The sequence below is a fragment of the Rhinatrema bivittatum genome, chromosome 1 (genome assembly GCF_901001135.1).
Source record: "Rhinatrema bivittatum chromosome 1, aRhiBiv1.1, whole genome shotgun sequence".
Taxonomy (NCBI): Eukaryota; Metazoa; Chordata; class Amphibia; order Gymnophiona; family Rhinatrematidae; genus Rhinatrema; species Rhinatrema bivittatum.
In genome coordinates, this window is record NC_042615.1 from 260,282,005 (window position 1) to 260,426,183 (window position 144,179).

Here is a 144,179-nt window from a genome sequence, read left to right on the forward strand (position 1 = left end):
ATATTGTTGCAATGAAATTAACTAATAGCTGGATTATATTCTGTATACCAATTCCTTATCCTTTATACTCAGGATAGGTCAGCTTTCATGGGTAATTCTTCAGCCCTTTTATCCTTTATGTACAGGATGGATAGTTTGTAACATTAGAGCAATGCTCTAAAGAACTTTCATTTCCTCTCTTATCTTAGTGTGAGTGATATTTAAGTAATTACTCACTTTCAATTATTTCTTTCATTCCTCCTATAAAGCCAAAAAAAAACAAAAAACCAAACCCAGCAGAATGGCTATTTATTTATGTTTAACTAATCCTATTTCCTTATGTTTTTTTTAAAGGTTATCTTAAAGTTAATAACTACTATATCTCACTCATACACTCACATTCCTTTGTGTTCCCTTGTTAATCTGAGTGATTTTACATAAGCTAGGCCTCAAAATTTGAGCTCTAGCTGCTCAGCTCCTGCGTCTCTCAGTGTCTCTTCAGCAAACTGTGAGTCAATTGTAAACTGTCAGTTTGCAGGCTTTTCCACCTGTGATGTCATCTTTACAGTGATGTCACAAGTAAAAGTTCTCAGCTCATTCTGATATATATATATATATCTAAACTGTTAGTTTACAAGCTTTTCCACCTGTGATGTCATCTTTACAGTGATGTCACAAGTAAAAGTTCTCAGCTCATTCCGATATATATATATATATATATATTTAGGCATTTTATATACCGTCGTTCCAAAAGAAGATCACAATGGTTTACAATATCTGCATTCATATTCATGGTCAACAATCACATACTGAGTGTCAACCTTCACCTTCTTGTTCAACACCAAAACACATACATATTCTAATTCATAATCATACATAAATATTATAGGATATTGCACTAGCTACTGTATAACCTAGTTCATATTCATACATTTTCTTGGTCGAACTAACAGTAAATACAAGATCCAATTCTACTAACAATACACTTCACATCATTCATTAATCATTGCCTGCTCCACTAACATTATCTCTGGTACTGATGTTGCAGTTATCAGCATACTGGTATTTTACTTTAAAACATATGCATTTCTAAAGAGCCATATTTTCAGTTCACGCTTGAAACTTTCTTTCTGTTATCTGACATATTGACTCTAGAAATGTGTTCCAGAGCTTGGGGCCTGCTATATAACCTTCTTAAATCTTAGTAAAAATATATTGGTATTTGGATATATTTTCTATAACTGCACTTAATAAGATTTCAATAACAAGTGGATACTTGTAATTATGTTAAAATGCAATAAGTAAAAAATTAAAAATATATATATATATATATTGGCTCACATAAACAGATTAGAAGAGAATTTTTATAATCATCAAAGTTTTCTAAAACATGAACAATTTAGAGATGAGCTTCGTGCTTTGGCTAGAATTTACTATAGATGCTCTAGCCTGTTTACCTTGAGCATCAGGTAAAGGTTACATTGTCATGGAGTTGTCATGGTATCTCCAAGGTGACAGCTTCAGAACATTAGCTAGGACCAGTTTCTTTTATCAATGGACGGAGGGTTTTTTTTTTTTATCTATAGCCCCATTGACTTTAATGTAAAGGAAAAACCCATTAAAATAAATATAAATAAACTGCCACTGAAGAAACTAAAATTAAAACAACTAAGGGGTAAATATTCAGCTGCTAAGGAGCTAGTTTATATACCACTGAATATACCCAGATAAGTCACAGTTAGCCAGATATGTAGTATCCAGCTAACTTTAGACCTGCCCTATAGCACATCTAGAGATAGCTGGTTAACTTAATAGGCAAAATCAGCTCCTCCCTGGAACATCTACCTCCCGCCCCAGGAATGTCCCTGACTTACCTGGCTACATTCCTATCTGGCTAGAATTTAGCCAGGTAAGCATTTTAAAAATGTGGCTAAACTATTTAGAGGATAACTATCCCATGCGTCTAAATGCTGGGTTTGGTGCTGGGTTTGACTTGGTGCTTTCCGGGGTCCAAACTAATGTGGCAGCCTCTCCCTAGGCTTGCTACCAAAGTCACGCCATTTTAAAAGCTTAAAATTGCCCAAATCTTTTGTTTTTAATATAAAAATAGCCTTCAGGCATTGTGCTACGCAGTCGCTAATGTCATTGATGAAATCAACAGGTCCTGCATTTCACTAATGCACCAGGAGCTTTCCTAGGGCTCCCGGGGCCTTGTGTACCTCCCCCGGTGCTTCAGTATGCAGAGGCAGCTTCCCCAAGACTGCTGCTGTCATTTGGGGCCATCTGCAGGATGGCACACTTTTATTATTTAATTAATTTCATTTTTAATTGTGGGATCCCAGCAGTGGCAGACAGCTTCCACTTGTGTGCTGATCTGGCCCCTCCCATGCACATTGTGCTTTTTTTTTTTTTATTCTTCTGTGCTGGTGGGCGTCCACAGTCCTTTGTGCACACGCGGCAATACCGGCAGCACTTGGCCAACTACGGGATGCGGCATTTACCAGCCACCTGCACCGGCTCCCTGATGCTCACTCTGCCTGTCTCCATACACATGGTGCCTGCTCCTTCAATTGCAGCAGACACTACACTCATTTTCAATGTGGATCTCAGCAACTAGAGCCTCCCTGCCCTCTCTCCCCCTCAGGCCCACTTAAAAAAACAAAAAAACCATGCAGCTACATGTCCAGGCCTCCCACTGCCCTCCTTGTCACCTCAGGCCTCAAAATTATATTTTAAAAAGGGTTACATTTCCTTGGGCTCAATGCCCCACCATTATATCTGGGACCACAGCAGCCCAGCAGGACCTCCTGCAGGCAGGTAATCAAATTTATTTATATTAATTTACCAGATTCATAGTATGAAGGAAACAGGCCAGGCATGACTGGGTGCGCTCACCCGGGAAGTTGACAGGCCGGTGGCAGCAGGAGAAGCTGTGGGCCGCCAGTGGAGCCTAACCCTTCGGCAGCCGAAGAAGGAGAGAGAGCTGGCAAAGGAAGAAGAGGCCTAATTTCCAGGTATGGGCATGTGTGTGTGCACACAGCTTCCGCTCCCTTTCCCTCCCCCCAAGCAGGAAGATCAGTGGGTCATTTAGTCCAAAGATAGCAGGAGGACTGTGGCACTGTGGTGGAGCTCATCACCCAAAGACAACACAGGAGCTCCGTATGACTGGGTAATGCATGAGGGGGTGTGTCCTATGCAAATAAGGGAAAGAGAGAGAGAGGGCACCTGGCCATAATGTCATCTCCCTAGATAGGTATTTGTATCCCTATGGGAGGCCCACCTAGTAACTCGAGGTGAGGTTTAGGTATTAGTGTAGGGGGTTAGGGGCCACTTTGACATTCAAAGTGAGACGTACGAACAGAACAGTGGTCTCTTGTGAAGATTTGATGACCTTCGGAGTGAGGAAACTCAGCCAAAGATGGGATTTGTGCAATGTTCTCTCCACCTAGCTTGATGGACTCTCTACCTGGGTAACATCAAGCTAGGTGGAGAGAACGTTGCCCAAATCCCATCTTGGAGTGAGTTTCCTCACTCCGAAGGTCATCAAATCTTCACAAGAGACCACTGTTCTGTTCGTACGTCTCACTTTGAATGTCAAAGTGGCCCCTAACCCCCTACACTAATACCTAAACCTCACCTCGAGTTACTAGGTGGGCCTCCCATAGGGATACAAATACCTATCTAGGGAGATGACATTACAGCCAGGTGTGTTCACTCTCTCTCTCTCTCTCAGTGGTTCTATGCAAGTATTATAACAGGTCTGGCACCTATCAGAAAGTCTGATGATGTTATCACTAACTTAGCTCTTCACATAGGTAATCAGCACAAAGTGCAATAAACTGAATATTGGCATAAACCACACCCCTTTTGCTACTGCATGCAATACTTACCACATTTTGATAAATCTAGGTCTGAGTTTATAAGCCCTCTGGGGATAGGGAAATACTTATTGTACCTGAATGTAATCTGCTTTGAAGTGTTGCAAAAAGTGGAATATAAAAATCTAAATAAAATAAGAATGGTAATGTTTCTGTTTTTCCATTGTTGCTCTGCATAGAGAGGCTGGATTGTTGTGGGTTCCAGTTCTTCTCAGCACGTTTCTGTTTATACTTTCTGATCTCTTTATTCTGTGTTTGGTGAGGGTCTGTCTGTGTTCTGCATATGTGACCGAGGTGAGGTACTTTCTCTGCAGGGATCTATAGCAGCCTGCTTTCCTAACAAGAGTTTTTATTGGTGTTCTAGGGCCTGGTGTAATATGTGCAGTGTTGCCTTTTCATAAATACATAGAAACATAGAAATGACGGCAGAAAACGACCAAATGGCCCATCCTGCATGCCCAGTAAGCTCCCACACTTATTTTCCCATACTTATCTGAAAAACAAAACCATCTCAAAGCATGTCCCCTTGGAAGGCTAGAACTCAGCCTTGTGCTTCCTATGATACAAGGATGTCTGAGACCTTCTGAAATGAGGGAAGGGCTTCTACACAGGTTTTTTTTGCAGGGAGCCCAAGAAAAGCCTCAGCAGCTTCCTGTCAGGGAATTGAACCCTGGTCTTCTGCATGACAAGCTGGGATACACACCACTATAGTAACAAGGAAGAGGTGCTACTAATGAAGAAGAAGTTGTTAGGGATGTTTTGGTATGGGAGGTTTACTATATTGTAATAGTAATTCTCTTTGTTCATGACTTTCTGAGGGCCAAGCTCACATCCAATATGCATTACCAAAAGTCTAATTCCATAGGAGCTCCAAGAGTCTTTTTTGCAAAGTTTTCTGGTTGGCACCACAGGAGTGCATGTAAATATAATATGCATGCTGTAAGTGATGTTTTAGCCTCAGAAGACTGTACTTTTAAATGTTCTTTTTAATGTTAAATTTGTCATAAATTCATAATTTAATTATGTGTGTCTGTAAAGGGTGTGGGAGGAGGGGGGGTGGGGTGTGTGCAAGACTGTAAGGTTTGCCTAGGGTACCTAATACACTTCCTTATCCATGGGTTCTGAGGCAGGGTGCTTGCCAGTTTTTAAAAATATAGATTGCAGGTCGGATCTGGGCTTCAGGGTTGCGAAGTTTTCATGAAAGAACAAGCACTTTTTTCCAAAAAAAACAGGGCCAAAGAAATCCTAAAACACACTAGATTGACAAAGGAGTCAAATTATATGCGTATTTCTCCATTTTAGCATGTTGCAGGAGGTCTGCATGATGTGCACGAATTTCACATTTACAAAATTTGCACGTAGCCTTACTCTCATGGCCGATAACAGACCAAATCCATGCTTTTGGTTTACATTTCTCTCCCAAGCTTTGCAGTACCTTTTACGGTACTTAGCCCTAGGGATGTGAATCGTTTTAGGACGATTAAAATTATCGTCCGATAATTTTAATATCGTCTTAAACCGTTATGGAACACAATACAATAGAGATTCTAACGATTTATCGTTATAAATCGTTAGAATCGTGAGCCGGCACACTAAAACCCCCTAAAACCCACCCCCGACCCTTTAAATTAAATCCCCCACCCTCCCGAACCCCCCCCAAATGAGTTAAATAACCTGCGGGTCCAGCAGCGGTCCGGAACGGCAGCGGTCCGGAACGGGCTCCTGCTCCTCAATCTTGTTGTCTTCAGCCGGCGCCATTTTCCAAAATGGCGGCGAAAAATGGCGGCGGCCATAGACGAACACGATTGGACGGCAGGAGGTCCTTCCGGACCCCCGCTGGACTTTTGGCAAGTCTCGTGGGGGTCAGGAGGCCCCCCACAAGCTGGCCAAAAGTTCCTGGAGGTCCAGCGGGGGTCAGGGAGCGATTTCCCGCCGCGAATCGTTTTCGTACGGAAAATGGCGCCGGCAGGAGATTGACTGCAGGAGGTCGTTCAGCGAGGCGCCGGAACCCTCGCTGAACGACCTCCTGCAGTCGATCTCCTGCCGGCGCCATTTTCCGTACGAAAACGATTCGCGGCGGGAAATCGCTCCCTGACCCCCGCTGGACCTCCAGGAACTTTTGGCCAGCTTGTGGGGGGCCTCCTGACCCCCACGAGACTTGCCAAAAGTCCAGCGGGGGTCCGGAAGGACCTCCTGCCGTCCAATCGTGTTCGTCTATGGCCGCCGCCATTTTTCGCCGCCATTTTGGAAAATAGCGCCGGCTGAAGACAACAAGATTGAGGAGCAGGAGCCCGTTCCGGACCGCTGCCGTTCCGGACCGCCGCTGGACCCGCAGGTTATTTAAGTCATTTGGGGGGGGTTCGGGAGGGTGGGGGATTTAATTTAAAGGGTCGGGGTGGGTTTTAGGGGGTTTTAATGTGCCAGTTTTGCGATTTTTCGATTTTTCGATTTTTCACGATTTTTCACGATATTTTACCCCCCCAAACGGCAACAATACGATTCCCTCCCCCTCCCAGCCGAAATCGATCGTTAAGACGATCGAGGACACGATTCACATCCCTACTTAGCCCAGTTCCTTACTGTAGCCATAGTAGATCAAAACCATTTAGTAGAGTAGCAAGCAATGACCAGAAACAGCAAGCATGGACAGGCTTTCTTATAAAGGTAATCTTCTGTAGGGAGAAGAAATAAGAAAAAAATTTTTAATGAAATAAAAAATGGTGTAGAACAAATAAAAAAACACCAGCCCCTTACACTCATTGCCCCTCCCCACCCTATCTGAGCTCTTCCCTGGCCCCCACACACTCATTGCCCCCTCCCTATCCCCTCTGAGCAAATCTCTGGCCCCCACAACTCATTTCCCCTTCCCCACCCCCTACAAACACATCTTCAGTCCCCTCACGCTCATTCTCCCTTCCCAGCATACTCATTCCTCCCCTCCTGATACCTGGTTTTAGCCAGCTGAGTGCTACACTCCCTTTCTGCTGCTGCACAGAAGTTTCCTTGGTCACCCGCCACGCTGTTGCTTGCTGCAATGCCGTGCCGGGTCTGCTCACATCCTCCTGTGAACGTTTGCAGCTCTAGTTGGCTTACTGCTGCAATAAGTTTGGGTGCGCCTGCTATGGACAGGCCTCATCGGCAGCAGCAGCCAGCTCTGCAACAGCAGAGCACAAGTCCCGCCCACCAAGCCCAAAAAAATCACTATTGGCAGGAAAAATCGCCCAATTAGAAGCAACCCGCGAATCGGAAAAAAAATCCCAAAAGTGAATGACCAGAAAAAAAAAGCCCAATCTTGTGGGAAATAAGTGAGGTTGGTAACATTGCTGGCCTTTATTTGATAGGCCCGGGATAGGCACTGAATGAATGGGGGGGGGGGGGGAAGCACAGTAATTTTTCACACACGTCAGCAAAAAAACTAGCACCAGCCCTGAAAGGAAGAGCTGGATCTGTGTTTGTGACTGTATCTGAGTTTCTTAAGGTGGTCAAGCAAATAGATAAAGCAACTGTAAAAACCTGAAAGATGATTGCCTACATGGGGAGAGGAATGGTCAGCAGAAAAAGGGAGATGATATTGCCCCTGAATAGGTAACTGGTGAGAAATGATTTGGAATACTGTGTACAATTCTGGAGACTGCATCTTCCAAAGGATAAAACCAGGATGGAGTCAGTCCAGAGGGTGATGGCTACTAAAATGGTCAGTGATCTTTTTCTAAAACATATGGGGTAGATTTTCAAAGGGGTACGTGCGTAGGATACGCGCGTACCCCCCAAAAACCTACCCCAAACCCCCCCTGCGCGCGCCGAGCCTATTTTGCATAGGCTCGGCGGCGCGCACAAGCCCCGGGACGCGCGTAAGTCCCGGGGCTTGCATGGAGAGGCGTGCCGGGGCATGTGCCGGGGGGCGTAGCAGTTGTGACGCGGCGTTTCGGGGGCGTGGCGCGGGTGCCGCGACGTTTCGGGGGCGGGGCCGCGAGCGTGGTTTCGGCCCGGGGGCGTTTAGGGGGCGTGGCCGCACCCTGCGGAACAGCCCCTGGGTCAGGTGATGGCGCGCCAGCAGCCCGCTGGCGCGCGCAGATTTACATCTGCCTCCGGCAGGTGTAAATTCTCCGATAAAGGTGGGGGGGGGTTAGATAGGGCCAGGGGGGTGGGTTAGGTAGGGGAAGGTGAGGGGAGGGCGAAAGAAAGTTCCCTCCAAGGCCGCTCCGATTTCGGAACGGCCTCGGAGGGAATGGAGGCAGGCTGCGCGGCTCGGTGCGCGCAGGCTGCCCAAAATCGGCAGCCTTGCGCGCGCCGATCCCGGATTTTAATGGATACGCGCGGCTACGCTCGTATCTATTGAAATCCCGCGTACTCTTGTTCGCGCTCGCACAAAATTCTTAAATCTACCCCTATGTGAATAGACTTAGAAATCTAAACATGTGCACCCTGGAGGAAAGGAGAAATATGGGAGATATGATAGAGACATTCAAATATCTCAAAGGTTTCCAAGCACAAGAGGTGAGCCTCTTTCAATGGAAAAGATACTCTAGAAGAAAAGTTCATGGGATAAATGAAAGGATGCAATCTTAAGACATTTTTTTTTTACAGAGAGTGTGGTAGATGCATGGAAAAGCCTCCCAGTGGAGATGGTGGAGACAAAAACAGTATCTGAATTCAAAAAAGCATGGGAATTATAATGCTAAATTAATTGCAGAGATGGGCAGACTAGATTGGCCATATTTATTTGTTTAGGTGTTTTATATACTGTTGTTCCAAGATAAGATCACACGGTTTACAAAGTCATTGTTCTGTTTCTGGGTCAACATTCCCATTTTAGATCAGCATTCTTATTCTGGGTTTAACACAAACAGTGAAGGTCATATTCATGCATTATCTAGTTTCATGCATTATCTAGTTTCTTATAATTATAAATACTAATTCTAGGTCAACACAACATCAGAAAATATACGTTAATTAAGGTGCTATTTCATTTCATTATCCTATGTGCCATGCTCATAAAGTAGTGTTTTACACTTTATATCGTTCCTTTCTTTTTACTCAATTTACTAATATCGTTTAAAGATCTGATAGTGACGGTGTCAGTTTATTGGCCTTTATGTTAGATTATAAGCTTTTCCTAAGAGCCATGTTTTCAGTTCCCATTTGAAACTCTTTCTTTCTGTTGTCAGATGTAAAAGACAGAGTTCCATAAATCGGGGCCCGCTATGGAAAACATGAGGTCTCTTATTTGCGTTAAGCATGTGCTCCATGTTGTTAAGCATTTTGAGAAATCCTTTGTCTTGCAATCTTAGTGCTCTCTGCGGTGTGTATGGTTTAAGAGTCACTTCTAATGGGCATGGGTTAATGTTGTTGATGATATTAAAAATCAGAGTCTTTTTCTGCCAAAATATTTCTATGTTTAGCCTCATCTGAAGTACTGTGTTCATTTTTGGAGACTGTATCCCAAAAAGGATAGTGACAGAAAGGAAGCAGTCTAGAGAATAGGGATGTGCAGCCAAAAAGTTTTCGTTGCATTCGTGATACGTATTCGTGGATGGTCGATTCCGTTTCATGCGGAAGTATGGACAATTCCATACTTTGTCGATCTGTCAATACGTTTCCTGGTTCCCATTAAAGTCAACGGGGAAAGGATTTCCTAAATAAAAATTTTAACCCCCCACCCTCCTGACCCCCCAAGACTTACCAAAACTCCCTGGTGGTCCAGCGGGGAGTCCCTGCACTTGTTTGCCGGTTCATTATGGCGCCGATAGCCTGTGTCACAGGGGCTACCGGTGCCATTGGTCAGCCCCTGTCACATGGTCACCGGCGCCATCTTGTGCTCCTACCATGTGACAGGGGCTGACCAATGGCACCGGTAGCCCCTGTGACATAGTATGGGCAAAGGCTATCGGCGCCATTTTGAGTCCTGGCATCGGAAGGCCGGCATGCAGAAGGTCGCTCCGGGACCCCCGTTGGACCCACAGGGACTTTTGGCCAGCTTGGGGGGGCCTCCTGACCCCCACAAGACTTGCCAAAAGTCCAGCGGGGGTCCAGGAACGACCTTCTGCATGCCGGCCATTCGATGCCAATACTCAAAATGGCGCCGATCGCCTTTGCCCTCACTATGTCACACATCGTGAGGGCAAAGGTGATCGGCGCCATTTTGAGATTCAAAATCGCTGTCCGATGCCAATACTCAAAATGGCGCCGATCGCCTTTGCCCTCACTATGTCACATCTTGAGTATTGGCATCGGACGGCCTGCATGCAGGAGGTCGCCCCCGGATCCCCGCTGGACTTTTGGCAAGTCTTGTGGGGGTCAGGAGGCCCCCCCAAGCTGGCCAAAATTCCCTGTGGGTCCAACGGGGGTCCCGGAGCGACCTCCTGCACGCCGGCCCACGTTTCGCCTCCCCACGTATTTAACAGATAGCAAAAAATAAGTTGCGGATTACAAATACGTGGAAAACGGATGCACATCCCTAGAGAAAGGCAACCAAAATGTTATGTGGTCTGCACTGAAAGCATTATGAGATGAAAGTGAAGGACCCTGGAGGAGAGAAAGGACAGGGAAGATACGATACAAAATTTTAAATGCCTGAAGGGTATTAATAATGCATGGGAATGAATTAAGCCTTTTCCAATACAAAGAAAGCTGTAGAATTAAGGGCCCTTTTTGGTAGGTAATACATCTTAGAAACTGTAGGGATTTGCGCTAAATCAAAGGATAAAATCTCAACTACAAAATTTTTAAACAATTCAGATGCAGAAATCAATCTAGAAATAGGAAAGTTTAACAATCAAAGATTACAAGACCGCAACTCATTTTTGAGTAATTCTATGCTTTTATGCAGTATTTTCAAAACAAATTATTTTCAAAACAAAGATCAGAAGTTTTGTGGACAGAAGATACAGGTCTTTCCTGATGTTTCTCAGGCTACACAAGCACGACGAAACCAATTCTTGTCTTATAAACAATCGGTTCTAGATATTGGGGCTAGTTTCTTTTTGAAATTACCCTGCAAGTGCCAGATAATGTTTCAGAATAATAAGTTTGTGTTTATTGACCCTTTACAATTAGAGCGTTTTCTAAGGGATAAGACATTGGTAAAAATATGAAAGCTGTTAAAGAAATGGTTGTATTAGAAAAAGTATCAGCATATCTGGCCGCTTATACACCCCTCCTAGATGTGGGCTTGATATCCAAAGTTGTGGGATAATGATTATTTTGGAGAGTATTGTTTTCTTTGGAATTCTTGATTATATCATTTTGTTATAAATGTTATAATTTAATAAAACAAAACAAAAAAAAGAATTACGGGCCTTAATATTAAACTCTAAGGGGGTAGATTTAGAAACAACAGCAGGAAATACTTCTTCTCTGAAAGGGTGATGCTTGCACGGAATGCTCTCCTGGAAGAAGTATTGAAGACCAGAACAGTAATGGAATTCAAAAGGGCGTGAGATAAACGTAAAGGATCCCTAGCAGTTAAAGGACAGAAATGAAGAATAGGGGTACTGCATGGAGTAGCAGTAATTACCCTTAACAGAAGACATGAGTGTAACCTGCATGGAGATAAAAATAAGCAAATAAATAAATAAACTTGTTGGGCAGAATGGATGGACCATATGGGTCTTTTTCTGCCTTCATTTACTATGCTACAATAAATAAACTTCCCACAGATTCTTGTTGGTCATGTATATTTGTTTTGATTAGATTGTAAGCTCTGTGGAGCTGGGGCTGTCCTTTATATGGATCTGTGCAGCATCAAGATATGCAACCAGAAAACGTTTGGGGTTTTTTTTGGTTTAATTTGTTTTTATCATTTGGGCTTTTCTTTTTTTTTTGGTTCATTTTCATTTTCATTTTAGTTCACACTAAATCCAGTTAGTGTGCACTAAATCCCATTCGTGTGCAATAAAAAAATGAGTATGCCTGAAAACAAAAATGAATAAAATAAATGTATATCCCTAGATGTATGCCTAGGAACATTTGTTTTCAATTTTTATCTTTCCTGGAAATTTCAATGTTAGAATTAAAAAAAAAGATTTTGAGGTAGATTTTAAAAGGGTTGCTCATGCAAAAATGGCTACATCCGCACATATGTGGGCTGCGCATGAGCAACGCGAATTTCAACAAACCGCAAAGTACCTGCGTGTGCATCAAGAATAAGGAGGCGGAAAAGGGGCAGAGAATGGGCATTCCAAGGTGGGGCCAAGACTTACCCGCATAACTCAGAATTTTGCAAAAGCTGATCATGGCTCGCGTCGGCATGTTATCCGCGTAACTTTACGGCTGGTCCTGATAAGGAGCAAGAATGAAGATCTCAAGTTTTAAGACGTTCAGCACAGTGTGAGGCTTCAGGCTCAAGTGGGGAGGCTTACGGGATGAAAAAGCAGAGGGGTCTTGAAGACCTCTATATCAACCCTGACGAACTGGTGGACTAATTGGAAAAACTGTTTTTTCTTTCGTTTTAATATCCGCCTGCATACACGTGTTAAAGCCACTAAAGCCCTAGTGGAAATACGCACGGGACATTTATTTGCATGGCAGGAGGATTTTAAATGATACACGCGTATGTGCGCGTGATATAAAATTGCAGCATATCTCAGCTCGTGTGCTGATACACACGTTTATGGGCGCACGCGCGTTCCTTTTAAAATTAGGCAGTTTTCCACTAATTTTTCTCCTATTTGTTAAAACAAAGTCATTTTTCTACTGATTATTGTTTGTTATTACATTGAACCTCTCAGGAAAATCAAAATAAACACTGAAAATGACAGTCCCTATGTATGTCTAGTAGTGCTTTAGCAATTCTAAGTAGTAGTAATAGTAGTAATATATGTAGAAGCTTACATCACAAATGATAGGACCTGCACAGGAAGGTGACCCTGATTATTAAGGATATGCATTTATTTAAATCAACTTTATAAAATACAATGAATAAGACATTATTGGTTTGTTCCAAAAAGAACAAACCAAAAATAGCCTCCTACAAAAAGCCCCTAAAACTTTTGAGTATTTTTGTATTCATGTATTTAAAAAAAAAAAAAAAAAAAAAAGGGCCTCTGACAGGACCAGACCTTGGCCTGGCCCTGTCACCGAGGCCTATGCTAGGTCTAGGTCTCAGTGACAGGATGTGACCTCAGGCCAGATCTTGAATCTGGACCCAATCTTAGGCCAGGCCCCAGTAACAGGCCTAGATCTAGGTGACAGGGCCAGACATCAGGTTGGGCCCCGATGATTTATTTATTTATTTTTATTTATTTACAGCTTTTCTATACCGGCATTCATGATACAATCATATCATGCCGGTTTACAAATAACAGGGGGGTGCAATAACTTTGTTCTTTTTAACCAGTGCAGAGGAAGCATGATGGGCCTCGGTCTTGATGTCAGGACTCAAACTCAGGCGGGTCCTGGCACCAGACCTATGTGCTGACTCCGGAACCAAGCCTCAGTTAGTCTTCAACACCAAGGCCTCATCCCACCAGAAGCCCATTTTTTTGGGGAGAATGTTTTTGCAATTCAGTGGGTTTTTTTGTTTTAGGGTTTCTTTAATTTTTTTTTTGTTTTGTTTATCAAATAAACCAATCCCCCCCCAAAAAAAATAATCAAAATTTGACAAAAAAATGAGATAAACCAAACTGAAAATATTGGGGCTGCCCATCCCTACTGATTATCTACAGCAGAATGCAAGATGGTGGGTGAGAGTGTAATGGTGGTGGTTTTGGTGTCAGATGCTGCAATGAGTGCTATAAATGTATGTATAGACATCCCCATTGAGATTATCACTATATGGCCTTAGATGTAGAGCTAGGTGAGAATGTAGGAGTGGAGCAAACCATTTGTTATAGCAGCCCTGTGAGATGGCTCCACGGTAGGCTCCCACTTGCTAAATGACATCAGGGGGATAGATTAGTGAGGCATATTTGTTTGGAAGTTGAAGGAAAAAAGATAGAAACATAGAAACATAGAAATGAAATGAGGAGAGAAGAGGACGTTCTTTCTCTGCTGTGGTCTTGGAGTTTTCTCCCCAAAAGATCCCACTTTCCTATCTGGAAAGGAGAACTAAGAGTAAGAGGGGTTTCATTTCATTTGGAGACCTTCAAAGTTAAAAAAACAAAAGGAGCTCCAGGAAAAGAGAAGAAATGTTGAGACTTGGAGAATTTGGTGAACATCAGGGCCTCAGGTCTTTTTTGGAAGGAAGAAAATGTCCATTACATTTTGGAAACTCCTGCCCACCTGGGATATTTACCATTCCAGGCCCTGGAGGGTGAGATCATTTCAGGACACCAATACTGAGGGACACTTTCACAGATAGTAAGTAGGAGAATAGGTTGCGACATGGATGTAACCAGAACCGAGTGAATGAATATGGCACCAGATAATTACCTTGGAAGATCTTGGAACACCCATACAGAGTGTCTAGACTATTTGGAGGGGTTTGTGTGGAGAGGTGGCTGGGTGAACAGGGGTTTAGTTGGGATATGAATTGGTGGGGGTAGGGTGTGGGGGTCTTGGGTATTTTTTATGGGAATCTTGGGAGAGTGGAGGCATGTGTAGGGTATGTGTGGGATATAGGTATGTGGGGTGTGCATATGAAGAGTTGTATGGTGTATGCACAGTTGGGGGACAACTGTATTTTTGGGCCTCAATCTCTCCAGCCCCACCACCTAGCAGCTGCTACCCTTTTGGCATCAAACTCTCTCCCCAAATAACTGCCATATCTTGGCCTTAATTTTCTCTACCCCAATCAAATTACTCCCTCTTTGGCCTCAATCTCCTCCATCTCAAACAACTGCCCCCCACCTTTGACCTCAATCTCACTCCCAAGCAACTCATCTCCCCCTCCCCTCACCACCCCAATTGCTCCCCTCTTCAACCTTTGTCCAGACCGCCAACCCCCTTCACATCACCACCCTTTTTTTCTCCATCAGCTGCCAGCTCCCATCCAGTGCGGAGTCTGGGGATTCCCGCTGGACCCACAGCTATGGTCCTGACTTCTTTTTTGATATGGGGCTGGTCCTCTTCCAGTGGCGTGCCACAGGTGCATGCATACATGTGATTCCACCTGTAACCTTAACTTTTTAAAATATAGAGAAAATATTTGGCTAGTTTATATAATGGGCATTTTATTTTACTCTTATTATTGAATATTGTAATGTTTTATAGTAGTATGCTTCTGTGGTATTATATTGTAAAGATATATTTTAATTGGTTATTTTTATGTTTGTTTTGTATGTGGTATATTTTATGTAATTTACTGTAATATGTAATTTTTTAAATAAAATTTACTGTATTACTTACTTTTATTTGCCTTATGCACTCTGATGGAAAGGCATGATATAAACTTAAATAAAACTGAATATCTCTGCCACCCAATGGCTTTTTGAAAATTATTTCCAATGTTGATATAATTATTATTGTTTAGCTGGTTAAATCGAAGCACAAGGAGATAAAGTGACTTGCTTAAAAAAATCACAGAATCAGTAACAGAAGAGATTCAGACTCATGTCACTGCAGTTTTCCAGGCTTATTGCTCTGTGTTCTATCCAGTAGCTCACATCTCATCTTAGGATCAAATACCCTAGAGAACCTGACTTTTGCTTAAGAGCATTGCTTTCAATTTATAGACATGTCTGAGTGCCATAATGTTTCTGTCAAACTGTTTATGGTTTTGTGAACCTGATTTCCCTGTGGATGCAAACTCACACCTTCCCAGTCTATAGGGACTAACCAGCACTTCACTGCAAAAGTGAATATCAATCATGCCTAGTTGCTTCACCCTGTATCTTATTCTATTCTTATTTTATGCATTTGCAGGTATTGAACTGTAAATGGATAATTAAACACTGCATTACTCACAATCATTGCCTGTCTCCAGCAATGAACTCGGTAACACTTGATGTTACAGACTAACAGTGCAACCTGGTTATTCTTACTTGTCAGGGGAAAAATAACCTTGCAGATTCTGACATCCTAATAGAATCTGGCACGTAAAGATTTACATTCATATTACCTATCAAACTGGTTTTATTTCACTACATTGACACATCTGAGATTACTGAATTTGCAGATTGTAGGAAACTAAAGTACATCATATCACTTCCACCCTGTTTTCTCTACCTGTTACCAAGACTGCACTTGTGTATATTGCACATAATGATTCTCAGAGGGTAATTTTCCATAATGTGTGTAAATCAGCACATAGACATATATGTGCACATAAATTTTATATTCTGTGTGGTGGGAGCTGCACAGTTCATAAAACACCATACATCTTTGCCCCAAAGGTGCATATGCCCGTTTGCACTTTTTTGTTTAATGCAGGGAGATGAATACTTTTATAAAAGTGCAAGCACATATTTTACATTCAAAATATTTATTTAAATTTATTTATTTATTTAAATTCTTTTTTACTATACCGATCCTCAAGACGCGGTCTTATCGTACCGGTTTACAATAGAACAGGGGAAACCAATTAACAACTATATAGAAGGTAAGAAGTTTCATCACAGTTTGTGCACAAAGGCAGGTATTTTACATAATATTTGTGTACTCGTCTTGTGAAAATACTTATGCTTGTACTTTTTTTCTAATTTAAACTTTATTTATTCTCATTGCACTTACATTAAAATGAAAATCAGGAACAGCTTCATTATACAAAGAAAAACTTTTAGGAACAAATTCTAAACATAACACCAGCTTAATAAGCCACATATAGGATAAAGGGGGTGAAAAGGAAATCAGAGAACAATAGAGGATAAATCAATGATAGGAGGGAAAAAATAGCATTTCAGCATGTTTACCCAACTAACACAATGATCCTACAGCCTTATCGTTAATGAAGGTCTCCAAATGGAGAGGATCAGTAAACAGAAATCTGTTTTCTTGACAAGATACAAGACACTTACATGAACATTTAAGAAAAAGAGAAGCTCCGATAACTATAACTTAATGTTTTAACTGAAGGAACTGCTTCCTACGAGACTGTGCATTCCGCAATACATCTGGGAATACTTGTACTTTCTGGCCACAGAATGCCATTTCCTTTCTTTTACAAAACTTGAAACACCATATCTATGTTCTGTTCTGAACAATGGGAAACTAAGAGGATAGTTCTCATGGGAATAAGATCAATAGAAGATTCAAGGAAATCAGACACTAGCGATGGACTCTCCAATAAAAGAGAGTCCATCGCACCTTTTTGAGGAGAGGTCATCCTTCTAAATTTTGGAAGGTAATAAATGTTTGAGAGAAGAGGGCCAGGGGTGGCTCAAGGCAATCTGCTGCCTGAGGCGAGGGGTGAAATGGCATTCCTCTCCCGCTCCCTCAAGGCACGGCACAGGTCAAATCATCAAGAAGGGCAAGTCTGGCCCTTTGGGTGATTTCAAATGCTGCAAGAAGGAGGAAAGCAGGGGACAGAGTTCCCAGAGCAGTGGCAGATGGAGTGTCAATGATCGTGTTTCTAGGAAGCTGGCAACCCTGCCACACTCCCAGGAATCCTAAGACCTGCCTCCCACCTTATCCTCAGTATTTTCCTCCTGGAGAAGCAGGAGATGGGTGAACAGTGGGGAGGGGGGGGGGGGTGTCTTCCTGTGGCACGCTCTCTCTAGGTAGATGCAAGGGAATTAGATACCCTAAGCAAACTTTACAGCCTTGTGCTTGTGTCCCCCTGCTCTCATGACTCACACAATTAAAAATTCTGCATTTATAATAATCAGTTTTACATGAAAAAGGACATTAAGAGTCTTCTCAGGTAAAAATATCCAATTCTGGGAATGCCTATGGTATTAAGCCTACAGTAATGCATGTTGGGTGTGGGGCTCTGCCTTCAGAAAGCCCGGGATAAAATTAATTACAATTAAATATTTGTAAACCTTCTATACTAAAATAGCACTAACCACCAACCCTCAAACAGTAAAAATCTAAACTATGAAAAGGCAACACTGCAAATATTATGCCAGGCCCTAAACACCAATGCACCTCCTATTATGAAAACAGAACAAGTCAGCCTGCTATAGATCCCTATACAATCTGCAAGCTAGCAGGATACTTCACCTCAGTCACACATGCAGAACACAGATAGACTCTTACCAAATACAAAATAAAAAGGCCAGAAAATATAAATAGAAATGAACTGGAAACCTGGATAAACCAGATTATATGCAGAGCAACAATGGAAAAATAGAAATGATATTCAATAAAATCAAAGAATATAAAACATCAATCATAATTGTAAAAACATAATAATAAAAGAATATTTCAAAACAGTGGAGGAATAGAATAACAACCAATAATTAAAATCTCATAAAAATTATAAAATTTCTCAAATATCAATATTTAAAAATAGCAGACATCAAATAACACCCAATAATAAAAACAAATATGTATAAAAAATAATCCCCACTTTCCATACCTGTGAAAGTCACCCTGAGATTTCCATGCATTATTGCAGGAGAGAGGGGGCAGGGAGGGTGAACTTTCTCCTTTTATATATTTACCCACACACACACATACACACACACATTCATGCTTTTTCTCACACACACATACACATACAAACATGCTCTTAAACACTTATGCAGATATTTTTACACATACTCTCTCTCACATGCACACAGATACTCTCACACATGCTTTTACACCTACACTCATACAGATGCTCTCACATATGCTCTTTCACACACACAAATTGTTATGGATCTTGCTAGGGAGCTAGCAATCTGTAGTAGATCTACTCCTCCAGAAGGGAGGAGTTAGCAATATGTTGTGGAGCACCCCGCCAGGGGGGAGGAGTTAGCAATCTGTTATGGATCTGATGCTAGGAGTTAGCTATCTGTTCAATGCTGTTCCCCCAGGGGGATGAGCTAACAATATGGAATATGCTGTAGGCAGAGTTAATGATCTGTTGTGGGTTGGCTCCCACAGAGTGGCAGTCTGTATGATACCGCTCTGGTAGTGTAAGGAATAAACACCTTATGGAAATTGGTGAATCCCTGGGCCGATGGCAGATGACAGCGCCCCCAGGAGGATATCCTGAGAGGGACCACTGGCTAGGCTGGAGTATGGAGACACAGATAGTTCTTTATAAGACAGGAAGTAGAACCACCAGAGGTGGCAGTAGTGAGCTGATGTGCCCGGCAGGGCTGAAGTCCTTCAGATACTGGAACTGTGATCTCTGGGTTGTTGAGCTGTAGAGAGAGACTATAGGTAGTGAGTAGACAGGGTATGCTGGATACATAATCAGTAGTAGATGGTACACTCACAATTGTAGATGTCTGTAATGGCTTCTTATGCAACAGTCTTCAATATATTCAGGAACAGGAGCCGTAAGAGAGTATTGATTCCTATGTGCAGTCTGGAATAAGAACTCACAATATCTGTGTATGAGATGGCTTCTGGAATAGAAGAGACTCTTTGGAGGTTTTTAGGAAAATAGGCCCTCATGGAGCAAGTACCGGTTCCTATCTGTAATCTGTAATAGTAATTCACAAGATATAGGTATGCAATAACTTCTGAGATAGAAGAGAGTCTGTGAAGGGTTTTAGGAACATGCTCCCTCATGGAGCGAGTACCGGTTCCTATCTGCAGTCTGCAATAGTAATGTACCAGATATAGGTATGTGATAGCTTCTGAGATAGAAGAGAGTTTTTGAAGAGTTTTAGGAACATGGGCCTTCATGGAGCGAGTACCGGTTCTTATCTGCAATCTGCAATAATAACTCACGATCTCCGTACCTGCATTAACGTCTTAGACAGAAGGGAGTCTTCAGGGATTAGGAACATAGGGCCTCGTGGAGCGAGTACCGGTTCCTATCTCTAATAGAACTCAGTGTTCACGTCTGCGATCGCTTCCAGGCAGTAAGGACTCTTCTGAGCATTCAGGAACATAGTCCCTCGAGGAGCGAGTACCAGATCCCGTCTTAGCAATCTGAAATCAAGAAGAGAGAGCGGGGCCCCCGAGGAGCAGGTACCCCTAGGTAAGTTTGTGGAGGCAGAGCAGTGGAGAAAGAATTCCCCTTGCTAACTCAATTTGTAGTTGCAACGAAAGACCTTTTAAGTTGGAAGTGGATGACGTCACTATGGGGAGATGCCCCCGAGGTTTGCGCCCTTGCCGGTACAAACTCTGGAGAACGTGCGTGCCCTTACGTCATCAGGAACATGGCGGATCCGCAGCATCAGGCCAGCCCAGGGATTCCAGGGAGAAATGGTGAGGAGAAGCCGCGGCAGCATCTGTCCGTCAGACCCGAAGGGAGTCGCCAAAAAGGTAGAGAGGGTGGAGCGAGGGAGAGAACAGGCATGAACGCAACACAAATGCTCACATTCATGTTCCTTCTCACATACTCTCACACATGCTCTCTCAAACACACACACAAGCTCACATATATGCCCCTTCTCACACAGATGCTCACACATGATCTTTCACATGCACATAGATGCTCTCACATACCCTCTCCCATACACAGGTGCTCACATGTTCTTTCACACACACAACAGATGCTCTCTCACCCACATGCACATGCTTTCTCTCATACATACCCATGCATATGCTCTCTCACAAACACACACATGAACACACACACTCCCTCTACCTCACTCACTTGTGCTCTCTCTTCCTTTTTTTTTTGGCTGCCAATGGGATCTCCTCTTCAATTTATGCCCTCAACGGGTTAGGATCTACTGATAGCTCAAGGCCTGCTCCCAGCCTCCTTCTGCTGCCAGCAGGTTGGGCTCCACCGGCAGTACTCAAGCCTCCTTTTTCTATTGCTTCGATGTTTAGCTAATCTGGTGTCAAGGTGATGCGGCCACCCAGCCTTTTGGATAGAACATTTTGCTACTCCATATTTTTGCCACCTGAGGTGGCTGCCTCACCCTGCCTCATTATAGAACCACCCCTGAAGAGGGCATTTATCTTTGGGTATAGACAAAATCTCTAATGTATATTTCTTGAATAATTCATAAGCAGACGATAAACTGTAATAGGAAAATTTAAAGAACACAAATTCTTCCCTTTAATCTGATTTTTAATATTTTCCAACTATCCATTCAATATTATATTATCTTTAATGTGAGCCACCCCTACCGCCAGTAAAGAGGCCATCTGAGAGTTCACTGTCGATAAAGAATGCTCAATAGAATTCAGATGCAAATCCTGTTCCCACAGTTTGGACCTGGTTTCTTCTGTGATTTTATTCAGTTGTGAAGTGCAAATGGACATCATCTTTTCCAACCTAATAACAACTTGCCAAATGTCCAATAAGGTAATATATGAAGGTTCTTCAAAATCCTTTGCGATATTGGAAATGGATAATACTGATGGCAAAGGGGCCCTTGTCATTTCTGGAATTCTCCAAATTTCTCTAAGGAACCCAGAGGCAATTCTTCCTGAGCAGTTATATTCCTTAACAATGGCTCAGTCATAGATTCAGGAACAGAAGATAAGGAAGATAATTTTTTTAGAGAACATAAAGAGTTATGCAGCAATGTTCCCTTCAAGGAGAGATTGGTGTGTGTACATTTTTTTCATCTGAGCAACAATTATTTTAAACCATCAATTTTTAAGCTCCAGTGTTAGCATTACATTTCTGTATATAGTGCAAAGAAAAATGTATGTGAGCCACCATGTAAAACCTGTGAGCGATGTTCCAAAATGTATGAGCAATTGCTCAAACTCTCAGTTTAGAGGGAACTATGTTATACAGTACTGGAAAGTTAATATCAACTCCAACATGTTGATGACTTCAGATACAACAGAATCTATAAATGGCTGTGTGTTAGAGGGACAGCTCTCTGGCCACGCTGGAAGTCCTTTCGGACTACATGCAGTGATGTGGACTCCTCTGTGATGAGGCAGCAAGAAGCAAAAGCAATGAGCCTGACCACAGGTGGAAATACCAAAGCAGGTAGGATACCAAAACAAATGGGATCCATGGAGGCTTCACCTATACCAACCATTGTTCCCTCATGTTGAGCCCTCAGTGGACACAGCCGGCAGGACTCAAGCAGATTCCAAGGCACAATCAGGTACAGGCAGAAGCCAGGAGGCAGTCTGGGGTTGAAGCAGGTAGCAGGCAAGAAGAATCCAGAACAGTCCAAGGTCAAGATGGGCAGCAAGCAAACAAAATCCAGAACAGTCCAAGGTCAAGACAGGTAGAAAGCAGGCAGAATTCAGAACAGTCCAAGGTCCAGACAGGCAGCAATTAAGCAGGAGCAGTATCCAGAACCAGCACATAGCAAGCAAGACAGGAACCAGAAACAGGCCAAGAAACCTGTTGCCAAGGCAAGGAGTTCTGGTCTAGGCAGGCTAAGTAGTTTTGAACATGTGACATCAGTATTGGGGCTACTACCCGACTCGTGCCAGAGTGCGCAGAATCATGCACACAGATGCTCATACACGCCCTATGCATCTCTTTGCCAGGTCCTAGTAAACCACACGTCAGAGCATGCAATCACAGCTCCCTGCTATGCAATGAGTATCCGAAGCCGAGGAGTCTGGGAAGGCGGCTGTGGAGGAAGTAAACCAGCACCTGGACTTAAGGAAGCACCCAAAGAATGAGAAACCTCCTTGTTCTTGTCCTTAGCAGAGCTCTCTAACAGACACCATATATGATGGTCCATAGGACCTTGGTCTACAGCAGAGGATGAAACAAGGATCATACCCTTTATTTTCCATCCCATTGATGGACACAGCAGCTTCAGAAGAAAACTCCAACAAAAGGATGCACACTGGCAGCTGTGTGCCACAGTCTTGGTGATTTATTGGTCCAGAGTTTCACCAGATAATGATATTGGGATGACCATATGCCACCAATGATGGGGAGGGAAAGCAAATATGCTGCTGCCAAGATCTTCCGACTCTCACCTTCTCTGAAGGACACTCCCCTGCATGTACTTTTAATCACCAGCTTTCAGGCCCCTCTACCATTTCACCCCACCCCCTACACTTATCCCAGGCCTCCCACCCAAAAACGGCAGGAAAAAGACAAGTATGATTTCATTTCATCAACTTAATTAGCAGGTGCATAAAAGCTTACTTATTAAGTTTGGTAATGTATGTGCATACACTGCTTACCCCTAAAATGCTAAGTTTAGCTTTTGCACAAACTGCTGAACCCAACCCCTAAACTGTCTCTTTTTTATTTGAATACATTTATGTGTGCCACTGCTAATATGTGCATACTTTGGACTTTTACAAAATGCTACGTGCATGCATACATGCTACTTACATTCGCAACTTACATTCGCTACTTACTTTCGCAAGTGTTGCTATTTGCCAAGATTGACTATTGCAGTGCCCTTCTCCTTGGCCTACCCAAATCGACCACTAAACCGCTTCAGATGATACAAAATGCTGCAGCGAGATTACTGACCAACACCAGCCGCGGTAATCACATCTCACCCATCCTCAGAAACCTACATTGGCTACCAGTAAATTTTAGAATCCTTTACAAATCAATCACCCTAATACATAAATCCATCCATCATCAACTCCAACTCAACCTTGAAATACCCTTCAAACTTCACTCCTCCAACAGACCAATTAGAGATAATCATAAAGGTACTCTGAATTACCCCCCAACTAAAGCCACACGCCTTTCCTCGACCAAAGACCGAGCTTTTTCAATAGCAGGTCCGTCTATTTGGAACAACATCCCTTCAAGCCTCCGATTAGAACCCTGTCTCATTACGTTCAGGAAAAAACTTAAGACGTGGCTATTCCACCAAGCCTTCGATGATCCTCCAGACAATCTTTAGTCTTCTTTTCCCTCACTTGGACATAGAAGATTGAGGTCCTCCAACCATTCAAAAGAAGGACTCTGGCACTCACTGGTTAATAGGGATGTGAATCGTTTTAGGACGATTAAAATTATCGTCCGATAATTTTAATATCGTCTTAAACCGTTATGGAACACAATACAATAGAGATTCTAACGATTTATCGTTATAAATCGTTAGAATCGTGAGCCGGCACACTAAAACCCCCTAAAACCCACCCCCGACCCTTTAAATTAAATCCCCCACCCTCCCGAACCCCCCCCAAATGAGTTAAATAACCTGCGGGTCCAGCGGCGGTCCGGAACGGCAGCGGTCCGGAACGGGCTCCTGCTCCTGAATCTTGTTGTCTTCAGCCGGCGCCATTTCCAAAATGGCGCCGAAAAATGGCGGCGGCCATAGACGAACACGATTGGACGGCAGGAGGTCCTTCCGGACCCCCGCTGGACTTTTGGCAAGTCTCGTGGGGGTCAGGAGGCCCCCCACAAGCTGGCCAAAAGTTCCTGGAGGTCCAGCGGGGGTCAGAGAGTGATTTCCCGCCGCGAATCGTTTTCGAACGGAAAATGGCGCCGGCAGGAGATCGACTGCAGGAGGTCGTTCAGCGAGGCGCCGGAACCCTCGCTGAACGACCTCCTGCAGTCGATCTCCTGCCGGCGCCATTTTCCGTACGAAAAACGATTTGCGGCGGGAAATCGCTCCCTGACCCCCGCTGGACCTCCAGGAACTTTTGGCCAGCTTGTGGGGGGCCTCCTGACCCCCACGAGACTTGCCAAAAGTCCAGCGGGGGTCCGGAAGGACCTCCTGCCGTCCAATCGTGTTCGTCTATGGCCGCCGCCATTTTTCGGCGCCATTTTGGAAAATGGCGCCGGCTGAAGACAACAAGATTCAGGAGCAGGAGCCCGTTCCGGACCGCTGCCGTTCCGGACCGCCGCTGGACCCGCAGGTTATTTAACTCATTTGGGGGGGGTTCGGGAGGGTGGGGGATTTAATTTAAAGGGTCGGGGGTGGGTTTTAGGGGGTTTTAATGTGCCGGTTTTGCGATTTTTAGATTTTTAGATTTTTCACGATTTTTCACGATATTTTACCCCCCCAAACGACAACAATACGATTCCCTCCCCCTCCCAGCCGAAATCGATCGTTAAGACGATCGAGGACACGATTCACATCCCTACTGGTTAAAGCATCTTATACCTTCTGCCTTTACCTTTCTTCCAGCTTTTAAGCTTCCCAAGTTTTTTAGTCCTTGTTAAATGTAACTTTGCCTTATTCACTTCTCTTGTTAATTACTTTTATTTTATTTATTGCTTCAGTTATACCCTTGTTTTATGTAAACCGATCCGATATGGTTATTACTATGAAGGTCGGTATAAAAAAGTGTTAAATAAAATAAATAAATAAACTTCCAATTTTATGTGCTGAAACCTTTCAAAAATTATCTCCTCTGTGTCCTAGCAACATTCATAAAAGCACTGGGTATCAATCACTGAAAAATGTAGCTAATGAATGGACAGCTGTAATGTCGGCCAGCCACATTTCCGACCTGCAACTGGCCACCCTCACCTTCCCGCAAAGCCTTCTATGCGATTGGCACCGCGATATACTGGCCCATTTCTGATTACCTGTCAAATAGGACTGGTGACATACCAGCTACGGTTGCCCGCCTCCATGGGTATTCATAATGTCTTCCACGTATCCCTCCTCAAACCTCTAGTCCTTCATGAGGCCCTCTCAGAAGATACCCAAACCTCCAGACATCCCAGTCAAGGACCAAATCTACCAAGTGAAAGAAGTACTTGATGTACATCGGCGGAATGGAAAATGGGAATATCTACTTTCTTGGGAAGGTTTAGGTCCGGAAGAGAACATGTGGGAACCTGCCTCGAACATTCTTGATAAAAATATTTTGAAGACTTTTCATACCTCCCATCCCAAAAATCCGAGATCCTGTGGGAGGGGGCTTAAGGGGATGGGTACTGTTACATACGGCCAGCCGCATTCCTGTCCCGGGGCTGGCCACCCTCACCTTCCCCGGAGATGCAGCCAGCTGCCGTGAGCCTAGCCACACCATGTCAAGCCGCTGTGCAGGCAAAGTGGCTTTAGGCATGTATGCGCATGGCTTTGCCCACCTTAAAGGGCCCGAAGTGGGAATACAGTCCTGACATCTCCTAGTGACATCAGGAGGCAGGCCCTATATCAGTCCCGCGCTGTCCTCTCTCGATGCCTCAGCAACAGGTCCTCTTCGATCCTGCTGTCTGACCTGCTTGTCTTGTGACTTGGGTGTTGCCTTGTCTTGCCTGACCTCGGAGTACTTTTGGATTTGTTGCCTGCCACCTGCCCCAACTTTGGACTGGACCTCAGATTACTTCACTGGACTTACTGCCTGCCCTGAACTCGGATTGCTTACTGGACTTGCTGCTCGCTGCCTGCCCTGATCTTGGATTGCTTACAGAACTCGCTGTTCTGCCTGCTTCGACGTGGACTGCCTCCTGCCCACCTCTGCAGAACCTGGCCTTGTAGTTTACGAAGGGCCTCCTCGGTGACCAGCATGGCCAGCCGATAGTGAGGATCTGCAAGGGCCTTCCTTGTGGCTAGTAACAACCCCACCTCGGCACAAGGGTCCACACTTGCAATAACAGCGATCAATCTACATACAAATCAGCTTGCCAGTTCTCAAAATTATAGTCTTTGAATATACAGTAAGTATTATGTGGATGGATAAATACCATAAACAGTTAACAGTTCTGATGCTGCCACAGACACATGCATTTGTAGCTTGATTGACTTACATTTATGTGTTCATGTCAATTAATATATTATTATTTGCTGTCAACAAACCAATGCCACTACAGTAGCTTTATTGCGGAAAGCATTCCCTACATAGTATTTTCATGCCATAATTGCTGGATTTATAACTGTCCTATAGAAACCTATATTTGAGCAGCTGCAAATAAACTTCCAGGAAGTATTAAATAAACTTTCAGGAACCATTACATGTCTTTATTTGTTCTCAGAATTTTATGCACTGTTAAATTGGAACTGGAATGCAGTGATTGATGTGAACGTCCACCTCTGGCCAAGCAGGTATAATTGATGTCCCAGAATTAGTTGCTTTCACAGTAATCAATCGCATCACAGAGGCACTAGCTGTTACAATCAACTGCTTGAAACAGCTATATTAGTAGCTGATTTCACATATTTCAAACTAAATACAATTTAGATATGGCATAGATTTCCCTTAAATGTAAGATTTATTCTCACTGTTCATTTGTGAAAGGAGAGCTTTCTATTAGAAATGTATGAAAACTTTGATTTAACAACTATCATATTTCAGTAAATTTGTGCCTGTGACTAATTTGCAGATATTGAGCTTACTTGGTTAGAAACATCTGTGCTTTGATTTCAATAGAATCTGTAATTCAGCTGTTCAAAACAAAATTTTCATATGTGAGAATCTGCTAGAACAGAAATTGGCAATGTTTGGTTTTTTTTGTTTGTTTTTTTTAGTAAAATCCCTGTTTCAGGGTGAGAATACCCTGATGAGATCATACCCTCTCAACCCCTGCTGGAATCGTTCTATAGCAGAAGTGATAACATAAGCAGAAAGTGAGCCTATGACTAAACCCTGCCCCTGGATACTGTAAACACTTGCTTCCCAGACTGCCACTGGACAACATTTATTTATTTATTTATTTTTCACTTTTATATACCGATGTTCCTGTATAGGATACATATTGCACCGGTTTACATAAGAACTGAACTGTCACCTTGGGGCGAGTACAAGGAACAAGTAATACAGATAAATTATAATATAGTATAATAAAAAACATAGGGCTATATATGAAATCGAAAACATAGGGCTATACATGAAATCACTTCGAATACACCTATGGTGAACGCAATAATTGTGGGAAGCTGGAGTAGGCTAATGGATAACGGGAGGAATTAATACATACTAGCAGGCAAATTACAACGGAAGGAAAGAGGTAATATATTAAAAACGCCTAGCTTACAGGTTCGAATTAAAGGAGACTAAGCGACTTCTAACTGTGTGCAGGGCGGCAGCTAGCTAACGGAATTAAATTTGATTTCTGGCTCACGGGTGGTTAAAGAGCTAGAGGATGTATGGTTTGCAGGGATGGTTCAATTATGTTGGGAGGGCTCAGAGTCGATCGGCTAGACTGTGGTTGAATGTGATGTGATAGGACAAGAGGGTGTGACAAGAGTTTTAGAGTAGTCCTTAGGAGGGACCAGGGGGACCTCTATGAACGTTTTTCTCTCTGAAAAGGCCTGACTGAAAAGCCATGTTTTGAGTTTCTTTTTGAAAACCATAGGGCAGGATTCTTGTCGTAGGTCTGGAGGGAGCGAGTTCCAAAGGGGAGGACCAGCTGTGGACAGGGCCCGCTTCCTTAGTGAGGTTTTAGGGGGTGGGATGTACAAAGTGTCTTTGTATGCATTTCTGATAGGTCTGTTCAAAATGTGTGGCCATAGTTGGAAGCTTAGCTTGAGGGGGGAGATATTATGCAAGGCCTTGAGGATCAACATGAGAACTTTGAAGAGAATCCTGTATTTGATTGGTAACCAGTGGAGGTTCTGAAGGATAGGGGTGATGTGTTCTCTTTTGTTGGTGTTGGTAAGGATCCTGGCCGCCACATTCTGGACCATCTGCAGAGGCTTGATGGTGTTAGCGGGGAGGCCCAGTAGGAGGAATTTGCAGTAATCGATTTTGGATAGGATGATAGATTGGAGCACCAAGCGGAAGTCTCTGAGGTGTAGGAGTGGTTTAAGTTTTCTTAGTGTCTGCAGTTTGAAAAAGCATTCTTTGGTGGTGTTATTTATGAATTTTTTTAGGTTAAGCTGGTTGTCCAACAGAACGCCTAGGTCTGCCACATGTGGTGAGTGATTAACTGATGTTTTGGCAAGTTGGGAAGAACTTGGGGAGTTGAGAAGGACATTGTTGTTGTCATGAGCTATGAGAAGGTAGGGATGTGCAGGCAAAAGGTTTTCGTTGCGTACGTGATACGTATTCGTGGGGGGTCAAATCCGTTTCATGCGGAAGTATAGAGAATTCAATAAGTTGTCGATCTGTAAATACGTTACTACTAAATTAACTACAACCCCCCACCCTCCTGACCCCCCCCCCCCCCCCCAAGACTTACCAAAACTCCCTGGTGGTCCAGCGGTGGGGTCCGGGAACTCACTCACACCCTCGGTGCTAGTTTCATCATGGCGCCGATAGCCTTTGTCACAGGGGCTACCGGTGCCATTGATCAGCCCCTGTCACATGGTAGGAGCACAAGATGGCGCCGATGGCCATGTGACAGGGGCTGACCAATGGCACCGGTAGCCCCTGTGACAAAGGCTATCGGCACCATGATGAAACTAGCACCAAGGGTGTGAGTGAGTTCCCGGACCCCACCGCTGGACCACCAGGGAGTTTTGGTAAGTCTTGGGGGGGTCAGGAGGGTGGGGGGGGGGTTAAATTTTTATTTAGGCCGAATAAAACAGAAATCTGTTTAATACGTGGGGAGTCGCGATGCGTTTCGCCTCCCCACGTATTTAACAGATAGCAAAAAATAAGTTGCGGATTACAAATACGTGGAAAACGGATGCACACCTCTATGAGAAGGATCTCCGTCTTGTTGGTGTTGAGGGCGAGGTTGAGGCTTGTAAGAAGTAGGTTGATTGATTGGAGGCAGCTATTCCAATGGGACCAAGTTTTGTGAAGAGACTCTGTGATCGGGATGAGAATCTGGATGTCGTCCGCATAGAGGTAGTGAGTTAACTTTAGGTTAGAGAGTAACTGGCAGAGTGCGAGAAGGTAGATGTTGAATAGTGTAGGTGAAAGGGATGATCCCTGTGGGACTCCCAAGTTGGATCTAAATGGGTGTGATTCTTTATTGTTGATCCTCACCTTGAAAAACCTGTTTTCCAGGAAGGATTGGAACCAATTGAGTGCTGTTCCCTTGATGCCAAAGTCTGCAAGCCGCTGTAGTAAGATAGAGTGGTTCACAGTCTCAAACGCCGCGGAAAGGTCCAGAAGAGCGAGTAAGTAGGATTGTCCTTTTTCCAAATTTAGGAGGATGGTGTCCAAGAGAGAGGTAAGTAGTAGGGATGTGAATCGTTTTTTGACGATTTAAAATATCGTCCGATATATTTTAAATCGTCAAAAATCGTTAGAAGCGCGATACAATAGGAATTCCCCCGATTTATCGTCAAAACTCGTAAATCGGGGGAAGGGGGAGGGCGGAAAAACCGGCACACTAAAACAACCCTAAAACCCACCCCGACCCTTTAAAATAAATCCCCCACCCTCCCGAACCCCCCCAAAATGCCTTAAATTACCTGGAGTCCAGAGCGGGGGTCCCGGTGTGATCTTTTACTCTCGGGCCTGCGGTGCGTTGTAGAAATGGCGCCGGCGCTACCTTTGCCCTGTCATATGACAGGTCAAAGGTAGCGCCGGCGCCATTTTGTTTTTTGTCCCCCGACGTCAGGAGCGTAGGAGATCGCTCGCGGACCCCTGCTGGACCCCCAGGGACTTTTGGCCAGCTTGGGGGGGCCTCCTGACCCCCACAAGACTTGCCAAAAGTCCAGCAGGGGTCCGGGAGTGACCTCCTGCAGTCGAATTGTGTTACCGTACGGCCGGCGCCATTTCGCGCAAAATGGCGCCGGCCATACGGCAACACGATTCGACTGCAGGAGGTCCTTTTGGCAAGTCTTGTGCGAGTACCTGGTTCCAGTGAAGCAGTACTGTGGAATAGATGGTAGTAGTACTCACAGATGGAAACTGTTAGTGAAGTCTTCCAAGTAGAAAGGTTTGAAGATGAAGACAGCGACTCAGGGAATATGGGCCCTCGAGGAGCGAGTACGGTTTCCTGATAGCACCTGAAAGAAGCAGACGTGGCCCTCGAGGAGCGAGTACCCCGTTAGCAACCCCGAAGGGTGTAAGAGTTCCAGATAGCACTGGAGTGGCAGAGCAGCTTCAGTACAGAGAGCGAATCCCATCTGTAGAGTTCCGTTGCTAACTCGATGAGCTAGCAAATACTGTAGGCTTAAATATCCAGGCAGCATGAAGTCATATCAATGGGACGCCCCTGAGGTTCACGCCAACGTGGAAATAAAGATGAGGGCGGCGTGCGCGCACGCGCCCTAAGGTACCTTGGAGGAGCATGGTGGGAGGCAGCACCAAAACCGGTCCGGGGATGCCAGAGAGGACGGCAAACAGACGCTGCGGCATCCAGTAGTCCGAGGTGAGCGGGAGGAGCCGCAAGTAATGAGAGATAGGCAGGGCGAAGCTGTCGAAGACCGACATTGCAACAGGGGGTGGCTTGCGGGAATGATGACTACTACCTGGTGATTAATACCCTTATTCAATAAACATTCACACGGTTAATACAACTCCAACATTGCTCTATGCTTCAATGGCAAGAGGAAATGTGGAAAAGAGGATTTGCTGATGCTTTTTGCGGCATTTACTACCCCAAACCAATTAAGCCTGATACTTCACTTTCAATACATATCCAGCTTAGATCTCTGCTTCAACAGCAGGGGGGATGAAGATAAGAGGATTTACATTCAGACAACAACCAACAAGGACTGAATTGTGCAGTCTGTGTAAATAAATAAGTGTGGGGGTAGCTTGCTTGTTGTGGCGGTTACTACCCCGAACCAATTAAGCCTGTTACTTCACTTTGAATGCATATCCAGCACAGATCACTGCTTCAATGGCAGGGGGAATGAAGAAAAGAGGATTTATATTCAGACAACTACCAACAAGGACTGAATTGCACAGTCTGGGTAAACAAATAAGCATTGGAGTAACTTGCTTATTGCAGCAGTTACTACCCATAACAAATTTGAATGCATATCTAGTGCAGCTCATTGCTTCAACAGCAGGGAGGAATGAAGAAATAGGATTTACATCCAGACAATATCAAACAAGGCATTGATCTGAGCAGTATGAGTATACAAACATCAGGGTAACGTGCTCGATATGACGGTTACTATCCTCAAACATTAAGCCTTATACTTCACTTTGATGCAGCTCCAACACTGCTCTCTGTATCAATGGCAGAGGAGGAAGGAAATTAGAATCAAAAAAGTTACCAATAAGGGCCCTGAACTCAGCGGTCGGAGTAACAGATAAGTATGAGAAAATAAGTGTGAAAGCTTGTTGGGCAGACTGGATGGGCCTATTGGTCTTCTTCTATTTATTTTTATTTATTTATTTATTTAAAGGTTTTTTATATACCGGGGCACGTTAGCAACATCACCTCGGTTTACAGTGTAACATAACATAGCAACAAGCTTTACAATATTTTAATGACTAACAGAGATTGATCTAAAAGGGTAGGGTAAGCAGAGTTAATATATGGGAGAAATTCGTATATTTAATACAAAGCAAAAAATTAAAGAGGTCTAAGTAAAAACTATTTACATGAGCAAAAGGAATATAGGCGGTAAAGGCTTGGGAGAAGGATATCAGGGAGGGAGGAGGTGTGAAGGGGTGGGATGCGGGGAACAGGGAAGTAGGAGGAAGCAGGGACGAGACAGGTGGGTAGCTGAGGTAGGTGTGTCTTCTTCTGCCATCATTTCTATGTTTCTTTGTTATATTTTGTGATTTTATTCTTTATAACAGTTTCCATGATTTTCTCCGACACTGAAGTCAGGCTCACTGGTCTATAGTTTCCCAGATCACCCCTGGGTCCCTTTTTAAATATTGGGGTTACATTGGCCCCCTTCCAATCTTCAGGTACAATGGATGATTTTAATTATATGTTACAAATTCATTGAAATAGATCTGAAATTTCAAATTTTAGTATTTTCAGAATGCTGGGGTGTAACACCATCTGCTCTTCAGTTTGTCAATCAGGCCTACCACAGCTTCCAGGGTCACTGCGATTTGGTTCAGTTCAGCTGAATCATCACCCAAGAAAACCTTCTCTGGAACAGGTATCGCCCCAACATCCTCTTTAGTAAACACTGAAGCAAAAACTTTGCTTAATCTTTCTGCAATGGTTTTATCTTCTCTATATGCCCCTTTAACTCCATGATCATCTAATGGTCTAACTGACTCCCTTGCATGCTTTCTGCTTCGGATAATTTTAAAAAGTTTTTATTGTGAGTTTTGCCTCTACGGCCAACTTCTTTTCAAATTCTCTTTTAGCGTATCTTATCAATGTCTTACTTTTAACTTGCCAATGCTTATGCTTTATCCTGTTTTCTTCTGAGGGATCCTTCTTCCAATTTTTGAATGAAGATCTTTTGGCTAAAATAGCCCTTTTCACCTCACCTTTTAACCATACCGGCAATTGTTTTGCCTTCCTTCAACCTTTCTTAGGGGTAGATTTTCCACATTTGCGCGCCGCGTCCAAGCATGAGCCTTCCTGGCATGAACACATAGACGTGTCATGCACACATGTGTGCTGGATTTTATAATCCGCGCGAGTATTTGCAGGGGGCGCACACAAGGGGGGGGGGGATTTTGTAATTTCCACATGGCAAAGCATCCCAGCCTTCCCGATTCCTCCCAGTCTGCTCCAATTAACTCGGCTGCAGCGCGCGTGTCTCTGGGACAGCCATTAATAGCGCTGTCCTGGTCCATCCCCCCGCCCAGCCTAGAACATGCCGTGGCCTGCCCCTTCCAAGAAGCCTGGTACTTTAATCATATCATCCTTTATGCGCGTGACTGGGAGTCTTGGAAAATTTCTCCAGCCACGCACATAAAGGCTGCTTTTTACGCACACGGGCAGTTGAAAATTTACCAGTTAATGCGTGGAATACATCTGGACTGTACTTCTAAGATGGAAGTTTTTAACATTGTCCACACCTGTTCCACACGTTTTACTTATGTAGCAGCACTTTTCAGTTTTTTTCTATTTTTCTCATTTTATCAAAGTTTCCCTTAGGTCTCCTCCCTTGTTTAAGTCCTGCTGGCCACCAGAACCCAAGGGCTCAACCTGAAGGGGAAGGTGGCTGGTATAGGCTGAAGATCCCCTAGTCTTGTCTGCCACTGGAATCCTGGCCTGTTCCCATGGGGGTTCCCCAGCAACCCTAACACTCATCTGCAGATCCTTAAGGAGTTTGTGAATCACAATAGTCTCATAGTCTGCTAGGAACTGAAGAGCCTGAAGCTGAACAGACCCATAGCTGACATCACCAATCTATTTCTCGAGCAAGGAGTACTCCTGGATTCCCTTAAATGTGCTGTAGTCAAACCTATCCTAAAAAAAACACAACTCAACCCGACCATCCCATCCAACTATCTACCCATCTCGAACCTACCGTTCTTGGCCAAGATCATTGAGAAGATGGTCAACCACCAACTTTCAGAATTCCTGTAAACCTGTAACATACTGGCCCCTGCTCAACATGGCTTCAAAAAATTTCACAGCTCCGAATCACTACTACTCACCCTCACAGACACTATACTACGAGGGTTCAACAAAGGCACATCCTTCCTCCTAATCCTACTAGACATCTCCGCCGCATTTGACACAGTCAGCCATAAGATTCTAATTCACAGACTAAAAGAAATAGGCATCACCGGCACCATTCTCCAATGGTTTCAATCATTCCTCACCAACAGAACTTTTAAAGTAGCTCAAGGAAATACAACATCAGAAAGAATCTCCCTCTCACAGGGAGTCCCACAAGGCTCATCCCTATCCCCTTCCCTCTTCAACGTCTATATGCTGCCACTATGCAAATACTTAGACAAAACAGGGCTCACCTACTTTCTTTACGCCGATGATGTACAGATCCTGCTCCCCATCAAAGACAACATCAGCAATACCCTAAACCGATGGGAAGCATACCGGACAAACATAATCTCCATCCTCTCAGAAATGGCACTAACGCTCAACCAGAGCAAGTCGGAAATTCTTCACCTCTCCAGAAAAACCTCAATACCCATCTCTGACCCCACAACTCTATCCAATTATAACATGCTCCCGACGGTTAGAGACCTCGGAGTTACCCTGGACCAGGAACTGAACTTCAAACAGCATATCAAGACACTGATAAAAGAAGGATTCTACAAACTCCAAATCCTGAAGAAACTCCAACCTCTACTTCATCCCCCAGACTACCGGACGGTACTGCGATCCCTCCTTTTTGCCAAAATAGACTATTGTAACACCCTCCTAACTGGCCTTCCCACATCCACCCTCAAGTCCCTCCAGCTCCTACAAAATGCTGCCGCACAGTCACTAACGAATAAGAAAAAAACAGATCACATCACGCCTGCACTCAAACAACTCCACTGGCTGCCCATCCCGTTCAGATCTCAATACAAAACACTCATGCTCATACACAAAGCAATCCATAATGACACAGCCAGCTGGTTACAAGGACCTCTGACCCCCTGCAAACCCACTATAAATCTCCGCTCAACCAACACAGGCCTACTCCCCATTCCCCCCACCAAGGAAGTACATAGAGTCTCCACTAGAGAACGCGCTGCATCCGTAGCAGGCCCTCACCTCTGGAACAACCTTCCAACCGCTCTCAGAACTGACCCATCTACACCCACCTTCTGAAAGAACCTCAAGACCTGGCTCTTCCGGAAAGCTTTCACACTAGAAAAATAATCCCACCATAGCCCCTCCCTCCCTCCAAATAACAACCCCCCTCCCACGCCTCCTAGCCCCCCCAGTTTCCCAACCCTGCCACTGTACATAGTTAATTTAACTCTTAATATATGCTGTAAGAAGTTATGCTTAAAGCATGTTATATTGTAATACTATCTTGTAAAACAGTTATATGTACGTAGCCAGTTACTCAATTAAGCTGTTATATTGTATCATGTCATTATAAGGCTCGCCTTAGACATCTTGTTATATGTAAACTGATGTGATATGTCAAATCGAATGTCGTTATAGAAAAATAAGTTAATTAATTAATTAATTAATTGATTAATGTGGCTAAGCTGCTTTACTAGAGACTGGAAATCTCTCTGTACCACTTGGATGCTGTTACTAGCAAGGTCATTGGTTCCCAGATGGATGATAATATCTGCTTTAGAGTCTTTGCTTTCTTCTTGGATCGTTTTGACTATTTGAATAGCATTTCTGCCGGCTGATGATCCTGGAAGGCATTTAACTGTAGTGTTTCCCTTTAGAAGAGTTCCCAAATTAGTGCCTCAGATACAGTTACCCAGCACAATGAGCTTTTTTCTTTAGTTATTGATTGTATTTTGGAATTTCTGTATGCATTGGGTTTCTTCTTTCTTTTCAGATACCACGACAATCTCTTTCACCAGAGCTTTATACTTATGTGATACAGATAAGGTGTTTTGTACTTGTGTCACTTGAGAGAGTGTGTGTTTCCGCATCACCGGTCTTACTCTACCAGTGCCCACCTTAATCCTGTTGATTTTTTGGTTCCTTGTCGCTCTGTAGACATGGTTTGATGAGACACAGCCAACATGGATTTACTTAAGTGAAGTCTTGCCTCACAAATCTCTTACATTTTTTTGAAGAGGTAAATAAACATGTGGACAAAGGAGAATTATTATGACTGGTATATTTGGATTTTCAGAAGGCATTTCACAAAGTCCCTCATGAGAGGCTTCTAAGAAAAACTAAAAAGTAATGGGATAGGAGGCAATGCTTTTTTGTGGATTGCTAACTGGTTAAAAGACAGGAAACAGAGAGTATGAATAAATGGTCTGTTTTCACAATGGAAAAAGGTAAACAGTGGAGGGCCTCAGGGATCTGTATTTGGACCGGTGCTTTTTAATACATTTATAAATAATCTGTAAAGGGGAACAACAAGTGAGGTGATTACATTTGCAGATGACATAAAATTATGCAGAGTAGTTAAATCTCAAGTGGATTGTGATGAATTGCAAGAGGACTTTGTGAGACTGGAAGATTGGGCTTCCAAATGAAATTTAAGGTGGATAAGTGCAAAGTGATGCATATAGGGAAAAATTACCCTTGTTGTAGTTTCAAAATGTTGGGTTCTATCTTAGGAGTTACCACCCAGGAAAGAAATCTTGGTATTATGTATATAATGTATATAGTGTATATATATGTATATAGTGGATAATACATTGAAATTGTCAGTTCAGTGTGCTGTGGTGATCAAAAAAGCAAACAGAATGTTAGGAATTATTAGGAAGGGAATGGCAAATAAAATGGAGGATGTCATAATGCATCTGTATCGCTCCATGGTGAGACCTCACCTTGAATACTGTGCGTAGTTCTGGTCACTACATCTAAAAAAAGATGTAGCTACACTGGAGAAAGTGCAGAGAAGGGCAACCAAAATGATAAGGGTGCCCTATGAGGAAAGGCTAAAGAAGTTAGTGCTGTTCAGTTTGGAGAAGAGACGACTGAGGGGGGATATGATAGAGGTCTACAAAATCATGAAGGGATTTGAACAAGTTAATGCAAATTTGTTATTTACTCTCTCAGATAATAGAAGGACCAGGGGGCACGCCATGAAGTTAGAAAGTAGCCCATTTAAAACAATTGAAGAACATTCTTTTTCACTCAGTGCATAGTTAAGCTCTGGAATTCATTGCTAGAGGATGTGGTTACAACAGTTAGTATAACTGGGTTTAAAATGATTTGGATAAATTCCTAGAGGAAAAAGCCATAAACTGCTATTAATCAATAAGCAATAGTAGATTGTGATTTATTTAATGTTTGGGTAATTGCCAGGTACTTCTTACTTGGATTGGCCACTGTTGGAAACAGGATACTGGGCTTGATGGACCCTTGGTCTGACCCAGTATGGCATATCTTATGTTCTTTTGTTCTTATGCTAAAGCTGGACTGGAATCCGGAGGGGAGAGGCACAAGCCCAGGTGAAGCTGAACAGGCCTGGAGATGCAAACTGCAGGGTTTGAGACAAAAGTCAGGCAGGACTGAAGAGGAAGGTTGCAGGGCTGTAGACTGATGTCAGCCAGGACTGGAGACAGAAGCCAGAGTAGACTTGAGATGCAGGCTGCAGGGCTGGTGGGTCTGGAGCTCAGGCAGGAACCAAGGTCAGGGTTGAAACATTGGAACACTGGAACAAGACAGAGGGTACTAATACTGGCAAGCTTGGGACAGAATGCTAGTGAGCCAGAGGGCAAGTTTTAGACAAAGGCTTAGGGAAGCCACAGGGTCAGCTTGAGACTGAGGCTTGGGAGCCAGAGAGCAAGCTTGAGACAGGAGCCTTGGGAGCAAGATTGGAAACAAGAAGGCTTAGAGTAGCCACCAAGAAAGCTAGGACACAGGAAGGTTTAGGGAAGCCACAAGGCAAGCTTGGAAACAGGAAGGCTTAGGGAAGCCACAAGATAAACTGCAAAGCAAGAAGGCTTAGGAAAGCCACAAGGCAGAAGGCTGAGGAGAGCTACAAGGTATATAGAGACAAGAAGGCTTAGAGAGCCACAAGACAAAAGGCTATGAAGAGCCACAAGACGGGGGCCAAGCAAGGAGCAGACTCAATGACAAGGCTCTGAGTGTAGATGGAGGCAGGGCTAAATAGGTAGGGATTTACTGAGTCATGAGGTCACAGAGACTAAAGCTGAAAAGAGGGTAGGCACAGCTCCCGGAGAACCTCTGGTGGTTGGGAGGCTGCATGACAAGCAGAATCACAACAATGAGAATGTAGTAGATGCCAACATTGTGGCTTCTTGTGGCCTGGAAACTGAACCTAAAGTGCAGGCTTCAGGCTTTCTCAGGTTTCAGGTGGTCCAACTACCACACCACTCAGTGGTAGTGGAGTCAAGAGCTGAAAATTCTTAAGCGCACTCATAATCACTCCAACACACCTCCTGTGAAGGATCCAAAAGTGTTGAATGTGTTTGGGAAAAAGGTCTTCCATGCTAAGTGCTCAAATTGCAGCTCACCAGCTCTACATAATGCAGTATTTGTATGAATGTATGTAAAAGCTAAAACCTTTGACAGAATTGTCAGCCCCAGAACAGATAGATTTTCTCTGAACAGTAGGGGAAGTGGAGGAATGTTTGAAGCACTTCATCCATTCCATTTAGGAAGCTTTTGATACTGAAGCCAGGATATTGAACACTTCCATAGGATCCCGAAGACTTTTGTGGTTACAAGCCCATCAGGCTTGGTGCCATCGGGTATGCAAACCATGCAATTGCACAGGGCATTACACCCGATGGGGTAGCATTGGGAGCAGGGAGAGGCCCGAGCTGCCGCCGGTGGACTTGATCACACCAGTAGTGGAAGAAGCAGGAGGCCTGTGGTGCCACTGGTGGACCTGATCCCACTGACGGCAGAAGAAATAAGAGGCTCATGGTGCTGTTGGTGAACCTGATTCCACCATCAGCAGAAAAAGCAGGAGGCCACAACAGAAGTTGAAGCCCGTCCAGCAGCTCTTCTTCATGTACTGGCCCATGGTATTCAACATTCATGGTGCTAGCATTTCCTGTATTCTCATCTCGCAATGCACGAGATGAGAATAGATGAGAGAGGAGAAAGTTTGTGCATCCCACTCCCACTAATCCATGACAATCTCAGGGTGACTGGAAATCAAAAATTTCCAAGTATGGGGAGCATGAATTATTACAATCTTTCTTAGTTTTATTTTTCAGTTGTTATTTGATGTCTGCTCTATTGAAATATTTTATTAGTTTTTGGGACACTTAAAAAATGGTATATGAGTTTTTAATTATTTGATTTTTTATTCATCAGATTTTATTGAATTAATATTATTGGTATGTTTTTGTTATATTATATATTCATTTTATTTCTTGACTTGATGTTTGAGTAATGGTGATGGTTCTGTTTTTTCATTATTGCACTGCATAGCATGTCTGGCATCTTGTGGTTTCAGTTCAGTTTTTGTCTCCGCATTTGTATTTCTATTTTATGGTTACTCTATTCTGTATTTGGTGAGGGTCTGTTTATATTATGCATGTGTGACTGAGGTGAGATGCACCCTCAGGCCTGGATGGGAGCACGGAGGCGCAGTCCAATCTAAGGTAGGAAGTGAACCCTTGGGTGACGAGGGAGCTCCGACGAGGGACGAGACCAGGGACATCAAGGAGACGAAGTTCGGGAGCACAAAGCACATGGAAGGAAGATCCATCAAGGCACAGGAGATGACGGAAGACCTGCAATGAAAAGAAGATCACAGACATTGTGCAAACCCGATACGAAGGCATTGAGGAATGGCAGCAAGGCCCTTTTATAGAGCTGAAGCAGGAGCACACTGATGACTTCATCGATGAGGGCCGCGGGGCTTTTCCTGCCACTGGCCCTTTAAATCTCGAAGTGAGGTGCGGCCCGCGCCTACACTGAATAGGAAGAGACAGACACACTGGCAGCACCCCTGCCACATGGAGAGGAGAAGCAGCTCCCTGCCACAAAGCCAGAGGAAGAGGCAGGCAGTGGCAAGGGCGGCTTCCCTGCCATTCGAGGACCCCGGCAGTGGCTCTAGCCGTGAAGCCGGAACACATCAGGGCTCAGCCTGCCCGCACAGAGCAGGAGCCAGCCGCAGCCTCCGGGCTGCGGAGGACGACATCGGCGGCGGTCTGCCGCAAAGTCAGAAGGAATATAGGGAGACTGCCTAATAGCATATGGGTTCCAAATGTCTTTTTTGCAGAGATTTCTGGCTGACATCACAGCAGTGAATGTATAATGTAAGTGCAATTTTTACCTCAGAATATTGTATGTGTGAAATGGGGCAGGAGAGCATTGTGCAAGGCTATAAGGTTTGCCTAGGGTTCCAAATACCCTTTCATCAGCCAGGAGTTCGGGGTGGGGGCGGGGGAATGGTGTCAGTTTTTAAAGTTTGTATCACTGAAAGGAGCTGGGCAATTTTTTGGTGGGCCCAGGACAGAGAATGAATGAATATGGGGGGGGGGGGGGGGGGGGGGTGTGCAACATAGTAATTGTTCGCATAGGGCAGCAAATATGTTAGCACTAGCCCTGAAGCCATTGGCTGCCAAGAGGGAATGCATGTTCATCTTGTGGATGTATCCTATAAAAGGGACATTCAGTGACAAAGTTCGACAGAGACTTTGATTAAGTTGTAATCAACTGTTGTGAGGGTCCAACACAGTATTCCAAATGAGGTCTCACCAGAGACCTATTCTGTGCTTTTTCATCTAGGTCCTGCCATCCTCAGTTGCTGTCCTCAGCTACTACAGGATGGGCTCTTCAGCAGCATTCTGGGCCTCAGTTGCAGTCTTTTGCCTATGCTGGATGGGCTGACTGGAGACCTTCCGGTCCTCAGTTCAGCCACCCCAAGTCAGGCTGTATGGCAGCTCAGTTACAGCCTTCGGCCTCCATGGGATGGGTTTCACAAATCTTCCTGGCCTCAGGTGCATCTTTTACAGATTTGTTTATTTTCTTGGGGATTGAGCAGCCATATGGGTGGTCTATGTAGGCAGGCAGCACAATAGGCCAGTGGCAGTAGGAGAGGAGATACTAGAGATGTGCAATCGTTTTTCACGATTTAGTCAATGCCAACGACATTGTCTAAATCGTCATTGTTGGGGAAGTTGGGAAAAAGAATCAAAATTCCACGAATTTTCGGGTTAAAGTCGGTTTTTTATTACTGCGCACTAACGGATGTTAGTGCGCAAGGACTATCCGTTAGCGCGCAGTCGCTGGACGTAGTGCGCAGTACATGGCGCCTCACCATACTGCGCACTAACGGATTATTAGTGCGCACTCGGTACATGGCAGTGCGCGGTGATATATGTTAGTGCGCACTAACGTAAATTGATACTAAATTGACACTTTTTTTTAAATTGAAGGTTGAATATGTATTCCTATTGGGTGTCTTCTTGTTTTTTATTCATTACCAAGGTTACCAACAGCCAAGGTGCTGTTTTTTACAGATTGTTTTATATGGGGGATGGGGAATGGGAATGGGGGATAGAGCTATTAGCTTGAAGTTCTAATCCTACTGTAGTAGTGTGTCTGTGGATATTGTGATTAGGTCATCAATCATGTGACTAGAATTTGTTTGATATATTATGCATAATATTCATTTGCATCATTTTTGAATTGGCCACTTAAATTAATAGGTTTATTTTCCCTCCTACTTTTAGTCAATAGGTAGCTATAATAGCTATATAATAAGGGGTGCTCTGCTTATGTGTTGCTTTTGTTTTGTGGGTTTGAGGAGAAAACATCAGTCAATCAGTCATTATAGCTAGCTGCAGCTGTTGATTGATAGCTAATATTATACAGCCTTTATTGTTATTAATAAGGGGTAGCTGCTAGCTGGCTTAGCTGCTAGCTGATACTAGTATCAGCCTATGATACTAGCCAGCCAGCCAGCCAGCCAGTAGCCATTGCCACTAGCCACAGTAGCATATAGCTACTGCTAGCAGCCAAGTACCACTAGCCAAAATAGCCAATAGCCACAACCAGTGAGCTGAGCTGAGCTCTACTCTTTTTTTCTGTTTCTTGAGTGAGCTCTTCGTTCGCAGCATTCCTAGCCTAGGCATAGGCAGGCACCAGCACTCCAGTCCAGCAGCAGTGCTTGCTTATAAAGGACAAGGTAGGTGCTTTGACTGCTTTCTGAACATTGTAGCAGTAGAGTTTTAATAGATTTATAAATATATAAAATTATATAATATTATATTTATCAATATTATATAGATGTATGTGTAATCTACTAGATTTATCACTAATAGTGTTATAGCTAGCTAGCCATAGCCAGTGACACTAGGCTAATAGCTAGCTTGGCTATTAGCCTAGTGTCACTGGCTATGGCTAGCTATTAAAGCCAGTGAGTCACTACTATCAAATCAATTCTACTACTAAACCTATAATTGGCCAATAGTCTGTCCAATATCCTATATTATGTTTCTTGTGCTTGGCTTAAGGCTTCTGCTCCTGTGTGTGAGATTTGTGGGTAAGACTTGAAGTGGGAGGGAGAAGTTATTTTAGTCCAAAGAACAGAATAGGCCTGAAAAGGATATGAAAAAATAAGAATAGGACTTCTCTAACCTCAATGCTTGGCTTGCATGTAGTATTAACAGAAAAGCCTAGCCAGTCCTGCCAGGAGGCTAATGTAATGAGTGAACTGAAGTATTGCAGCCTAGTTTCAGTCTCAGTCTGCTGCAGTTTGATGCTCTGGCCAATGCATGGTATAAATTGCAATATAATATATTAGTAAGTATACTATATCAAATTATCAATTGTCAGTGTCACTCACTGACTAATAAAAAATAATCACTATATCCTTCTTTGTCCTGTGGTCTGGGGGTAGCCTTAGCAAGCAATAGCTAGCTAGCTAGCTAATGCTATTAGCTCAATAAAGTTTTAAATATGAATACCAAACTAATTTATTAACTTGTTTAATGTACTATATTTATTATATATTTCTTTGACCACAGGATCATAATGCCCCTACCAGTACCCTCTGGAAAAAAACGTGTTGCTAGTGATAGTGCTACTGGAAAGAGCTGTCTGCCAGTCCCTAGGAAAAAACTGCGATTTTTTGAGAAGAAAGAGGATGTAGAAGTGCAAGGAAACTTGTTGCAAGGGAAGGAACGAGCAAAATTGAGGGAAGGTGAAAAGATTAGATGAAAGAATGGTGATACAGAAAATATTTGATGATGATGAAGAATCAGATATTGAGGAGGAGGAGGAGGAGGAGGAGGAGGAGGAGGAGGATGATCAGGAGTTTTTGGCTAGTAAACATTCAGAGGAGAAGGAGGAGGAGGAGAACAGAAGCAATGACAATGTTAGTCAGATTGCAAAACAAACAACTACTGCCAGTGCCAGCAGTATTGCTGGTACCCTGTCCCCTACACCATTTGAACATCCACGTGTGACTACTACTACTACTACTACTATTTCTACTACTAGTATGAAAATGACAAGTATCCAGCCTAGAGTAAGGAACAGTACAAGGACATCAAAGATTTGGAATCATTATCATGTTGTGGCTGACCAGAGATTTGGACAATGTATCCATTGTAAAAAGATGGTGAGCCGTGGAAGAATTATTGGACATCTTACTAACAGCAACATGAAATATCACCTTGAAAGAGAACATAGAGCACTGTTGCTTGCAGAAGAAGCTGGTCCCACCGTGCTTGCCCAGGCTTCAAGTAAAGCAACAGGGAAGCAGCCACAGAAGGAAAGTAGTAGTACTAAAGAAGATACAGATTGTGTGCATCTGCAGAAGCAGCAGTCTCCTCTTCCTCATCCCCAGCAGCAGCGGCAAGCTACCATGGAGCAGATGGGGTGGTGTTCTTCTGCAATGTCACAGAGCAGGAAGCAGGCAATGTCTAAAGTGGGTACACGACATATTGCTCTAATGATTGCTTTGGATGATCAGCCACTGCAGATTGTAGAAAATGAGGGATTTAAGCGGATGCTCCATTATTTCGCCCCTTACTACAAACTTCCTTCAAGAAGTACATTTAGCCGTCAGGTGCTTCCTTCCCTATACAGAAAATGTCGTGCTGAAATGCAGATTATGATGGCAAGGGCAAAGGGGAGGAGCATCCATCTCACCACTGATGTTTGGACTAGTATGAATGCAATGCATGCATATTTGTCTCTAACAGCACATTGGTGGCAGCTGGATGAGGCATTAATACCTGTAAGCACTAGCAGCATTGGCAGTGGCAGTGGCAGCAGCTCCAAAAAGGTTTCGCCAGGATACCATTGGGCTTTACTGCATGCTCAAGTGCTAGACAAGAGACATACTTCAGAAAATATCTTACACGCAATTCAGGGGATGATGGAAAAATGGAATGGGCTCCTTAGAAGCAGTGATATGGAATGCTTAAATGGATTTTTCATTACTGACAATGGTTCCAATATTATTAAGGCTCTGGCTGATGGCAGATTCAGCGGCATCCGATGCTTTGCACATACCCTGCATCTGATAGTGAGGGATGCTTTGGGGCTTAGTGGCAAGGAAGGTGGTACTACTACTAGTTGTAGTAGTCAACTCCTGAAGCGGTTGATTGAAAAGTGTCGCAAAATAGCTGGGCATTTCAATCGTAGTGTAAAAAGTGGGAAGCAACTCAGAAAGAGGCAAATAGCAGTTGGCGCACCTTTGCACAACCTTCTTCAGGATGTGCCTACCAGATGGAATTCCACCTATCTTATGTTGGAGAGGTTGTCTGAACAGCAGACACCTCTTCATGATTTGGCAATGGCAACTGAAATTGGATTGGAAAATCCTCTTGGATGTCAGGACTGGACAAACATTGCACACATGGTGCATGTCCTCAAGCCTTTCAAAGTATATACTGATGCATTGAGTTCAGCTAATGCCACTTTGGGTGGTGTCATCCCTGTAATAAACTATCTGGAGGAGGTATTACAGGAATTTCTGCATCATCCAGATTTCTCTAAGGAAGTGTTAATGCTTGTTAAATGCTTAAAAGAGCAAGTTGAAAAAAGATTGAAACCTCTCATGCAAAGGGATTGCTATATGTTAGCCACGATGTGTGACCCACGTGTGAAAGGCAGTATTGCTCTCAAGAACAATGCTCTTACACATTGGAAAAAAAAGTTGATTAAAATGGTTGAAAACATAATGTCTAACAGGGTCTGTTCCACTGGTAACGATGAAAAAGAATTAGTATTATCCTCTCAGTCTCCAACTCCATCCTGCTCAAGTACTAGTATGATCAGCTGCTCCCCTACCCCTTCCATAACACATCAAAATATGAGTCATTCCACATTTAATGAACTGCCTGCCATGTCACAAGCAATCGCATCAGCTGTTGGCAGAAGAGTTACTACTACTGAGTCCTACCTGCAGGAGAATGTTTCAGAACTGCATGTTAAGAGTTTTCTGTCTGAGCCAATTCAGAGCATGGACTCAGATCCCTTGAGATATTGGGCACAGAAAGCTTCAATGTGGCCTGATCTTGCAATACTAGCACAGCACTTTCTTTCCTGCCCGCCAACAAGTGTGCAAAGTGAAAGAGTATTTTCAATGACAGGGAACATAGTGAGTCCACACCGTGCACGTTTGTCTCCAGACTTAGTCGAGCAATTGGTTTTTATCAAAACGAACTTTCCACAGCTTGGGTATCCGAACTTTCCCTGTGACTGGGAGGAGTGAGCCTCTTGTCGAGGGCCGAGATCCAAGGTCAAGGGGTGGAAGAGAGGCTTGGCTCTATGCAGCTGTGCTCCCCGCATCGCTTGCTGGGGTGCCCGGCCACAAGAGGCAGCAGCGGCCACAACACTGCCGCTGCTGCCTCTTGTGGCCCACAGGAGAAGCCAGTCTGGGAGTCACAAGACATGAACACTCTGTCCTGCTGCGTCTCCAACACAGGCTTCTCACTCCCAGGCTCCTTTCCCCCAGTGTCCACCTCTGAGGCAGGCAAGTCCTCGCTGGGTTCTTCTGCCTCAGCGTCCATCTCCGACAGCATGATTGTGTGAATGAAGTATGAAAGAATTTCAGGCCAATACAATATAAAATTGCACTTACAGTGCACAGAGAGGTTGATACTCTAACTAAGTAGCTAGTGGTTGTACTAGTAGTAGCTAGCTACTAGCTAGCTACTACTACTAGCTACTACTTGGATATCCAGTTTATATCCAACTAGTAGCTACTACTACTAGCTACTAGTTGGATATAAACTGTTACTGTTATATCCACTACTGTAACAATATATTGATTAACCAAATATATACAAACACCCTTGAGTGTAATAAAAAGAGAAAACTGAGCACCCAGAAGTTGTACATTTCTGAAGGATTTTTTGTTCATGAGTCTGCTTTCTCCTAGTCCTTACTCCTACTTTAGTATCACAAGCATTAAAGTTTTTGCTTCAAATGGCTGTCTTGGTCATGGAGCAATTTTTGGCATTGACGTGTGAGTCATTGCAGTAGCTTGAGTGCTGCACACACTGCACACAGTGCACAATATTGTATTGGCCAGGTTGAAAGATGTGTGAATGGTCAGTAGCCACGGTTGAAGCCTTGACGTTGGCGCTACTGCTCACAAGTATACAACTTGTGCTAATTCAGCCAGACTGAATGTTGTATGGAAGTGTATGACTAACTTAGTTACTACTAAAACAATGAAATATGTTGGATTATAATAGACATACATCCGTACATGTCTGCTCTTTGTAATTTAGTAGTACCATACTATATTATTTTTGAATAATTATTATTAGTTAAATGACTAATAAAATAATATATAAAAAAGAACAAACAAACATTTTGCACAATGTTAAAACATTTATTTTTTTTAACATATTTAACTATTAGCAATGCATTAACATTCAATAGACAAACATTTTTGTCAAAAATAAAAATTAAAATAAAAAAAAACCAGCCCAGCAGCCCAGGTCAAGGCGAAATATGATGCCTTGACTTCATGATGTTGCAGCAGGGTCAGGCTCATGTGGAGAGGAGGGTGCCGCCACTGGAGAAACCTGCTCTGAAGCAGAGGGAACTGGCACCTCCTCCTCATGAGGCATCTCATGAGGAGGAGAAGCCATTTCCCTCTGCTCCTGAGGGGCCTCCTCCAGGGCTAACAACCTCCTCTCCACATTACAGACACTGGCCTGTACCTCTCCGACCCTCTGCTGCAACATCATGAAGTCGGCATCATATTTCGCCTTGAACTGCCGTACTTCCTGCAGGATCTCCTCCAACTTTGAATATTGTGCACAACAGCACTTACAGGTTGGAGGAGATCCTGGAGGAAGTACGGCAGTGCTGGTGCTGGTGCTGGCACTGGCGCTGGCGCTGGTGGTGGTGCTGGTGGAAGTGGTGGGCCGCTGGCTGGTGGCAGCTTTATCTTGGCCTGTAAAGAAATTAAAAAAAAATAATAATTCAACATGAGACACAGAACTATACATTATACATACATTACACATAGTCAGATATGACAAATAAAAAAGCAAATACTGGATGCGTGCGAGCAAGTTTATAAAATAATCTACCCCTTGTTTAGTTTATTGACCTTGAGGATTATAGAAAAATGAGGAGTCCATTGCAGGGGAGAAGGAGTGAGGGGGAGAGTGGAGGGATATCAAATCTATCAACATAGATTAGAGAGAATACATAATTTGAAGGATTGGAAGGAGAAATAATAGTCAATCTCAGGTTACACAGAATATGATGGTAGGAGATACACTACAAACCTCTTCTTTTTTTTCACCTTCAATTCTTTAGTTTACTATCATAGCCACTCAGTGTCATTTAATATATACAAATAAATAAATACACACATCCCCCCATTCCCAATCCCCAGCCACTATAACTGACTGATATAAAAAAAAAAAGATTTTGTTTTTCAGCCTCAGATAATATATACTACTGTACTGGCTGTGCCAAGATATATTATTTCCTACCTAGACCACTTGTTGTTGCTGCCTCCGTCCTCCTCTGGTGACAGCTCTGCCTCCCACTAGGCCCAGGAAGCCCCGCCTCGTCCCTACCTGGGTGTTGTTCTGTACAAGACAAATCAAAATTCAGAGAACAACAGTTAGAATTTTAAAAACAAGAATGAGATCAGACACAATGATTCATTCACTGTTATAGTAAAGAAACATTTTTAACACAAATTCCATTACAATTAATTGAATAGTTGTGTAATGTGTGTTGTTCTTGTGTAGTATTCTGAAAACAACTTACCAGGCACGGAACGGGGCAAGGTTTGGCGGACCTCCTCGAGCCACCTACCCTCGTGTAATCGCAGATGGCGACCTGAAAATTAGAGGAATATACAGGAAAAAGAATAACATTGATTAATTTTTACAACATGCCCATGTTTTGCCTTGACCTACTAGATTATTTTTTATGCAACATACAAAAGTTAGTTATACATAAATACTATTTTATTTATATTTCAATGTGGCTTTCAAAAAAATCCCAAATACCACCATTTCAAAAAGATAAATATAAATATCAATAATATACCACAGATAATTTTATTTCCTTTGTAGTCTAGTTATTAAGTATTAATACTAGTATGGTATAGGGTAAGGGTGGTACACTAGTAGCTAGCTAGCTAGTAGCTAGCTACTAGTATTTCTGTTTTTTTAAAATATATTTACTTAACATTATAACTTTTATTACTTATAGTAGTTAATTATTACATTATAATTATATAACTCACTGTATGCTACTAGTAGCTGCTACTGTAGCTAGTATTACTATCATACTCTATTTAATTTTCAATGACAAAATAATATACATAATTTATAATTGAATAATATGATCAACATTATTATTTCTCACCTTTCTTTTTGAGGTCTTCCACCTCACGAGGGTAGGAGGCCCGCCGGCAAAACTCCTCCTGGAGAGAGGCCCAGGCAGCAGTCTCCCTTTGCAGGTTAGGCCTGCTGCCTGAGGGGGTGTACAGGTTCCTCTCATCCAGGAGCATGAGCCGGGCCAGGAGGTCCACGTCGCCCTGGGTAAAGCGGGGCTTCCTGGACCTTGCTGCCACCTTGGAGGAGGACGGTGGGGAGGAGTCAGACTCCCTCCCCCTGTCCTCACCGGACTCCCTTTCACGTTCCATCCTACCATGAGAAAATAAAAAAGAAGATGAAAAAAAGTATGTGCTATAGGACAGCTGTTTGTTCAGAAGCTCACACACTAATGCAGGGAGGGGCTAGGCAGCTCCCCCCTGTCTGTGAAGCCAGCCCTCAGCCCTCACCCTCACAGTGACAGTACACTATTCAGTTCAGTGGCAGGGACATGGGGGGAGGGGAGGAGTGAGGGTCAGGCAGCTGAGCTCCCCCCCCCCCTGTCTGTGAAGCCAGCCAGCCTCTCACTACGTAATGCAGGCAGGGAGGGAGCTGTCTCGGCCCTCACCCTCACAGTGACAGTACACTATTCAGTTCAGTGGCAGGGACATGGGGGGAGGGGAGGAGTGAGGGTCAGGCAGCTGAGCTCCCCCCCCCCCTGTCTGTGAAGCCAGCCAGCCTCTCACTACGTAATGCAGGCAGGGAGGGAGCTGTCTCGGCCCTCACCCTCACAGTGACAGTACACTATTCAGTTCAGTGGCAGGGACATGGGGGGAGGGGAGGAGTGAGGGTCAGGCAGCTGAGCTCCCCCCCCCCCCCCTGTCTGTGAAGCCAGCCAGCCTCTCACTATGTAATGCAGGCAGGGAGGGAGCTGTCTCGGCCCTCACCCTCACAGTGACAGTACACTATTCAGTTCAGTGGCAGGGACATGGGGGGAGGGGAGGAGTGAGGGTCAGGCAGCTGAGCTCCCCCCCCCCCTGTCTGTGAAGCCAGCCAGCCTCTCACTACGTAATGCAGGCAGGGAGGGAGCTGTCTCGGCCCTCACCCTCACAGTGACAGACAGTACGCTATTCAGTTCAGTGGCAGGGACATGGGGGGGGGGGGAGGAGTGAGGGTCAGGCAGCTGAGCTCCCCCCCCCCTGTCTGTGAAGCCAGCCAGCCTCTCACTACGTAATGCAGGCAGGGAGGGAGCTGTCTCGGCCCTCACCCTCACAGTGACAGACACTAGTACGCTATTCAGTTCAGTGGCAGGGACATGGGGGGAGGGGAGGAGTGAGGGTCAGGCAGCTGAGCTCCCCCCCCCCCTGTCTGTGAAGCCAGCCAGCCTCTCACTACGTAATGCAGGCAGGGAGGGAGCTGTCTCGGCCCTCACCCTCACAGTGACAGTACACTATTCAGTTCAGTGGCAGGGACATGGGGGGAGGGGAGGAGTGAGGGTCAGGCAGCTGAGCTCCCCCCCCCCTGTCTGTGAAGCCAGCCAGCCTCTCACTACGTAATGCAGGCAGGGAGGGAGCTGTCTCGGCCCTCACCCTCACAGTGACAGTACACTATTCAGTTCAGTGGCAGGGACATGGGGGGAGGGGAGGAGTGAGGGTCAGGCAGCTGAGCTCCCCCCCCCCTGTCTGTGAAGCCAGCCAGCCTCTCACTACGTAATGCAGGCAGGGAGGGAGCTGTCTCGGCCCTCACCCTCACAGTGACAGACAGTACGCTATTCAGTTCAGTGGCAGGGACATGGGGGGAGGGGAGGAGTGAGGGTCAGGCAGCTGAGCTCCCCCCCCCCTGTCTGTGAAGCCAGCCAGCCTCTCACTACGTAATGCAGGCAGGGAGGGAGCTGTCTCGGCCCTCACCCTCACAGTGACAGACAGTACGCTATTCAGTTCAGTGGCAGGGACATGGGGGGAGGGGAGGAGTGAGGGTCAGGCAGCTGAGCTCCCCCCCCCCTGTCTGTGAAGCCAGCCAGCCTCTCACTACGTAATGCAGGCAGGGAGGGAGCTGTCTCGGCCCTCACCCTCACAGTGACAGTACACTATTCAGTTCAGTGGCAGGGACATGGGGGGAGGGGAGGAGTGAGGGTCAGGCAGCTGAGCTCCCCCCCCCCTGTCTGTGAAGCCAGCCAGCCTCTCACTACGTAATGCAGGCAGGGAGGGAGCTGTCTCGGCCCTCACCCTCACAGTGACAGTACACTATTCAGTTCAGTGGCAGGGACATGGGGGGAGGGGAGGAGTGAGGGTCAGGCAGCTGAGCTCCCCCCCCCTGTCTGTGAAGCCAGCCAGCCTCTCACTACGTAATTCAGGCAGGGAGGGAGCTGTCTGTGTGACACTGACAATCTCTGTTAAACTTTTTTTCACTAAATTAGCATAAAATTAAATGAAGTACTTTTGTGTGTTAAACTTTTAATTTCCCCTAATGTAAGTAACTTCATTTAATATTATTTTTATATTATTTTATGCTATTTCACCGAAAAAAAAGTGCATTAACTATTTAACTTAACCTACTAACTAATAGTAAAGTAATACTGTATAAAAACTAAAACAGAATCTTATATATTTATTATATTATACACTTACAGTGGTAAAGTTGAAGTTGATGATATTGTAACTCTGTGACGTGTGTGCACAGCTCAAACATTGTGCTCATCAGCTTCAGCTCACTGGCACTGCTGCTCTCCTCTGTCAGCACGTACTAAGAAAATAATTATTAGTGCGTGCAGCAAAATGGCCTCTGGGGACCTCACAGAGCATGCTCAAGGGAGCGCGCACTAATCCGCGTTTGTGCGCACTAACCAGCGGTAGTGCGCACTAACCAGCGGTAGTGCGCACTAACTACGGATGAGTTAAAATACTGATTCTACATTCCCATTGGCTGTTTTCCAGGTGGTGCGAACCAGTGGGAGCCCAGAACCGTACATTTAGCTAACGAACTCCTTAAAAATTGATACGTTTTACTTAAAAGTTGCAATTTTTGGTAGTGCGCACTAGCATTAGTTAGTGCGCACTAATGGGAACTTTGGGCGCACTAACCCCGTTAGTGCGCACTAACTCTGTTCGTAAAAAAAACCAAATCACACGCGAAAAACTAAACTTTTAAACGAATCGGTCGACCGAAGCCCGATCCGATTCCTAAACACGAAGCACATCTCTAGGAGATACCTTGTCTGCACTCTGCTTGGCTGTGCATGCAGTGTTCAGGATCTTTGTATGCACACACACACTCACAGTTTAGAGTGGAAGAGAGATACCAGATTTTCTACCATTGTTTGCAACAAAATATGAATTCTATCTTCTAGGAACACAGACTTTAAAAGATAGATGCTGACATGTATGTCTCAGCAGAGAAAAACAAGATAAAGTACTTTGAACAATGCTACCCAGCTTCTCAAATCAGCGTGTTGATTTAAAGACTATAAGCTTCTTTTTAAATAAAAAGTAAGCATCCCCAGGACAGGCAGGTCAGAAACTCAAAACAACTTAATCTCCCAGAGCAAAAAAAACAGCCTATCCAAGGACAGCATGAGAAAGTAGCAGTGACCCCTGACAAGAAAAAGGGGGGCAGCAATCAAAGGAAGAGAATTGCTGCCATAGCAAGGCAACACTGTTCAAGACATGACTGACCCTGTCCATAACTAGAGTTTCCACACAGCAGGAGCAGTGACCCCCCCCCCCCCCATGAAAAAGGGGGAGGTCAGCAATCTGAAATTCAGAAACAATACCATCCACCTACTGCATGACTATGCATGAACATTTTGCATATTCATCAACTGAAGTTATAAGAGAGGGCAAATAAGAAAAGACAATCAACATCTGATGACATGGAGGCATCAACCCTGCCCCTCCCTGTGTTGAACAAGTAAATGATCGGGGGTATCTGGTGAGACTGGAGAGAGGAAAGCCCTATCTGATATATGGTCGCCTTGTCACAAAGCCAGAGACGGCCCCAGAGCTGAGAGACACCTCCTCAGCCCAGCCAGTACCAGGACCAAGGAAGCAAGCACTTTCCCTCAAGATAGACCCTGAGTTCTCCAAGCAGAGACTGTTCTAGAGGTTAAACAGAAGGTAATCTCCCAAAGTTAGGTGGGGCTAGCAAGCTAGTTACCTTTATTAGTATTCTAAGCAGGCTGAGATTTCTGGCAGGTTTTAATCCACTAATGAGGCAGAACATTATTTAGTATAAACCAAAGTTAAATAACAAGGATATTAGAGACTGTTTATTTTCTTCTAAATGCTAACCTTGCAAAGTCTGATCAATAAAAATCTGATTTTGTGGATAAAACATGAAGTCTTTCCTGAGCTATTTGGATTATGTAGACATTGGAGGTAATTGTCTGTAGTACTGCCAGCCCCAATAGGTATGGGAAAGGAGAGAAGCGAGATGCAAAGTATCAGACAGGTTACAGAAACCCTAATATCACATACAAGAGGGAACAGTGATTTTGGCACATTATTTTCTTCCTTTCATCAAAGCACACTCCTAGGAATGCCTCCTCTAATGTGGATAAAAGTGCATAATGGTACTCTGAGGGAGGGTTGATTTTCAAAATGTTGACAGTTCAGGGCCTCCTCAGGGGTGCCTGAGACCTCCCCACAGCTGTCCCAAAACAAATTATGGCTACCTCCCCCAAAAGGTAAGTGAGCCAGGGCCTCCGACCCTTCCCCCCTACAATAAAGCGGCTGCGGCCCAGGGCACCTCCAACTCCCATCCTGAAAAGGAATTGGGGGTCAGGGGGCCATGTAAGTGGCTTTGAAAATTGGCCTTCCCACTATATTCAAGACACAGAAGGCTACAGTATCCAGAAAAGTGTAATAATATTAGATAAGCGCCAGATGGTAACCGCATTAAGCCCTGTCATTCATTCATTCTCACAAACAGCACTTACTTTTCATTTACATACAACATGGAACTGTACCCGAAGCACATAATAAAAACTAGGACGCACACACACACACACACACACACACACACACACACTGCCACAGGCAGAAAGAACAGAGGCAGGAATGCGATGTGTAAAATGTATGCCCGTGTCAGACACAAATAAATCACCAGAACAGTGCACTTGCAACACCACCATCCCAGACAGACATAATGATCATTTGAAAGAATGCATTCAGCCATACATAGGCATCTATGCTGGACATCAAGCAATATAGAAAGTAAAACTTGCGTGAGAGGCTTTTCTCATCTGCCACATCTGATGTTCGGTCTCGTGTATCTCTGCAGGACTGCCATCAACCACTGGGGCACCGCAGTGCTACCACCTAGTCTTCCCCATACCCATTAAGAAGGGCGCCCGACACTGAACCCTGCGTCAGCAACAAGGTGTTAACTAGCGGGTGTTCAGCCCCCAACAATTTTGTTTCTTTTTTTTTTTTTTTTTTTTTTTCCAGGTATCATTTTGTTTAATGTTTATTTTTGTTTCCGTTCCTTTGCTGAAACAAAATAAGCGTTAGAAAGAAAATCCCCAAAACAGCAAACAGTCCCCTGTGAAACGGGGCATCCGTGGACCCCCTTCGACCCCCCCCCCCCAAAAAAAAAAGTGCTGGTTGTAGAATCCACTCTGATCTCCATTAAATCTGTCCGAGGGGGGTCCTGTGCGGTAAAAGTGGCGGGAAGAATTAATTCCCACCCCACCCCCTCTCCTGTCCCCGGGTCATCCCTTTAAAACGGCACCAATCGGCCCTGATACCAGCACACTCTGTGAGGTCAAAGTGGAACCGGGGTCAGAGCTGGATAGCCCCAGTTTGTTGGATGACCCATGTGTTTGTCACTATGGGAGTTCCTGGCCCCCAATTCTTTTTTAGGATGGGAGTTGGAGGTTCCCTGGACCCCAGCAGTTTTATTGTAGTGGGGGGGGGGGGGGAGGGTCGGAGGCCCTGGCTCACTTACCTCTAAGGGGAGGTGGCGGTAATTTGTTTTGGGACACCTGCGGGGAGGTCTCAGGCACCCCTGGGGGAGGCCCTGAACCGGCAAATTTTTTTTTAATAATAAAACGTTTTTGAAAGTAAAGGAAAACCAACAAAATTTAGTTGGTTTTTTTTTTCTCTTTCAATCGCTTTTGAAAACAAAATGAAACAAAAACAGGTTAAATGTCTCATTTCCTCTTTTGTTTCAAAAGGAATGTTGTACATCACTGGTGCTAACCAGGTGTGGGTAGATTTGAAAAATGTAACAAAAAAACCACATAATTTACTTTGCAGCATACAGCAGATCATTACAGACTGCTGTAATACAATTCTTATTAATGCCTACTTTCAATCTTGCAGCACACACTGAATCATCAATAATGTGTGCAAACCCTCAATCTCACCCATACAATGAGGTGGTTCCAGAAAGAGATTTTTATCAGAGCTGGCAGGAGGACAAACTAGGGGGTAGTCTTTTGTACTACAGTATTGGCCCAGAAAAAAAACAATTTAAGAAAATAGGCAGCCAGCTGCAAATGCATTGGCACTGGCTACACGTTGTTGTTATTCGTCAGGCGATGAGCATGATGAGCACATGATGCCTGCATTTTTTGAAGTGTCCAGCACCACTGCTCTGGTGGCACATTAACACCATTCAAAGGGACCACTTCTGGTTGGGCTCATTTGCCACAGCTGAAAGACTTTCTCTGTCTTCTTGTGACAATAATCATAATTTTGTTCAAGAGGGGAATATGTGTGAATTTCTATGTACATTGGTGGTTACTTTCATGTCTGATGAAATACAGTATCCCTGTGCAGAGTGAACAAGGCTTCCTATTAACTTTCCAGGTGCGGGTGATGGATTTTGATGAGCAACCTAATGGGATGCTGGCAGGAGTGACATATGTGAAGGCAGAACTGAAAGTAATGACTGCTGGGGATGCCCTGCATGGCATCCTGCAGGGTAGATGTGACAAAGCTGGAGTCCATGTGCGGGGCAGATGAGATTTTGTTTCCCATTGGCTTGCTGCCCTGTGTTGATGTGTTCATTGATATTGTGAGCTATCAGCCATGACAGTTTGCTAAGTTTGTTATCAGTTGTGTGTGTTCTGAATTATGTCTCGATGGACAGCTTAATGTCCCAATTTATTTGTTAGTTTGACATTTTTGTGCTGGGTGTTTGATTGCTGATACTTGATTTTAAACTGTATGCTGCTTTGAGTTGCTTTCACGTAAAGGTTGGGGACATGGTTAACAAAGGATTTAAATAAAATAAAATAAAATAAAGCAGTGCAGTGTTTGTTTTGTATAAAGGAATGGCATGTTTTGCCTACCTAGGTGCTAATTTTCTACTCAGAATTCAGGACAGCTATCACTCACTGAAGAAAACAATGGATAATAGAGGAGAAAAGGTGGATATTTTTTTTTTTAATGTTTTCATTCCATGTCAGAAGATTCTGATGCGTTGTGATTGCAGTTGTTTCTGTGGGCAAATAATGTTCTATACCCTGGTATACCTGTAAATGGTTTTATGTGCGTAAATAGCAGTTATAGAATAGCCTGGGGCTCACTGCACAAGTGCACATAGATGTTTGCATTAACTAGATTCCACACATACATTTACATGCACTGGACAGGAGTGCTGATTCACCTAGATATTGCCTCGGCATTTGATATGTTATCTCATTTGATCTTGATATCACGATTACGTGACATAGGGCAAAGTGGGCACATTTTCCTTCATTACAGAAAGAAGTCAAAGGATACAGATAGGAAGTTCCTTTTCAACATGGAGACTACTCTCCATAGGAGTGCCTCAGGGATCATATCTTTCGCCAGTGCTCTGTAATATATATTTATTGCCATTAGGATTTTTAATTCAATCAATGGGGGTTCAATTTTACATCTATGCAGATAATACTCAGTTGTATGTCCCCAGTGAGGAAATTGATGCTCTTCCAACATACCAAATCCATTTAATACTTGATGTAGTGAAAAATTAAATGTTTCAAAAACAAAAATATTCTGAGTATTGAAACCTTCCCTGATAAATGATGCTTCATATATTAGATATTAGTTATAATGGTGTAATGTTACTTTTGCTTTTCCAAGTTCAGAATTAAGGCACCTTTTTAAACTCACAATTAACTATTGTTGTGTGCCCCATCCGCGTCCGGCCCGCGCACGGGCCTGCTCACCTCTCTGGCTCTCCTGCAGGTCCTGGGTCGGCCTCCCCAGTGGCAGCTGCAAGCTTTTCCAGGCCCTGGCATCCTGTGGTGGCAGTCGCCGGGCCTTCCACTGCGCATCAGGCTTCACATCGGAGTTCAGCATCTCCCATAGCGTTGGCCACGCCCCTACACGTGCACACACGGACCACACAGCCTCTTGTAGGGCCAGGGGCAGGTCCTAGCTCCGTGGCGTGCCTTGATTGAAGGAACTACTTAAGGAAGTCTCTGCCTACACTTCCTTGCCTTGGCAATCGAATCGGCATTGTGCTAGATTGTCACTGAGCTTCTAAGCCTTGTTCCAGTCTCGTTCCAGACTTGTTCCAGTCTCATTCCAGTCTCGTTCCAGGATCCTTCTGTTCCAGCCTTGTTCCTGCATCCTACTATCCCTGCCTTGTTCCTGCATCCTACTGTTCCAGCGCCCTTCTGTTCCAGCATCCTTCTGTTCCAGTGTTCATCTGTTCGACTCCCCAGGTAGTACCCTCGCACTGTCTCTCCAGTACTGACCTCAGCCTGTTCCTTGACCTCTCTGCCTGCTGCCTGCCATCTGACCTCTGCCTGCCTTGTGACTTCATCTGACCTCCAGAACCTGACCTCTGCATTGTTGACCACTCCTCGGATTGACCCTCGGCTTCTGATCTCTGCCTGATTGACTACGTCTCCTGATTCTGGCTCTATCCCTTGCCTTGTCATCACCTATGTTGTTTTGGTCTTCCTTGTTCCATCACACCTATGATCTCAAGTCCGACCTCGCTCTCTTCCTGTCCGTGGACACACCTGTCTCCTAGGGATGTGAATCGTTTTAGGACGATTAAAATTATCGTCCGATAATTTTAATATCGTCTTAAACCGTTATGGAACACAATACAATAGAGATTCTAACGATTTATCGTTATAAATCGTTAGAATCGTGAGCCGGCACACTAAAACCCGCAAAAACCCATCCCCGACCCTTTAAATTAAATCCCCCACCCTCCCGAACCCCCCCCCAAATAACTTAAACATTTCCTTGCCAAATCCTACCTCCTTCAATCCCCCACCCTCCCGAACCCCCCCCCCCCCAAATGACTTAAATTACCTGGGGGTCCGGAACGGCAGCGGTCCGGAACGGGCTCCTGCTACTGAATCTTGTTGTCTTCGGCCGGCGCCATTTTCCAAAATGGCGCCGAAAAATGGCGGTGGCCATAGACCAACAGGATTCAACGGCAGGAGGTCCTTCTGGACCCCCGCTGGACTTTTGGCAAGTCTTGTGGGGGTCAGGAGGGCCCCCCCAAGCTGGCCAAAAGTTCCTGGAGGTCCAGCGGGGGTCAGGGAGCGATTTCCCGCCGCAAATCGTTTTCCATACGGAAAATGGCGCCGGCAGGAGATCGACTGCAGGAGGTCGTTCAGCGAGGCGCCGGAACCCTTGCTGAACGACCTCCTGCAGTCGATCTCCTGCCGGCGCCATTTTCCGTACGGAAAACGATTCGCGGCGGGAAATCGCTCCCTGACCCCCGCTGGACCTCCAGGAACTTTTGGCCAGCTTGGGGGGGCCCTCCTGACCCCCACAAGACTTGCCAAAAGTCCAGCGGGGGTCCAGAAGGACCTCCTGCCGTCGAATCCTGTTGGTCTATGGCCGCCGCCATTTTTCGGCGCCATTTTGGAAAATGGCGCCGGCCGAAGACAACAAGATTCAGTAGCAGGAGCCCGTTCCGGACCGCTGCCGTTCCGGACCGCCGCTGGACCACCAGGTAATTTAAGTCATTTGGGGGGGGGTTCGGGAGGGTGGGGGATTTAATTTAAAGGGTCTGGGGTGGGTTTTAGCGGGTTTTAATGATTTTAACGATATATCACGATATTTTACCCCCCCAAACGGCAACAATACGATTCCCTCCCCCTCCCAGCCGAAATCGATCGTTAAGATGATCGAGGACACGATTCACATCTCTACTGTCTACTACCTCTCCAGGAGACCCTGCGAGGCCCACCTAAGTCCAAGCGGCCCGGGTCTCTACGGGCTCCACCTGGGGGGAACACGGGCTTCCAGTAGTGAAGCTCATCCTAGCCTCTGTCTCCTTCAGTGCTCTGCCCCCTGGGGGGCAGGTGCTTCCTGGTCCCTACCAGGGAGCCATTCTCCATGGCTCCAGGACAAGGGTCCACCCCCAAGCGCAACAACTATGAGGTCCATATTAGCCACTGTGTAGCCTGTGCTAGTTAGCCAGTTATGAATAACTGGCTAACTAACAGGGTATATTCAGTGGCATGGTTGCACCGCTGAACATACCTAGCTATTTTAAAATTAGCTGGTTATGTCTGATTGGATAACTTAGGACAGCCCTACAGCCTGACCAGAGTTAGCCGCAGAAGGTGACCAACTAACTCCGATATTTGGAGATAGCCAGTTCACTTATGCAGCTACCTCCACTCCTCCCAAGAATGCCACTACCCACCCCCAGAAAGCCCATGTCACATCTGGCTAAATTCTAGCCTAGTAACTAGTTATCTCGCTAGAATTTAGCTAGATAATGGCTGAATATAGCCAGGTAAGCCATTTAGATGCATAACTGTTATGTTATCCATCTAAATGGCTTTTGAATATGGACTTCTATGAAAACTCATATTCAGCATCTAGTAAAAGTTTCTTTCTACAAATTGAAAATAAGACCCCCTTCGATATTATCTCCAACCAGAGATGCTCAGAACAGTTATTCAGGCTCTGGTTCTTAGTAACCTTGCTATTGTAGTAGTTAATTGCTAGGTCTTACAGCCACATTATTTCAGGCTCTTCAGCTCATACAGCATGAGGCTGCCCAGCTGAACTGTAAGTTAATGCATTCGAACATATAATGTCAGTATGGTGCTCACTTCATTGGTTACTGGTCAAATGGTGATCTCATTTTCATTTAATGACCATCAATCATAAATTACCCTACCCAGAAATTATTGTATTCTATCAGACAGCCTGCACTGGTATGAGCCTACTTGTAAGCTAAGATCGCCAGGGACAAATTTCCAAGTATAACCATCCCACAGCACCTATAGACTGGAGGCTACACATGCAAGATCATTGTACTATGATGGGTCAAATTTGTGGACAGAACTACCATCACAATTAAGGGCAAAAACAGGCAATAAAATTATGACTTTTTTAGAGGCATACCCATAATTACTGTGGGTCATATGTTTTAGATTTTATCTGAATTTTAATTAAAAGATTATTTTATGCAATTTCTTATTGCAGTGAGTTTGATATGTTATTTCTGTATGTTTTATGTGCCTGTATATGTAGCCTGGAATCTGCATTGAACATGAAGCTTGTAAATTGTGGAATAAAAGTTTATAAATAAGTAAATAAAGTGTCCTAGGGGTTCAAGTTCGGGTAGAGTTGAGACTTACACACATACTTTATTTTAAAATGTATGCATATAAGTTAACCTACACAGGTTACATCCTCAATAGATCAGGCATAACTTTGTGCCTATACTAGGCACTTATGTTGGAATTTTCTAAGCAAACGTATGCTAAATTTTCTTTGAAAGTCGGGGGTAAAGTCTGTGTTTAAAATTTACACACAGACTTTATCCTTTCTGACACAGTTTTCAAATTATTCTATATATGTTTTTTTACTGCTTTTTCCCCAATATATCCTATGGAGCTGGGCTCTATAAGTATTTCAGAGTATATGTAAGATGACAGAATTGAGACTAAAATATGAACAAAATATTTTTTAGTTCTTATCCTTAGATTGTGGTGATCACTTATAGGCCATACTCTACCTAATTCCAGATGTTTTTCATATCACCAGAGTGACTTTACATGTCCAAAAAAAAAAAAAGTAATGAGATTCATACATGTTGTAATGAGGCAAATAATGTATTCCATGCCAGAAAGATAAATTTGCATAAAATTATTCTTTATATGCTCACTTTCACCCTATTTGCTGCTATTTGGCTTCCTGTGGAATCTCTTTCTAGCTCATATAGCATATCAGAACATAAGAACATAAGAAATTGCCATGCTGGGTCAGACCAAGGGTCCATCAAGCCCAGCATCCTGTTTCCAACAGAGGCCAAACCAGCACACAAGAACCTGGCAATTACCCAAACACAAAGAAGATCCCATGCTACTGATGCATGCAAGATAAATCAGCATATATCAGGGAAGTGGAACGCCAATTAAACGATCAAGAATATTATCAGAAGCTGAATGCTGACCCTACTGCTGACATTAAAAGAGTAATTGATGCCAGAATTGAAGAAGCCTTAAAGGCTAATTGGATTACAGAAAAAGAAGCAAGGTTTCTCACGGTTAAACACCCCGTCTGCCCTGTCTTCTATACAGTACCGAAGATCCATAAGTCACTACAGCAACCTCCAGGCCGACCAATAGTGTCATCAAAGGGATCACTTCTGGAACCGTTATCACAGTTTGTAGACCGGTCACTGCGTAAATTCATACCCCAAATAACATCATACATTTGAGACTCAGCGCATCTCATGACAATGTTACAGGACATACACCCAGATCCCACATCAACAATACTGGTCACTGTGGATGTCACAGCGTTGTATACTTCAATCCCACAGAGTGAAGCAATAGAGGTCATCAAGAATACCCTCATCACATCTCAAACACCACAGAGAATTCCGAATGCTTTCGTAGGAGAATTGGCCAGTATAGCATTACAGGAGAATTATTTCATGTTCTTAGGGACTTTCTATAAGCAAATAAAAGGGACAGCAATGGGGGCCACCATGGCCCCTGACCTGGCCAATCTGTACATGGCAACATTTGAACAACAATGGGTATACACGAGCCCATATTATACACACATAGAGAATTGGAAGAGATTTATTGACGACATCTTTTTTATCTGGCGAGGAGATGAAGAACAACTAACTGAGTTTATGACATGGTTAAACAACTGTAACCCGCACCTAAGATTTACCAGCCATCATCATCGTCACACCATTGCTTATTTGGATATCCAGATCACATTAACAAATACAGGATTTGATTTTACCATCTTTAGAAAGCCCACAGACCGCAATACATTGCTGCATTATTCTTCATTTCATCCCCATCACCTTAGAGATAACCTGCCAGTTGGACAATTTTTACGTCTAAGGAGATTATGCTCCACCACAACAGAGTACAAAATACAGTCAAAAGACATGACAGACAGGTTTCTACAAAGAGGCTACCCGCAAGCAGTAGTAAAAAAAGCGTACAAACGGGCCAGATGGGCTAACAGAGACCTACTTCTGGAACCCAAAATCCAACATAAAAATGAAAGGATGGTGTGTGTATTACCGTATACACCACAAACACAATTGTTGAAAAAGAGCATTCTAAGACACTGGGCCATCTTACAGATTCATCCTGAATTTCAAGAAAAACCTATGTTTGCTCTGACCAAAGCCAGAAATCTGAAAGATCTCGTAGTCCATTCAAATTTGATGGCCGCCAGAGAAGAGAGTGGTGGACGGCAGGGCCACCATAAAAAATGCGGAAAATGTAGTGCATGTAGTTTTGTCTATGAAGGCACATCACTCATTATACCAGGAAGGAAACCCTTTCGATTCCAACATGTATATGATTGTGAGTCAACAAAAGTCATCTATGCGCTATGGTGTACATGTGCAAAAATCTATATCGGGAAGACTATGAGAAAGCTGAAGAACAGAATCCAAGAACACGTGAGTCGCCTCAGACACCAAGTGGAAGGAGCGCCTCTCACTGATCATTGGCTGGCATTAGGTCATCCACCAGAAGATTTTCAGGTAGCAGTGATTTTCCAATTACAAACACACCCAAGAGGGGGAGACCTAAATCTAAAACTCACACAAATGGAACAGAAGTTCATTTACACTTGGAACACCACCATCCCTAATGGACTTAATCGTGAAATAGATTGGACAGTATTTAGTTAAGTGCACTGATACAACCAAGTGGAAAGATGAAGTAAGGAGTGCAGTTTTTTGAACATCATGATACGACCAGGAAGAAGCCTCCCATACAGATAATTCTATTTTTCTAAAAAATAAATCATAAAGCAACACAGAGTCAACGGATATGGTTAACCACAAAAAAGGATTGTATATGCAGCCCTAGTCTACACACAAGCCCGAAGCATGTGGGCATCAATTCACAGCCGACAGCCGATGACAGCCGGGATTTCATGAGTAATTTTCATGAATTGACAATAATCAGAGAGGTCAACTCATCGTAAAGCTAAACACAGGACTGACACATCGAAACCCGAGTATATTCAGCAGAATATCCAGTGCCAAAGCCATAGATGACTCACAGAGGCTGCAGCAGCATCAATTGAGGCGGGTCCAAAGAAAAAAGAAAAAAAAGAAAAAAAACAATAAACACACCCCTAAGGTGACAAAAAGGGCAGGTGTGGGAGGGGCCAGGTGCCCATCAAGCCCTCAGAGGCGGGCCCATGACACCAATCAATCTGATTAAGATCACCATAGTTAGCCTCGGTTTCAGGAAATCAATGGGTGTGGACCCATGGTTAGTATAAAAAGTGGCATAGGCGAGCGCGCCCCAGACACAGAAGGTAGGCGCCGTCCACGAGTAGGAACATTATCAACATGACAGTAAGTATTTTTTGAATGTGTAATCGGTATATGAAAAAGTTTGCTACAGTAGTCCGAAGATGAGAATTAACTGTGTTATTTTTATAGCTGGAGAACTAACAGATATCGAGTACCTGTTTAGGACACAGCACAACCCCCCCCCGTAGCCCCTGAAGCAGGCACAAGAGTGCCGAAACATGGCCCATGTCGGGCAGGCAGACGCGATCCCCGCGAGAAGCAATTGAGACGGATGTCCTGATAAGTATTGACAAACAAGTAGCGGGTCGCCTCATAAAACGGGGAGATAAGGGGATCTTTTTAGATAAAAAAGAAAAAGACAAAATAGAAAATCTTCATTGAATTTTGGATAATAAAGATTAATAGACGGGGCTAAAAAGAAGGACACCCATAAAATTGGCTGTCCTTGAACAATAGCCACCGTACATAAGTAATACCAGGACACAAGCATCCCTTGTATTAGTATATGTTATAGACTGATGCAATTAATAGCAGTGGCTATTCCGTAAGTAAACTTGATTAATAGCAGTTAATGGACTTCTCCTCCAAGAACTTATCCAAACCTTTTTGAACCCAGCTACACTAACTACACTAACCACATCCTCTGGCAGCAAGTTCCAGAGCTTTATTGTGCGTTGAGTGAAAAATAATTTTCTCTGATTAGTCTTAAATATGCTACTTGCTAACTTCATGGAATGCCCCCTAGTCTTTCTATTATTCAAAAGTGTAAATAACCAATTCACATCTACTCGTTCAAGACCTCTCATGATCTTAAAGACCTCTATCATATCCCCCCTCAGCCATCTCTTCTCCAAGCTGAACAGCCCTAACCAGCCTTTCCTCATAGGGGAGCTGTTCCAACACCTTTATCATTTTGGTCGCCCTTCTCTTTACTTTGTCTATTGCAACTATATCTTTTTTGAGATGCGGCAACCAGAATTGTACACAGTATTCAAGGTATGGTCTCACCATGGAGCGATACAGAGGCATTATGACATTTTCATTTTATTAACCATTCCCTTCCTAATAATTCCTAACATTCTGTTTGCTTTTTTGACTGCTGCAGCACACTGAGCCAACAATTTTAAAGTATTATCTACTATGATGCCTAGATCTTTTTCCTGGGTGGTAGCTCCTAATATGGAACCTAACATTGTGTAACTACAGCAAGGGTTATTTTCCCCTATGCAATACCTTGCATTTGTCCAAATTAAATTTCATCTGCCATTTGGATGCTCAATCTTCCAGTCCTTGTAAGGTCCTCCTGTAATATATCACAATCCACTTGTGTTTTAACTACTCTGAATAATTTTGTATCATCTGCAAATTTGCTAACCTCACTCGTCGTATTCCTTTCCAGACCATTTATATATATATTGAAAAGCACCGGTCCAAGTACAGATCCCTGAGGCACTCCACTGTTAACCCTTTTCCACCGAGAAAATTGACCATTTAATCCTACTCTCTGTTTCCTGTCTTTTAACCAGTTTGTAATCCACGAAAGGACATCGCCTCCTATCCCATGACGTTTTAGTTTTCTTAGAAGCCTCTCATGAGGGACTTTGTCAAACGCCTTCTGAAAATCCAAATACACTACATCTACCGGTTCACCTTTATCCACATGTTTATTAACCCCTTCAAAAAAATGAAGCAGATTTGTTAGACAAGACTTCCCTTGGGTAAATCCATGTTGACTGTGTTCCATTAAATCATGTCTTTCTATATGCTCTATGATTTAATCTTGAGAATAGTTTCCACTATGTTTCCCGGCACTGAAGTCAGGCTCACTGGCCTATAGTTAACCGGATCGCCCCTGGAGCCTTTTTTAAATATTGGGGTTACATTGGCCACCCTCCAGTCTTCAGGTACAATGGATGATTTTAATGATAGGTTACAAATTTTAACTAATAGATCAGAAATTTCATTTTTTAGTTCCTTCAGTACCCTAGGATACCATCCAGTCCAGGTGATTTGCTACTCTTTAGTTTGTCAATCTGGCTTACTACATCTCCCAGGTTCACAATGATTTCGTTCAGTTCATTTGACTCATCACCCCTGAAAACTATTTCCAGAACTGGTATCTCCCCAACATCCTCATTAGTAAACACGGAAGCAAAGTATTCATTTAGTCTTTCTGCAATCACCTTATTTTCCCTAAGAGCCCCTTTAACCCCTCGATCATCTAATGGTCCAATGAACTCCCTCACAGGTTTCTTGACACTTCCAAATATTTATGTGCTACAGTCTCTTTTCCCAGGGCTGGATTTAGTCATAAGCAAATAGGCACACACCTAGGGAGCAAAGTTCTGATTGTGTCCAAAAATTAGTATTCGCCATGCTGCCCTCTGATTTCCAGGGCTGAAATCCTATATCCATGATCCATTGTCTATAGGTGCCATAATCTTAAATCTAGCCCTGTGCTAGAATTCCAAGATGGTCACACGCTAATGGAGATTGCTCTGTGAATTTCCTCTTGCTCCTGGCTTTTTACCTTTTCCTTTATGATTTTCCATGGGCAAGAGGAAAGGCAAGGTTTGAGTGTATCTAGATTTGTTGATTATCTCAACACCAAAGACAGCAATGGACAAGCATCTCCTCTGGAGCTGGGAACTCAGTTTTGCTCTGTAGAGCAGATGCTGGACTGTTTGCTGGGCGATGGTTCATTGGCTGCAGTCCCTGACTTGGAGCTTTCACTCACTCCAGAACAGCACTGTTGGCCCCCTCAACCTGTGGACTCTGTGGCTAGTATTGATGGGAACAGAGGTGTTCCATCGCAAGCCAATCAAATCACAGCACTGGCTAGGATAGCGTTGGGAGATGCCCAAGTTGAGGAGCACAGTCTTGGGGAAACATCTCGCTGTGCGGAGGCAGCATGTCACCTACTGATTTTTCTTCTCTTTTGCCTACTATGGAGGAAGCTTCTAAAACAGAGGTATTTCTTTTACTTTCAACTAAACCCCTTAACATTACTCTTGATTTAATTTGGGAAGCCATTATGAAGCTTTCTCTTCAAATGGCATAATTTACATCGTATCATCAGGAGTTATCTAATATAAGTTCATGATTCACAATCTCCTATAGCTGAGATTTTGCCAAGAGTGGAACAACTGAAAACTAAAGAGACAGCCCTACAAAACTTGATGGGAGTTATATCTTCTGGTCATTTGTATCTGCAAAATAAAATGGAAAATCTGGAAAATGTTATCCATCGTCAAGGCATGAGGATAATACATTTTCCTAAGAAAAAATTGGTATCCCCTGTGGAGATGCTGCACAGATACTTTATGGAAACTTGAAAGTTTCAGAAAATTTGCTCCATCCAATTTTGAAGGCTTATTATTTGCCTTTAAACTCGTAAAACTATACAAAGAAAGAGGATCCTATATTTTCATTAGAATTAACACATTTATCTTCATTTCTTGAGAAATTTTCAGAAAAAGGAATTGAGTCTTCTACTCCAATAGTAACATTTGCAAATTGAGTCAGATCATGATTTTATCTTGAAATTGTATTTTCGCATTAGAGATCTCATTTTTAGGATTGAAAGTTCGTATCTTTCCTGATGTAGCTAAAGCAACTCAATCTAAGAGAACATGTTTTGTTTTTTTTGTTTATAATCTGTTTTTATTGTCTCAACAGGAAAACAGGATAACAAGCAGAACATGAACATGTTTTTGTTGATGCACCCAGCTATCACTAGGATAACAAGCAGAACATGAACGTGTTTTTTGTTGATGCACCCAGCTGTCACTAGTTTGGGGGCTTTGTTTTGGCTTTATTTTCCCTGTAAGGGGCCGATGCAATACAATTCAATCTAAGAGAATGTGTTTTTTGTTGATGCACCCGGCTGTCACTAGTTTGGGGGATATGTTTTGGTTTTATTTTCCCTGTAAGGGGCCGATGCAATACAGTGCGCTCAGCCGAGCGCACTGTATAACCCACACTCCGACGCCGGTTAAATAGGTGCTAATCCACCCCCTAATGCAATAGGGGGATTAGCGCCTATTATTTTTTTCCATTTATATTTTTATTAGTATCAAACACAACACTAAACAACCTTACAAAAATAATACAATACCAAAAGTTGCATTTAACATTCCAAGTTGGAACCCTCCCTCCCCCTCCCCATCTATATCCGAGCACATAAATGCAACACAAGGAGAAACTAAGTAAAATAGAACTCCTCTCAGATTCCAATAGGTACTGCATTCTCCCAACCTTTTTCCTTATATTATAGTGTCCCATCTTTCGAGTCTCGCCACTGTAAATAAACCTCACATGTATAATAGAATGATTGTAGCTTTTGTCATTTGGCAGCTGTAATCTTATACATGGTACTCACAGAGTCCAACCTTCGGGTCACATCCATCAATTGTGGGCTTTTAGGCATCCTCCAGGCGTGTGCTATCTCCAATCTAGCGGCAATGCAGACCTGTAGACATAACGGATGAGCTGATGTTCCACTTGTTCTCTCTGTACTATGCAATAAGGCATGGTCCATTGAAATGTCTACTTGAGCGTCCAGAATCCTGGAAACCAAGTTTTGTAAACCAAACGATAAAGGCTTAATACAATCCCCCGACCACCACATATGTAGAAAGGAACCTGTTACCCCGCATCCTCTCCAGCAACAGTCTGATTCAAGAATTGCCATCTTATGTAACCGCTCCAGTGTGTAATACCATCTATATAAGAGCTTGTACCCATTTTCAACTATAGTAGATGATACTGAAGTTTTACTAATTTGAATATATATATTAGTCCATGCTTCGGGCTCTAACACTATCGAAAGGTCCCTTTCCCATTGTTTTCTAAAGAAGGGTGGTGTGGATAAGGGTGCATTAAGCAATTTATACAATTTAGAGATTAACTTGCTGTGAGTAGTGGGTGTGGTGCAATACCCTTCAAACAGAGATTTCCCCAGCTTTAATATTTGAGATACATGAAGGCCTCGATAGAAATGAGAGATTTGCTTATATGCCAGTGCTTCATTATCTGGTAAATCATAATCTCTACGCAATGTGGGAAAAGAAATAAAGGTATCCCTCTCCCAAATATGCTCCAAGCGTGTCAAGCCTTTACGCTTCCATATTTCAAATGACCTGAGGGAAAGACCTGAGGTAAAATGCTTATTATGGAATAAGTTTGTTAAATGTGAATATGCCTTATTCCCCATTATTCTCCCTTTCCATTTATCCCAAAAATACATAGTCGACCTGGTTGTTGACAGCATTGTGGTGCAGTCTCTCCATGTTTTCCTTGGCTGCCAAGGAATTGCACAAAGCGGCATACCAGCTAAATAGTGTTGTTCCATTTGGGCCCAGGGTTTCAATTCGCTGGTATCATGCCAAATTACCAAAGGTCTCAATTGCGCTGCCGCAGGTTAGGTACCCCTAGCCCTCCCTCAGCCTTAGGCATGAAAAGGACGGCCCTGCTAACTCTAGGTGGTCTACGCTTCATATTATTTAACCCACGTCGGACACGGAGTGAATGCAATAGCGCTCATCACATGCGAATGTATGTGAATGAGGCTATTACTCATTCACTCCACATGCAAAAAAATAAATGTGCATCTCAGATGCTCAGCCTGGAGCAGACATTAATAGCTGAGTGCATTGAAAAAACTGCTTGTCTGTATTTCTTTTCTTAAGTAAAAAATAAAAAAACAACAACTCTGCAGACTGCCGAGTTATGAAGACTGACGCCAGTAAACTCGGCCTCAGTTTTGAATGAAAACGGGCGCCGAGTTTGCCGGTGTCGGTCTTCATATCCGGCAGCCGCGATCCCCTAATTTGTGTATTACATGTCGCCCCCCCCTTGCGGGCGCCATGCGCACATTAGAAAAGCGGGCGCTGACTTTTCAGGGTCCGCTATCCGCGCTTTATATTGCATCGCCCCTAAGTGTGTAGTTAAATTTAAGGGAGTTAAATGTGTATTCTTTGAACCCTCCCAGCTGAGTTTATTTCTTAATGATAGACTCCTGCAGGAACCTGCTCCCTCTGTCACAAGTTAGAAACTCTCCTATGATAATATGTTATAATTTTTTAAGGGTTCCTAGCCTATCATTTGGTGTATTATTAGTTTATATTATTACTATTTTTTCTTTGTATTTTCTTGTTTGTTCTGCCTTTTATTGTGGACTAACAGAGTATGCGAGGTCTTGTTATGATTATCGATAATGTTGTTTCCTTTTATATGAGGATCTCTATGATCTATTTCTGTACAAGTTTATTTTTGCTTGGATGTTTTTGAAAATTTTGCAAATAAAAAATTTAAAAAATCTGGCCTTGTCATTTCCAATTGGAAGCATTGCCCCGTTGAAATGGAAGTTACCATAGCATCCAGATGCTGTGATGGTGTCTACCATAGCTTCCTGATTACAACATTATTGATCTGATTCTCAAATTTAACAATGCAGGTTTTTTCATAAGATTTAACACTCTTCAAATGGAGGTTATTACGTAAAGGTAAATTTTAAAACGGAGTGTGTTCCAAAATTGAGAGATGTGTACGCATGTAGGACAAGTGTTTTTCCACCTGCTTTAAAAAGCTGTCTACGTGCGCGCACATCTCTCGATACGACAATATCTCTCTTCGAACAAAAAAAGGGGCATGGTATAGGAGGGGTGTGGGCGTTTTGGGGTGGGGCTAAGAGATGTCTGCGCACGTACCTACACACCTGGGCGCGTGCCCAGATCCAGTGCCGCATAAGTTTACTTCTGCTATGGAGGAGATGTAAGTTAAAAAAAAAATACACGCATCCCTGAGGGGGTTTAAAGAGTCTGGGGTAAATGGAGGGAGTGCAGGCAAAATAACCAGGGGGTTTTGATGACTTAGCTCTAGACTGGGCAAACTGGTGGACGAAATGGTGAAACTGGTCATGGCGTGGACATGTGCCTGTTATATAATTCCTCTACATGCGCAGCTCAAACCCTTCTCTATGCAGTTGTGCGCACCCACTTGCAAAATTGGGCACACACATATGCGTGCCCAGGCTATTTAGAACATACGTGCATATATGCATGCATGTTATAAAATCGCCGTGTCTCTGGGTGCACGCTGATGCTCATGTGTGCCCATGCACCTATGTGCCCATTTGAAAGTTACTGTCTTATTGTATAACTGTGACAGAGACGTCACAGAACAAATCCCGAACTTGTTTTCCCTTCTGGTGTGGTCGTACTGAGTGTGGATAGATAAAATATTAAGAGACTTTGAAAGGTGGATATAAGGGTGATTGGCTTTCACACATACTGGGTGGGGACTGGACTCTCAGAGCTGGATAAACTTGAGTCATGCTGACAGATCCGTGGCTTAACCCAGGAGTGGTTTGGACATTATTATACATGAACTGTAATGGGCGTGAGGCAGGCATGAGTATCCAGTGATGTTATCGTCTGCCCCTCATGGGACTTTGAAGTGAGAAAATTAATGGAGAAAGAATTGCCAAACAGCAAGGGATAGTGCTCTGAATGAGGATACTGGGAGCATCCCAAGCAAATCTTGATAAATGCTGAAGAGTTTTGCAGGATGCAGGAATCAGGATTTGCAGCAGGGAACTACTGGCCAATTGCAAGCTGTGTTCTGAGGCACAAGATACCACAATAACTCAAGATACTAGAGGATAACTCCACTCTGACTGATCATGTATGAAACATGTACAGTATGGAGTCTCCTTCTCTTAGCGGTTCATATTAGCATTATTACCTGAACCAAGCTAACTTTGATTTGAAATGCCAGTACTAGTTTCTTTATTCTTCAACTCTATAAGTATTCTGTGAACATTTTTCTTCTAGAAAAATAAGAATACAAATCCCAGCATGCAGCACAACGAGGCTTCGGAAAACCAGAACCAGAACAGGATCAATGCAGTAAATTCAATAATCTTCCAGAAGAATGGCACCACATGATCTCTTCAGTTGATTACTGTTCTTTTCCTTCTCTCTCTCTCTCTCTTCTTTATAGCTGCCTGTTTTTTTTTTTATTTATCTACCCTTTGATATCAGTTATGTTCCTTTCCCACTTTCAGAAGTATGGATTTTCATGGAGTGGGGTACAATGCACAAGGCGTACCAGTCATTTTTAGCCTGCATTTAAAAGGGAACAAACAATTTTCAAACATTTGAAAAGTACTTACTGTATCATTCAAAATAGGATAAGCAACCAGTGCATATTAGCCCAATTTACAGATCAGAAATAATTATCTGGTCTGTCTTTGAATTTGAAGTGATGATGTGAAGGAAAAAGCTAAACATGTCTAGAGTTACAACATTATTAATATCAACAGTAATCAGCTCCTGCTGAATATTTGATTGCATATGTACATCAAGCACACTGATTTTTACCCACAAATTCCAGGAATGTATTCTAAAGATGTAAACTGATTATCTGCTGCTTTATAGAAGAATGGTTGGAAAATGTATTTGCAAAAGTTCAGCAGAAGTAGGTAGGAAAATTTCTACTAAGGTCTAACCTAAAGTATCCCTGCACCTTTCAGTATGTCTAAATGGTGTACAGGGACATACATACATTGCACTGTAGAATGCATAGCATAGTATTAGCATTCATAAACACTATACCAAAATATGTACGCGATGGGACAGATGTACTATATAATTTTTTACACATAGGCTTCACAGTCACGATAGCCGTATTTTTTTACAGCATCGTATGAAGGTACACTCAGATTATTGACATCCATATAACAGGTCTCTTTTTGAATTTATAATTTTTTCATGTTATATTGTTTGGGTTTATAAATTTACTATATAATTTTTTGCCATTTATTTTGTATGGGAAACCTACTTGGGGGTAGATTTTCAAACAAGGCGCGTTGGCGTACTTTTGTTGGCGCTAGAGGCGCAAACAAAAGTACGCGGGATTTTAGTAGATACGCGCGGAGCCGCGCGTATCTGCTAAAATCCTGGATCGGCGCGCGCAAGGCTATCAATTACGTATAGCTGGCGCGCGCCGAGCCGCGCAGCCTACCCCTGTTCCCTCCAAGGCCGCTCCATCGGAGCGGCCTCGGAGGGAATCCTCTAACGCCCTCCCCTCACCTTCCCCTCCCTTCCTCTACCTAACCCACCCCCCCGGCCCTGTCTAAACCCCCCCCTTACCTTTGTCGGGGGATTTACACCTCCCGGAGGGAGACGTAAATCCCCGCGCGCCAGCGGGCCGCTAGCGCTCCGGGACGTGACCTGGGGGCAGGTACGGAGGGCGCGGCCATGCCCCCGGACTGCCCCAGGCCGTAACCACACCCCCAGACCCGCCCCCAAAACGCTGCCGACACGCCCCCTAAACGCCGCGATGACCGGGCCCGCCCCCGACACGCCCCCCTCGGAGAACCCCGGGACTTACGCGAGTCCCGGGGCTCTGCGCGCGCCGGTGAGCCTATGTAAAATAGGCTCACCGGCGCGCAGGGCCCTGCTCGCCTAAATCCGCCCCGGATTTGGGCGGATTTAGGCGAGCAGGGCTCTTAAAATCCGCCCCTTAGCGTATAGCCCCCCCAAATACTTAAATGTACGTGCTCGGCACTTTGAAAAGGGTAAAACAGTTTTCAAAGGAATTTGCCCAGGTTATTAAGCAGTTACAACTGTAAATTCCCTGGAGTAAAACTTGCCCTCCCATCAGCATGCATATTTTTACTATGGCACAAAGGGCGTGGTTGAGGGATGGAGGGGTAGGAAAGAAAGGCACAGAGATGCATCTACGACACTGTGTGTATTTTCATCTGCTAAAAGCAGTCACAATGTTCAAAACTCCATGGGGAGTTTCTCCTTTGGAAATTAACTTCCAGGTCCATGGATACTTTAATTGTCTACAGGATTTTAAAATTGACCCCTATATGTAAAAATAAGTAAGAGTGTACTATATTCTGAAACTATGCATATACTGTGTATTAAGGCATTTATATATGTAAATATATATGGGTTTTATTATGCATGTAAATAGTTCTTAGAAAATCAGTTAAGGGGTTGTGCATATTTAAGTACATGCAAAACTCCTTTTCATGCTTACCTTTGCCTGCATTAACAAGAGGGATTCTGGGGATGGAGTCTGGGATGGTGAAAACATTTATCTACATACTTTCCATTTTCCATGCAAAAATCTAAATGCAGAAAGTTGTGGCTGCTCAGGAACAGGTATAACTTTCTATGCTTATGTGTACAAGTATATCAGGACAACCCACACATGTTAAAAATGAACTTATATGCATAAATCTGCTTTGAAGATCTGGGCTAATTAGTTTACGGGCACACAATACTCAGGACTTTAGCCCTACATGGGCTATAATAAAATTACTCTCTTATAATCCAGGTACATTTGCTCTGCATAATGGGCCGGATTTTTAAACCTAAGCGCGCGGGGTACATTTGTGCGAGCTACCTGGTGCGAGCACATGTACACCTGATTTTATAACATGCGTGCGCAGCCGCACGCATGTTATAAAATCCGGGTCGACGCACGTAAGGGGGTGCACACTAGTGCGCCTTGCACGCGCCGAGTCCTAGGGGAGACCCGATGGCTTTCCCCGTTCCCTTTGAGGCCGCTCCGAAATCGGAGCAACCTCGGAGGGAACTTTCCTTCCACCCCCAACCTTCCCCTCCCTTCCCCTACCTAACCCGCCCCCCAACCCTACCTAAACCCCCCCTAACTTTTATTTTACAAGTTATTGCGCGCGCCAGCACTTGGCTGGCGTGCGATCCCCTGGCCTAGTAGCCCTATGGAGGCCTCTGGCCACACCCCCGCCCCATCCTCACATCACCCCAGACCGCCCCGCCCCGCTTTTTTTTCAAGCCCCGGGTACATATGCACATCCCGGGGCTTTGCGCGCGTCACCGGGCCTATGCAAAATAGGCTCGGCGCACGTAGGGCTTTTAAAATCTGCCCCCAAATGAGATGAATTACCCAAAAATGTTGGCATATTTTTATTTTGCCACTAGAATTTAAAAAGGGCCTCCCTGAGGCCTTCCAACCCCTCCCCTCCCCCCACATCCACACTTTTAAATCATTTACAGGTCCAGGGCCTATCTTGATCTGCCCAGGCCCCTCCAACCTTCTCTGCTCTTTTAAATCTATCCCAGGGCCAAGCCCCACCTGGCTGTGCTGACAGCCAGAGTCTCCTCATGCTCCTTCCACCCCCCTGTAAACATGGGCCAGGGCCATGGACCTCCCTCCCTGGCCTACACTTACCTCCTTATGGCTGGTCCAGATAAAAAGAATGAAAAGGGGAGGCGTGAAGCCCACTTGCTCCTGCCCTGGTGCCAGATATTTAAAAATTATAAATAACCCACAACACTGATACAACTATATTGGGACTGAATTTATTTATAGTGTACAACCAGACCTCATATATCACGTCTGAGAGATTTTTTTGGAAACCTCACACTAAGGAATTACCACATTTTATATGTATTGTAATTTTATATTTTGTGATTCTTCAATTTTTTAATCATCGGTCTTGGTTTTATCGGTCTTGGTTATATATATTTTTTGAAATTTTATATTGTGAATATCACATATCTTTTGACTTGAGTGACCAAAACGCTGAAGTGGTGAACATATGCCCGACATGGCTCGTGTTTCTTTATTGCTTCATCAAGGGCATTTCACTTTTTTCTAAAATGAAATACAGTAGTTAAATACCACAATACGTATAGTTGCAATTTGTATCTATTACTTATTATACATACGCTCGGTACTTCTATGCTGTCACCCAATAGAGTCAGCGTTTCCCATTTTGGAGGATCAATCGTTGGGAAACGCTGACTCTATTGGGTGACAGCATAGAAGTACCGAGCGTATGTATAATAAGTAATAGATACAAACTGCAACTATAAGTATTGTGGTATTTAACTACTGTATTTCATTGTAGAAAAAAGTGAAATGCCCCTGATGAAGCAATAAAGAAACACGAGCCAGTGTCGGGCGTATGTTCACCACTCCAGCGATGTGGTCACTCAAGTCAAGTCAAAAGATAAGTGATATTCACAATATAAAATTGGGCGTATGTTCACCACTTCAGCGTTTTGGTCACTCAAGTCAAAAGATATGTGATTTTCACAATATAAAATTTCAAAAAAAATATATATAACCAAGACCGATAAAACCAAGACCGATGATTAAAAAATTGAAGAACCACAAAATATAAAATTACAATACATATAAAATGTGGTAATTCCTTAGTGAGAGGATTAAAAAAAAACCTCTCAGACGTGATATATGAGGTCTGGTTGTACACTATAAATAAATTCAGTCCCAATATAGTTGTATCAGTGTTGTGGGTTATATGTAATAAGATACACTGTCCGAGCAGTTTTTGAGGCATAAATATTTAAAAAATGGCACTGGCTGCCTGCAGGGCTAGCGGAACCACTAGGTCTGGGCCTAGGGCACCAACCATTAGGGGGCGGAAAGCCATGCGGGGGCCGCGAGTGGCGGCATCAAAGAGGAGTGAAGATTCAGCAATCTCCACTCCTCTTTGCTGCCACAGCGCCCTCGCTCGCAGCCCCCGCATGGCTTCCGCCCCCTAATGGGGGTGACTGCGCAACCGGGGGGTTGGCAGCTCAACTAGGAGGGTGGCACTTTTATTTGCCACTGTGGCATTGCCTCTCATAGCCCCCACATGGCTCGCGCCCCCGAATGGGGTTGGCGGCCCAACTGGGGGGGGGGGGGATGGTGTGACCAGGTGGGGCAGTGCGACGAGGGGGGAGGACGGGCGCAAGGCAGATGGTGCCTAGGGCACCTAATCCCCTTGCACCGGCCCTGGCTGCCTGTGATGTCACTTGGTGCTTGTCTCAGGTACAGCTGGCACCATTATGTCATATGGAAAACAAAAAGAACTTTTAAAAAAGCATTAAACGAACCAAATAATAAAAAAGCCCTATAATGAGAACATGAACTGAACTGAAAATTTTGGAGCTACACATCACTTCTAACTACCTCTCTTATTGATTATGTCTTGTGCACACAGGGGTAGATTTTCAAAAGCTTAGTTAGAGTATACTTGTGTAATTTCAGGAGTTATACAGGTCCGTCCAGCTATTTGACATATTTTCTTCACTTAGGGGCAGATACGATAACGTGTGGGTTAAAACTGTGCTCTGAAATTCAGCATTCAGTTACTTAATGCTCAGGTAAACAGTTTTTAAACTCCTGATGCAGGAAGCTAATGGTGCTTGGTAAGGATCTATTGTATATGCTTAAAATAGCATGCTATGCAATAAAACGTACATTTTAAAAGCCCTGCAAGTGCCAAAACCGGTAGATACACGCATTTGTCAAGCCATCATGCGCAGCATAGATTTTAAGAAGTGCCTGAGTAAGCGCATATCTCCCGATATGTGCACGAATCAAAAAGTTAAAAAAGGGATGGGGCATGGATGTTGTCTGGGCAGAACATGGACGGGACATGGACATACCAGGAAGGTCACTTGAAAGGTCACTTCTGCTATGGAAGGCATGTGAGTTTTAAAATTAAAAAATCAGAGCCAGTCAGCAGGGTTTAAAGGGTCAGGGCTAAAGGTTCAAAAGCAGGCTATCTAGCTAGGGGGGGTAGGAAGTCCTATCCTTTACCAGAGAGAACTGGTAACGAACTGGGAAAATGGGTATTTGCATCGGCATTCGTGCCTAACAAAATCCCCCCACTTACAAGATAGAGATGGCATTTGCACGCACATGTACACTTTCATATAAAATTGCGCGCACATGTACACACATACTACCTATTTTATACCATACATGCATATACACACGTATGGTATAAAATGGCCATGTCCACTGGTGCGAGCCAGCATATGCATGTACATGTGCACCTTTGTGGTTAAGAGCATAAGAACATAAGAAAATGCCATACTGGGTCAGACCAAGGGTCCATCAAGCCCAGCATCCTGTTTCCAACAGTGGCCAATCCAGGCCATAAGAACCTGGCAAGTACCCAAAAACTAAGTCTATTCCATGTAACCATTGCTAATGGCAGTGGCTATTCTCTAAGGGGTAGATTTTCAGACGAGCGCGAATAGCCTACTTTTGTTTGCGCTCCAGGCGCAAACAAAAGTACGCTGGATTTTAGTAGATACGCGCGTAGTCGCGCGTATCGGCTAAAATCCTGGATCGGCGCGCGCAAGGCTATCGATTTCGTATAGCCTGCGCGCGCCGAGCCGCGCAGCCTACCCCCGTTCCCTCCTAGGCCGCTCCGAAATCGGAGCGGCCTAGAAGGGAACTTTCCTTTGCCCTCCCCTCACCTTCCCCTCCCTTCCCCTACCTAACCCACCTGCCCGGCCCTGTCTAAACCCCCATCCTACCTTTGTCGGGGGATTTACGCCTCCCAGAGGGAGGCGTAAATCCCCGCGCGCGAGCGGGACTCCTGCGCGCCGGGCCGTGACCTGGGGGCGGGTACGGAGGGCGCGGCCACGCCCCCGGACCGCCCCGGGCCGTAGCCACGCCCCCGTACCCGCCCCCAAACGCTGCCGACACGCCCCCGCAACGCTGCGCGCTCCGGCCCCGCCCCCCGGCACGCCTCCCGACACGCCCACTCCGAAAACCCCGGGACTTACGCGAGTCCCGGGGTTCTGCGCGCGCCGGTGCGCCTATGTAAAATAGGCTCACCGGCGCGCAGGGCCCTGCTCGCGTAAATCCGCCCGGTTTTGGGCGGATTTACGCGAGCAGGGCTCTGAAAATCCGCCCCTAAGTGAACTTAATAGCAGGTAATGGACTTCTCCTCCAAGAACTTATCCAATCCTTTTTTAAACACAGCTATACTAACTGCACTAACCACATCCTCTGGCAACAAATTCCAGAGTTTAATTGTGCATTGAGTAAAAAAGAACTTTCTCCGATTAGTTTTAAATGTGCTCCATGCTAATTTCATGTAGTGCTCCCTAGTCTTTCTACTATCCGAAAGAGTAAATAACCGATTCACATCTACCCGTTCTAGACCTCTCATGATTTTAAACACCTCTATCATATCCCCCCTCAGTTGTCTCTTCTCCAAGCTGAAAAGTCCTAACCTCTTTAGTCTTTCCTCATAGGGGAGTTGTTCCATTCCCCTTATCATTTTGGTAGCCCTTCTCTGTACCTTCTCCATCGCAATTATATCTTTTTTGAGATGCGGCGACCAGAATTGTACACAGTATTCAAGGTGCGGTCTCACCATGGAGCGATACAGAGGCATTATGACATTTTCCGTTTTATTCACCATTCCCTTTCTAATAATTCCTAACATTCTGTTTGCTTTTTTGACTGCCGCAGCACACTGAACCGAAGATTTCAATGTGTTAACCACTATGACACCTAGATCTCTTTCTTGGGTTGTAGCACCTAATATGGAACCCAACATTGTGTAATTATAGCATGGGTTATTTTTCCCTATATGCATCACCTTGCACTTATCCACATTAAATTTCATCTGCCATTTGGATGCCCAATTTTCCAGTCTCACAAGGTCTTCCTGCAATTTATCACAATCTGCTTGTGATTTAACTACTCTGAACAATTTTGTGTCATCTGCAAATTTGATTATCTCACTCGTCGTATTCCTTTCCAGATCATTTATAAATATATTGAAAAGTAAGGGTCCCAATACAGATCCCTCAGGCACTCCTCTGTCTACTCCCTTCCACTGAGAAAATTGTCCATTTAATCCTACTCTCTGTTTCCTGTCTTTTAGCCAGTTTGCAATCCATGAAAGGACATAGCCACCTATCCCATGACTTTTTACTTTTCCTAGAAGGCTCTCATGAGGAACTTTGTCAAATGCCTTCTGAAAATCCAAGTATACTGTATCTACCAGTTCACCTTTATCCACATGTTTATTAACTCCTTCAAAAAAGTGAAGCAGATTTGTGAGGCAAGACTTGCCCTGGGTAAAGCCATTCTGACTTTGTTCCATTAAACCATGTCTTTCTATATGTTCTGTGATTTTGATGTTTAGAACACTTTCCACTATTTTTCCTGGCACTGAAGTCAGGCTAACCGGTCTATAGTTTCCCGGATCGCCCCTGGAGCCCTTTTTAAATATTGGGGTTACATTTGCTATCCTCCAGTCTTCAGGTACAATGGATGATTTTAATGATAAGTTACAAATTTTTACTAATAGGTCTAAAGTTTCATTTTTTAGTTCCTTCAGAACTCTGGGGTGTATACCATCTGGTCCGGGTGATTTACTACTCTTCAGTTTGTCAATCAGGCCTACCACATCTTCTAGGTTCACCGTGATTTCATTCAGTCCATCTGAATCATTACCCATGAAAACCTTCTCCATTACGGGTACCTCCCCAACATCTTCTTCAGTAAACACCGAAGCAAAGAAATCATTTAATCTTTCCGCGATGGCCTTATCTTCTCTAAGTGCCCCTTTAACCCCTTGATCATCTAACGGTCCAACTGACTCCCTCACAGGCTTTCTGCTTCGGATATATTTTAAAAAGTTTTTACTGTGAGTTTTTGCCTCTGCGGCCAACTTCTTTTCAAATTCTCTCTTAGTTTGTCTTATCAATGTCTTACAATGCAATTAAAACCTATTGTGAAAAATATAGGAATATTGGAAGCTAAGATCAATAGAGTTCTAAGTAAAGATGTATTGAGAGAACAGAAAATTGAGAAAAATGTGCAGGATATAAAAAAAGTATCTTTTCAAAATGAGTTGATTATTAAAGAGAATCAGATTTTGACGAGAAAGATGGAAAATTTAGAAAACCAATTACGAAGTAAAAATCTTAGATTGATAAACTTTCCAAAATCTCCTACTTTATCAGCAAAAGAAATGTGGAATAAATTTGCTTTAGAATTTTTGAAGATTCCACAACAAGCACTTCCTCCTTTAACACAGATTTACTATCTTCCAGCTTGGAAAATAGATACTGAGAAGAAAGATGAATATCTGTAATGCCATTGAATATAACTGATATTTTGGAATCTACCAATGAAGAGATAGCTCAACCAGCTACTATGATAGTTTCTTTTCTTTTAAATTCTGATAAAGAATGGGTACAGAAATTATTTTTCAGGAATATCAAAGAAATATTTTGCTGCTTAGATGTTAGGGTGTTCCCAGATGTGACAAGAGAAACACAAAGGAGAAGGAAAGAATTCTTAATTCTAAAACCAAAATTACTCCAAATGGGAGCAATTTTTAAACTAAAGTTTCCATGCAAATGTTGTATTACTTTTAAAAATGTTAAATATCAATTCTTTCAACCGTCACAATTGGTTAAATTTGTAACTAGTAAACAGATCGAGTTAGTTCCAGAGACTAAAAATAACTCTGGAGTATGTAAAATCTCTGTATGGTCATTGGAAGCAACCCTAGTGAGATTGCTGTTATTTCTTGAAATTTATATTTTATAGATGCCTTAAATGTATTCTGTAATGTAATTCCCTATATTGAGGACTGTGAAACAATTGGTTGATGTATAGATTTCTGTTTCTAATATGATTAATATGGAAGTGTTCATGAATGTTATGCAACCATATATGTATTCCAAAATATTTTTTTGTATTTTGAGAAAATGATTAGAAATAAAGAATTAAAAAAAAAAAAGTTTTTACTGTGAGTTTTTGCCTCTACAGCCAAATTATTTTCAAATTCTCTCTTAGCCTGTCTTATCAATGTCTTACATTTAACTTGATATATATAATAGAAAAGGAAATATCAGTCTACATGCCGTTTCCCAGTTAAGCTGGTTGTCAATTTTTTGATTTTCAATTTTTCTGTTTTTTATTTTTTATTTTTTATTTTTTATTTTTTATCTTTAGCCGCATCAGCAAGCCTGTCGGCGTGCTTTCTTATGGTATTTCAAACGAAAGCCGCCCGGACTTCTAATCATTTGCGGCAGTCTTTGATAGTCTTGTTGTTGTATTCTTATATCAAGAGTAAAATGTGCTAATGCAACAGAGCTCGATCCTCGTCAGGCGTATTTTGACAAAGTCAGATGTTACTTCAATGTTAGCTCAACAACCGGCCGAAGTTTCGCAGCTTATGCTGCTTCATCAGGAGCTTGGAATATAACGTTCTTTGTCAAAAAGCAAATGTCTCTATTGAAAAATGATATTACATACATAGTGATTTAAATGTTTAAAAATAAGATAAATCAACCACTTATCTGGTATCGGCAACAGCTCAGACCTTCAAACAGGACGACTTCGTCTCATGACATCTTAGAATGAACAGAGACCATTTTGGCCTCAGACGCAGATATTTAAGACAACACTAACCAATCAGGACTACATACGTCAGCACCATGAGTGACATCACTATCAAGTTTGTTCTAAACGGGAACTGAGGTAATGTGACGTCAGTATCAAGGTAGCGTTCACAAAAAAACATTGAGTTCAGTTTCAGATATAAGAATACAACAACAAGACTATCAAAGACTGCCGCAAATGATTAGAAGTCCGGGCGGCTTTCGTTTGAAATACCATAAGAAAGCACGCCGACAGGCTTGCTGATGCGGCTAAAGATAAAAAATAAAAAATAAAAAATAAAAAACAGAAAAATTGAAAATCAAAAAATTGACAACCAGCTTAACTGGGAAACGGCATGTAGACTGATATTTCCTTTTCTATTATTGATTTGGTTGTGGTGGAAATTATTTTTGTTCTTTTTTGAGTCGTGTTACATTTAACTTGCCAATGTTTATGCTTTATCCTATTTTCTTCTGTTGGATCCTTCTTCCAATTTTTGAATGAAGATCTTTTGGCTAAAATAGCTTCTTTCACCTCCCCTTTTAACCATGCAGGTAATCGTTTTGCCTTCTTTCCACATTTCTTAATGTGTGGAATACATCTGGACTGTGCTTCTAGAATGGTATTTTTTAACAATGACCACGCCTCTTGGACATTTTTTACTTTTGTAGCTTCTCCTTTCAGTTTTTTTCTAACAATTTTTCTCATTTTATCAAAGTTTCCCTTTTGAAAGTTTAGCACGAGAGCCTTGGATTTGCACACTGTTCCTCTTCCAGTCATTAAATCAAATTTGATCTTATTATGATCACTATTGCCAAGCGGCCCCACCACCGTTACCTCTCTCACCAAGTCCTGTGCTCCACTGAGAATTAGATCTAAAATTGCTCCCTCTCTCATCGGTTCCTGAACCAATTGCTCCATAAAGCTATCATTTATTCCATCCAGGAATGTTATCTCTCTAGCTTGACCCGATGATACATTTACCCAGTCAATATTGGGGTAATTGAAGTCTCAGACCAACAAACCACAATGAGCAGGTACTGCACCTGAAGCAATATCATAGAATACAGATAGTGCAGATGAATGTTCAGTCCTGACACAAAACTTCAAAAGTCATGTAAAATGTATGATGTTTTATTCCTTCAATATGGCAACTCCACAGACTTATACAGGCAGCAGCTTAATGGCGTCCCCCGACACGGACCCGTGTTTCGCCGCGGGCTGCATCGGGGGGGATCACCACTTCAACTAAGGAACCCTTAGTTGATCACTGGCTTAAAAAATCTCATTCACTCTCAGACCTTTCATTTTGCGTTATTGAGGTTGTTCCGCGTCCTGCTCGTGGGGGTAATTACTCTGAGGTATTAGGCAGGATTGAACAACGGTGGATCTTTACTCTAGATACAGTATTTCCGAAAGGTTTAAACCGTGAGATCGAATGGTTTTTATTATTTTTTTGAAGAATACTGACTAGCAGGGTAGGCTGATCTTGGTACTGCTCTGGTGCCTGATAGGAACGGCAGCCAATGACTGGAGTCCTTTGACTCACGTGGTTGCCTTCCCGTAATTTTGGCGCCAACTGTCATCTTTAAATACCTGTCATTGTAAAAGGGCATTGCGCTCCCGTCTATCTTTAAATGCTGTGAACAGGTATGTGAAGTTTTGTATAATGCATTATGGTCGGTTGTAAGTCCTCCTTTGTCTATCCTGACGCTTGTTTATTTTCCGTGTTACAGCTTATTGTGTGAATGCCTGAAGTGGTGATCCCCCCCGATGCAGCCCGCGGCGAAACACGGGTCCGTGTCGGGGGACGCCATTAAGCTGCTGCCTGTATAAGTCTGTGGAGTTGCCATATTGAAGGAATAAAACATCATACATTTTACATGACTTTTGAAGTTTTGTGTCAGGACTGAACATTCATCTGCACTATCTGTATTCTATGGTAATTGAAGTCTCCCATTATTACTGCACTACCAATTTGGTTAGCTTCCCTAATTTCTCTTAGCATTTCACTGTCCGTCTCACCATCTTGACCAGGTGGACGGTAGTATACCCTTATCACTATAATCTTCCCCGACACACAAGGGATTTCTACCCATAAAGATTCAATTTTGTATTTAGTCTCATGCAGGATGTTTATCCTGTTGGACTCTATGCCATACCGGACATAAAGTGCCACACCTCCTCCCTAGTGCTCCTCTCTGTCATTGCGATATAATTTGTACCCCGGTGTAGCACTGTCCCATTGGTTGTCCTCTTTCCACCATGTCTCTGAGATGCCAATTAAGTCTATGTCATCATTCACTGCTAAACCTCAAAAACAGCACCCAAATCTTCTGGGGTGTTTAACAAAATGACAATCCAATATATAAATAAACCCCCAGTGTATTATAATTTTTTACCGAATATCGAAAAAAAATTCTTTGCTGACAATCAAGTCTTAAATTTACAAGCTATTTAAAGGTAAACCGCAAAGTGTCGTGGGACCCTTGCGCTTTACCCGATAGTTAAACTGCAAAAAATTTTTGAAAAGGTAGAGGAAGGGTTTCATATATAGGTTTCTCAGCCCAACACAAGGTCTGTTGAATTTTCAAGTATAATCATCAACCAAACCTCCTCCACCTATGGGTTTTTTTGAAATTCTGTGCAAACCCTAGTGAAAACTGCAGAAACAATTTTTTGTGTCCCTTAAAACCAATTTTTCTTAAATATTATTTGTAAAATACTCAAGCCTCTTTTAATGAGATTTCAAAGTCCCGACTTATCTGACAATGTTAATCCACCCATCATCAGATAAGTCGGGACTTTGAAATCTCATTAAAAGAGGCTTGAGTATTTTACAAATAATATTTAAGAAAAATTGGTTTTAAGGGACACAAAAAATTGTTTCTGCAGTTTTCACTAGGGTTTGCACAGAATTTCAAAAAAACCCATAGGTGGAGGAGGTTTGGTTGATGATTATACTTGAAAATTCAACAGACCTTGTGTTGGGCTGAGAAACCTATATATGAAACCCTTCCTCTACCTTTTCAAAAATTTTTTGCAGTTTAACTATCGGGTAAAGCGCAAGGGTCCCACGACACTTTGCGGTTTACCTTTAAATAGCTTGTAAATTTAAGACTTGATTGTCAGCAAAGAATTTTTTTTCGATATTCGGTAAAAAATTATAATACACTGGGGGTTTATTTATATATTGGATTATCATTCACTGCTATACATTCTAATTCTCCCATCTTACTTCTTAGACTTCTGGCATTAGCATACAAACATTTCAAAGTTTGTTTTTTGTTTGTATTTTCATTCTGCTTTTTAATTGATAGGGATAAGTTAGAATTTTTTAGCTCAGGTGAGTTTTTAGTTACAGGCACTTGGAATACTTTTCAAATTATTGGAACCTCACTGTCGGGATGCCCTAATTCTAATGCATCATTAGTATCCTTTAAAGATACCTCTCTCCGAACCTGGCCTTATATATGTTAAAGCGGTCTGGAAAAACATTAGCATGGACACTAAAATTAATATTCATGCACATATAACTAAAGGGATATTATATGCAAATGAAGCTTTAGCATGTGCAAGGTAAATAGCATGGTATGCCCTCCCTCCACAATATTTACTGAGTGTTTGCTCTTGCCATGCTATTTAATACTTGCCTCAAACCAGGTGATCACTTTATAACATGCATGCTATTGAGAAGTTGCAGCTAACTGCAAATATAGATCTTGAAAAATAAAGGTCATGTACAGGAAATGACACTGAAAAACTGTATCCAATGTCCCTTCAGCATCGATACATTTGACCACAGTTCTCTTTGGAAAACTAAAGTATTTCTTCAGCAGTTCTAATGAATATCACATATTCACACCACAAATGTGTCTTCTCAGATAAAACAATTGTACATCACAGAGCTCTTCAAGCATTGCTCCACACTTTACAATGTAGAAGGCACAGAGGTTTCATAATGGTGTGTAAACAGTTGCCAAAGTATTTAGATGATTGTCAGAATCATTGCTGTCTTTGCTGTGGTTAACTTGGCCAATAAGCACTGCAGGTATTCAAATGTTTGAACATAAGCAGCAGTCATAAAAGCATGGGGGTCTCCTCAGTCACAAAATTAGCCAATGAAAAGAAAATTTAAACAGAGCAGCATAAGGACAGGAAAGACATGGTAAAGGGGGGAAAGAATGACAGAGAGAAGGTGACAAAGAATCACTTAGGCTGATAATGCAGTATAAAATAATTTTAAGTAAATAAATAAACACAGTAACATATACTTGAGCACTTCAAAAATAAATTTGCCTTTATTTACATAAAGTAAATGTATTTCTAAGCATAGGTTACCAAAGGAAAAATGTCGTTTCTGCCATTTACACTGTTAGTTTGGTTAAAGATCTCAGAGGCTTCAGGTTGAACAGTAGTTTGGGACTTCTAAGCTCAGCAAATGTTTTGGTTTGAGTGCAGAGTTAATTTCTGTGAGCCTTAAGGCACTAGCAGATGCTGTAGTCCAACCTTTGCACTGCCCATATTATAGGGAGGTCGTGGATGGGAAAATGGTCAGTTGCTGCTGCCATTCAGAATCAGGGTGATCAGATCCCTTCCTAGGTTGCTCCTTCCACACTATCTTCCCTTCTCAACCACATCCGCTCATACCACCCTTAGAAGACCTTTACTGACACAAAAAAAACAACAGATGGCTATAAATACACACTCATGTCAGTTTTCTGCTCTCCTTTCTTCTCTCTCTCCTGAATCTAATAGCTCTGCAACTTCTTCCTGCTGCACTGACAAACAACCCCAATCTGCCAGGCTTACTTATATATCCTTTAGATACATGCAGGTAGAGCCAAGAAGAAAAAAGAATTTAACATGCTTGTTTTAGCATGTTGATGCTATTTAGTTTCCCCTCAGTAAGTAACTTGGTCAGGCTATTTAGCCAATGTATTTTCAAGCATTCATATGAATGGATTTTTTCTATTACTGGTTCAGTATTAAGAAATTCTCTTCCAAATGATTTTGCAATGAACCCTGCTTATGCACATTTAAAAAGAAGCTAAAATTGTTTTTGTTCTAACAGATAAAACTCATAGGAAAGTTTTTCTCTTTCAGGCTTGATGATAGCCTCCTTATGTTTAGTGTAGAAATAAAAAGCTGGTGAAGTTAACATGTAGCACATTTACAACAAATCGGAGAAAATTATTTTTTCACTCAACACACAATAACTTGTGGATAGAATACCAGCTCGACCTGCCCTCCACCCCTTGAATAAATACACAACACAGTAACTGGGATTATATAGGCCGCAGTTTATTACTACAACTAAACCTGAGCCCTTATAAATTTGAATGAACTCAAAATCCAACTTCCCCCCCCTCTCCCATTTTCCTCCCCCTTCTCTACCACCTTATCCCCAATGGTGAAGTAACAACACCCACCCCCCACCCCGCTCACTCCGCCTCGTACCAGCGAGAGTAAGCTAATACCGAGAACCAGGTCCCATAGTTCTTCGGTCCCCCGTGTAGTGCCCCCCCCCCCCGGCTACATGAGGCTTGCCCCCCCCCCTCTGTAAACCCCCCCTACAAATTCCTCTTGGGCTCGGGTCTTTCTGCCACAAACAAGTTAGACAACTCAACTTCTTCCCCCCAAACTGCGGCTCTACCATTTGGCTACTTCCCTTTCCAACCCTTCCTGTATGGAGTTATTAAACACGTCCATACCAATATCGGATAAATGCACCCCGTCACCCGTGAATAACCCTGCTTCCTCAATCCACAACCATGTGTGCCTAATCCAAAATCCCCCCTCCCACCCCATCCATTTACCCAATTGCCTATTCATTTATTTGACTCCCGTTTGCCAAATTACTTCCTCTCTATTGCATAAATGAATAATTATGTCAGACCAACTGATACGCATGTGCGGCCATCGTATCCAAAGCTATGAAAGGTCTTTTTTCATACATGTAAGTAATTCCCTGCATGTTTTATATCCAATGTCGTTCCCACCCAAGTGAATGATGAGAATATTTGGCGTTCCCCACATGTCGATCCTCTCATACAGGAAAGGTAGGAGTTCGTCCCAGATCATACCCCTTTTACTGAACCAAGCTTACCGCCATCCCTTCTTTTCTAACTCAAATTCTTCCCATAGGGACGTTTCAGTGCTCTTCTTTGCACCCTGTGGATGTATGATTGGCCCACGATCCAGGCACATCCTGTAAAGTTCCTCGACCCCCTTCTTTCTGCAAAATAAATACAGATCATTAATTTCACCCCCAATCCCTCATCCCTTTCCCGTGAGAGCCTTTATGATCGAATATATGACCAAAATGCATTTGACTGCCATCTCCCCAAACCCTTAATTCTACTAACCGAGAAACCTGCCTCAGCTGCAGAGGTTGCCGCCCTGTTGCGAAAGGAATGTGAACTGTATGCCCGCACATCCCGTCCCATCTTACCGATAACTGTGCTCAACACACTACCAAATTAGTAACGCGTCAAAGGACTCCCATTCTCGTGAATCAAAAAGGCTCCCTCACGTTTCGGCCGAACTTCCATATACTTCTCAGCTAGCCTGACTGGACACACCTTTCTGTTCACGTCACACTCTAACTTAATAACAGCTCCTTTTCCCCCCTGGTCCGTTTTTGACTTTGCAATGAATAGTCTTACCTCGGACTCCAACAGCTGTACAAACTGACATTTGAGACCGACTTCCCGTATGCTACGCCGAGATAATGGAACCAACTCACTGATCCTCAGTGCTCCGAAAAACGCCCAAGAAAACAAAACTCGGACCAGCAATACCTCGTATCGTGACCAACAACTTGCGGCAAATTTACAAACAAACAATCTAAATCCTCATATCTAATTGGCCGTCTAACGTCTTCCATCTTACCCGTACCCATACCCTGCTCCCAACCCCTTAACACTTTCTTTACTCTAAAACTGCTTACTGGATTGCCCCACCCATATACCTTTTGAAAGAAAGCAAAACCCGCTAAATGGGACCGTACGGATGCTACCGAATACCCACCCCTCCTGGCCCATATTATAAATTCTACTATGGAGTGTTCCAACACCGGACCCTCTGTCCACCCTTTGTCTACCCTTGGAAGGCCTACCTCCTTGAAGGTAGGCCTTCCAAGTCGCCGGGGCAACTGAGCATCGGAGCAGCTCCCATTCCTCTTCATCACCCTGCCCGATGCTAATTTCCTGCCGTCCATCGCCCATCTGAATACCCGTAAAAGTCTGCAAGGGCATGGACATTACATTCCTTAAGACCTTGCCCTCCGTCCTAAGTACTTGTCCGAATAATTTATCTAGAACGTTCGGTTAAGTTCTATTCTTAGGTTTATAATTTTTTTTTTTTATCTCTCGAAAATCCCCTTCCCCCTTCCGGAAACCTGGCCCCTTTTCCCTATATAGTGTTAGGTATTGAAAGTTTGTTTGTTTGTTTTTTTAATATGCATTTTCCTTGTGTCGCAGTTTTTCCCACTGGTGCCCTGTCAAACATTTTACTACTGAATGTGCTCCGTTACATGCTGAGCACGCATATCTAAACTTACAATCTGGAAATAAACAGGTGGACCTGTTAAATCTCCAACACATGTCTGTATTGGGCGCCATTGTCTTCTGGTCGGTAGTTTTGACTGTATTCCCCATCACTTTACCTAGATGCGAATAACTGGCGCCTACGCTTCCTCCCTTGTTACCTGCTATGTTAACTCCTTGCCCCGCTCTCTCAGACCCTGCACCCTTGTTGGTCATCTGGGTCAACCATAAATTAATATCCTGCATTCCCCATGACATAAATCTATTCCCTGCCATTTTTTCCCTGAAGCGCTCATTGTAATTAAGCCATGCCCATCCTTCATAATCTTTAAATGTTCCCAGGATGCTGTCCCCATAAGACAGCAGGGCTCCATATTGCTCTGGCTGATAATGCCCTATGATGCTGGGTAAAGAAACCCCTTACCCAATTAATGAAGTTTTTGGGAAACCTTGTGCTGGCACTATGATCAACTTTCCTCTTCTTGCCCTTACGTGGCTTCTTGTCTCCCCTCCTGCCTTCTAAAAGGCGGAAAATGTTTACATATCTCCTTCTCTTTATCCTCATATGTAATTTCTTGGGAACCCCTTCCCATAATTCTGTTAGTGATGCTAACGCAGGGTGTCCCATATCCTGACTCGGCCCTGATCCCCCTGACCTTCGTAATTTCACCGAATTGCTACTATCCGACGTGGAGGAGGCCGAGAAATCTGAACTGGAGCTAAAATTCCCCGTGTGCTCTTTCCTCCTCTTATTCACTTTTTTGCCAGGTCTTTTAATAGTAGCCTCGCCCTCATTACCTGCTGGCGATCCTTGTTTCATGTGGGCCAAAACCGCCTGTGCTCCTCTGCTTTCCAACCCGGCAAGCTGACTATTGGGAAAGTCCCTCTCATCCCTAGACCGTTCCCTCCATTGCTCCATTGAGGACACTTCTGGCTCCTGCCTGAGCGCTAGACCTGCAAATGAAGACACACTGCCGGCAGCATTCGTTCCAAATATATTTTCCCCCTGTTTGTCTCCCCGTCCCCCTTGACTCCTAGCCCAAGTTGGTGTATCTCATCTCCCCCTTACCTCCCCACTATCTCCTTCCCCTGTGGTAAACACTGTCTGCCCATAATCCCAACCTCCTGCCTCTATCTCTCTGGATTCCCAAGCCCTTCCTCGCTTCTGCCTCCCTAAGGTTGCTGGCGCGAATCCCCTTCCCAATCTTACCCCCCGATTAACTATGATGGGCTGCTTGGTCACCGACATGGCATGCCCGTACTCACTGCATGCTTGATCTTTTGCCTCTCCGCTCTGCGCTGACCAACCCTCTGCTTCGAAAGTGACTTGATGGATACCCCTGCTGCAACCATGCGCTCCTATTTCCGCTCTGCTCCCGACATCTTTCTTCCGACCTCTTCCCTGTCTGCTCAGGCTTGACGCCTGTCGGCCCGCTCCTTCCCACCTGATTCGACTCGGCGCCATCTTTCTCACGCATGCCTGCTCTCTCCTGCTCTCTCCTGCGTGCAGCGGCCCTGCTCTCTGGGTGCACATCCGGCGATCTTCTGTCTTTCTCCCCCACTTCCAGCTCCCGGTTGAGGTCGGCGGGGGAATACTACTGTTGCTCGGACAGTAGTGACAGCGAAGGCAAGGAAACCTGATCACTGAGGGGCGACACCTGGAAATCGCTTCCAGAAGCACTGAGGGATATATCTAGGCCCTGGTACTTAGTTCCCTGCCTGCTCTTTTGTACTACTGCGGCCTCCTCTTCCGGGGCCGCTTCGGGTCCACTTTCCCCTGAGCTGGCCACCTGGCTAGGAAGTGGTGGCGCTGGAGCCAGTCTATGTGCAACCTTCTCCGTAGGCTGACTAAGTGTGCGTGGTATTCTGCTCTGGGCATTGCGCCCCCTCTTGTATGCTGCCACTGCGACCTGCTCGGGCCTAGTACCTTTTTCTTTGCAGGGAGGCATTAGACCCGCCGGGACACCCAAATACAGTGCGAGACGATTGCCTCCTCCTCGTCCCTCCTTCTCTAGATGTACCGGAGTTGCTTTTATTATTATTATTATTTTATGAATTTGCTGTTCTGCGCCTCAGTCTCACCAAACCTGCCACCTTGAAAAAATAAGTCTTGCTGCCTGCCTTCCCCTCAGGTTGCTGACCGTTGGCAGCAGTGCACCTCTCCTCATTCCAGTCCTTTTACCCTATTGGCTACTCTGAACTCTGCTTGTTCTTTTCCTATTGGCTTTCTTTTCCGCCTTTCCTAGAAACCCCCTCCCCCTGGCTGTCCCTTGCCCTCACTGATTCTCCCCAAGTTATACACGCCGCGCAAGACAGGCTTGCCCGGCTTCTCTTTTAAGCTCTGGAATTCTTTGCCATTGGATGTGGTTAAGGCTGTTAGTGTAGCTGAGTTTAAAAAAAGTTTGGATATGTTTTGAAGGAGAAGACCCTAAACTGCTATTAATCAAGTTGACTTAAGGAATAGCCACTGCTTATTACCAGCTTTGGAAGCATGGGACCAATTTAATGTTTGAGTACTTGCCAGGTACTTGTAATCTGGATTGGATGCTGGGCTTGATGGTCCCTTGGTCTGACCCAGTATGGAGAGAAAAAAAAAAAGTAAAATCAATCAGATGGTGGTGTACTTTACTTTTACCCATATTAAAAGAGGCATTACCATAAAAGAGATGAAGATAGGGAGGCAATGGGAAAGTGGGGAAAATGTGCATATTTTACATTTTCAAATTTATTTATGTAGTTTGCTGCACATAACTCAAGCACATATATAGCTGGCCTGAGTATATGCTCGCACTTTTGTGCCCATATAAGTTTTGGCAAATTTTCAAACAGAAGTTGTTTTTTAAATTCACTGACACCTACGTAGGTACAAATGTACATGCATATCTTGCCACTAGGCAGCTTACAGAAAATGTACTCCACTATTTCCTTAGAGTAGGAGGAATACTCTACTTGATTCTGTTACAAAAATATTTAGTAATTACTTATACTGTATTACAGTCAAGAATGTAACTCAACTCTACAAGTATATCTATACTGATTCTAAAATGGAGATTAACGTTTAGTGCAGGCTTAAATTCTGTGATTTATAGTCTGACTGAGGGATATCTCTGCTTACAATGCTATAATTAGGTCTATTCTGTTCTGTTCTGGTTGCTAAGAAAAATAAATGGTAGCAGTTCAACACAGTATATTGGTACTGCTAGAGAGGCAAGATGAAAAAGATGTTTCTACTAGAAGCATCTATACTAGTAAAATTACTCCCTAAGGATTTCTTTCTTTCCTAATGTAATGCATACTGCATATTTCTTAAATACCTGACCTTGTACTAACTGTACAAAAACAAAATCAAGTAATTAAATGTTCACATAAAGGAGTACTTTAGAAGCACTATGTTAATAAGCCTTAATAATGGCTAAACAAACAGGAACTGTGCTGTAAACAATTTTACATTGTTAAGTCTGCAGGGAGAGCTATACCCAGTATGTCCACAGGTGATGGATAAAGGAACAACTTCCAATGAAGGTTAAATGTGAAGCAAACAGTGTCAGCTTTGATACTGCTGCTGGCACTTTTATAAAAGAGAGAGAGCAGTTTTTAAACTAAATCATGGGGGAAATCTGACAGTCACTCAGGAGGACATGGTTCGTAGGGAGGTAGCGTCAAAGGATACTGGCATAATGGGAAATTAGAATATCCCAATAGAAAAGTTATGACAGAGGCAGAAATTGCCTGGATGTATTTAAATAAAGAACAAACAGATATAAATGATTCCAAACTACCCATTTTAACTACTTGACAGGTAGTGAATAAAATGTAAAAAGCATACTTTGAATTGTCTCTATGCTAATTCCAGAAGTCTAAAAAAAACTAAGACTGGATAGTTGAAATGTATGGTGCTGAAGAAAGATGTAAACATAATAAGCATCTCTGAGACATGGTGGAAGAAGAATAACCAACGGGACACTGTGATACAGGATACAAATTGAATCAAGTTGATGGAATTCCCTTATAAACGGCATCTTTTTTCCAAGTCTATCGTCGGATATCGGGAAGAAACATTATTTGGCACCCAATTGTGTGTAACTTTATTTTCAACGTGTTTATTTTCACTTAATGAGTACATTGACCAACCAGAGAGTTTTTTCCTTTCAAAATGGCGGCGCATGAAACTTCATTGCTCATTTTTGGACTTCAAAATGGCCTCTCTTGATACGTCAGTTCTCTTATTTGGACATTTTATCCCCATCATTTCTGGCTGTCAATCCGCTGGGTCGATGGGATTCCCTTTAAAAACAGCGTCCTTTTCAAAGCCCATTGTCAGAGACTGGGAAAAGCTGTTAATAGGTAGCTTGTGGCACCATAACATGAGTAACTTTATTTCCAACACGTTCATTTTTATTTTGTAAAGTTCTCACAACTTTTGAATACGGGCTCATAGGGGCAGATTTTCAGAGCCCTGCTGGCCTAAATCCGCCCAAAACCGGGCGGATTTAGGCGAGCAGGGCCCTGCGCGCCGGTGAGCCTATTTTACATAGGCCTACCGGTGCGCGCAGAGCCCCGGGACTCGCGTAAGTCCCGGGGTTCTCCGAGGGGGGCGTGACGGGGCGTGTCGGGGGCGTGTCGGGGCGGGCCCGGTCGTCGCGGCGTTTAGGGGGCGTGTCGGCAGCGTTTTGGGGGCGGGTACGGGGGCGTGGCTACGGCCCGGGGCGGTCTGGGGGTGTGGCCGCGCCCTCCGTACCCGCCCCCAGGTCGCGTCCCGGCGTGCAACAGGCCCGCTGGCGCGCGGGGATTTACTTCTCCCTCCAGGAGGCGTAAATCCCCGGAGAAAGGTAAGGGGGGGGTGTAGACAGGGCCGGGCGGGTGGGTTAGGTAGAGGAAGGGAGGGGAAGGTGAGGGGAGGGCGTTAGAGGATTCCCTCCAAGGCCGCTCTGATTTCGGAGCGGCCTTGGAGGGAACGGGGGTAGGCTGCGCGGCTCGGCACGCGCCGGCTATACAGAATTCATAGCCTTGCGCGCGCCGATCCAGGATTTTAGTGGATACGTACGGCTCCGCGCGTATCTACTAAAATCCAGCGTACTTTTGCTGGCACCTGATGCGCCAGCAAAAGTACGCCTATTCGCGTTTTTTGAAAATCTACCCCAGTGAGTTTATTCTGGATAGAGAGAGAATTTTTATAGTTTATTTTGGAGCAGGTCCTGAGTTTACATGGAGAGCAAGAAACAAGTGTAACTCTTACTGGGGGAGACTTAAATCCCAAGGTCACACAAACTTATTTATTCTTTGGGGATGCTCTAGCCAGCACATTTCCCATAATTTGCCCCCAAGGGTGGAATCCTTTTTCTGTGGGGGGAAGCTCTCGCTTATGGCCCAGGCAGCGGTGTGTGTGTCTTTCTCTCTCTGTGGTGTTAGCTGCTGCACCCCAGGGTGTGAGATGCTGGGACAAACCAGGCAGCACAAGGCACTGGGTGTTAAATTAAATGTTTACTGATTCTTTAACAATTATCAATTTTTAATAAAGATGAAATTACAGCTTAGTGATATACAAAAGTGTTTTTTCTCTTCTGGGTAGGTGCCCTTTAACTCAGGTATCTGGACAGAACTTCCCATGGTGATTTTAAAGTGCACAAAAGCTTTCCCAGTGGCCAAAAGGGAATCCTATTGGAAGAGTCCCCTCAAAAATGGAAAAGTCATACCTGCGTCCAGTTTATTTGCGATTACCTAGCCTGTCCTGGTCCCATGGGGTAGAGTTGCAAGTGGGAACTCCCAGAATCTTAGTCCTTTCATCAATGTTAATATTAGTAATTTTCCAGCAGGAAAAGTTAGAAGGTGGGAACCAAGCAATCTCAGCACTGAAACCCTGTGGAGAGGGTGAGTCAAAAAACATTCCACAACATAATCTGAATACTTGCTTTCTGAAAATCTCTCGGTGGCTGCTTCTTTACTATCACTGATGCTTGCCCCATCTAGGTTTTAAATTGAGGCTCACAGATCTTTAGCCCTTAAGAACATAAGAACATAAGAAATTGCCATGCTAGGTCAGACCAAGGGTCCATCAAGCTCAGCATCCTGTTTCCAACAGAGGCCAAACCAGGCCACAAGAACCTGGCAAGTACCCACACACTAAGAAGTTCCCATGCTACTGATGCAATTAATAGCCTTGACTATTCCCTAAGTAAACTTGATTAATAGCCGTTAATGGACTTCTCCTCCAAGAACTTATCCAAACCTTTTTTGAACCCAGCTACACTAACTGCACAAACCATATCCTCTGGCAACAAATTCCAGAGCTTAATTGTGCGTTGAGTGAAAAATAATTTTCTCCAGGAAACCAAGGCCTCACTCCTCGCCCCACGCAGGAGCTCAGTGTCCTCCGCTGCTTGACTCTGTCCCTAGGCGCGTTCGCGCAGATTGCCCAGCCCTTTAAAGGGCCAAGGGCGGGAAACTCCTCTGCGGCGCGTCCCGATGATGTTACCTAATCTCAGTATTTAAGCGAGCTCCTGCTACTCACTCCCTCGCCTTGGTAATTGGGTCATCACCTCTGTGTGAGCTAGTTTGCCGTCCTCATTCCTGAGCTTGTTCCAGTGTTCCTATGTTCCTTGTTCCTGTGCTGTTCCAGTGTTCCTGCCTTGCTTCTGTGTTCCCGTGGTCCTTCCTGTGTTCCAGTGTCTATTTCTGAGTTCCTGCGTTCCTGAGTCCTGTTCCTCATCTTGCTACCCAGGTAGTACCTTCTTGGACTGATACCCAGTACTGACCTCGGCTTGTCTTGACTGTGCTCAGACTGACCCTTGGAACTGACCATGGATCAAAAACAGGCGATCAGACTTCCGAATAGCTTTAGTCATCTCCTAATACTGCAGTAAATGATGCTTGATGTCCAAGGAATGCAAAAGATGGTACTCATCTTCATCTCCTTCCCTGTCCAAGGCAGGCCGGGAAATGGACTGATTCAAATGAAACTCTGAAACCACTTTTGACAAAAAGAGGGGCACAGTTGAAAGTTGAACCACACCCAGAGTGATACAGAGAAAAGGCTCACAGCAGGAAAGTGCCTGCAGCTCAGAGGCTCAACATGCTGAATAGGTTGCTACCAGAAAACTGTCTTCAAGGCAAGCAGCCACAAGGAAAGAGTATGCAATGGTCAAAAGATTGGACCTGCCATGAACTCGAGGACCAAATTAAGGTGCATTAGAGGCACCAGAAGCTGCAACTGTGAGCAAAGATGCTTAACTCCCTGCAAGAAACAAGACACATCCGGATAGGAAGACAAAAGTCCTCTATTAACTATCCCCCTATGTTATGAATCAAGTGGTGGACCCTTGGTTCGACGATGATCGAGTAGACCACCGTCGTTAGGCGAGGCTGATTCTCGGGATTTGCTGATGAAAAGAGTAAGATCTGGACGCAGGCGCCTCCTGCAGGTCGTGTAATCCAGATGCTGGCGCCTCCAGCAGGTCGAGGGGCAAACCCCGCGAATCTCGTGAAGGAGTCCAATCCAGAAGTCGTGAGCCAGAGAGATCCGCAGCCAGTCCAAGGGTCAAAAGCCAGAGAAGTATGCTGGCGCCTCCAGCAGGTCGTGTAATCCAGATGCTGGCGCCTCCAGCAGGTCGAGGAGCAAACCCCGCGAATCTCGTGAAGGAGTCCAATCCAGAAGTCGTGAGCCAGAGAGATCCGCAGCCAGTCCAAGGGTCAAAAGCCAGAGAAGTCCGCAGCCAGTCCAGGGATCAGAAGCCAGAGGAGTCCGCAGCCAGTCCAGGGGTCAGAAGCCAGAGGAGTCCGCAGCCAGTCCAGAGGTCAGAAGCCAGAGGAGTCCGCAGCCAGTCCAGGGATCAGAAGCCAGAGGAGTCCGCAGCCAGTCCAGAGGTCAGAAGCAAGAGAGAATGTCAGCCGGATCATAAAACAACGCAGGAGGGCGAACAGGAACCAGGAACAAAACAAACGCAGGAGCCAAGAAGACAAGGCAAGGTCTGAGTGTACAGACCTTGCTTAAATAGTCTCTAGCCAATGGGATGCAGCAGGAAGGAGCCAGCTCACATCCTGTGAGAGTTTCTTCAATAACAAGCCAGAGCCGCCCGCGCGGCCCTAGCAGCTGGCAGGGGGCGGAGCTTAGCCGCGCGGAGAGAGACGCCGCGGCCATCTTGGGGCAGCAGCGGCTGCTGCCGCTGAAAAACACGCGAAGTCCGCCTAGTGCCGACGGTCCGTTCGGCCCCTGGGACCAGCGGTAAGTCCCGGTCGCGGCTTGCCGCGGCCGATGTTCACAACAGTACCCCCTCCTTTAGGCCTCCCCCTAGAAGGCTTGGGTTTATCCGGGTGAGCGGTATGAAAAGTCTTGAGGAGATCCTTATCCAAGATATTAGTAGCAGGTTCCCAGGAGTTCTCTTCAGGCCCAAAACCTTCCCACGCCAAAAGATATTCCCAACGACGACCCCGTCTTCGAACATCGAGAACCTCACGGACTTGATAGGTAGAGTCGTCCTCCAGCTGAACGGGCGAAGAGACAGGAACCTTACGGGAAGGCCAGTTGAGGAGCAGAGGTTTCAGCAAAGAGACATGGAAAACGTTGTGAATGCGAAGAGAGGTGGGTAGATGCAGTCGATAAGTGACAGGACCGATCTGCTTGGCCACTGAAAAAGGACCGATATACCGGGGAGCCAATCTCATCGAAGGGACACGTAAACGAATGTTCCTGGTGCTCAGCCACACCCTATCGCCCGGATGAAATTGAGGTGCCGGCCTCCTATGTCGATCAGCAAACTTCTTAGCCAGATGAGCCGCTTTGCGGAGCATGCGGCGGGTGTGCACCCACAATTGCCGGAACTGAGTGGCAGTAAGCTGGGCCGCCGGCGAGGGGACCGCCAGAGGGAGAGGCACCGGCGGAGTAGGTTGGTAGCCAAATACAACTTGAAACGGGGAGGAGCCGGTTGAGGTACTCCGGTGGTAGTTATGGGAAAACTCCGCCCAGGGTAGCAAAGCCGCCCAGTCATCCTGCCGGGAATTGACATACGCACGCAGAAACTGCTTGAGAGTACGATTAGTCCGCTCAACTTGGCCATTGGCTTGCGGATGGAAGGCGGTCGTGAAGTCCAAAGAAACCTGAAATTTGGCACAAAGGCTCCGCCAATACCGGGCAGTGAACTGGGAACCTCTATCGGAGGAAATGTGGGAAGGCAGTCCATGAAGGCGGAAGATATGGGACATAAACAGTTGAGCCAGCCGAGGAGCAGAGGGAAGAGTGGGCAGGGGCGTAAAATGAGCCATCTTAGAGAAGCGATCAATTACTACCCAAATCACAGTGTGTCCTTCAGAAGCAGGTAAATCAACCACAAAATCGGTGGAGATATGTGTCCAAGGCTTGGATGGTGCCGGCAAAGGTTGTAGCCGTCCCCACGGCCTGCCCACTGGAGTCTTATGTTGGGCACAAACGGGACACGAGTCCACGTATGCCCGAATGTCTTTGTTCATCCCCGGCCACCAATAGAAGCGCTGAAGGAGATCCTGTGTCCTCTTGCGTCCAGGATGTCCAGCGAATTGGGAATCATGTCCCCATTTCAAAACCCTGTTACGGAGTCGGCTGGGAACCACCGTCTTCCCTATCGGAACCGGAACAGTAGGTGCCAGAATGATACGGGCAGGGTCGATGACGGTCTGCAATACCTCTTCACCATCTTCGCAGACAAAGGACCGGGATAGTGCATCCGCTTTAATATTCTTACTGGCAGGCCGATACCGGAGCTCAAAGTCAAAACGGGAAAAAAATAAAGCCCAGCGGGCCTGCCGTGGGTTAAGTCGCTGGGCTTGTTGTAGGTAAATCAGATTCTTATGATCAGTGAAGATGGTGATTTTATGCTGGGCCCCCTCCAGCCACTGTCGCCATTCTTCTAATGCAAGTTTAATGGCTAATAATTCTTTGTCGCCAATAGCGTAGTTACGCTCCGCGGGAGAGAACTTCTTTGAAAAGTAGGAGCAGGGATGAGACGTACCCTTGACAGTGGTCTGACTTAATACTGCTCCTACACCTTCGGTGGATGCATCAACTTCAACAGTAAATGCGCGACTTGGGTCCGGGTGGCGAAGACAGGGCTGTCGTAAAAAGGAATCCTTAAGGGCCTGAAATGCTTCTTCGGCCGCCATGGGCCAAGTAGTGATATTAGCTCCTTTACGAGTGAGAGCAGTGAGGGGCGCAGATAACTTGGAAAAGTCCTTAATAAAATGTCGGTAGTAGTTCGCAAAACCAAGAAATCTCTGCAAGGCTTTTAGCCCCTTCGGTTGAGTCCAGTCTTGTATACTTTTTAGTTTAGTTGGATCCATTTGGAACCCGTGTTTAGAAATAACGTATCCCAGGAACGGCAAAGACTCTGTTTCGAAAAGACATTTCTCCAGTTTAGCATACAACTGATGGTCCCGGAGTCTTTGTAGGACTTGTAGCACGTGTTGACGATGAGTAAGTAAGTCCTTAGAAAAAATCAAAATATCATCAAGATACACCACAACGCAAGTATATAACAGGTCCCTAAAGATTTCATTAATAAAATTCTGAAAAACTGCAGGTGCGTTAGTTAAACCAAACGGCATTACCAAGTACTCATAATGTCCGTCTCTGGTGTTGAACGCAGTCTTCCACTCATCCCCTTCTTGAATTCGTATTAAATTGTATGCACCACGCAGATCAAGTTTAGAAAAGATTTGAGCTCCTTGCAGACGATCAAACAATTCAGCAATAAGAGGCAAAGGATAACGATCCTTGATGGTAATAGCATTAAGTCCTCGGTAGTCGATGCAAGGGCGTAGAGTCCCATCTTTTTTTTCCACAAAAAAAAATCCAGCCCCCGCGGGCGATGTGGATCGTCGAATAAATCCTTTTTGTAGATTGTCCTGAATATATTCGGTCATAGCTCGAGTCTCGGTAGCAGACAAAGGGTAGACTCGTCCTCGCGGAGGTATAGAACCAGGAATCAACTTGATAGCGCAGTCAAACGCCCGATGAGGCGGCAACGCATCAGCCGCTTTCTTCGAGAAAACATCTGCAAATTGGTGGTATGAAGAGGGTAGTTCTCCCAAAAGCGAGGTGCAGACATAATTGGAAGCGGAACCAGAGTCCTTGAAACAGGTCCCAGAACATTCGGGACCCCACTGTGTCAGTCGTAAGGAAGTCCAATCAAACTGGGGGTTATGACGCTGCAGCCAAGGTATGCCCAGTACTACAGGGTGAATGGCTTTGTTGATGACATAGAAGGTAATTTGTTCAGAATGATCTGGTGCAATAAAACAATTCAGGGGCTCCGTCTGATGCGTGATTCTGCCGGGTAAAGGTTCCCCGTGGATGGAGGAAATGATTAGAGGTTGCAGACAAAGTCGAACTGAAACGTGGAGCTTATCCACCAGTGATTGTAAAATGAAATTCCCTCCGGCTCCAGAGTCTATTAGCGCCAACGTGGAGAATTCATGTTCGTTCATATGGAGAGTGATAGGTAAAGTGAGTGGGGGTTGTGGAGAAAACTGACCCAGGGAAACACCCCCCAAAGTCCCTAGGCTTTGAAGTTTCCCGGACGAATAGGGCAGTTAGCTAAACGATGTCCGGAGCCTCCACAGTACAAGCAAAGCCCCGATCTGCGCCGTCTCAAGCGTTCTTCTGTAGACAGCGGGCCTCTTCCGAGCTGCATAGGTTCGTCCCTGGAACCCTCATTGGAATGGGCTCCTTGAGGCGGAGGAGTGGGGTTTGGAGAGATCTGGGAAAAAGTAGACCGTCTCCTCCAGTTGCCGCCCTCTCGTGCTCTTTCTTGTAATCTACGGTCGATCCTGGTGGCCAGTTCGATGGTACCATTTAAGGAGGTCGGAAGTTCTCGGGCAGCCAGTTCATCTTTGATCTTGGCAGTAAGTCCTTCAAGATATATGGTCCGAAGGACTCTCTCTTCCCAGTGGAGTTCATTGGCCAGAGTACGAAAATCAATGTTGTAATCCGTGAGGGAACGTCCTCCTTGACGGAGGTGTAGTAAATCCGTGGCGGCAGCGGCTTGTTTTCCGGGTTCTTCGAAAGTAGTGCGGAATAGTTCAATAAATTGGAAGTAGTTCTGCAATACCGGGTCAGAACGTTGCCATAAAGGAGAGGCCCATGTGAGGGCTTTGCCTTCCAACAGGGACAGAATGTAGGTAATCTTAGTGGCGTCATCTGGAAAGAAGGGTGATTGTAGTCTGAAATGCATGGTACATTGGTCCAAAAATCCCAGGCAGAGACGGGGATCTCCGGCGTAGCGTGGTGGTGCTGGAAGTGGAAGGACTGGTCGAAGGCTGCTGGACGTTGAAAGTGGAGCAGGAGCGACCGGTGGAGCTACGGTTGATGCACTTGGCTGGCTGGCTACCACCGCATCTAGTCGAGCGTTGAGCCGTTCCATGGAGGCGGCCATGGCTTCGAGCATACCCTGTTGCTCCATGATCTTCTGAGCCAGGCCGGGAATGGCCCGCAGAGCAGAGGCCTCCGCCGGGTCCATGGCCTTGTCTTACTGTTATGAATCAAGTGGTGGACCCTTGGTTCGACGATGATCGAGTAGACCACCGTCGTTAGGCGAGGCTGATTCTCGGGATTTGCTGATGAAAAGAGTAAGATCTGGACGCAGGCGCCTCCTGCAGGTCGTGTAATCCAGATGCTGGCGCCTCCAGCAGGTCGAGGGGCAAACCCCGCGAATCTCGTGAAGGAGTCCAATCCAGAAGTCGTGAGCCAGAGAGATCCGCAGCCAGTCCAAGGGTCAAAAGCCAGAGAAGTATGCTGGCGCCTCCAGCAGGTCGTGTAATCCAGATGCTGGCGCCTCCAGCAGGTCGAGGAGCAAACCCCGCGAATCTCGTGAAGGAGTCCAATCCAGAAGTCGTGAGCCAGAGAGATCCGCAGCCAGTCCAAGGGTCAAAAGCCAGAGAAGTCCGCAGCCAGTCCAGGGATCAGAAGCCAGAGGAGTCCGCAGCCAGTCCAGGGGTCAGAAGCCAGAGGAGTCCGCAGCCAGTCCAGAGGTCAGAAGCCAGAGGAGTCCGCAGCCAGTCCAGGGATCAGAAGCCAGAGGAGTCCGCAGCCAGTCCAGAGGTCAGAAGCAAGAGAGAACGTCAGCCGGATCAGAAAACAACGCAGGAGGGCGAACAGGAACCAGGAACAAAACAAACGCAGGAGCCAAGAAGACAAGGCAAGGTCTGAGTGTACAGACCTTGCTTAAATAGTCTCTAGCCAATGGGATGCAGCAGGAAGGAGCCAGCTCACATCCTGTGAGAGTTTCTTCAATAACAAGCCAGAGCCGCCCGCGCGGCCCTAGCAGCTGGCAGGGGGCGGAGCTTAGCCGCGCGGAGAGAGACGCCGCGGCCATCTTGGGGCAGCAGCGGCTGCTGCCGCTGAAAAACACGCGAAGTCCGCCTAGTGCCGACGGTCCGTTCGGCCCCTGGGACCAGCGGTAAGTCCCGGTCGCGGCTTGCCGCGGCCGATGTTCACAACACCCTATAACAAGCCAGGGCTGCAACTTGAACATTCAAGTTATTAGAGAACAAACACTTAAGCAACCATCCTGTAAAAATTCCAAAATCAAAAGAATATCCACCTTGAGCAGTTGAGTACCTCGCTCAGAGCACCAAGACTCAAAGACCCTCCAAACTTTAACATAGGATAGAGAAGTAGAAAATGTCCCGACCCGAAGTAGAGTGGAAATTACAGCAGGTGAATAACCCTGCTTCAACAACCAAGCCCTTTCAATAGCCAGATTGTAAAACAGATTCAACCTGGATCCTGGTGTACAATGGGCCCCTGATGTAACAGATCTGTCCAAAATGGTAACTTGAGGGGACTGTCCACCAGAAGTCTTTGGAGATCTGTGTACCATGGTCTTCAAGTCCAATCTGGAGCCACTAAATGACGGTGTTGGTTTGACTTGCAATCTTCTGGACCAGCCTGCCTGTCAAATGCTAGGGTGGAAATGCATACAGCAGGGCGCTGCATGGCCACTTCTGAATGAGAGCTTCTATGCCCATTTCATTTGGGTCCCATCTGTGACTGATGAAATGTAGAACTTTTGCGTTGTTGAAGGCCACCAATAGGTCTAGATATGGTAGGTCCCAGCAGTCCACCAGGAACTGAAAGGCCTCTCCTGCCAGCTTCCATTCTCCTGGGTCTAAGTTTCTCCATCTGAGGAAATCAGCACTGGTATTGTCCTTTCTGGCAATGTGAGAGGTGGATATGCTTAGGAGATGCTGCTTCACCCACACCATGAGTGCATCTATCTCCTCTGACACCTGTTAACTCTTGGTTCCACCATGATGATTGATGTAAGCCACCATCATCGCATTGTCGGACACTATCTGGACAGCCTGAACCTCCTGCTGCTCGGTGAACTGCAGGCATGCTAATCAAACCACATGTGCCTCCAATCTGTTGAAGTTCCACTGCTGTTCTGGTGCATTCCAGTGCCTTTGTACCACCAACACCTGACAGTGAGCCCCCCAGCCCCAGAAGCTTGCATCTGTCATGAGTACCAACCAATCTGGCATCTTCAGGGAAATGACCTTGTGTGATGATCCACCTGTAACCACCAGTCCAACTGAGAGCTCACTTTTAATGGGAGGAGTAGCCTCACTGCATAATTCTGAGAGTGTGGACTCCATCGGGAAAGCAATACACATTGAAGAGGGAGCATATGTGCCCTTGCCAGGGAACAACTACTAATGTGGCAGCCATCAACCCCAGGACATGCAGATAAGACCTACCCGGTCAGATGAACAGAGTTCCGCAGGGATCAAAGTTGCACCATCAACATGTGATATGAGACTCCAGGAGAAATACTCTGTCCTGTATCAAATCGAACTTCGAGATACTCCAGGGTCTGAGATGGCTGCAAATTGCTCTTGGCCAGATTTACCACCCAGCCTAGTTCCTGTAGCAAGGAAACCACACTGCATGAAGTGCGATGACTCTCTTCCACATTCTTGGCCCAAATCAACCAGTCATCCCATTAGGAGTGAACTAGAATGCCCACCTTGCAGAGGGCTGCTGCTACCACCACATAACCTTGGAAAATGTCCTGTGCACTGTGGCTAACCAGAAAGACAAGGCCTGAAATTGGTAATGATGATCCAGAATAGCGAACCGGAGGAAGTGGTTCTTGTCGAATGGGAATATGCAGATACACCTTCATCAGATCCAGAAATATGAGGTACTCCTCTGCTTGTACTGCCATTATTTCAGTTTCCATCCTGAAATGCGTGACTAGTAAATGTCGGTTGAAGCCCTTGAGATCCAGAATAGGTCAAAATGACCGTTCCTTCTTGGGCACAACAAAATAAATGGAATAATGACCTATATTTGCTGTGATTAATGAATGGGAATCACCGCTTTCAGATGCAACAGCCTTTATAATGTCACTTCCATTTCTAGCCTCTGAGAGGTGCTGCATGTAGAGACCATAAAGACATCCTGAGGAATGCCAAGAAATCCTAGAGCCTGAACCACTTCGAGAACCCATTGATCCAAATTAATCTGGACCCACCCAAGAATAAAATGGGATAGGCAGGTACCTATCTCCTGCACCAACAGGTGAGCTCACAAACCTTCATTCGGATGACCGAGGGGCTCCATCTTTGTAACACCTTTGTAACACATTTACAGTATCACATGTATCCAAGGCACAGATGTTACAGCACTTTGTAAATTCAATTTCACTTCCTCAAAGGCTTGCTTTAGGAGAGCCTCGGTCCTTCTATCCAAGGCATCCACCTTAGCAAAACACAACTACTCTCTGGCCTGCGAATCCAAGGGGTATAAATCTGCCAAGACACACCCTCTTTTAAAGGACTCTTCTGGTGCACTCCATTCCAGATCAATCACTCGTGGATTGTATCCAGGAGGGGAAAGAAACAGGAAGTCTTGCATATGGTGACCAAAATGGGATCCTTCTTCTGCATCCCCAAAGAGTCAGTCTCAGCCACTCTGAGGGTCTTCAAGGTCTGAGAGATCAAGCTTAACTCTATGAAAGAAATTGGAAAGAGTTCAATATGGCTCCAAATCTGGGGGAAAGTCCCCTTCCTCACCAGGAGATCCACCACCATCATCATCTGTGTCATCTTGATCCACCTGCATTTCAGCTTTGTCAGACCATACTGCATCACAGCGCTTGGCCGTGGAGACAGGCAGAGGAGCACTCAAAGTGCACGGACCTAGCTTCTTAGGTACCACCTTCTTAGGTACAGCAGGGTGCCACGTCGCCACTACTGAATGAGAGCATCTATGCCCCTCAATTTGGGTCCCAACTGTGAACTTTTGCATTGTTGAAGGCCGCCAACAGGTCTAGAAACAGCAGGTCCCAGTAGTCCACCAGGAGCTGAAAGGCCTCGCCCGCCAGCTCCCATTCTCCTGGGTCCAAGTTTCTCCTTCTAAGGAAATTGGCACTGATTCAGAAAACCGGCTCTGTAGAAATATCTGCAATCCCTGGAAGAATTCCATCCAGGAAAGGAGGATGAGTCCATTCCAGGCCCAATAGACCTGTACCTGATGTCCTGAGAACTAGTGTCCCCTGATGACTCAGCCCATGGATCGATCCAGGAAGGGGCACCACCGTAGTGTGTTGCCCTTGGTCCCACTCCCCTCAGTCCGAGGAGATGGACCATCACTGGCAAAATCAGAAGGAGATAAATCTCCCTGAGCATCCAGGCAGCACTGACAGAAACTTAAAGAAATCTCCGGCTGAATGGCCCTGATGTTGCATGCAGATCAAATAGCTGAATGCTTAGACTTCTTCACCACAGGAACCATGGTTGTAAATGTGCAGACCAGAAAAAGCTCATGCCTAGAATACCCACGTATATCAGTCACGCTCAAAACAGATGCACAAAAATTTGTGTCCAAGCACACGCACCTAGGCCGCTCATCCAATTAGATGCCCAATCTGGGTGCCCAGTACCAACACTAAAGAAAACACTTAATCTAGATGCACAAGATGTGCATCCAGAAGGGTGAACATCCAAATGGGATGCACAGGTGAGAACAGAAGCACAAATGGACATGAAGGGGAGCGTCGATGGCCCGCAGTAAAAAGTGCGTGAAATTGCCTCATGGCTTACCACACACCAAAAAAGGGAGGAGCCGAAGGGCGGAGTCTAGCCAAATGGCTGCTTAACCCACCATGCTTGCACTACCTCTTCACTTCACAGAACACCCCAGAGATGTGACTGGGACTGAATGCCAAGGAAACATACCCTTTCTCCTACTTTCTTTCTTCTTTATGCTGATTTCATTTTTTTTTTTTTTTGTAAAGTAAAAAACTTTTACATGACCTCAGCCCTCCTGGCTACAGGGGGAGAGAGCTAGAGCATTCACCACCGAGCCTCTCTTGGCCTGCAACCGTTAATTAGAATTTAGGTCCATGCCAGTCAAGGCTACTGGACTGAGGCACTCTGCTGAGGGAGGGACCGGACGGCATCACCTCAGGAAACAAACCGTGCTATATAGACATCTTGTCTTTCTGATATCTCCTATCAAACCTCTGTCTTCTTTCTTCTTTTTTTTTTACTCACAGGCAATTCCCTGAAGAGAAATACATGTCCATCATCTGCTGTAGATGGAGAATACTGGCAGGCTGATGTTGGGGTGGGAGTATATGGCCGTGACATCAGCTTTTGCTCCGTTTCCATCTACTGGCAGAGGTGCATAACAACCTACTCATTGGGATTGTCCTGCCCGAATACTGAGGAAGTAACACATTTACAGTATCACATGTATCCAAGGCACAGATGTTACAGCACTTTAAGAGCATCTATGAACAGATGACAACTTGATATACAGTATTTTTATGCAAATACTTTTTTTTTTTACAATAATGAACTTTAAAGTGACCAAATACACATGTATAAATATATATACATTCCATGCATTTCCTTTTTCTGGTTTTATTGGCTTTTTTGAGGTTGAGATATTAGCCTGAGCAATCAATTTGGTATACAGAAGGGATTAATCATGTGTGCTCTCATGCAAGGTGATTATGAGAAGGAAGCTGAGGAACCATTTGTTGATGTGCTAAAGGCCTCTCCTGCAGCTTTCTGATCATTAGAGCACCACATGGCCTGATTGCTTTCACATCCTGGATTTTGGAAAAGGTTTCTCTGTGTAGTAGGTAAGGGGGTTTGGGAGGCTGGAGTGATGAAATAAATGCCTCCCTCAAGACAGCTGCAGATAAGTTATAAGGATGTACCTTGTAAACACGAGTAAAGGACAACACTGTTTTTGTACCTCGTAGCTTTGTCTTACATACTTGGATGAAGTACCAGATGTTCCCTCTCTAACATTAAGATGCCCTTAATTGCTAGGTCTGGGTCTGTAACTAGCTCTACTTATATACACATGTACATTTTTGCCTTCTGCCCTCCCCCACTTTGTCGTCCCCACCCCCCTCCTGTGGAAAGCCTCATTTGGGTGGAATGTTGATGATTTCTCTGAGGTTGGAGCAGAATGTAAATGGAGATGCTTCATCTTTCATGTTAATAGTGATTGCTACAGCATCAAGCGGGCAGCACATACAGCATTACCCCAGTGCTATTGTTATTAACTACTGGGAAACTGGCAATAACACTAATTTTAAAGCAAGGAAATACTAACAACTATGTAAGTTTACAAAATCTAAATTCCAAATTGAAAGCAATACCTCCTAGATAACTACCCAAAAAGAGCTGATATATTTCTCTCTAGATATATTCAAGTATATGTACTAGCAAAAAATGCCCGATGTTGCTCTGGTAGTCTAATCTATAACAATGTGTGTGTGTGTGTGTGCCTATTTGTAGGTATGTTTGTATGAGTGTGTGAGCCTCTATGCATATGTCTGCACATGTGGGAACCTGTGTGCAGTTTTGCAAGCTTCTGCTTATTTGTGTGACCTATGTGCGTTTCTGCGTGATTGAGCATAATTCTGTATTAGTGCAATCTTGCATGTGTGCTTGTGCAAACTTTGTGAGCTTAAACAGCTTGTGTGAACTTGTATGTACTTGTGCAAGCTTGCATGCGCACTTATAAAGCATGTGCGCATTGCCCAACTTTACATATGCACTTGTGCAAGCTTGTGTGCATTCTTGTGTGAGCTTGTATGAGCCTGTATGAGCCCATGTGTGTGTGCCTATATCTGCCCATCTCTGTGTGTGTAGGCATGAAAGACAAGATGTCGCATAAAGTTTGACCAACACAGTGACTGACCACCAAACTGACTGACACAAGCCTTTAATATATATAAACAGCATGGGGTCGATTTTAAGCCCTGTGCATGCACATCCATGGGCGCGCGGTTCCCAGCGCATGCACATGGACGCGCCAGTTTTATAATATGTGCATGCTGGCGCGCACATGTAATAAAATCTGATGGTTGTGCGCACATGCATGCCGGTTTTTAAAATCCGCCCACATATGTGCAGGCGGCCCTCGACTTGCAAACACAGGGAGTGGAATTTTAGCAAAATATGTGCGTCGACAAAATCGGGCCTCTCTCATTTCCCTCCCAGTCCACTACAATTAAAAAGCAGGCTGGAAGGGAACTTTCCTATCCCTAACCCTACCCTTCTTACCTCTTCCCTTCTCCTCACTGAACCCTAACCTAACCCTACCTATCCATAATTTTTTTATTTTAATATTTACTGATCCCCAGAAGCAGAAGTAATCTCCATGCGCGGGCCAGCTGCTGGTGCATGCTTCCCCGGGACAGCTGCTAATGGCACTGTCCGGGCCCACCCTGCTCTGCCCCTCCCCACCCAGACCATGCCCCCAGCTCACTCCTTTTGCAGGGCCCGGCACTTCGGCGCTTAATGGGGGTTATGCGAGTGGCCAGGCCTGTTCTAAAATGCGTGCAGCGTGCACAAGATGCAGCCATGCACATAACCCTCGTCTTTTTACTCCCGTGGCCCTTTTAAATTGGGCCATATATGTATATAAAAAACATCTAACTATATATGTACATATCTAAGTAACATATATATCTATTTATATCTATGTAGATATAGATAGATATACATAAAATCCCCAATGATAATAATAATCAGTGCTTTCATAGTGTAGATATATATCAGAGAAATACATTTATTCTCTCTCTTTCACACACATAATGTTAGGAATTATTTGGAAAGGAATTGAGAACAAAACTAAGAATATCATAATGCTTTTTGCATAGATCCATGATACAACCATGAGTATTACACATACAGTTTTAGTAGTCTATTTAAAGAAAACAAAACAAAAACATAAGAAAATATATGGAGTCTGCACTGCTCCCTTTCCCTCTGTCACTACTTTAACTGTCACCACCACCAAAGCCCCCAAGAATGCCCTCCGGGGTCCCGTGTACCCCTTACCCCATCTGCTGGTACAAGGGACAAAATTGATCCCCAGTAACTCCTCACTGGGTCTTCATTTCAAAGTGCTACTGGCAGGCCCTGCGGCTGACACCATTTTCCTCATTCAAAGTACCTCTATAGAGGTATAGATTCCCCTCCATTCAGCAAAACAGTGCTGGCCTCTGGGCCTGCCAGTGCCATTTTGAAACAGAGGCTCAGCAGGGCAGGAGGGACTGGGGATCGCTCCTGCCCCTTAGATCCACAGATGGTGTATAAGTGGCAAGAGGATTCAGATGAGCCCAGGGTAGGGTCACTGTGGGCGGAGGGAGACAGGGTTGGTGGCAGTGGTAGCAGCCATTTGCCTAGGCCAAGGTGCCAGAGTTGAGCTTGGGTGTAGACTGGGTCCCCTGTTTTGGGTCTTGGGAGCTCCTTGCTTCGAATCCAGGCTTAAGCCCAACCTGTGACTTTTTTTTTTAAATAGGTTTTCAAAACAAAATGAGATTCTGACAAAATTTCAACAGAATTTAACTTTGGAAATGATGCAAAACAAAATAGGAAATTTTGTCTCATTTCCTATTTCGTTTCTCCTAAATGCCCATTCCCTAATAGAGAGGATGTAAGCTGAACTAATGAGATAAGTCTCCATCTTCCTTCCTGCAGGGCCAGTTTTTGGGCTCTGATCTGTGCAGCCACATAAAGCACCAATGTGCTCAAGGGGGTGCTTCTGTCCCCTCACTCCTTCACTCTTCCTTATGATGTCTGCAAGCAGGAAACTGAGGAACACTGTGCAGAAGGAAGGAGGCTTCTGTCTCTGGTGAAAAATAAGACTAATAGTGGCTGTAACAGCAGGATCGGTTGCAAATGAAAATAGCAGATATGAAACACAGAAGAAACGTGTTGATGCATTTTAAGACCACTATCAATCTTGACCCCCAAAGCTCAAGACTTGATCTTTAGATTCCGATGAATGTGGGCCCTCCCTTCTCCACACAACAATAACAATGGTTTTGAGAACTCCATATCATCCTTATGAACCCACCTGACCTCGATTTCTGTCAGATTCAATTTTAATTTATGAAGCATCCATGATGAGATCTCTTAAGAGATGATCATTAAGCCTCTCTAAACCCTTCTCTCAAGTTTTACACAATGGAGATTACAACTTTATACCATCAGTGAAAAAGAAGTAACTAATGCCATATTTCTGGATCACTAGCGGTAATGATTGTAAATACACATTTAAAAAAAAAAAAAAAAGTAATGATAAAAGTAAAGAACCTTGCAGGACTCCATAGGGCTCTGAATGTAACATTGAAGCATCACCATCATTAAGGACAAACAGCATCCTGTCCCTCATAAAGAAAGTAACTGTTCTAAAGTCCCCTCTTGAAATTCAGCATCTGCTAGATGCCAGAGCAACAACAAATGAACAATGGTGTTAAATGTGGCACCAAGATCTAAAAGAATCAGTACCACATCCAATCCCTCTTAAAGCATACCTCAGAGATCTTCCATTTTGGAAACTAATATAAACAACATGATAGGATATTTCCTAAAGCCTGACTGCCATTCATCTAATAAATCTATATCTGACTGTGCAGAACTCTTGAACGAGAATTAATACTGCCTTGTCTATAACTTTGGATAGCTATGCTAAATCTGACACCGATCAATAATTCTGTAACTCAGTATCATTTTAGAACCATTTTTTTCCATAGTGGCTTGATGGTAGCTTTCTTCAATGACAGCAGAAGATAATGTTCCCTCAATTAAGTATTAATAATCAGATACACTAATTTCACACACCAGTCTTTTTCCATCCTTATCAGATTTGAGGAACATAGATCAAGTAGGGAGACTGTAGGGTTTAATGATTACAAAATTAAACAAGTTTCCTCCAAACTGACTTCTAAAAATGAGGGTATATAAGAATGTTTGTTATGCTTTCAGGACAACAGTTACTGACCATCCCTGTGATGTCATCTGCTAGGCTCCAACATACTTGCAGTTGTACATTATCTTCAGTAGCTCCTACCTTTTAGAATAGTCTTCCTGTGGGATTGTAGCAGCAGAAAGACTATAAGGGCTTCAGCAAGGATGTAAAGGCATTTTTATTCAGCGAGGTGTTTTTGTTGTATGAATTTTATGATTATTGTTGTTTTTATGATTGTACTGTTATGATTGTATTGTTCTATTGTTGCTTTAATTTAGTTATTTGCCTTGAACAAGTGCTTGGTAATAAGGCAGGCTATAAATAATTGTAAATAAATAAATAAATAAATAAAATAACGTAAGAAATGCCATTTTGGAGGAAAAGGTCCATCAAGTCAAGCATCCTATCTTTGACAGTGGCCAATTCAGGTCACAAGTACCCATCAGGATCCCAAAGAATAAATCAAATTCTTCTTGCTTCTAATCAGAGATAATCAGTAACTTTTCCCAAGTCTCATGGCCAAAAATTGTTTTATGGACTTTTCCCCCAGGAACTTTTCTAACCCCTTTTTAAACTCAACTATGCTAGCTGCTTTCATCACACCCTATGACAACAAATTCCACAGTTTAATTGTGTGCTGAGTGAACATTTTTCACCAATTTGTTTTATATGTGCTATCTATTATCTTCATGGGGTGTCCCCTAATCCTGGGACTATATTTTTGTAAGTTTATTTAAGTGCATGTGACTGAAAGACTGTACCCTTCCATATCCCCACCAACACAGATTAGAAACCTCCACAACACATTTAGCAAAACAGAATTCTATAAATCCCAGTCTTCTTCACTTAGTTTGATGGCACAATCACTGTTCCATTTATCTATCAGATCTTCAGTGCATTCCCAACCATATTTAGAATAAACTAGATGAAATATCTAGATGAAATCACCTTGACACCTGGATGAAGTTGACAAAATACTTGCTCAGTCATATTTCATCCTCTGATAATCCAACCCTCTCAAAATGACATTCTAAAGCCAATTTAAATTAAAGATGTCATTAAATAGGTGCTGGAAATGGAAATATCAAATTCCCTTTTAAGAGAGGTGAAGGATTTAAATGTCTGATCCTCACATAACTGCCAGGAAACCTCAGTTCTTTAGTTTGCTAATTTGATAGCTCAAAAAGGATTATATAAACAGCTACACAGATTATTTTTCAATGGAGCTGTGAAGGAGTATACACAGAAAAACCCCAGAATACCTTAAGGGACCGTATCCAGAGATCTGGCCCAGTCCACCTTAAGCCCCAGACAAACAGGGAATCCTGGTCTGGGAGGAGGTCCCTGGGAAGGTGTATTTCTAGCCAGGCCTATGAGGGAAGAGGAGGCCCCAGGGAAACAGGAGGAATGGAGGAACCTTAGGAAAGGCCCAGACCGAGAGACTGTAAATTGTGATACTGCTTTTTTGTTTATAAGCTGCAAAGTTATGCAGAGGATTTTACTGTTGTGACTTAATAAATATCCTGAATATTCAGCCAGAGCCTAGTCTGCGTCTATTCCCTGGCCATTCTGACTGCACACAGGAACAATAACAGAAATCTTATCCTTGAATGACCTTAAGAATTGTCACCATCAATCTCCAGACCCCAAGCATATGAGCAAGAGTAGGACTACCTGTTGCGCTCGGGGGTGAACCCTTGTCCTGTGGTAGTGGAGCTGCGCCTCCTGGTAGGAACCAGAAGGCAACTGCCCCCGGGGAGCGGAGCACGGGAAGAGACAGAGAGAGCTTCACCACTGGAAGTCCAAGGTCCCCCCGGGAGGAGCCCGTAGGGACCCGGGCTGCTTGGACTTAGGTGGGCCTTGCAGGGTCTCCAGAGAGAGTGGAAGTCCAGCGTGCCCACAGACAGGAGGAGAGCGTGGTCAGGTTGGAGACTGGAGGTCAGAAGGCAGGCAGCAGGCAGAGTGGTCAGGAACTGTCGAGGACAGACAGCAGGCAAAGGTCAGCTTCCAGCAGCGGTCAGACGAGGTACTGGAACAGACAGAGGTCAGGTTCCAGCAGCGGTCAAACGAGGTCCTTGGACAGGCAGAGGTCAGGTTCCGGCAGCGGTCAGACGAGGTCTTTGGACAGGCAGAGGTCAGGTTCCGGCAGCAGTCAAATGAGGTCCTTGGACAGGCAGAGGTCAGGTTCCATCAGCAGTCAGACGAGGTCTTTGGACAGGCAGAGGTCAGGTTTTGGCAGTGGTCAGACGAGGCTGAAAATTGAAACACAAAGAACAAGGAGCCAAGACAACTAAGGAGGGAACCAGTTGCAAAGGCAAGCTCTAGTTGTCAGAGCTCGGGAAGAGACAGAGGCCAGAGAGAGCTTCACCACTGGAAGCCCGAGGTCCCCCCGGGAGGAGCCCGTAGGGACCTGGGCCGCTTGGACTTAGGTGGGCCTTGCAAGGTCTCCAGAGAGAGTGGAAGTCTGGCATGCCCACAGACAAGAGGAGAGTGTGGTCAGGTTGGAGACTGGAGGTCAGAAGGCAGGCAGCAGGCAGAGTGGTCAGGAACAGTCGAGGACAGACGGCAGGCAGAGGTCAGGTTCCAGCAGTGGTCAGACGAGGTCTTTGGACAGGCAGAGGTCAGGTTCCGGCAGTGGTCAGACAAGGTCCTGAGACAGGCAGAGGTCAGGTTCCAGCAGTCAGACAAAGTCCAAGGACAGGCAAAGGTCAGGTTCCGGAAGCAGTCAGACAAGGTCCTGGGACAGGCAGAGGTCAAGTTCCGGCAGCGATCAGACAAAGTCCAAGGACAGGCAGAGGTCAGGTTCCAGCAGTGGTCAGACGAGGTCCTGGGATAGGCAGAGGTCAGGTTCTGGCAGCAGTCAGATGAGGTCCTTGGACAGGCAGAGGTCAGGTTCTGGCAGTGGTCAGACGAGACTGAAAATTGAAACACAAAGAACAAGGAGCCAAGACAACTAAGGAGGGAACCAGTTGCAAAGGCAAGTTCTAGTTGTCAGAACTTGCCTTGAATAGACCCGGGGAAATGACGTCATCAGGGGAGGCCTGTCAGCCCTAGCGCGTCTCGGCCCCTTTAAACCTTGAGGAGGGGCACGCACACGCACTAGGGAACTCCCAGGCAGAACGGAGCTTGGCAGCAGATGGGCCGCGCGAGTAATCCTGGAGCTGAACGGCGTCAGCGTCCTTGCTGCGCCACAGAGGGGGGTTGCCTGGGCCACAGAAAAGAGGTGAAGAGAGCCGGCCACGGAACCCGTGGCCGGCCTTCGCAACATTACCATTAGAAATCCTTCTAACAAAGGAGAAGGAGCAGTTTAAAAAATAATACCTGAAAATCTAACTCCCTAATTTGATATGTCTCCAGTACAAGCCATTGATCCTGTCCCAAGCCATTCTTTAATCCCAGCTAACCTTGCCTCCCATTAATAAAACTTTAAATTTAGAAGTGCCATCCTCCCGATGAGCCTTGTCCAGTCATAATGTACTAAGCTTAATTCTAGAGGGTTTATTTTGCCACATAAAGCTATAGATAGCACTATTAAGAATTTGAAAGGCCATAGCTGGTACATTACACAGAAGATGCTGAAATATATAAGTAAGCTTGGTAATAGCACATTAACCCTGCTAATCAAAGAGATCAGGAATTTAGCCTATATGTTCACTTCTTTCTTTATCTTTTGAATGATGGGGATATAGATTGTCTTATAAAGATCTTGTTGATTTCTGATGATTTTTACTCCTTGATATTTAAATCCATTCTGTGCAACCTTGAACTCCATATCTGAGCATGAGGGATAATGTACAGAACTTGAATCTAGGCCTGTAAAGCCATTGGTAATCCAATTTTCTGCAATACTGAAAAAATGTCTACTTTATCTGGTCAAAAGCTTTGTCGACATCTAACAGTATTAGTCCTGGAACTATCTTTTTATTAGCCAAATAAACAATATTAAAAAAATATTCCAGTGTTATGTGTACAACTATGTCCCTTGACAAAGCCTGTTTAGTGTATATGCATAAAGGCTAGAGAGGACCTGCTACAACCACAACTATTGTACTTTCACTAATATTTTAATGTGAGAATTGATTAAGGACATAAGGTGGTATGCACTATCTTTGCCTTTTTTATGACTAAGAGAAATAGTGGCATCAGCTAAACTACTAATAGAAGCTCCAGGAATGTTTAGTTAATGAAGCATACAGTATCACATAAAAAGGCATCTTAGTGCTATTTGAAAGGACAAATAACTTACACAGTAACATAGTAATGACAGCAGATAAAGACCAAATGGTCCATCCGGTCTGCCCAGCAATTTGCTTATTGCAGTAACTGCTGGTCCATGAACATTAACCCCATGCGTTCTGTTAAGGGTAATAACTGCCGCTCTGTTCAAGCAGAAATGTTACACCACTCTTTTCATCATTTCCAACCTTTAGGGATCTGCAGTGTTTGTCTCATGCCCGTTTTTAATTCATTTACTGTTTTCGTCTTTACCACTTCTTCTGGGAGTGCATCCCAGGCATTCACCTCCCTCTCCGTGAAGAAATATTTCCTAATATTAGTTTCCCCTTAGAGTTTCATATCATGACCCCTAGTTCTACTGTTTCCTTTCCCATGGAAAAGGTTTGAATTTTGTGCATTATTAATACCTGTCAGGTATCTGAAGGTCTGTCTCATATCTCCCCTGCACCTCCTTTCCTCCATATTTAGATCTTTTAGCCTCTCCTCCATAGGTCTTCTGAAACAGACCCCACACTATTTTGGTCACTTCCTCTGGACCGTTCCCATCCTGTCTCTATCCTTTTTGAGATATGATTTCCAGAACTGAACACAGTAATCCAGGTGAGGCCTTACCAAGGACATATACAAGGACATTATCACCTCCCTTTTCCTGTTGGTTATTCCCTTCTCTATGCAGCCCAGCATCTTTCTGGCTGTAGCTACCACCTTGTCACATTGCTTCGCTACTTTCAGATCACCAGCCACAATCACCCCAAGGTGCCTTTCCCGGTCCGTGCACAATGGTCTTTTGTCCCTTATCACATAAAGCTCTTTTGGATTATTGCACCCCCAGATACATGACTCTGCACTTCTTGGCATTGAATCCCAGCTGCCAAATCTTCAACTGAGTTTTCTTAAATCATTTTTTATTCTCTTTACTCCTTCAGGCACATCCACTCTGTTACATATCTTGGTATCATCCGCAAAAAGGCAAACATTTCCTTCTAACCCCGCCACAGTATTGTTAATGAAGATATTGAACAGAACCAATCCCAAAACAGATCTTTCAGTGACTCCACTTCATACCATTCTCTCATCAGAGCAGGTCAGTCAACCAGTTTGTAATCTACTCCAGCATCTTGGTGCCCACGTCCAAACTTTTCAATTTATTTACAAGCCTCCTATGTGGGACTAAATCAAAGGCTTTGCTGAAATCCAAGTAAATTACATCAAGTGGTCTTGCTTGATCCAATTCTCTAGTTACCCAATCAAAAAAATAAATCAGATTTGGCTGACAGGACCTTCCCTGGTGGATTCATGCTATTTTGGATCAAGAAACCCACTTGATTGAAGAGGGTTCACTAACCTCTCCTTCAGCAGAGACTCCATTAATTTTCCCACCACTGAGGTGAGGCTAACTGCATGTAGTTTCCCGCTTCCTCCCTGCTACCACCCTTGTGAAGTGGGACCACAGCCTCAGTCTTCTCCAATCTTGTGGTATCACTCCTGTGTCCAGGGATCTATTGAATAAATCTTTCAGTGGACCTGCAGCATATCTCTGAGTTCTCTTAGTATCCTAGAATGTACCATGGCCTTCTCTTCTGTAAATGGTGTTGTGTCTACTCCAATCTAATCCATGCTTTTGTCAACCAGCAACAATACTTCTATAGAGTCTGCTTTATTGACCACCAAACTGAAGTATTTGTTTAATAAATCTGCTGTTTCATCATCTTTCTCAACACACATTACTCCTTGTCTCCTTTCAATTTTACCTTTGGTCTTTCTCCATTCATAATATATCTTTAAAATGTTTTGTTACCTTGCTATACCTTTTTAGCTTGAACTTTTGCTTTTCTGATTGCTCTCCTTGTTTCCCTCAACTTCACCAGATATTCTTCCCTGTGTTACTCTTTTTGGAAACTTTTGTACTTCTTGAAGGCCATTCTTTTTTACTTTACTTTATTAGTCAACTCCTTTGAGAACCAGATCGGTTTCTATTTTCAAGTACTTGTTTGCTTTTCTTACAGAGAGATTTGTATTTTGTACCCTTTGGTCCACTGTTGTTCCACTTCACCCATCATCTACCAGGTTTCTAGATCCTCTTCAAGGTGCTTCCCCTGTTTACCCATTCCAATCCACTCAAGTTTTTATAGACCTCTATCATACCTTCTCTCAGCCACTTCTTCTCCAGACTGAAAAGCTCTAACCAATTTAAACTTTTCTCATAACCATTCTATCTCCTTTATCATTTTGGTTGCCTTTCTCTATACCTTTTCTAGTTCTGCTCTGTCTTTTTTTAGATGGGACAACCAGAATTGCTCACAATCCCTTGTTATATCTTCCATTCTCTTCCCAACAGCACCCAACATACCAGCCACTCCCTCAGCCACCACCACCACACACTGAACTGAGGACCCCTAAGTATTGCCTGCAATGACTCTGCCACAGTTTGAATCATTTCCCCCCATATATATCACCTCACACCCATCCACACCATACCCCATTTGCCATTTAAATGTCCAATCCTCCAATCTCACAAGGCCCCCCTCCCATGGGCAACTCCTCACTATCAGCTTGTGATTCAGCAGCTCCAAATAATTTTGTTCCATCTGCAAATTTGGTTGCCTCACTCATCACTCCCCTTTCCAGATCATTTTCAGATATATCAAAAAAACTGGTCACAGTACAGATCCCCAGAGCATGTCACCACCCAGCAATTTTCATTGAGAGAAATGACCACTCAGCCCTAGCCAATCATCAATCCACAATAGGACATACCTCCCATCTCCCGAGTTCCCAGTTTTCTGATAAGTGGACTCTGCCAAATGCTTTACAAAAATTCAGATATACTGTTTCAATCCCATCCACATGCTTGTTAACCCCCATCAAAACATTCCAACAGATTTGCAAGATCCATGCTGGCTCTGCCCCTCACCAGTCCATATCCATCCAGATGGTCAGTAATTTTGTTCCCCACAATAAGAGTTAACAATCGTTATAGACTGCAATAGAAGTTAACAACCTCTTCACATTAAGAGATGTCTCTATCCTCATTTCCTCCCTTTCTGAAAAGATTAGCTTTTTATAAATATTCAGTGATTCTAAATCAAAAGTTTAAGGGTATAACATTTATAAATCTGCAGCTAATTCATCTACACTAACTTCTTCTGATGAAGGTAACATTTTTTGAACTGTTAAAGAACTTTCTTGTTTAATTTCTCCATTTCTGTGAAGTTCAAATCCTTCTAAATCTTTAACACTATGCATAAAAACTCCACAAATCAGTCACTATCGATGTTTTACTTATGACCTACTCGTAAGTTCTATGGTGAAAAAATCACTGTTGGAAATACTTGTGCCCCTTATGCTGAGGAAGTCTGCTATAACACCTTTACAGGCCGATACAGTACAGTGCACACCGACGGAGCGCACTGTTAGCCTGCTCTTGGACACGCGTTTTACCTTACCCCTTATTCAGTAAGGGGAGGAAAATATGCGTTCAACCCGCAGCACCAAATAGCGCCCTCAACATGCAAATGCAAGTGGATGGCCCTATTAGGTATGCACACGGGATACAGAAAGTAAAATGTGCAGCCAAGCCGCACATTTTACTTTCAGAAATTAGCGCCTACCCAAAGGTAGGCGCTAATTTCTTCCGGCACCAGGAAAGTGCACAGAAAAGCAGTAAAAACTGCTTTTCTGTGCACCCTCTGACTTAATATCATGGCAATATTAAGTCGGAGGTCCCGAAGGTTGTAAAAAGTAAAAAAAAAAAAAAAAAAAGAAAAAAAAATTTAAATTGGGCAGGCGGCTGTCGGGCCGAAAACGGACACTCAATTTTGCCGGCGTCCGGTTTCTGAGCCCGTGGCTGTCAGCGGGCTCGAGAACCGACGCCGGCAAAATTGAGCGTCGGCTGTCAAACCCGCTGACAGCCGCCGCTCTGGGTAAAAAGGAGGCACTAGGCACGCGCTAGTGTCCCTAGCGCCTCCTTTTCCCCGTTTCCACCGCACCACCTAATTTGAATACTGCATCGAGCGCACCAGCGAGGGGCTGGTGCGCGCACCGGGAGAGCGGGCGTTCGTCCACTCTCCCGTGGACTTTACTGAATCGGCCTGTTAGTAAGAAACCTTCCTTAGACCTCAATGTACTAGCCAATTTAGCTCACTTGCAAATATCCTTATTTGGATAAGCTCCTTCAGAAGGTGACCCTAGTGAAATTAGAATATTTTTAGCAGAATTTAGTATTCTGGTTCCACATCAGTCAGAATTTAGGATACATTTTAGAACAGAGACCAATTTGATAACACTGATAGACAACATCCTTTGAGAACTGGATCACAGTTGACCTGTCGATTTAACAGTGGTGTTTGATACAATAGACCATAGTGTTTTACTGAACAGGTTAAATGCCTTTGGGATTAAGAGGACAGATTGGTGCCTCTTCTTTCTTGAAAAATTGGGTGCAATCTGTCATTTTATAGAATTTTCCTTTAGCCCATGGTGTCAAAATTATAATGTACTACAAGGTTTGTTTTTGTCAACAATTTTATTTAATCTCTACCTGGCATCTCTGAGGAAGGTTTAGAAAGAGGAAGACCTTCAGTTTTATTTTTATGCAGAAAATCTGTAATTAGTTGTTGGGAATTATTAGAAAGGGAATGGTGAATAAAACGGAAAATGTCATAATGCCTCTGTATCGCTCCATGGTGAGACCGTACCTTGAATACTGTGTACAATTCTGGTTGCCGCATCTCAAAAAAGATATAATTGCAATGGAGAAGGTACAGAAAAGGGCTACCAAAATGATAAGGGGAATGGAACAACTCCCCTATGAGGAAAGACTAAAGAGGTTAGGACTTTTCAGCTTGGAGAAGAGACGACTGAGGGGAGATATGATAGAGGTGTTTAAAATCATGAGAGGTCTAGAACAGGTAGATGTGAATTGGTTATTTACTCTTTCGGATAGTAGAAAGGCTAGGGGGCACTCCATGAAGTTAGCATGGGGCACATTTAAAACTAATCAGAGAAAGTTCTTTTTTACTCAACACACAATTAAACTCTGGAATTTGTTGCCAGAGGATGTGGTTAGTGGTCATACGGTCACTATGTCATACGGTCGCCCGTATGACATAGTGAGGGCAAAGGTAGTGCCGGCGCCATTTTGAATATTGGCAATACAGCCCACGTGCAGGAGGTCGCTCCTGGACCCCCGCTGGACTTTTGGCAAGTCTTGTGGGGGTCAGGAGGCCCCCCCAAGCTGGCCAAAAGTCCCTGGGGGTCCAGCGGGGGTCCGGGAGCAATCTCCTGCATGCGTGACGTCGGGAGCCAGGAACCAAAATGGCGCCGGCGCTACCTTTGCCCTGTCACATGATAAGGGCAAAGGGCCACCGGCGCCATTTCTCTTAACGCAGCCATGTCCAGAGAGCGGGAGATCGCGCCGGGACCCCCCACTGGACCCCAGGTAATTTAAAACATTTTGGGGGGGTTCGGGAGGGTGGGGGATTTGTTTTAAAGGTTCGGGGTGGGTTTTAGGGTTGTTTTGGCGTGCCGGTTTTCCCGCCCTCCCCGGATTTACGATTTTTAACGATTTAAAAACAAAACAAAACACGACGATCAGATTTCCCTCCCCCCCAGCCAAAATCGATCGTTAAGACGATCGATCACACGATTCACACCCCTAGTGTTTATACATGTACATGTTATAAAAATAGACTATGCATACATGTGTGCACAATTTTAAGTGGGCACGCACCTATGCGCGCAAATGCCGCTTCTATTGGGTAAGTAGGGGGATTTTAGTAGACACGCATGCCAATGTTTCCAGTTCTCCAGTTTGTTCCCAGTTTGCCCAGGTAAGGGAAAGGACTTCCAAACCCCACTAATTTAATAGCCCCCCATTTCCCCTGTTAGCCCTACCTTTAAAACCCCACTGGTCTATCTATTGTTCTTTCTTTTACGACTTACATGCCATCCATAACAGAAGTAAAGTTACGCACCAGGGACCCTGGTCCACTTCTGTGCATGTAAGTATTTATGTGCTAATTTCAAGGTGAAATCCAGGAATGCCTACTCCCTGCCCAGATCATGCCCACGCTCTGCCTCTTTTTGGGAACTTTTCATTTGTGCGCATAGCAGGAGATACGCGCGTACTCAGGCGGCTTTTAAAATCTACTCGTGCATGCTGGCATATTCACATACCTCCTGGTTTGGGTGCACGTCAGGCTTTTAAAATTCACCTTTTACAGTGCTTTAGCTATATTAACTGCGCCCACGCTCACTAATTCTTTAGTTAAAGGCTTTCGTTCCAAAAGGCAATTATTCACAGTGTCACGCATATGCTCAGACGTACACTTTTTAATTTCTACAGAGCCTTTGTATCTCACTGACCCATCTAGGGGGTTCTCATGTAAGCCATATGAAAAAGAAATTGTCTCAGGTTTTCTGCCTAAGGGATGAGGCATGGTTTAGTGATAAAAAGTTGAGGAAAGAGAGTCAGGAACTCCGACATTGGAGTTTATCTCTGCAACTGATATTTTAAGTGACCACAGCAAAATAATGATGATTTGTCTTCCTATGTCTAGATATAGAGAATATATAGGGAACTTCATTTTCAGTTTTATTTTATTTTTCCAAATAATTTATCACTGTTTATTACAAGAGCAAAAAGTGTTTAGTTGGAAAAACGAGTCATTTTTTTTCCACTGATTTCTCCAATGTTTGTCTAGTTATAATAAACACTGAAAAATAAAATAAAACTGAAAATGAAGGTCCCTAGATAAATCCAAAGCTGAAAAAACTACCCTATCACCTTTCTCAGAGATTATAAGTGTTAGGAAAGGCCAAACCATGTTTTCAAAGGCAAGTACTGTGATCCCAGCTAGAAAAATGTTATTGGCCCTTTAAAAGTACCTTTTATAAAGTGTGTGTGGGAGGGGAGAGGAGCTGTTTGGGAGGGGGGCAGTGTTTGTATAGAGAAGAGAGTTTCTTCTTTTACATCACCTGTATTTACCAATCTTCACATTTTTTTCTAATGTCAAAATCATTCCCATAATGGATAATGAGATCTGTATGAGAGCAACAGTGATTAGACTGGAGTTGCTCCTGCTTTGAAATGGCATTTTTTTTTTTTTTTTTTACAAGTATCTAATTTCCTGCAACTTCAAGAAGGGAAAATATGCTGCACAAACATACTTGTGTAAGGAAAAGCTTGTGCAGGAAGAACTGCGGAACATTTTGCCTCAAAATGCTAAATTTAAGAATAGGACGCCACAGCACCCCATTGCTTTTTACATACATTTTTCCTTGCACAATTTGTTTTCTGCAGCATTTTTTTCCTATCTTGAAATTGCAGGACAGTAGATCCTTGGGAAAAAAAAGATGCTCTATTTCAGAATTTTGCTTTTTCAAAATTGTGGATGCAGGCACTTGAGGATTTTTACAAGTTATATATTTTAAAACCTAGTTCTTCTAGAAGAAAAAAACAGAATTCCAGTGGGAAAGCCCATTTAATAATCGAAGTGAAAAACAAACAGTTTATCATATCAAATAGGTATCCTGGTCACCAGGGATACCCAAAGCAAACAAATCATCAACCCCAAAACTCTACTACAAAATAAGACTGAGGTTCAGTTTGAAAACATACATCTCAATCAATAGGAAAGTCCATGCCAGTTCTTATCCTAGGAGCAGCACACTGATGGAGTGGGGCATCTACGGAAGATCCTCCTCTTAAAGGCCTGGTTTACTAAGGCTTTTTTTTCCCATTCTGTGACTATGGAAAACTATGGAAAAACAAATTTTGAGGTTGATATTCAATGGCAATAGAGCCGACAAAATTAATCAGTTATCTTAATTTTGCTTAATATTAAATGCTAAATGCGCTGAGGTAGATTTTAAAAACATACGTGTGCGCCTACTTTTGTTCGCGCCAGTGGCGCGAACAAAAGTACACCAAATTTTATAAGATACGCGCGTAGCCACGCGTATCTTATAAAAGCCGGGGTCAGTGCGCGCAAGGCTGCGCAAAATCGGCAACCTGCACGCGCCGAGCTGCGCAGCCTGCCTCCATTCCCTCCGAGGCCGCTCTGAAATCGGAGTGGCCTCGGAAGGAACTTTCCTTCCGCGTCCCCCACCTTCCCCTCCCTTCCCCTATCTACCCCACCCCCCAGCCCTACCTAAACCCCCCCCCCCCTTACCTTTGTTGAGCAAGTTACGCCTGCTTGAAACAGGCGTAACTTGCACGTGCCACCTCGGCATCCCCCAGCACAGGCCGCAGTGCCGGGGGACTCGGGACCGCCCTTAGGCCCGCCCCCGAACTGTCGCCATGCCCCTGGACACGCCCCCTCCCGCCCCTTTTATGAAGCCCCTGGACTTACGCGCGTCCCAGGGCTTTGCGCGTGCCGGCGGCCTATGCAAAATAGGCGCGCCAGCGCGCGAGTTTTAAAATCTATCCCTAAATGTTTTTATTGTAGACACCACTTATATTCCCTACTAATATAGGAGACCTAAGTACAAGATGTGACTTTCCGTATTCTATTTTATGGAGCACCTCTTTGTGTGCATGCAGAGTGGAGGGTTCCTTTAAGGGGTTAGGGAGACCCAGAGGCAGAGTGTGTCTGAGCGTGCTCTGGATGTAAGAATTCTAGATGGTTCCTCTAGAGTGGAGGAAGAAGTAGGATCTCTCCTACTGAGAAATGTTATTGTTAAGGAGTCCTAGAAAAGACTAAAATAGGAGGTAAGAGTTGAAGCTTTACTCCTCAAAGTATTTTCGAGTGCCTTAAGAAAGAACAAAAAGTAAGAGAATTTTCAAAAGTGTGAGAAAAAGCTCTTGTCTACAGAATCCTCAGAGAAGGGAAGGCACCTATCCTTGAATGTATAGAGCTCTACAAGGGTGTCCAGAAGGGTTCTGGTATCCTAACATTTTCTTAGCTCATAAAATGATCAGTATTATACATAAATTACAACCAAAGATTTTGCAAGGCAGGAGTATGGTCGAATATTACCTGAGATTAGAGTGTCCCTAAAAGCTTTGCAAACAGAGGTGGTGACTCCCCCATATAACACATTACAAGGACCAAATGATGTGAATTCTGTGGTCATGTAACAGAAATATATTTCTCTCGATGCCATGTCCTCCCTGAATCCTCGTGTGCACATCAGAACCACTCGTGTCTGGTGGCAGGTTATTCTTCTGCTGCTGACTTTGCAGTCTCCTCTAGTCATTACTCCTCTTCCATTTACCTCATGCCACCCTACTGACTCAATCTTCTTCTATGGAAAAAAAATAGTAAAGGATAGTGAATTCCCCAAACAGGATTTTTTTTTTTTTAAATGGCTTCATTGGCTATACAAACATTGCATGTGGCCAGTGAGTCACCCACTGACCATCACTGGTGTAGATCCCTGATCACATTACAGTCATGACTGACTTCATGGGATCATCTTAGGCGCACGATAGCAATATAAAATCTGATATCCATTAAGGGTTGCAAGGCTCATCTGGTTTACTCACTATCAGGCTGACGCAATATCAGGCGCAGAAAAACGTGCGTCCAAATCGGGTGCCCATTATTTCAGTGCGTGCACATTCATCTCTCCTGGACGCCTGGTGCAGTATTCAAATGAAACAAATGAAAAGGGCGCTTTTCAAAAAAGAGCATCCATAGTACTCTCCAGTTTATTGCATCAGACATCCATATTGCATTACGCATACACCATGTGGACGTGTATATCTGTTAGACGGGCATAGATTCTGTCAAATGGAATATGGGGAATGTTTATTTGAAAAAAATATATTTAAAAATCGAATTCTGGATGAGGAAGCCACAGGAAGGTGGGACACTCGGGAATGCAGGAGCAAAATGCACTACCAAGAGAGGAGACCCATTACTGAGGCAAGGCAGGAAGATCCAAAAATCACTTAAGTAGGGGTAGAGTTTCCAACATCATCCAAGGGCGCCATGGAACTTTTCCTACTTTTTAATAGAGATGTGCATTCGTTTTTTCCCGAATTAGGCAATTTCAACGAAATTGCCTAATTTGGTATGGTTCAGGGGAACCAAAAAATGATGGAATTTTTCGGGTTAGTTCATGCTAACTCCCGTTAGCACGCACTAACTTTGACCTGTTAGTGTGCACTAACCCAAAAATAGGGCCCCCCCAAAAAAAAAACCCTGAACTGCAGGGAAAATGAAATTTACCATGGGGGGGCCCAAAACGAAGCTCAAAACGGTTTTAAAAAATGATGCACATCTCTACTTTTTAATATTCTCTCTCTCTTTTTTTTTTTTTTTAAGAGGTGCTGTGCACCTAAGCAAGCTGCAGGGAGTAGCAGGAGCATGGTGGCTTGGAGCATCATCAGAGCTATCTCAAGGACTGAGGCTGCATCAGGCTTGAGTGCAGCAGTTCTTAGGGCCAACCTGTACATCGTCATCGAGTACAAGAAGTTGGCCTCATGGTGTGGGAGCAGCCGGCAGGATTTCTTCTACTGTGGTCTAAGGGACTTGCTCCATTTCCTTCCTTTCATCCTCAGGTCTCTGACCTCATCAATCAAAGTTCATCTCAGTGCTATTGTTGCATATCACCAGCACACGGGAGGAGGTCTGATCTCTCCCCAGTCTTTATTTCAAAATTCATGAAAGGACTGTGACATTCTAAACCTCTGGTTAGTAAATCTCCAACACCTTGGAACTTCAATGTAGCCCTAGCTCCTCATGTAACCTCCTTTTGAACCACTCCAGTCAGGGGACTTGAAGTTTCTTATCTGTAATGTATTGTTTCTTGGGATCAGCCTGCCAACCCTCGAACGCAACACATTTCATATCCCCCACAGCCCTAGCACTCTCCATAGACAGTATGGCTCCCCTCACCCACAGTCCCAACCTCCAATGGTCCCCCCCCCCCATAGTGGTCCCAGAATTGCACTCCTCCTGGTAGCCTCATCTCACTCTGCCTTCCGGTGGTCATTGGGCCACACTGATGCCCTCTTTTCTGGCAGCTGTGGGGCTGTAACAGTACTTCACCTTCTAATAGCAGTGGGGCCACATTGGCAGTTTGCCTCCACCAATACTGGCACCTCATCAACATCATCTGTTTGGAAGCCCCTCTGGCCATTCCACTGTCAATACTGATGCTTTTACTGCCTCTGCTGGACAGCTGTCAACTAACTTGAGTCTGCACGGTTCCCGTATTTGGTGTTTTCCAAAACATTGCAGAAATACTGCAACTCGCTCCTGTTAGGTCTTCCCAAATCTACCCTAAAACCACTCCAACTGCTGCAAAATGCCACAGCCAGAGTCCTAACAGGCAAAAGAAAATCGGAACACATCACCCCTGTTTTAAAAAATCTTCACTGGCTCCCAATCGAACAGAGAATCAAATTCAAAACCCTTAGGGGCGGATTTTAAAACGAGCGCGAATAGCCTACTTTTGTTTGCGCTCCAGGATTTTAGTAGATACGCGCTCCAGGATTTTAGTAGATACGCGCGGAGCCGCACGTATCCGCTAAAATCCTGGATCGGCGCGCGCAAGGCTATCGATTTCGTATAGCCGGCGCGCGCCAAGCCGCGCAGCCTACCCCCGTTCCCTCCAAGGCCGCTCCAAAATCGGAGCGGCCTCGGAGGGAACTTTCCTTTGCCCTCCCCTCACCTTCCCCTCCCTTCCCCTACCTAACCCACCCGCCCGGCCCTGTCTAAACCCCCCCTCTTACCTTTGTCGGGGGATTTACGCCTCCCAGAGGGAGGCGTAAATCCCCGCGCGTCAGCGGGCCTCCTGCGCGCCGGGACGCGACCTGGGGGCGGGTCCGGAGGGCGTGGCCACGCCCCCGGGCCGCCCCGGGCCATAGCCACGCCCCCGGGCCCGCCCCCGGAACGCTCCGGACACGCCCCGAAAACGCCGCGCGGTTCGGGCACGCCCCCCGACACGCCCCCGGCACGCCCCCTCCGAAAACCCCGGGACTTACGCGAGTCCCGGGGCTCTGCGCCCGCTGGTAGGCCTATGTAAAATAGGCTTCCCGGCGCGCAGGGCCCTGCTCGCTTAAATCCGCCCGGTTTTGGGCGGATTTACGCGAGCAGGGCTCTGAAAATCCGCCCCACACTATAGTGCACAACGCCTTATACAAAACGGAGAACACCACACTCAAAACATGATCCATCAACACAAACCTCAACGATACACCAGAACTACCAGCAAATTACTCCTGGACATACCCTCACTTCCATCGGCGAAGCTCATGAGCACGAGAAACAGAGCCTTCTCAATTGCAGGTCCAATCATATGGAACTCCTTACCACAAAACCTAAGCTCAATAATCGACAGCAAATCCTTCAAAAAAGAACTGAAAACCTGGTTATTTAGCCAAACATTCAGAGATGGCATTGGCTAAACATCATAACCCCTCCACCAGCAACTCCCATACAGAATGAACACACTAAGAGCTCCTAATGCCCTCCCCTCCCTCCCCCCCCCCTTCTCCGCTCTTCTCCTCTCGATCCCCTTAACATGCCAACCGTATAATGCAGCGATCCATTTCTCCCGCCTTCCGATCCTCTCATACCCCACCCCCTTTCTTACCCGCCCCCCCGTCCTCCCACCTTATCTCTCATATTGCTTTGCTCTAGTCCTGTTTTTTTTTTCTAGAAACCCGTTTCCCAGTTCTTGTTGCCGTTAAAGTTTAGTTAATCACGACGTGACCTTGTTCAAGTGTTTAAGATTTGTTCTATGATATTCTTCTAACAGTTCGATGTAATCTCTGCCACTTTATGTTCCATGTCCTGTTTGATGTAATAATTTGTTTTACTGTAAACCGGGGTGAAGGCTAATTGTTAAACCTCGGTATATAAAAGCTCTGAAATAAATAAATAAATAAATAAATATGGGAACTACATGGGTTCAAATTTTCTGAGGGCTGTACAGCAGAGCTAGCAAGAGTGCTGACGCTTAAAGACAAACAAGCAGAGGAGCAGCATAGAGAACCCAAAAGATTTAGCTATTGGTGTCAAGGAAGTGACAGTGTTTTTTTGGTAGAAAACAAAACTATCCCTTTTCTCATTGGGTTTTATCAGGGAATTTCAGTTTCAGTTCGAAAGCCAGAATACAAAACTATGTGTTCCTTAATCTTCCAGTTATACACTTCAATATTAGTAACTAGAGATATGCAAACGTTTTAAAAAATGAAGAAACTAAACTAATTTGACAATCATTTTACAAAAAAATCTAATACAGGTTTCTGCAAATAGGTGAATTTGCATTAGAAGTCAGGTGGATTCACAGATTTGCAGAAATCCTTGTTGGGCAGATTAGATGCAGGTCTTTGCAAGTCAGCCAATCCCTATCAGATTTTATTGAATTCTCTCTGATTTTCCCTAGATCCACTTGGACAAAAACAACACATTTTTACACCAGATTTGTGTGTGTGTGTGGGGGGGGGGGGGGGGGGAAGGAAATAATTCTTTTCAACTTGAACCAGACTTTAATTAGGGATATACTGTTGTTTGAAATGAAATAGGAAATATTAATTACATTGCCTATTTTGCTTTGTTTTCAAAATAAAACAAGAGATAAATGAACTAGGTGTGACTTATGGATGGTCTTTATCTGCCATTATAGTCTGTCTTTCTATACAAACAATAGAAAAATGCTACATGACCGTATTTTTAAGCACTTCATTCCCAGAGATGGATTCATAGTTCCATTATCCACTAATGTACAGTAATTACCAGCTACTATTATGTGCCACTCAATAGGAAGATTTACTACTGGCTGTGGCTTGGTAATTGAGAAAAAGAAAAACTGAAAGGAGAAAAGAAGAGTGCTCTTTCAGTAAACAAGCTGTGCACACCTGGATCGGAAGCGGCAACTCCTTTGCTGCAGGGAGTCTAAAAATCAATGTGGCAGCTTTGTCTGCAGGGCCATGTCATTGTAAGCTGTAGTAGAAGTCAGCCATACTGGGAAAACAAATTCAAAAAATGATACGAGATCCGCAAGCTTCCTAAATCTGGGGCTTGATTCACCCCCTGAAATTTTGGGTTTTGAAAGGCAAATATCTCCATACTTGTTTTTTTGTGAATAGAAATCATTGTGAAGGGGAATACAGAAAGATATTCTAGGGAGTCAAAAATACAATATTCAGGTTACGCAGGAAGAAGAGCTACCATAAAAGTTCCATTATTATTATTAATGCTAGCAATGCTACTAATAATAATGATTTTGGCTTTCATACGGTTCCTTGCCCAGGGCTACCTACAACATATATATAATATAATGTGTGCATTACATAAATCAATGGGAAATTAATCAGAAGTAAAAGAAAAGTTAATTAAACAGAAGCAAATGTATGCAGATTACAGTGCAATTCTGGCAATGGAGGTTTATCCAACGTGTGATTCTGACCTGCCCATAAAGGACTATTCACCCACACACATACATGCCTTTTATTTTCTTCTAAGACACCTCAGATCCAATTATATTTCTGTCTCAAGATGGAATAACTTTGAGTCAAAATGTGGTTGTCAGAATAGATCTAACCAATTTTTACAATTTTATTTTTTATTTCATATGGTAAAATTAGGAAATCTACTACAACAACCTGTGCAGTTTTACTCCACTATGTGCCATCAAAACTAAATAAAAGGTTTGATATGATAAAAACAGAGTACCCCTTCCCATGGAAAAGCCACTTTTAAAGGGACCCTGCTGCTTTTCTCACAGGGAATCATAGCAATCTTTTTTTTCAAAACAGCTTGACCCTGATCAGAATGACTACACTATCTCTTACAGCAAGATTACCTGCAATTCAAACCAATATTTCATTCTCTTTCTTAGCATTCACTTACAATAGTGTGTGGTTGGGGCATTGAAGGAATTCAGTGAATCCCCAAGAGACCTAGCCTGCCAGCTGCTGGAGAACAGAGATAAGTCAAGGTGACTGGCAGAGCCCATCCTATCAATCACCAAAGAGAGGATGAGTCCAGGGGTGGATGGCGAAATCTACCCCACCAACCAATGAAGGTAGCAGGAACTGTATACATCTAGTAGTGTTACAGAAATGGAAGTAGCTTTGGTAGTAGAACTTAGCTGGAGGACCAGGAAAATTAACTGGCAGAGCTTAGCTTTCTTTCTGTCTCTACAGCACCTGGCCTCCTCCAGTTCTTTCACTATAGGTCCTTCTGACTAGATACAGGTAGTTTTTTTGTATTTAGGACACAAATTATGGATCTACCCAGACCTGACAAAGAGTACTCAACAAAGGAGGAAAAGCTTTTTGATTATGTGCCAGGAGGCTAGGGATATGGGAGCCCAGATCACAATCTGATACCCCTGTAAATGTGCAATGTGATTTAGCAGTGTGAGATATGGGGTTTTTTATCCACAGCAGTTAAGATTATTTCTTGATTCACCTTGCCCCGTTAATCAAAGCACTAACTAAAACCTATTATGGGAATATATAAATTTAACGCTGTCTATCTCTTGCTTATCAGATATGTTTTTGTGATTTCTTTTTTACCTTTATATAGCTCCTAGTAAGTTGATTCTCCAAGTTTCTTTATAACGAACCAGGAGTATATTGGAAAAATGGTATTATTGAATTACTTATAAAAGGTTTTGTTATATGATGATACTTTTTGATGTAATATGAGTGAAATATTACCTTATGGTTCAATATAATGATATGCATGTATTGCTATCTAAGAATGTAAAAATGCAATAAACAATAAATTAAAAAAAAATGAATGCAGATCCATACAATGCAGACAGGATGTTTGTGGAAGAAATGGCTATCATCACTTTTCTGCTCTCTTCTGATGTGAGTATATAGACAATGCAGTTTATAGTTTATTAAAATTGATGAATTGCCAGATATACAAAGGCTCTTGGCGATTTACAATAAAACATACATAATCATGTAGACATACTCAAGAAATACAATTAAATAAAAGATACTAATAAAACACATTAATAAAGCAACTACTTTGCATGCCAGATGAAATATAAGCGAAACGCCAATTTCAAAGTGATCCCATGTAAGATAGAATGAAACATACAACAAGATGTAAGCACAATTATCACAGCTGATCACATGGAAGCTAAGTTGAACAGGTAGGGCTTCAGTTCAGCTTTAAAATTTTTAGTAATTGTGTCTTGTCACAGCTGGATGGGTAATGAATTCCAAAACTATGGTGCTTTGATAAAGTCTTGCTCTAGTCTCTTGGAGCAGGGCTAATTTGTGTGAGGGCACCTCCAACAAACCTTTGTTTTGTGAACGTACAGTTTGAGTTGGAGTGTAGATCTGAAGAAGAGCATTTGCCCATGGAAATGAATTAATCTGCAGCAGATGATGTACCATAACCGAAATCTTATACTTTATATGCCACTGAATCGGAAGCCAATGTAGTTTATAGAACATGCATAAAATATGCTCTTTAATGTGCGTACCAGAAATAATCTGAGCAGTGGCATTTTGCAGCAACTGAAGTACTTTTAAGGTAACAGCGGGGAGACCAGAGAAAACCACATTGCAGCAGCAGAAAGATGGCAAAATTAAAGCCTGGACGACAAACCAAAAATCATCAGCATTAAGCAGTAGCTTAAGGCCGCGAAGCAGTCGTAACTTGTAGAAGCCACATCTGATGGTAGCCTTAATTTGTTGCTGATAAGAAAGTCTGGAGTCTACCAGACACCAAGGTTTTTAACATGAGGTGAGATGTTCAATAATACAGTATTACGTTGTAATGTGATGGGGTTGTCAGAGCCAGCAGTATGTTGTAGTACCAGAGGTCAATTTTCATCAGGTTCAAAAATAATTTGTTATGTGTCATCCAGGATTTAATAGTAGACATGCAAAGAGATAACAAACCAGGAAGGCTGCAGTTCAGTGTAAAACTGAATATCATCTGCGTAGATAGGATATCTTATGCAGATTCCCGCAAGTAACTTGCCAATAGGTGCTAGATAGATGTTAAAAATTAAAGCAAGAGAGGGCAGAGACTTATGGAACTCTGGGGAGAATTGGGAGCAATTGGTATTGATTCTGATTTGGTGTGAACGATTTGACAAGTAAGACTCGAACCAAGTAAGGATGAGTTCAGACCAAGCCAATCTCTCTGAGTCGAAACAATAATATCTGATGGTCCAGGTATCAAAGGCTGATGAAGCATCCAAAAAAGTTAGCAAATGTTTGTTAACACAATCTAAGCCCCTTCGAATAGAGTCATTAATGATGTAAGTAATTTTTCCATCCCACGGACTTTGCGAAAACCAAATTGGAATGGGTCACGGAGACAATGTTTATCAACTGTTGGAGAACAATGAAGAATCTTGGCTTCAAAAGGGAGCGAAGAAGTTGGTCTGAAGTTTGATAGCTCTGAATAATCCAGGCCTGTTTTTTTTTTTTTTTTTTTTAATTGGTCAGACAATTGCTTATTTTTTTTTAGCATGGGAGGAATTGTTTGTTCACTTAATGACAAGTTTATAATCTTACCTAACGATGGGGCAACTAGCTGCTTTATGGCTTTAAATACAATTGGATTACAAGTATTCAGAGGACAGAAAAAATTAGAGATGGCCATGGAAACCTCAAGCATGGACACAGGTTTGAAAGAGGACCAGAGTGAAAGATCGTTGTCTGAGAAGGATAAATACCAAGAGGGGACGGAAGAAAAAAGAACCAATAATTTCATGATTGTATTTCTAAAGAAATGCATGAAGGCATCACAAGAGAATGTTAAAAAGGGCTCTGGTTAAATTCTGTACCACATGGAACAGGTTTTTAGAGGTATTGTCAATGTCAACACTATGAATTTGTTTGGAGAAGAAATCTTTTTCACCATATAAAACTTTACTTTTGTATATGGCCAAACAGGAGAGGTATTCAATGAGGCATCATAAGTACGCTTGCTTACAGCTTTATCCTCAAAGTATGCTTGAGGATAAATCTGTAAGATGTTTTTTTTTATTTGATTCCATGTTGACATGAAAAAATTACCAAGAAGCTTGTATTATATTAAACAACTATGATCAACATTTATTAACAGCAATACAGAAAAAATTATTTAACAATCTTATTAATTTCTCAATAGGCAGTAAATAATATTTTCCCATGAATTATTATGAAACTATATCATCTTTTTTCTTATATTGTTTCTCACCTAGTAAAATAATTTGGATATAATAGTATCATTAATATTTAGCAGTGCACAAGACATAAATAAGATCAATATTTTCTGTTAGTCTTCTTTAAAGAAATATATTCTCTGGGTTATTTCCCCCTATTCAGAGTTCAGGCTAAAGACTAATCTTAATATTTAAATGATTTTAAATATTTCCTTGGAAATCATTTTATTCATCCTTCCTTCTTCTAAGCTTTCAGCTGGCTCTATAATTATCTTGTATCACTACAACAATGATATTCCCTATAGCTGAAAACATATTTAGCTACATTAAAGGCCTGATTCACCAAGGCTTCTCTTCCTTTCTGTGCCTATGAGAAAAAAGCTTAATGATTCAGGGAATAAATGATTAAAGGTCTGATTTTTCTCCCATTTACTGTGACTGAGTTGAGCTGATGCTATGATACCCCTTTCCCTCAACAGAGGGTGTGATTAATCACTTTAGGTTCATATATGATTCCATCTTTACATGTTCTCTGTTCACTTTCTTTAGTTAATAAATTATGAGAGCTGCCAAGCACCACTGTTCCTGGCAACTGCTGCTGAGAGAGGAGGAGACAGCTAGGAGGACAAAGAGCCCGTGCACTATTATCCCTGACAGCACAGCATTCCAATGTTGCCCATGCCCAGAGGAAGGGCATGCGGCAGGGGCAGGGAGTACGTGAGAGAGAAGGGTGGGAGACAGAGGGGAAAGATGGGCTGGAAGTGGTGAAGGGGTAAGAGTGGGAGACAGAGGACTAGGAAGGGGTGAGAGATGCGAGTTACCAGAGGGCAGTGAGGGAGGAACGGAGGAAGAATGAGAGCTCAAAGGAGATAACAGAAAAGAGAGGGATATGGAGAGAATGGGATGGGTAAAGAAGAAGATGAAACAGAGGACTTAAGGGAAATGAAATGAAAGACAGGAAGGAAATGGAGGACTGGGAGATGGTGAAAGAAGGGTAAATAGAGAGTAGGCAAGGGGTTAAGGGAAAGGAGGAAAACTTTTCCATTTTCATTTATATTTATACCCTGCTCTGAAAGAACTCAGAGGAGCTTACTACAATATAAAAATGTATTAAATACAATAGAATGCATATGAAATAAAGATACAAAGCATATTAAAATACATCTCCAATTCCAAGCAATCCAAAAGCCCTTCCCAACCTATCACAAGCCCCCTCTGTGATAGAGAGGCTGAGGCAGAATTAAGTACCTTCTCCACCTACATCCCTGATGAATGAAGAAATATTAGCTGATCCCCAGGTGTTGTGACTGGGCAGTGGGCAAGCAAGAGGTGGACCCTTGGGCCGACCTGCAGGTAACACAGAGCAGGCCGGGAGGCGGAGTCAGAGCTAGGCAGGAACACCCGGATTCGGAATCCCCCCGGGAGGGGCCCATAGGGTCCCGGACTCTGGGATTAGCACAGTTCAAGATTGTCCAGAGGGTTCAGAGAGTTCAGGAATGGCTGCCAGTGAAGAGACAGGGGGCTGGATAGCCGGCGGGTCACTGACGAAGGCGGGATCTGAACCGGCCATGGAAGGAGGCCAGGCTGCGGGCCTACCCGGGAGCAGGAGAGTAGCGTGGCCAGCGCAGGAGTCCGAGGCGGACCGGGACCAAGGCAGGCTGCGGGTTAGCGAGAGGTCCGTAAGGCAAACCTGGGACAAGGCCGGCAGCAAGCTGGCGAGAAGTCCGAGATGCAAACCGGGATCAAGGCATGCAGTAGGCTGGCGAGAAGTCCGGGAGACAAACCGGGGTCAAGGCGGGCAGCAGGCTGGCGAGAAGTCCGTGAGGCAAACCGGGATCAGGGCAGGCAGCAGGCTGGCGAGAAGTCCGTGAGGCAAACCGAGGTCGAGGCAGGCGGCAGGCTGGCGAGAAGTCCATGAGGCAAAACTGAGGTCGAGGCAGGCGGCAGGCTGGCGAGAAGTTTGTGAGGCAAACCGGGGTCAGGAACCAGGAGACAACGAGAGCAGTAAGTAAGAACAGGAACAGGAAGCAACTAGTCAGCAGGAAACGTCGTTGCAAGGCGTCTAGTGAGGGACTGGACGCCGGTTAAATCTGGAGCAGAGCGTGACATCAGTAGGCGAGGCGGAGCCGGGCTTCTGGGTGCTGTACGCTTAAGAAGACTCTTCTCGCGCGAGTGCGGGGCCAGGCAGGGATAGGTCTGCAATGGCGTCTTCCTCGTGGGGAGTCCTCGGCTGGCGGCCGCGTCGAGCCAGGATTCAAGCAGTTTCCTAAGGGAGCTGAAGTGCCAGTAAGTGGGCCTGAACCCGAGCATGAGAGGGGCGGTCGGGACCGCAACACCAGGGTACAGAAAAGGAGAGCCACAAGCTTTTTAACAAGTCCAGTCCACTAAAATTAAGCAGCACTGCCAAGAAACTTTAAAGAGGAACTCTATCTGCAAGACGGAGGAAAGCAAGACACACATACACACATACAGGCCGATGCAGAAAGGTGCGCTCAATCAAAAGCACTTTTGCATGTATTTTCTGCTCACAAAATTTACTCCTGATGCAGCAAGGAGTTTTGCACACAGAACATGAGCATTCCTTAATGGGATTACTGCTTAGCTCCCTTGAGTGGAAATCTCATGCAAATGAGGGCATTAACCAGTACTCCCCAATGCAGAAATGCTGCATCTATCCAGCGCACTGTTAGGACTGTGGACCCTTGGGCTGGCTGAGACAGATGGTGTTGCATTGTGGGGAGCCCACAGTGGACATCGCAGCCGGTAGGTGGTGCTGAAGAGGTTGTCCTGAGAAGGCTTCACCACTGGAAGCCCGAGGTCCCTCCAGGAGGAGCCCGTGGGGATCTGGGCCTCTTGGACTTAGGTGCAATCCTCTGTGACTGAGGACCAGAATAGAAGCCCAAAGAGGTAGTCCAGCAAAGCGACTGAGCCCAGGAGGTCTGAAGAGACTTCACCCTTGGAAGCCCACGGGTCCCCCCAGGAGGAGCCCGAGAGGGCCCGAGATGCTGGGACTTAGGCGAAACCTCCAGGCGGGTGAAGAACAGATACCTGAGGAAAAGGAGAGGCCTGAAGCCGGAGTCCAGGGACAAGCCAAGGTCGGAAGCCGGGAGTCAGATGCCGAAGACAAAGCCAGGGACGGAAGCTGAAGCAAGAGTTAGTGGACGAAGCACGGTCGGAAGCCAGAAGTCAGAAGCCGAAGACAAAGCCAGGGACGGAAGCTGAAGCCGGAGTCAGTGGATGAAGCAGAGTCGGAAACCAGAAGTCAGAAGCTGAAGACGATCAGGGATCCAGATGCAGCAACTAGAAACTCTAACAGAGTGAACCTCGTTGTAAGGCAAGGCATTGAGGCAGCTGCATCTGACGTCATCACTAGGGCTGTCCTTCAGTTACCGCGCTGGCCCTTTAAATCTGGAGGCTCCTGCATGCGCACGCGCCTAGGGGGCGTGGCCAGCAACGGAGGATCGGCAGCATCTCCCTTGCAGGGGGAACGCTGTGGCAGGAGGTAATTCGGGCCTAGGCGGCCAAAAGAGGCTTCCAGTGGCCCGGGCTGGCCGCGAGGTAAGAGGAGGTCCCGGGCCGTGCCCCAGAACCATAACACGCACATTCTTTAGTACTGGAAACACCCGGGTCAAGGCTGGAATTAAGTTTCCAGCACTATGGAAAAAATAGTAAAAGAGTTTAACAAGTGTAAAAAAGAATAGTCTGTGACTCTCTGGGGTAATTGCTGGCAGCTGCCACCACTTAAGCGGATAATTACTGACTTATCTGGGTAAATAGTGGTGGCTGCCAGCATTTCCCGGATAAGTATTGATTTATTTGGGAAGGTGGTCTGGTGCTGCCACTTAGCTGGATAGACATCAAAATATCGGTCTGTCTTCCAGTGGGAAGCAGCTGAGTAGCGGTGACACATGCAAAATAGCCGGATAAGTACAATTTACCACTGCCAGATAGACAATTCAATATTTATCTGGTTAAGTGGCGTCAGTGGCTGCCGCCACTTACATGATAGCTGTCAGGGACTGCCCCTCCCCATCCCTTCCTGAATTAAAATGGGTGTTCAATGAACGCACATTCTGAAGTTTTTGTATATTTTTTAATTCCTGATGCATTAGCATAGCATTCGTTTACCTTATCGGGAGTTTAAAAAATAATCCGGCATTAAAAATGTACACTAAAAACCAGTGCACATTTTCTTAGTGCCTAGATTATTGCATTGGCCTGATAGTCTTTCTTATGGCGGGGGGGGGGTGGGAAATAATTTGGTGAGAATGAGAAACAGGAAGTGGAAAGCTTCTGAGGGATTGAGATGAAAGAAAAATGGGAAGATAAAGGGTTAGAAGAGACAATGGGAGTGAACAGAAAAATGAAGAGATTGGGAATGAAGGCATAAGGTGGGGGTAGGAGTGAAAGGTAAAAAGATGGGTGAGATACACACATCAAAAAGTGCAGATGAGGGAAATGAAGCCCAGGCAAGAGATGACGAGAAGAGACAGTGAAGAGAAGAGTGTCATATTGGAAGGAGAGCTGGAGAAAGGAAGGGAGTATTAGAAGAAATTGTAAAATACAATGCAAAAAAAAAAAAATACAGGAAAAGGGATCGGGAAAAGAAAAGATAAGAAAAGGAAAAGGACAATGTGCACTAGGGAAAAAACAGACAATGGTAAAAATATCTATAGTTTATTTTAATTTTAAATGACTGATTGAAACTTTGGAAATGTTAAAAATTATTTGATGCTTTTTAAATAGTTTTATTTTAATTCTAGGTTTACGAACTGCTACCTTATATTAATAGTTTTCCACTATTAATTAGGGATGTGAATCGTTTTTTAACGATTTAAATTATCGTCCGATATTTTTAATATCGTCATTAATCGTTAAAGAGTGCGATACAATAGAAATTCTCCCGATTTACCGTAAAAAAAATCGTTAATCGGGTTAGTGTGCACTAACAGGAAGTTAGTGTGCACTACCCATTGTTAGTGCGCACTAACAGAAAATGATACAATTTGACACTTTTCAGGTCAGTTAAGGTCAGTTAGGAATGAATATGTATTCCTATTGGCTGCCCTCTTATTTATTGTTGTTACCAAGGTTCCCACTGAGGTGATGGTTTAATATATGGGGGATGGGAAATGGAAACGGTTGGTAGCTTGACAAAGGGAAGGGAAAGGGGGAGGTGAAGGGCCAAGCAGTCCCACTCCCTGGTCTCTGAAGGACAGATCTCTTCAGAAAATCAGAGCTGCTGAATGCAGGAGCTGTCTCCCCCTTCACATCCCTCTTTGCCCCCCACCCCCACCCCATTCATTGTGCTCGAGTTTGCAATTCCTGTGTTAAACTAAACTTTTTTTTCACTAGAGTAGAATAAAATAAAATGAAGTACTTTGTGTATTAAACTAAAGAAACTTTACATAATATGAAATTAAGTACTTCTCTATATTCTACTTTAGTGAAACAAAACCTTTAATAAAGAAACTTACAACCTGAGCTTCAAAACATTAACATACTATAGAAAAACTAAACAAAAAACTTTATTATTAATTTATTATATTTACAGTGGTTAAATTTAAAGAGCAGGCTGAGGCTAGACTGGCCACTGGTTAGTGGCTACTGCTGGCACTGTCACTGCTGCAGCCTGCTGGCACTTTTTTTCTCTTTCTGGCTAGTACGTGCTATATCTGGTAGCAAAATGGCCACGGAGGACAGCACCAAGCATGCGTGGCTTAGTTTGCACCTCTAGCTAACGAACCTTTCCTCAAATGTTACTTTTAAACCATTAAGTAACAATTTTTTGATAGTGCACACTAACTCGAGTTAGTGCGCACTATTCAGAAAAACGATTTTTTTGCAAAAAAATCATGCCGATCAGATTTTTTTCTCCCCCCAGCCAATCCAGATCGTTAAAACAATCGGGCACACGATTCACATCCCTACTATTATAATACCTCCATTCTTTTAATATTTAGCAAAAGCTGTCAGGGATGTGTTCTGATCCCTGTAACGTTTGATTCTCTCCCCATGAAACCTGGGCTGCCTGATGTAGAGTTTGCCATCGTTCACGTCTACTTGAATCAAGTGGTCAGACTTTATGAAGAGAAGGGTGCAGGGAGAAACCTGGCAAAATTCAGAAGGATGCACTGCTAATGAGAATTAGATGGGGGGAGGAGAAGGGGGTGAAGGGTGAGGAGATCCTGCTGGGGAAGATGAACAGAAATAAATTGGATTCTGAAGGCAAAGGCAGATGTTTAAGTTCAACCCCTCACATAGTTTGTCCCTGAGCAAACCTAAAGACAAATATTACCTTCGACTACTTGTACCTTAGAGATCATTATTGCTATTAAGTCCAAGTTCACATTCTACACTGTAAATTTCATGGTCTGAAAGGCTCAGGACTGAAGCAGGTGTTTCTGTCTTTTTTTTTTTTTTCGCTAATTTCTGGCAAGCTGTTGGACTACCTTAGAATCATTTCCGAATGTAGTATCCTGCATTGAATCTGAATGTGTTTGCCTCAGTCCCAGGGGCTCCTCACTGTTTATTATGATTTACTTTCCTTCCATTTACTTCTTAGCTGTGAGCACGGAGAGATTACACTGCAATTTGCTGAGATGTCATTCAGAGCGCCGCAGCAAAACAGAGCATCTTGTAATTATATCCCGTTACAGCAACAATAATAAAGTGAGGTATCAGCTGCAGCAGTGATTGGCGTGTTTGACAGATTTATGTTACGCCAATTTGCTCATACATAATGCAGTGCGTTCTACATCATATGCATTACTTCACTCATAAGACGGAAGCCACTGCAGAAATCCCAGATTCCCATCAGAGTTCTTGTAAATCTTCCCCTGATTATGTCTCTTGGCAGTGTTATCCTTAAGCACCTTTTCTTTTCTTTTCTTTTTTTTTTGTCGGAGCCGCGGATCAACCGTGCTTCATGCTGTTGTGTGAACAGGCGTACATAAAGCAAAATGGGAGCAAGTCCAATGCAAGCAGCCTTTCAGAACACGTGCTGTTCAACTCCCTGTTGGTGCCTTATATGAAATGTGAAAAAGAAAAAAAGAAAACTGCAGAAATTAAGGGAGGCATCTTGAAAAGTTTTTTTCCACTGTTGTTTTTCTTTTCATCATTACCATAGATGTTTATTTTTGACACACTTTTCCAGCCAGGGAGTCCAGCCAGGGAGTCCAAAGGATGTTACATATGAAATTGTAGGAGTAGTACAGCATTGTAAATATGAACAGTCCATGGGATTACAGTAGGTACACATATCATTGCTGAGCCAGGTATGACATATAAATCACAGTTACAGGATCTTTGTTAAATGTAGGCAGACAGACCAGCAGACAGTAGCTGTAAATAATAATGCCTGCGGTACGTACATCATATAAATAGTGCAATATGTATCAATAGTGCAGAACAGTTAAGGGGCCACTTACAGAGTCCTTAGTAGGGTTTGTGTCCTTGGCTAAGACCAAAATCCCATTCAAAGACCCAGGTTTTCACCATTTTTCTGAAGGCTATAAGACCTGGGGCAGGTCTGATGTGGCATGGTAGGGAAGTTCCATCATGTTGGGACTGCACCTACAAAGGTTTTTTTTCCTGGTGTTGGTGAGTCTTATGATTTTGGGGGTTGGTACTTCCACTCATGCCTGATTTTGTGACTGCTGTGCTCAGAAAGGTGTTTAGAAACTGAGAGATTTCCTGAAGTAGGTTGGGGCCTGGCCTTTGAATATTTATAGGTCAGGACTTGGAGTTTGAATATACTGTGGTAGAATACCCAGAGCCAATAAAGGGTTTTTAGAACAGGGATTTAGTGGTCAGATTTTTTTGAGTTTGTTATACGGACCTCAGTGTTTTGAATAAGCTACAGGTGGTGGTTTAATGAATTGGGCTTTCAAGCACAGAAAGAGTTACAGTAATTCACATAATTTAAAATCTCAGGGGTGGAAGTGACATCAGGTATCCAACAGGAGGCTGGCCCTGCCCTCTAAAGCGCCAATCTCAGATGTCTGGCAGTAGGCAGAAATCTGCAGATGGAATGCACAAACTCAGGCGGAAATCTGCAGATGGAATGCACAAACTCAGGCGGAAATCTGCAGAAGGAATGCACAAACTCAGGCGGAAATCTGCAGATGGAATGCACAAACTCAGGCGGAAATCTGCAGAAGGAATGCACAAACTCAGGCAGAAATCTGCAGATGGAATGCACAAACTCAGGCAGAAATCTGCAGAAGGAATGCACAAACTCAGGCAGAAATCTGCAGATGGAATGCACAAACTCAGGCAGAAATCTGCAGAAGGAATGCACAAACTCAGGCAGAAATCTGCAGAAGGAATGCACAAACTCAGGCAGAAATCTGCAGATGGAATGCACAAACTCAGGCAGAAATCTGCAGAAGGAATGCACAAACTCAGGCAGAAATCTGCAGATGGAATGCACAAACTCAGGCAGAAATCTGCAGATGGAATGCACAAACTCAGGCGGAAATCTGCAGAAGGAATGCACAAACTCAGGCAGAAATCTGCAGATGGAATGCACAAACTCAGGCGGAAATCTGCAGATGGAATGCACAAACTCAGGCAGAAATCTGCAGAAGGAATGCACAAACTCAGGCAGAAATCTGCAGAAGGAATGCACAAACTCAGGCAGAAATCTGCAGATGGAATGCACAAACTCAGGCAGAAATCTGCAGATGGAATGCACAAACTCAGGCAGAAATCTGCAGAAGGAATGCACAAACTCAGGCAGAAATCTGCAGATGGAATGCACAAACTCAGGCAGAAATCTGCAGAAGGAATGCACAAACTCAGGCAGAAATCTGCAGATGGAATGCACAAACTCAGGCAGAAATCTGCAGATGGAATGCACAAACTCAGGCAGAAATCTGCAGATGGAATGCACAAACTCAGGCAGAAATCTGCAGATGGAATGCACAAACTCAGGCAGAAATCTGCAGATGGAATGCACAAACTCAGGCAGAAATCTGCAGATGGAATGCACAAACTCAGTCGGCAGTGCTGTTGGAACTCTGCTTCTGGTATTGGTGGTAATTTGAAGTCCCAGGGGGTGGAAATGATATCAGAAATCCAATGGGGGGGATGGCCCTCCCCTCTAAAATGCCAACCTCAGAAGGCTGCCAACAAGCACAAAACGGCAGATGGAATGCACGTACTCAGTCTGGTTTGATCTCAATAACATAGAACAGTGCTTCTTCTTGTGGTCTCCAGTTCTTGCAGTCCAGCTTCTTGTGGTTTCCAGTTCAGTTTTTGTCTGTACTTTTGTATTTCTACTTTATTTATTTTTATTTTATTTATTTAAAGTCTTTTCTATACCGTTGTTAAATGGGTGCCATCACAACAGTTCACAATAGGGCACAAAAACTATGTGTTAAATCCAGTATCTGGAATTCTAAACTCTTAAACAGGTGCCATTAATTTACTGTAACATAGTTTCATAAAAAATATAATTTGGTGAGTGTTATAAGTCATGTCCAGTTTCTTCTTACTCGGCTTTGAGATATCGTACTACTTTATTTTGGTTCTTTGTTGTTTAAAAGGAAGGAATAGTTTAGGATAAAGTAATGAGAAGCACACACTTAAAGAAACAAGGTGTGTGCGTGTGAGCTAGGCTGACCGCAACCAAACTTTCCCTGTTTTTCTGCTCTCAGTTCTCTTTGTGGTATGCTTGCTTAAATAGCCATGTTTTTAAACTTTTTTTGAAGGTTTTGATGTTACTTTGTAGTCTGATTTCTAATGGCATATTGTTCCATATTGTGGGTCCTGCTAGAGAATAGAGATAGGGCCCTATCCCTTACCTGGGTTAGTCTGGCCATCTTTACTGAGGGAATAGTTAGCAGTGCTTTGTTTGCTGATCTCAGATTTCTGTGGGGGGTATGTACACGTAGGGCTGTGTTCAGCCACTCCGCTTTTTCGTCGTGTATTAATTTATGTATTGTGCATAAAGTCTTGAATTGTATTCTTTGTTCAACGGGTAACCAATATAGTTCTATTAAGGTTTCAGTGATATGGTCTCTTTTGCTTTTTCCAGTTAAAATTATTGCCGCTGTGTTTTGAAGTATCTGTAGTGGTCTTATTGTGGTGTATGGTAGGCCCAGTAGTAGGGCATTACAGTAGTCAGTACTGGCAAAGATTAAGGCTTATAATACTGAGCGGAAGTTGGTGGGTGTCAGTAGTGGTTTTAGTCTTCTCAGAGTCATAAGTTTGGCATATCCTTCTCTTACTTTTAGAGATACATGTTGTTTCATACTTAATTCTGATTCGATTATCACTCCCAGGTTTCGTAAGTTCTCTGCTAGTTGTATTTTTTGGTTGTTTTTTAGTGTAATTGGGTTCTGAATTATCGTTAAGTTTTTTCGTTCTAGATGTAAG